General features: G+C 38.7%; 1 protein-coding gene across 2 annotated transcripts; it reads right to left on the reverse strand.

Moving 5' to 3' along the window:
• Window positions 1-3,278: 3,278 nt before the first annotated feature.
• On the reverse strand, window positions 3,279-118,552 carry cadm1b (cell adhesion molecule 1b). Of its 2 annotated transcripts, XM_063907874.1 has the most exons (11): window positions 118,405-118,552; window positions 40,574-40,594; window positions 34,599-34,745; window positions 30,428-30,580; window positions 28,782-28,919; window positions 24,365-24,523; window positions 23,309-23,405; window positions 22,864-23,036; window positions 16,149-16,199; window positions 7,419-7,547; window positions 3,279-7,277 (listed from the first exon to the last, which is right to left on the reverse strand). In XM_063907874.1, the coding sequence occupies exons 1-11, from the start codon at window positions 118,478-118,480 to the stop codon at window positions 7,159-7,161; spliced, it is 1,263 nt and encodes a 420-aa protein (XP_063763944.1). In that variant the 5' UTR covers window positions 118,481-118,552; the 3' UTR covers window positions 3,279-7,158. The 2 variants fall into 2 exon arrangements, with proteins under 2 accessions (XP_063763944.1, XP_063763945.1); XM_063907875.1 differs by lacking the exon at window positions 16,149-16,199.
• Window positions 118,553-126,803: the final 8,251 nt, after the last annotated feature.

Raw genomic sequence — 126,803 nt, forward strand, 5'->3', positions numbered from 1 at the left:
ATTGACTGAGACTACAGAAACTGATGGGCTGGCTACATCAGTGCTAAAGAAGCACATTTAAAAAAATGGTTTTATTCATAGGCAATCATGTAAAAATCATTCAGAGATTTATTAAAATGCTTTGTCTTTAATTTAGGTTTCAGGTTTCACATGCTGAATAAAGCAGATAATCAGCTCTAATTTTAAATTCAGAGAATTATTAATGGTAAATGGACTGTACTTACAGGATATAGGGCTTTATCCTGTCTTTTTAACCTTTTAGTCATTCACCCATTCATACAGAGCAGTACACCTTGCTCTAGGGGACTACCTTTCATACACATTCATACAACATTGGCCGTGCCATCGGGAGCAACTGGGGGTTAAGTATCTCCCCAAGGATACATCGACATGTTGACTGCATAAGCTAGGATCGAACCCACAACCTTCTGGATAAAAGATGACTGCAATTCATCGCAGCCACAGTCGCCCAATAATAATACTTAGTATAGGGTCAAACTTTGAACAACCTTGACACCTTTTAGTTTTCATCTTTAATTGTTTCTGTAGCTACTTCTCTTTCTTTGTAAGGCAGAGCAGTGTTACTATCTTCAACTCTTATTTCAGAAGAGAGTGACTGCAATGGTCACAGACCATGAAACAGATATTTCTTTTTAACTTATCCACATCTTCCCAAATGGAATAGAATTTTAAATTCAAGCTCATTCAGGCTGATGAACTTCATCCCATGATGCCTTTCATTCCAGGTGAAGGCCCTGTGTTTGAATTCAATGCAAATTTAATTAAAACATGTAACTTTTAATTAGCTAACTAATTAATTTAAAAGTGAAAAAAGACTCAGGGTGATAAATTATTGAGGTGGCAATGTTTCTGCAGCAACTCACCAACGCTCTCTGTTTCATGGTCTGTGAGCGACTTCAACACTGTGTAAAACTGTAACAGGCTGTCCCACAGAAATAGAACACGTTAATATTCTGAGAACAGAAACACACATAAAACATAAGTGGAAAAACATCCATTGAGGTGTTACAGTGCATCAGAGAGAAGCTGAGTTTCTAAACGAACTTGTAATGCAACAAAAGCGTTTTCACAACCATCTCGAGAAGATAATCGGGAACAGCTATCTCAGTGTTTCAAATTAAAAGTTGACTTTAAATTTAAATTAATTATGCATCAACAATGCTAAATATGGTAGAAAGATTACATACAGACGAGGCAGAATAAAAGATGAGAGAAGATTGGAAAGTGTTTGCCTATTGTATCTGGTTGGTGGCTATGAAGCGGAACATCAATGTAAATTTGGGAAAAGAAAACTTGTCTTTGCTTTTGCAGAAAAGAGGAGTCACCTTGAAATGAAGTTGATAGAACTTCAGAGGATGCTGCTTGAAGCTCAGGCTCAGCAGATAATTACCGATTTCCTGTCTGAAACACGCAACCTCCTTTTTTTGAGTGGATTTTTTTTGTATAGCTTTTTCAAATTAATCAAACCTAAAACTTCAACATCAACATCCTGCACATTTCCTCCCTCTGGTAGACATCAATCTCTGATTAACCATCAGAGTATTAAACATCAAGCAGCAACATCGCTGACATTAGAGCCTATAGTGCTGTTCACAGCATCTTTCAGGTTTAGAGTTAATCACCTGACAAACACACGTCTCTTCTCCCTGACTTTCCCAGACAGGATTAACAGGCTGGTTGTGTGTGCTTTAATTAATGCAGATTTCTCTCGGGTCATACAGTAGCAGTCTAAGATAATGGTGTTGTGGTTATCACAGGCTCCAGGTTCTTGTCCTTCATCTCATTGTTTGAGATGCCTACAACAGATCATCCGTTTCACAGAAAGATGACTAGGCATTAACCACCAAAACAATAATATGGTAACATATAGAACACTTGGATTGGCCTGAGTTTGTAACTAGCTGTGACTGCTATAGTGTGTCCACCTTGTGAGTCAGTTGGTCACTGTGTGTTTGTATGAAAGGTGCGTGACAACCAAGCAAGGACTCGCAAAAAACAATGCTGTAACTCTGAACTTTTATGTAGTCAATAGTGTTGTCTTTAAAATCAATTCAAAGTAACACATGACTCAATGGCCGATTATAAAGGGTCATTAAGTGTACCTGGGGATTTTTGACCCCTTCTTCACAACTGAATCCTCAAACAAAAAAGGAAAAAAGAAGTCTTATAGGTATGCTAGATAGGAGTGAACATAGAGGGAGATGAGTGTTCAGACAGAGCTCGTTGTGTTTGCCTTTGTTCACTCAATATTTATTCCCACATCATTTAATTATACCTCAGCCAAGCCAAGTGCTACATGCCATCAATCTCAATCAATCAGCTAACTAAACAAGCCATGCTCAGACATTTGTTCTCTCTAAATTTCCCCATTGTGCTAATTACACTTAAACATGTCAGTCCAAATTAAAACTGAACATTGAAATGGGATTAGTATTATTTAACTGAAACTTCAGCTTTTCATGTTCATGCATTCGCGATGCACCGACAGCTGGTTCAGCTGAGCAGCAAACGCCTTCCAACCGCTTTTAATCAACGTTTTCAAGAGTTTAACCTCGAAAAGATTACAAAATATAGAGAAAATCACATTATTTGTCATTTTGCAAAATGCAATAGGCAGGTATTTAAAGACCCTTGGGGAAGCATTATATTTCAATGATTGTATGAGTAGACAGACGAGCGGCTGGTTTCTAAGGTTAAACTATTCCCATTAAAGTTTGAATAATGTTATTGACCTTTCCCTGGGATGAATCACTTAAAGTAATGGAAAATGGTGGCACCGACAGAATTATGATGACAGAAATGCTTATGGTTATGAACTAAGCCTTGCTCCTCAAAATACCTATCAATTTGTCAAATCACTAACATCTACGTGTTCAGCTCAAATCTTAACAGGGGCCCCCGAGCCTGTCGGTGTCAGTCATTGTGTCATTTAAAATGTTTCTCCCCTCCATCCGTACCACAGTGCATGTGTCAGTCTCTGATGGGAGTTCAGATTGCTGCTGCTGCACATTAAATATGACTCGGCACAGAATTTTTGCCTCCGCTTGAGATCTTCCTCTTTGGGAGTTTGACAAGTATCAGCAGCTCAAGGTGAAATGAACAGGTTTAATCCAGCTAATGTTTTCAGGACGTTAAAACAGGGAGAGCGAATTTGACAACAATAATAAATTCTGATGCCTGCATCTCCGAACAGGACGGGACTACAAAGTGAAAATGCACATTTTTGATAAATTTACAAAAAAAACTGCAGATTTAAACATTGATATCTTTTATTAAGACAAGAACTCCTCCGATCTTTTTTTTTTCTTTTGTAAAAATGTTTGTGTGAACCAATACAAAATATGTATGGTCGTATGAGAAACATCCTCTTCACTACACAAAAGAAAAAAATGTCACCTGGGTAACGAGAGAAATTTAGGCTTTAACAAGAAAAACAACAATTTTTGGGTGTAATAAAACAACCAACAACCCCCCCTCCCCCCACACACCCATCCCCACTCAGGGATTTAAACATGAGTTTCATCCAAATATCCAAGACATGTTACAGATCATTCATAAAACTTCTTGTCACAGTAAATACACCATCTTTTCATCTATCAAAATGATGCCTGAACTGACTGAATACAAACAGATGCTTGATTGACTGTCTGTGGTCACACCCTATAATTACTAAATAACCAATACTGTATGAGCAAAGTGTGAAGGTGGAAGAAGAAGAAGTTTCATGAACATCGTTGTGATTTTGTTGACACTGACTGTACATCATTTTCGGCTGCTTAACAAATCTAGTTTTCTTTCTTTGTGAACTAGGTCTATGCAAAATAATATTTAACGTTTACTGTAACAGTGCATCATATTAAGAAGACATAAACATGTACAAATGGGAATAAACATGTACATCTTGTGATTTCGTCACTGTTTGACTAGCTGTGGTACTACAGTATATACTGGGAGGGCCTTTAATTTGCATTCTACCTGAGATGCAAAAAACAAAAACACAAATATTAACACTCATGAACCTGAGAGAGTGAAAACAAACATTGTAGATATCAAATATTAAAAACAAATAAAACATTGGATTAAAATGCTTTCGACAATCTTTTTTATATTCCTTGATTTAAAAGAAGTCACTTTATAACCATTTAAGATAAATATCAACCCTCAAAATAAAATGTCATGCACATAGCTGTTTCCATGACAACAAAACTCCGTTAAAACTGTACTTTTATTGAAGCTAATTATAGCTTTTTGTAACATATTCCTTTCTGACACTAATAGCAAGCCTTGTCCTTGAAGATATCCCATAAATAGCAAGTGAAATAATTATGACCAAATTGAATTTGTTTAGCGATCACTCATTAAGAAAATAAATACTACATCCTGGCTTACTGTTGTAGTCAGTGGAAGCTGCCACACCACCCTGATAAACAATGAAATATATATATATTTTTTAACTCATTGTAGCTTTTTATGCCCCAGGCGGTAATTGTGACGCAAGTCTGGTTGAATACATACAACCTGGATGAGGATTGGCCCTGTAAGTTAGAAAGGACAGCAATATACAATATATACTGTATGAGTGTACAAGAGGATACTGTAAGATACTAACCATATGCCTCAAAATAATAGAAGGCACTAAATAAAGTCCTTCAGTCGTTTCTTTTAATAAGTATCAAGAGATACCTTTAAGGCAGTGGTTATCCTTTTTCATAATACATTTACAGTTTCCTTTTTTTTTTTGTCTTATTCAGGTAACACAATGAAATCCCTTACTAATTACCAAACAGGCTTTTACACTCCTAGCTGTGACAGATTCGGAGGCATGAAGCTTGCACGGTGTGCACACTGCGTATCTGTGAGCAAGTGCACAATCTTCTGATTTGTGTTAGTGGGGGGAAAAAATACATTTGTAACAGTAGACGGCTCCTGTGTGAAGGTTTGAGGCTGCAGGATGACAGTAAGAAAAGGATCTTTCCACAAACCAGGTCTAAAGCTCAACGCAAATCTTTGATAAATTGTGAGGCCCGCAGCCCATACAAGTTATGAAAGCCCAAAGGTAAAATGTGTTTGCAGACATCAAGGAAATATAACTGATTCATGTTCAATGACTGAATGACATTTTATACTTGTTTATGGGGAAGGGCAAAACAGTTTAGTGTGTGGCAAGGATTTCTAAGGCAGGAATTGAGAAGATTTCAGTTTTTGTATTCTTGCTTCAGGTATTTACAGGGACATACGACGGTAAGTTATTCATAACTGGAAGGAAACGTTGCTATCGAAGTAACAATTATTCTCTGCTTGAGCAGTATTATCACATTTAAATATAAAACTTTGAAAAATAAAATAAACCATTGCCCTGGAAATGTATCTTATTAAATGGTTAATGTATCATGTCTTTTTTAAATCAATTATTTAGAGAGGGGCTCTCTGCACAGTGGACTTTCAGCCTTTGCCTCATATAAGTACGTAATATTCACTGTTCTTATGCACACTCACATTATTATTATATTTGGTCCAGGGTCGACTGTGTGGGTGGTATGAAAATATGAAGAATTTCATTTTCAAACCAGAAGCACACACAGCAGGCTAGGTACCAATATCCAACAACAATACAGTTTAATTCGATTTCATTATCTATGCAGGAGGAATCGTCACTCTTACTAAAAGTAAAGTCCGACCTTAAAATGCTTGTGATTTCAGCCAACTGATCTGTCATTAGGCTCTGTATTTTATCTGAACTTGAAAAGAAATGTCCAGATCACTCTGGGAACATGCAATGCTTTAAGGAGTAGTTTGACATTTTGGGAAATACATTTATTTTGTCTCTCAAATACTTAAATGTGAAGATCAAAACCGTTCAAACCCTGTCGGCAGAATAAACATGATCTACATCCAGCCGACAGTTCACTTAGCTAAGTACAAAGACTGGAAACAGAGAAACAGCTAGCCTCGTCAGTTTGCTTAACCTTTACAAAAAACTAAATGTAGGAATGACAGCTGGGTTGTTTGTTGTCATTATTTTACCTACTGACAGAACTGTTGCTTCCTGTTTTCACTCCTAATGCTAGGCAAAGCTAACTGGCTGCTTGCTGTTAGCTTGTATGTAGTGAATAGATGTGATAAATAAACACAATTATTAAAATTATAAAAAGTACGTCATTAATATTTTTTCCGATCCCATCATTAAGCTCTTGACTCTTGAATAAAAAAAAGAAAGCAGATGACAGTAAATGTTAAATGCTGTTTTTAAATATGTTGGTTCTGAATTTTCTCTACAGAAATTTGAACTCTAGTTCATGGCACATTACAGCGTTCATGATGTCTCACTGTACTCCACAATACCCTAAACAATACTAAACTGACCTCACATCTATGTCAGATGTTGACTCAAAACCAGCGAGGGGCCAGTTGTACATTGCGGTTTGGTGGGAAATGATACTAAACGGCACTGCTACTTCACTTTCAAGAACAAATACATTCTAAGATGAGCATGATTACTCACAACTGTTACATTAGTAATCAACACTGTGAACCTGACCTCAAAGGGAGGGGAGTCAATAAAATATGCACTAAAGTATGTCAAAACCAGTGTGATAGGAATTTGCAAGGACTGTTGGACTTTTACCCAGCAGGGAGGATTGTATTGACACTGTGTTCCAGTTACTGAAGTCTTGAGATTACTCAAACAAATAATAATAAAAGTGTGTGAACTGGCTCCTCTGATCTGGGTACATGAGCTAAAAGCAGAAGACAAACACCAGGACTATTTATTCTCAGAAAGCCAAATGTATCAAAGGATTGGGTTACGTATAATGAAAAAAATACAATCTGAAAAAAATGTGAAGGGGGTAAAACAATAAAAGAAAGAAAAGAAATAGAACAAGGCACAAAATTGTCTGTAAAATAATTGAACTGTACAGAATAGGCCCCAGCAGTCCAGGAAGGGTCGGATAGGAGATTCAGCAAAGCCTCTTCTTACCACTTGGCCATGCCAGTCCTACTTTCCACTTTTTCTTTTCTTCCTCTTTAAATCTCACACTCCCTGCCTCAAGCCTTCTTGTAACAAATCAGAGTGAGACTCCAAAAGCACCTCCACCGCCACCAGCATCCCCACCCGTCTCTCCTGGCCTGTTCGGTTTAGATATAGTACTCCTTCTTCTCGTCTGTGTTGTTGTGTCCACCCTCGGCGTTGATGATGGCCGTGTCTGCGTCGGCTGCGTCGTCCGCCCCTTTGGCCTCGTGTGTGAAGTAAGTTCCTGCAAAAGTATGGACAAATTAGCAACACACCACTTCCTCCACTTGTGCTCCTCAATCCTTTTGCATTCCACTTGCAACAAAAAACACTTAACTTTAAGATGTGTTCATGATCAAGTATGATTGCGCTGCCAATGCCTTACCTTTGTGTCTGGCAAAGTATCGACCAAGAACAATGAGTGCACAGAGGATGGCAAACATCACCACGGCAACCACTCCGCCGATGACAGCATGGTCAATTTTCTGCGGTGCCCCATCGCTGGCTCTGGAGTCTGAAAACAAGACAATAGCCGTAAATAATTTCACCAGCAGTAACCAATCTTTGACCAGTCAATCATATTTGTACGCAGATGTGAACCCCACTGGAAGCTGTGGCCATCGAATAATCACACTTTAAACATGCCTTCAGCCATGTTCCCACTCAAATGCAAAGGTCAATATGACTCTGACCAATACCAAAATCTTGCGCCGTTCAGAACAGATTCTGCTTTAATATGCAGACATGTGTTGAGAGATTAAGCATAACCTGATCATTGAGAAATCACTTGGAAAAACAGTTTAAGAAGTACTGCTGATGATGTGTCCAAACAAAATATGAAGGTAAATGGTTCCCAATGTGTAACTGATTGTCCCAAAGGCTATGACATCATATTTATTAACTCATAAATCTTGCAAATCGCTCTCAATAATTAAGCTTCAAAATACACAGAATGAGGATTTTTTTCTAACTAAAATCTTTAAATTCTAAACATTTTCCAAACTAATTATTAATTATTTTCTTTGTACAGTAACATCATCCAATTCTCCATGATACAATAAAGTTATATTCATATCTGCCAAATCTATTCAAGTTGCATTTAAGTTAATGATTTAACATTTTTGGGAAATTACATATATTCAATTTCTTGCCAACAGTTGAATGAGATGAACTATACCAGTCTCCGGTCTCTGCGGCAAATATGGAGCTGTGGCCAGTTAACTGAGACAAAAAAATGGGGAACCTGCTAGCCTGGGATATGTCCTTAAAGGTACTGTAACACAATGTCTGCTGGCACCACCTTAAGTTTGTGTTATCCATACCAAACCCAACAAAAGTGTACCTGTCTCCCTATGGTACAAAGGTTTTCTGTGCTTCATACAGCTGAAATCTCCGATCGAGCCCCTTTGAGTGAACGATGTTTAAAACCGTTTCAAGACAGTTATTTCTCCATGAAACAGTAGACGCTGCCTGCAATTTAATCGAGAGTTCACACACTGTAAAATACATTGTGATTTAAGAGGCTATTTCTGGAAGTTATAGAACTCAATCATAAGAAATAGACACAAGTCTGGAGATAAATTGGGCGCCTGGTGTCCCCATGCAGAGAAATACGTGGCTGCCTCAGGTGTCAGAGAGTATCACTGTCGAGCATTTAGCCAGATTTATCCGTGCACCACAGTAGAACAAGGCAAAATTTGAAGCCTCTAAATTTCCAGTCTCAGAATAGTTCAGACGCATTTATCAATAGTCTGTATCTGAGCTCATTTGGACTGATGGAGGAGTGGCAGGCGAGGGAATGGCTGCACTGTTCTTTACTGCATGAGAGAGCAGCTCAATTTTCCATCAATCTCACTAGTCATGCTCTGAACTTGAATGATTTTGATAAAAGACGAGCGGAGAGTGCAGCATTTCTCAACACTGTGAGGGCGTAATAAGTCAAGTTGAGGGGTCTAAGACAAGTGACACAATCACATCTCAACCTTAAAAAAACCCGATGTTATTCAAGTTGGATTCAGTGCAGAACGAGGACGTCTTGGAAGTGCATTAAAAAAAATTAATGGAAAAGTTTTGTTTCAGTTGAGCAACCACTTTAAATGGACTTGTCTTCACGGACTGAGCAGTTGATGTGTGTCTGCGTTCGTGTAGCAGGGATGTGCAAGGCGCTGTTTGTTTACTAGGTATAGCTAATGTTAGATAACACCCCTCATTCCCAGTGGAGAGGGAACGGCCTATGCTCCATGCTAATGAACATTCACCACTAAATGGCCTTTGAAGAGTCCTGTCTCCTCCCCCTACCTCCCACTCTTCCCCCACAAATTCCTGCCCTCACCTTGATCCCCGCTGTCTTCCATTTGACACATCTGTAAGAAAACATGCAAGGTCTCGGCCACCCCTGCAGACTGAGAAATAATTTTATTTAACTGGTAGAAAAATTCACCCAGGGTAAGCATCGTGACTCAATCACTAAAATGTCAAACTGAAAAATCCCCTAACACCTACAGTATCAACTGTTATGGTTGGTTGCATATCATGTTGCAGGCATTAAGTCGACTACAGAGCACCAGTTTTCTGTTTGCAAGTACCGTATTTATTACAAGGGAGAGCCACAAAAAAACAAGACCTGCTATTCGATATAAACATTAATGTTGTGCTCATTCTCATTCATTTTGCGGTGTTGCTGCAGCCTGCACTACATCGTAAGGAGATTATGAGACATGTTACATAATGCAATGCAATACAGAGGTCTAAAGTGTATTGTAAGCTGATTTAGAACATAAAGGTCACTGGTCATGAGGTGTACTACTCCGCCTGGGAAAACAGATGTGTAATATATTCAGAGGCTCGGAAGCAAGATCTTCTCAGAAAATGTCATTAGACACCAGATTTATACTTATTTAAAAATAAGTTGCCAGCTGGATGTATTGTTTGGGAAAATGGAGGTATTAACCAGAGAGTCAGTGTTGTGCAAACATAAATGGTTTTCTAATGGCCGTTGTAGAATTCTCTTTCTTCAATGCCTGTTTGGAGATTTTAGTACAAAAAGTCTGGCTACTTTATCCTCTGCTGCCTAAAAAGAAATGTTCTTTTTATTTATAAATCCATTATTTCTTGACTGTTTTCTGTGTAATGCCAAGCATCTATGCTGTCCCAAATGATACTATAAAACTTGTATTTGAAAACATACATCTTCCAGTAATATATTATCTTTAAGAAATAATATCTGACCAGACTTTAACAATTGAGATCAGGGTCATTTTTTATGTTTTTAAATGGGCTGAATTTGTTATGCTACTTGTATCCAAAGTGCTTCATAATTCAGATACATTGAGCATAGGGACCAATTGCAGTTCAGCAGTAGAATGAAAAAAAACCTCACAATTTTTGTAGCAGGTGTCGTTATCTGGCATTAGTCTTTCCACTTGCTGCATTTAGGTACTCCCAAAGCACTGCTATGTATCTGATGCTAATCCCTGACCTCAACAAGAAGAGATTTTCTCTAGAAAGTAATTTTTTTTCCATTCCTGCCTCTTCCTTTGTAGGTACGTTTGTCATTCATTCCTTTAACACACCAAAGATCAAAAGTATGGTTCCCTTAGGTACTCCATGTCTAAATATTCTTAATACAACACTGTGCTCAGAATAGAAAAATGGCAGACGATGTTATTACAGCAGCCTCTCTGGCCTCACATTTGGAATAAGTAGAATTTGATTATGTCTGTAATGTGACTGGTGTCCATACCACCAGTGCAGCTCTGCTTACGGCCTGATTGGGGGAGTGCTGACATACCCACCCCAACGTCCTGACATGATGTGCACAGCCTTGGGGATTTATGGGGGAATAAAGAGGATTTCCAACTGATGCCTGTGTATGTGCGAAGGTGAAATCGGCTCGGCTGAGCTCCCAGTAGCATATTCTTTACAGTCGCACCTTTCAGTCTCTGTAGTGGAATGACTAATTGCCGATCTGGTCAGCAACAGAGCATCCTATCAGACTATTTGTCAGCGTGGAAATCAGAGCTGCCAGCTTGTCACCGAATAAAATGGAACATAATTTCAGTTTTTCCTTTTTTTCATTTGAAAATAGTTTTCTGATCAGATAACGAGGCATGTCACACACACACACACACACACACACACACACACACACACACACACACACACACACACACACACACACACACACACACACACACACACACACACACACACACACACACACACACACGCTTACCCACTAACAAACACTTCACAATTTATAGATGTAATTACTTGGATGTAATTGAAACAATGACTCTTGCATTGAAAGAGCAAAGCCGTCACATGCACTGAATAGACTCCCACAGTAACCTTCATCCGGACAGGGGCAGGACAATCAGGCCTGCCTGCAGAATCAACTTAGGGACCGTCAATAGCCATTTTGCAACATTGAAAGACAGACCTCCGTGGCTTTTGTATTTGTTGCTGTGTGAAAAAGGAAATGAACGTAACAAGATGAACATACATGGGCAATCTCACCAAATCATTTTTGTGTTGCTGTAATAGCAAAACATCAACAGAGCGCATTGTCCTCAGTTAAATTCCAATGCCACTGCTTGCTCGTTAAATAGATTCCTGGAGTCCTTTTGTAATAACCGAAGAATGATTTGAAGATGAGCAAATACAGCTATGACTTTTAGAGGATGTGCTGAAATAGTATTGAAGGTCCAACACCGAATAAAATGGCAAATAAATGAATAAACTTTAATTCCTGAATGTCAGTCTATTGCATCTTTTGAAATTGGCAAAACTTCCTGTGGAAAAACCTTTAGCATTCATCTCCACTTCATACATGTTCTTCAACGTGTGGAGATCAAGGCTAGGGAAAGGTTGACAATATGATAGAAATCACTGCTCTCTCCCCAAAGTTTCTTGCAGTAACGTAACACAAAATGAGGATACAAGGCTAGTTCAATGGCACATTCAATCTCCAAACCCTACTGTGCTAAGTACAGCTCTAATAATTATGTACTCCTGCTCCATTAAAAACCATATTACTGCTGTGAAACACAATTATAACTGTAGGGTGGGCAGGCATTAATAACCTATACCCCGGAGACCAATTAAAATGGACCATTGGAATATTTTTTCTTTTTTAATAACTGTTTAAAGGAAAGAAAGGAAAAACTCGGGTCAGAAAAAACACAATTCCAACTGGGAATCAGAGTAAACAAATATGAAGGGAAAAACTGTAATTAGCATTTCTAAATGATTCTTTAATTTTCCCAATGAAACACTTGAAAAGAAAATGACACATGTGAGAGTTAAAACAATGCTGTTAAATGTTTAATGGCTAATTATGTTGAATAATTAATCCACTCATAACACATCTTTGTTGAAGTCAATAGTGTATGTGGAGTTGAGGCTTGAATCCCAAGACCAAACAGCAGTGGAAATCTGCCAACACCTCACATGTACCAGTGCTGAGGGAGGGAACAGCAAATCAAACATGTATGAAAACCTGCCAGAAATGGATTCCTAAAATACCATCTGGTGCAAAATAACATGATTTACTCAGTTGTAGAAAAAAAATTCCATGTGTTTGTCAGAACAATGAAAAGGGAATAAAGTCATATATGTATTCTGTGCACTGCATGTTGAAGTAATCCCTGTTGGCTTAACCAAACAAACCATAAAACACTATATTATGGTTAGCAATGTTATCCAGGGTGCAATATAGAGGCCAAACTCAGGTTCATGTGCAGTGTAATGTTTGCTTGCAAAGCTCCTATTAGCAGTCAATTTACAACTTGTATTATCCACAAAGCAGAGGGCTGTTACCCTCAGAAAGCCCCCTTTAAGTCATCACAACCCAAAGCCTCTCTGATGTTTAGTTTTTATATTCCTTATAGATTATTCATCAGAGGTCCTACTGCAGCATGCTACAACAGTTGACGCTGCACTGCAGATCGGCAGAAACATAGGGTCTTTTTAATCAAGTCTACAACATAATTCCCTGTTCCGTGTCTTTCCTCTGGCTCCTCTTGACAAGCAGGGGGAGAGGGGGGTTACTGAAGGCTTAGCCGGGATATCATGTCCCTGCCTTGGATCATCTCTGAGCATCTGACGAGCTGGAGCATTATCGCCACAGACTCTCTTTACTCCTTCAGAGCTGGGGATTTTGTGTAAATTCTACCCTCTTTCTCAAAAAGAAATACAGCCACCAACAAAGAACTTCTGGACCACCATTTTCTTCTTTCTCTCTGAGGCTAGAACCAACAATATTCTGCTCCATTCATTATACCACTGATGTTTTTTTTGTTCAGAAAGCTACTACTGGGTATTTTTATTGTGCAGTATGTCAGAATAAGAATGGTATGTCAAAAGTATTTAGATCAGTGAGATAGAAGGTCGCTCATATCTAAGACGTCAACTAAAAGCTTATTTTCTTCAAGTGTAAATATGCAATGAGAACACATGAAGATAAACAACATCTAGAAACTTTCAAACAAATGAAGAAGTGTTCCTCTAAACGGGTGACTTATCTGTCCCATGAGGTCTACACACACAAACAACAGCTCCCTACATCCTTTAAGATACTGAAAGACCTGACAATATGAACTCTTGTGAAACCTTAAGATCATGAAACAGCAAAGAACACAAACAACTGTGAGATTCACTGCTTTAACATCCCTGTCACTGAACAAAAACTATTCTAGGCCTTCAACTTAGGCTTCAATTTTGCAAGGCAACAAAAGGAATAATCAACTCGGCAAGCAGAAGAAAATCTAGTAAGTGAAATGAAAGAGTTTTGGAAATTAAACCTAGATTTTAAAAAATCTATAATGAACCACAAACCGGGGAAACAGTGGGCTAACAATGTTCAGAACAATACAGAGGAAAAATAGTGTGCCTACATTGGACCTGCTTCTTAGGTAGATAAGTGCATAGAAGCATCTTGAGCTTAGTCTGTTAGTTCAGTAAGTTTTTCCCTGTAATAAGTATAGGTTTTAAATCCAACAAAATACAGTACAAGTACAGCTTCAAAAAAAATCAACAACTTCTGATCCAGACATAAAAAATATAAAAGGTATCCCTACCACCAGAATTCAAACCCCTTTAACACTAAACAACTAAATCCACTGTCTGTTTGTTTATTAGATCCCCACTAGCTTCAGCCACAGCCGTTTCAAATTTTTAACAAACAACAATAGAAATAAGGTCAAGGGTAAAAAGAAATGGATACAATGCTCCATAGAAAAGATGCATGGCTAATGCTAAAATTAAAACATTACAACCAGGTTTAAGCACACAACCTTCAATTACAGTCAGAAAATAAACGGATGTATATCACCAGATCTTTCAAGGTTTTTATTTCTTAAACATGTAGTTTGAAAGGGATTTTTTTCGTCATGATCCGTTGACAACCACACCATTCGGAATTATATTCTAGAACTTCATACTCTAAAATCTTTATGTTTCAATCCTTGAGATGTATTCATCCAAAAATGTACTGATTTGACCTTTAAACAAGGACACAGAAGCAGTTCAGTGGCCCCTGATTACAACAGCATTTCGTAGCTGGTGGTAGAGGTGGCAGGGCCAATTCACACTCTGGGCTATGAATAAGAAATTGTACTGTATACTTTTCTATTGAAGAAAATGCTATACTGTGCTGTTATGCTGATTAAGGTAGTGCAAAGCAATCTACCACAAGCCAGCTTACCATTGCCGCTGTGACAGGGTATTTAGAAGAGTAGTAAACTGCAAGAAAGCTCAATTACATCCTCCTAGCATGTACTGCATAAATCACCGTAAATCCTCTTTCAAGCCTGTCTTTTGGAAATTACTGGAATGTTTCAGGAGAATACACGGAGACGGCATATCTCAGAGGAGAGTTTAGGCAAAACACTGCAGAGTAATGCACACTTTGGCAATAAAGGAACTTCCTGTTTGCCACACCTAGAGTCAGAGAGCTGAAATGAAGCTGTACCCATTCAGCATGATGACTGGCTCATTTCTGATAACTTCATTAGAGAAGGAGAGAGAACGAAGAAAAATCTGGTATAAAGAAAGGAGTTTCAAACATGTAAGCAATTTATTAAAAATGCAATGTAGAAGAAGGAATGTCCAGTAAAATAAAACCAAGCCAGGAGCAAAAGCAGTGTCATTTTTAGCTAAATTAATACATAATCCACATACAAATGATTACAAAGTGAAATACTTGATCAAATAAATGTAAAAATGAAGGGTACTGTATGTGAAAGCTTCCACATGCAAACCGCAGAGCTTTTGATGTAGTCTCACACTGAGCTTAAAACTTTTTATGTTGGTATTGGCTCTCCATATTTGTATGAAATGCAGAGTGGTTATGACAAAGGGGCCAAAATTGCTCTATTTCTAAAGCTATTGATAAACCAAACTATCCTTTAAGGATAGTTTTTTGTATTGAAATGTCACATTGTCGCATATCCAAATGTCAACTCCCAAGGTTGCCTGCCCAGTTGTCTCGCTTTAGCGGTGCTTTTGCAATAAGAGCATTTCTTTTGTCAAATGGTTAATAATAAAATACCTTTTTGGAAGACAGATTAATCAACGTTTAAAATACTGTTTACAGAAGATGCCAAAAGGTTGCTCTACTATAAATGCTCTTGAAATGAACAGCCACTCATTCACTTCATATGTCTATGAGAAAAAGGATATTGATGTTTTTCGGCCTCCCAAAGACAAGATGTGACTGGCATTTGTAGGGGGGATGTAAAGGGCATTATAATATGATGGATGGGCCGGTTGAGATATGGCTGCAGATGCTGATAAGATAGCAGAACAGCAAAGCAATGTCCCTACGTTTTCTCAGATCAAACATGTGACTGGAAAGGCCTACAGTATGACAGGTGTCTCTGACAGCCCCGCGCTGCCTGTCCTCAATGTCACCTATCAGCACTATCAGATTAAAACTGGCCATCCACAGTCTCTCTTAGACCTAGGTGTACCTCGTTCTTTCTCTCCACGGACACCTGATCACACATGCATGCAAGCTCTCTCAAACACACACGAATACACACACACCATACACAGACACACGAAAACACACACATGATTGCTGAGAGGGACAGTAGTGGGGGGCATACAGTACCTTGTGTGTTGACTGGATTGGTGGTGGGTGTGGGGATAGTAGTGGGAGCATCTAGATGAAAAGAGTAAAAAATAAAGAACATGTATAAGAAATAAAGGAAGACAATTGTAAATAAATAGACAAAAGTCATTGAAGATGATTTACCTAATGTCTCATGCAGACGTTTGAGCTTCTGGGGTGAGCTAATTTGAGACTGCTACACAGCAAAGCTTTGAGCTAACACTAATGTCAGCATGCTAGCATGCTAAAAATGTCATGCTAATATTTAGCAGTCGTAATGTTTATCTTTGCCACCATGTTAGTTAAAAAAAAAAGCATGGTAACATTTGCTAATCTGCACGAAATCCTAAGTACAGCTGAGGCTGATGGGAAGGTCGTTAGTTTTGTAGGTATTTGTAATAACCCATATATTTGAAAAATTAAAAAAATATGACCTGATGATGCCACTTAAGTAAAAGTCAGGGGATCACCAAGTTATTACAATTCATCCTGAGGGCAACCTTAATGTGTGAACCAAAATTCAATGCTATAAATTGATGGTTGACAAGGTTCTCTAACTCAATACCAGAAATGTCTACCTCATGGTGGTGCTGGAGGGAAAGCAAGGCAATCACCAAAAGTATTAGCCTTTATTCTCTGGAAACGTCTGTGTGTGTTAAATGTCATAGCAATCCGTCCAATAGTTACCGTTGTTGGCATCCACCATCCTGCACACTCTATAGCTTGACTAACAGCCAAATGCAACACTAGGACTTCATTGTGCTCGGGTTTATTATATGTTATTATGATGAGCTATTATAATTCTTTTTTTTGCTATGTTCTAGTCTCTTGCAATAACTAAGTCAAACTGCAAATTAAACCACTCTGGTGGTCTCCCGCTGCAGCACATCAGAGCCCCAAGCAGCATCCTCCACCCCACACTGTACTGATTAGACCTGTCACTAACCCCCAAACAAAATAATCGGAAAGACAAAATGGAGGGCAATTCAGGTATGCTACGGTACTAAGGAGGCCTGAAAGCTTTCTCATCAGGGGAATATATGCCTGGCTGTGGTGCAGGGGAAAGATAGCACGACCCCTTGCTGTGGGAGAGTCGCAGCAGGGGAAATTGGCTGGCTGTCTCCATGCCTTTACTGTCTGCACTCCATCAAAAGACAGCAGTGGGGGACCACACACTCCCAAACTAATGATAAAACATCAAGGACAGCATAATGTTGCCGCCGGGGATGGAGTGTGTGGCGGAGGTGGTGTTAATGATGGTAGGGGGGTATCGGGGTAGCAGGCAGAGATTCTCCTCTGACAGTATTTGAAGAGGGGGTGGGTTGGATTTCTTTCCCTGTGACCGAAAGCAGTCTGATAGCTGAAATGTCAGTGTCTGGAAAAAAGGAAAATTGGCCATTCAGGAAAGAGGGTCTTCACAAAGGCCGGGATAGGATGTGGCACATATAATATCCAGGCGAACAAGAATTCTCCATGGGCAATTTCCAGCCCGAATGACTCTGGGCTCAGCATTATGTGTGCTGAAATATGAGTGTATTTTGGAGAGGCCATATTTTCAGGGAGCATTTGTATCAGTGAGAAATTTTGATATGAGAAAATGTAACCATAAAGTGAAACAATGTAGGAGAAATTGTTTATCTATGCCTGCTTAAACATGCCAACACGACAGCAGGGAAGATATTTGTTTTTCTTTTGTCTATTGTCTCTTGCTTAAAAGTTTCACTTTAGATTGGGATTTTCAGAGGTTGTCTCCCAAAACAAGAAGAAAAATGTCTGTAAAAGAGGTTGTTTTAGATAGTGTATTTCATTTATAAAAGAGTAATCTACAAGCTGATGTGTTAAAATTGATGCTCACTATGATGCACATTAGATGCATCAGTGTGATTCACAAGGACAGTTTCACAACAGCTTTCATGAGAACATGGAGACCCATTCATTCTGCTCACGTTATGTCAAAACTAGGGGTGTAAGAGTATATCTGATATAGTGAAAATCAATACTATTTTTCATGATATTGTATCATTTCTCATAAACCATGATTTTAAATTAATCATTTACATGCAAAAATTGTAATACGGTGTGATAGATGTGAATGTAGATCCTACTGTTCTGATTGCACAAAAAAGTGATTTTCTTTTTGCTCTGTGCATGTGGTGGTGTTTCCTTTATTATACATAATAAATGATTTATTAAATACATTATAAATATATTAATATATTGATAAATATATAATCCAGTTTTTCTAAAATAAGATTTAAAAACAGCAATGTATCGCAATATATTAAATTGTAACCATTAAATATTGATAGCTGCGTTATCAATTAATTCAATAAACAGCCCTTATAAAAATCAATCTCTGATTTCAAGTGCCTTGTGAATCTCTGACTTTAAGTTCAAGGAAGATTTATGGGTGAAAAGTCAACTGTGGGCTAAACTGTGGCAGTAAAAGCACGATGCTCTCCCGCAAACACGCAGCATATGAGTTATAGCACCAAGTCACCTCTGAGAGAGACAGGTCTCTCTCCGGGTCAGCTCTCTCCCACACCACACACCAGCAGGGGGGGCACAATTCACAGCCTGATGCAGACACACCCACATGGAAAACAGCATGACAAGCCTCTTTCTTAGCCTTTCGACCAGCCACATACAATACAAATGCCACAAAAGGACCTGATTTGATGTGGATTTACATCGGCTGCACACCTGTCCGGGCTGTCAGACAGTGAAAGGTCATTAGTCTTTTTGAAACAGGAAGAGCCTGAAGGACTAGCAGCAGTAGAGGGTGGCAGAAAGCTGAAGGAGAATTGATGGACGATTCAGCTTGGCTCTATCAATAATGGTCACAGGCATATTTATCAAGAACAAAACAAACTGATTAAAATAAAGCTATTTGTGGCGTGCAGTTGCTTACACAAAAGGGTTTCTGCTGACAGGTGTGTGATGGTTTTAGGAGGAGCAAGAGCTCATACTCACTAAACAAGTTTGATAAGAGAAGAAATTGGTTATTTTGTGAGAAAAAAAAGTATGTTATCTGGTGGCATAGGAGTGTTGAACGGTTTGAAGTCATTAGAAAATAGTACAAATTTCTGACCAATTTATCCTGCACAAACACACACTAATTAAACCACTGTAGCAAGCATGATTAGTCTGGGGCTACAAACCCTCACATGGACCACAACATGATTTTGTCTGGCATTAAATCCTCCAGAAAAAGAGGAGTGGGAGTTGCAGACATAATTATACGCGGGTATGAGCACCTTTTTACCAATCTCCCGTGTCTCATTACAGCGAGCTGAAGTCATCGCACTTGTACACCAGAGAAACGGTGTTTAATGGAAATTGATTAAATATGTGAATAGGAAGTTACTAATTGAAGATGTCCTAGCCAAAGGCACAAACACTTAAAGCAAACACAATGTAGGTGGAATGAATAGATGTTGTTTTAATTCTGAACCAGATAACATACTGTAGGCCTCCCATTGTTTTTCATTCTTGTATCCAAGTGTTAGGGTCACACCATGAAGCAAATTATGCATTAATTTAACAGCAGTAGACACATCATCATGCTCTCAAATGCCCATAGGCACTTTTTCTATTGAATATTATATTATAATTTAAATGATCTGTGATAATAACACAAAATCCATTTATAAAAACGCCATCTTAGAGGAATACAGGTCAATCTCAATTTCAAAGGAATCTTCACAACCATTATGATTTAAGTTGTGATGGCTTATAAGTCTGCCTTGAGCGAGCAATTTTTCGGCATATGCCGTCCTTTTGTTTGGAAGTGATTATTATGGGTCCATTGGGAACAAGCAGATGCCATCATCTGCCTGGCAAAGCACAATGATGAATAACCATGGGGTGGCAGAGAGTCACAGGAACCTATGTCACAGTGACAAAGTCACATGTGTAATAAACACATAAACATCAGACATATGAAGGTGTGAAGATATATCAATGCCCGTCTGACTTTTTCCATTCAAAATTCTGGACTCCAAAGCTAAGTTTAGTTCCTATCCACTAAATGTTATGAGGCATGTTTTTTAAGTCTCGAAGTGTAGAAATTCCGTCCTAGATAACTCTTACAAAGTAAAATAAAAACTGCATTAGTCCTGCAACAACACTCTGTTTTCCTTCTTTATTTTTCCGACATGTTTTTAGACGCCTCTGCTTACAACTATGTCCCTCCAATTAAGTCTGATTTACTGCCTGCCAGACAATTTTTGAAACTGAATTAAGGTTTAGACCATTATGAATGCATTCAAGTAAAAATGTTTCAGTAAATGTTATACATTTGCCAACCAGACAAACAGTTCAGGTTTGTCAACACAACCTTAATAAACACATTAGGTATTGACAATACAATGTTACTGAAAAAAATTATAAAACCTGTCATTTGCTTTCACACAATATTAGAAATTTAGCTTTTAATATAAAACTTGTCGCACCTCAACTCGATCCCGCTGTTTTGGGCACGTAAGGCTGAAACATGAGTGTTGGTTTCAGTGACCAAATATAACGATCAGTATAATGTGATGCTTCGAACTAAATGACATGCTTTCCCACAATAGCATAACCCACAAGGAAGAGCAGTGTCTTTCCAATGTGACAGTATTGGATGCACAGATATATCTGACTAATTCTTTGATATAACATTAAGCTGCTATCGTTTCTCTAAAAAGCATGACATTAACTCCTGGTTGTAACATTCAACAGAAAATACTTTGCTGTAGATAATTATGCCTGGGACCACATAACAAAATGAGAACAATGAGCTGTTAGCCAGGTAAATCATTCCCTGCTGATTGGGGAACATACAAAATAGAAACAATTATTGTTGTATTTGTGATAATGATTAATTAAATATTGAATTAAGACATGTATAAATACTGAATAATACTGCTTTGAATAATTATGTATGGATGATGTGTTTTTGAAAAACACATTTTTGAGCACGTTGGATTTGCCATGATGGAAATACCCCAGTTCAACCCCATCATCATGAAAAAACTCCTTTCTTAGTGTGAAAGTGTTTTGTTGGGGCTCTTCAAACTACAGTCTAGACATGCTCCATATGTAACGTTTTTTAAGATAGCTTCTATTAGGAACTATAAAAATTGACTTTTCTTGACTTTGTTTAACATAAGGCTTGGCAAATAACAAATAATTTAAAGTAAAAACTATTTTAGCACAGAAATATTTGTTTTGTACATATTACTTGACAGTCTTCACAGCAGATTCACCGTTCCTGTTTTTGGGTATGGTCACTGGCAGACAATGTTCTTGGCACACAGGCAGAGACAAATTGAAACTTGGGAGCAAAATACAAAATGCTCTTCTAAACAGCAGGGAGCAAGCGCTCCAAGGAGAGAATGCAAAACTCCACAACAATGGCTGCACCTGCTGCAAATGTATTTTCCCCCCACTTTTCATCACCCCTGCCAGCCACCAATACAGGAAATTAAGGTCCCGGGAGTTGCACTTCACTGACGTCACTGATGATTTTAATACTTCAAACAGTCCGCCCCTGCTGTTCCCCCTTGGGGATTAAAGTGAAAAGATGCCTGTTGCACCTTTAAACAGTCAAGTTTTCTTTCTACAAGTTATAAATATTTCAGATTATGTGATTGCAGTTGAAGTGAATACATTCACTTTTCAGTTGTTTAGTGTTTTCAAGTAACACATCATAAAGCACTATGATGTGTTAAATACAAACAAGGAAATCACAACAAAGACATGCTAATAGTTTAAGTAAAAACAAGAATAAGGTCAGTAAGGAGAGACTCATGTTAGTTGCTGCATTTGAGATCCAAACTGAGGGGAATAAACTGCCTGCTGCATTTAAAGTCAAATCCTGGGGAGATGGGCCCTTTCTTGCCCTTTACTGGTTGGATGCAGAACATATTGAAATTCTACCCACCTCAATATAAGTCAACAGAACCAGATCACATCTTGATGGCAGACATATAGTGTTCAATTTTTGATATGAGACCAAATAGTCAATACACATTTGTGTTGCTAGGAATGGTTTGAGATTTTGAGCTTTCTTGCCAAGCGTTACATGAGAAGATTGACACTGCTCTCATGTCTATACTTGAAATACAGTATAAAGCTGCAGCCAGCAGGCAACATTGGCTAAGCTTAGCATAAAGTGTAAAAAAAACATTGGGAAACAGCTAGCTTGACACCTCTGAAAAACACATTTATAAATATTTTGCTTGGAAATTATGGTTTCTTGGGCACCAATGGGGTCTGCTGAATGACAACATGAGAATATCAGCATACATCCGATTCTTTTTTTTAATTCTAAATGAAATCTGCGGGACTTTAATATGCAGTCAAAAGTCAATTAATCCATTCATTTTTATTCTATACGGTTGAAACTCATCAAACATTAAAAGTAAAGCAGTAGCTCAAATCTTCAACATACTGTATATTTGGAGCTCTGGATTTGTCAACAGCAGCCCCCTACTGTGACGTTAAGCTTCCTGTTCCTCTCAATAATGGCTTGCATCTTATTTGGAATGTGATTGTGTTTGTGGTACAAACGTTGCAGTAAATCTTTATAGTGTAGTTCAATGCAATCCCTCGCCTGCCTAAGCTACTGTAGGCAGTTAGGTCTATAAACCTTTCTATATCAGCAATACAGACTGAATAAAAGAGTGATGATGGCATTTAGACATCAAGTCCGATAAAGCTTAATACATACCATATACGTAGAGGATGTAGTCATCGTAGGCCTCTCCCACAGTATTGGACGCCAGACAGCGATAGGTGCCGTTGTAAGATTTGTTGAGGTTTTCGATGTACAGATCAGAGCCGGTGACCACAGCATGAGGCGGCATATCCTCGTCTACTCTCAGCCAGTTGATCTGATGGGGACTGAGAACACAAATACCACAGACATCACTCAGGAGCTGTCAATCCATGCTAGAAATCCGCAATAAAGGTCAAATCTGAGATATGGTATGAAGAAGGCCATCGATGGGCCCAGTCAAATTATGTGTTTGATACAGCATGCATACAAGTGCTAATATTGAAATAGCTCAAGGAAATGTGAAGGTTAAGGTCAATGCTCAGACTTGCAGAAAGTACAAAACTTAAACATTTTAAGAGTTTTTCTTAAAGTGTTGAGGTGCTGGGTTAACACTCACTGTGGTTTTCCTTCAGCAATACATGTCAAATCTAGATTATCACCCTCTCTGGTTAAACCGTCAGGATATGTCACCACAATCTTCACTTCTGGTTTATCTGAAAATAAAAGATGAGCATTCACAATACTCAATTTGTGTCAAGTTATAACAAAACGTTCTTTTCCTTCAATACAGTCAAAGCAAAAGTTACCAGCCAAAGGTAAACACAAAAGGTGATGAAATGATTATCCTACATGCTCAGTAGACGTCCAATGAGTCTACAGTACATTTTTTCTCTCTTCTTATCAATGCTAGCCAAAGATTACCAAAATGTCAAGCCGTTTCAGTCAAGCTTTCTCTTTTTCCATGAAAGGTCAGGCGAAACAGTGGTCTACCTGAAAAGAAATTAATATTCTACACAGACTACAAAAGGGTACCATAACCTTTCTTTGATGTTTAACAATGTAAGGCTGCCTGTATAAACTATACAATCAATTCACCATTCAAAGAATACACTAACATCATCTGACACCTGAGCAAAAGTAATTATCCCTTGTGGTGACTGTATCGTGGGCTAAGGTGTTTGTGGCCATATTTGCGATTCATTTTTACTTTAAATCAAATTAAGATACAAGCTTGCTATTATTTATTTTAAAACAAATTTGTTTGTCTTCCAGAAAAAATGAAACCGTCTTAGCCCCCTGACTTAAACATGAACTTCGAAGGAGATATTCTTTGAATTTTCTGCTGGAAACAAGCTCATTGTAGCTCTTACGTTTTTTTCGTCTTTAAGGCTAAATATTTTGACTCTCTAAGCAGCATGAATTTGCTAATGACCATTGTGTTATGTTAACTGTTTCTCCCAAGTTTCCTTAATTAGAATGCAGAAAGTTGTTTCAACCTAACTGTTTATTATTGTTAGTGGTTGGCACCTATTGAATGTTTGAAACTGTTTGTAGTGGGCTTTTGAGCCCCGCCAATAAGTAAGTAAGCCCCCAAAGATAGAGAAAGTGTTTCGCATTGTCTATGGGGCCTTGTTGTTTCAGGCTTGAAAAAGTGAAGATTTAGGTCACTCACATAGCACTTCCAAATGTCGTTGAGCCAGGAGGTCCTTTACAGCTGGATGGTCAATGATGCAGTCCACTGGCACTCCATCATCCTCTTTGGTGACCGAAAATCTCACCTGGCTGGTGACAGTAAACATCCTGTCATACATCTCCTCAACTGTTGTCTCACCTAGAAAAACGAGCACAAGATGTGGAAAAAGGTTAACGGCTAACAGCTCAAAAACGAATCTGTGATGCTGCAGCTGCACAGACTCGCAGTGACCATAATGAGCAAATAGTCATAGCTATTAAGTGCACATTACCTGTCAAAGTGGAATGTTTTCAGATGGCATTTACATTTAATTTATGATTCAGTCATGCAGCGCCTGAACGAGACTTTAGAGGTTTCTGACTGGCCCAAGGCCTGCGATTCTGATGAGAGCAGTGAGGAGTGGCTAGGTCATATAAGCCTGATAATGAATGCCCTCTGCAGCTCGAGGGTTGAGCATTGTTGGGGCTAACCCTGCAGTAATCTGCTGCCCACTAGGCCTCAGGCTGTCAGAGGGGCATTCATTTAGAGAGCATTACAATGCCACAGGGGCATCGCATTAGCTGCAGTGCTGAGTGTGATGGTTTACTCGCACTTAATGAAGTGAGGAAATAATTACAGCCCCACTCTGACCTGCAGCACACTTCCATTTCAGCCTTGTCACAAGGGAGCCTGGCTGGACTCAGAAAGGGCAGAACACTGTTCCACAGTTGATGATCACCAATACACACATATGTGGCCTCTTGATGGATATTAACCCTTTGTAACATAAGCCCACCCACCCAAGACCAGCCTCTATAAAATGTAAAGTACTAGGTATAGTGGTCAATGTGCATGCGAGCATTACATGATGCCAACTGTGGTCAGAGAACAGGATGTTTGAAAAGCACGCTGACTGTTAGAGGAGAGCAAGCAACATAATCATAACTAGAGGAGTACTGGGGAGTGCAGACCTCCATCAAGGCCATTTCGAGTGGAAAAATAATTCTTCTTTCACCCATGCTACACTCATCCACTAACTTTCATGAAGAGTATTTTTTCCGTAATCAGGAAACAGCGGTAATGAGAATTCTGGCAGTGATTGTAATACATTAAAACTGGTGACTTTTGTTAAGAAACTGTGATTACGTTGCAACTTTGCTGCAGAATAAATCAGATGGTAAATGTACTGACTGGCAAACAGTACATTTATAAACACAGGCTATAGGACGTACTGTAGGTCTACAAATCTAGTGACATAGTATATGTCTTTGCCCCATGTGAGCTATTAACTAAAGCCTTTTAGGTGATTTCACTTCACTATAAAAAGCTGCAGAAGCTTTACCATGGCACACAGCGGGAGAGTTAATCCCTACCATCTTTATTTAAAGTGTAGAGCGGTGATCAGCTGTAGCGCTCACAGAACAATGACATATTGTTCCTCGCAAAAAACAACACACATTTAACAATAAGAGCTCTATTGTCATCATGCAATCACAAAGACTAAAACGCTGCACTAGGTCACATTAGTAAGGTCAATGAGGGGCGTTTCCAAGAGCACCTGCACCAATGAACTGTGTGAAGAGAAGAATGATTTAGAAGGGTGAGATAATGAGTCATTATCCTCTCACACACTCACAGTAATTGTCTCATACTAATCCCAGTGCTACATTACTAAAAATGGCTCGGGTAGGCTTGGATGAAATGTGGAAATCATTATCACTATACTAGCATGGACATTTTTCTTTATATCCAACAAAAACTAGATAAGTCAGCGTTATCTTTAAAGTGTATTATATGAGAGCTTTTTCAAGATTGTTTGTTTTTGATTTAAGTAGAATATCTTGCCACTGCTATCTGGTCATGTCTCGCTACACTCTGTGATTGTTGACAGTTATTTCCTCTATCATTTCGAATCTACCAACGTTGATTTTCTTCTTCCTAAAATAAACCACAGCTGCTCTATACTTCTGTCAATCCAGCTTCTTGCATTCATATTTCCAATACCTTTAATATGTCCTGTTAGTCAAATCTTCATTTGCAATAACTATTATGTTGTTTGTTGTCCAATACTGTTTTACTTTAAACTTTAAATTTAACCATAAATGGAAAGGAGTAAGGGCCGAAAAGTGTGACAAAAAATGTGTGACTTTGAAAGTTAAATGTATTCTGTGTTGTATACATGTCATGACTGCAGTCCCCTTGCAGGATAACACTACCATCATGCTGATTTTGTGGGGGGAAAATACAGCTGCTTCCATGCAATCTCAAACATGCATTCTTTTCTCAAAATTGCACCCTCCTGCGTTGGAGTACCTTGTCTGCATGATAAGGTAGTATGGTCCCATGATGTTGGGGCTCATATTTTTTCTCCTGCATGATGCAAAATACCAAAGGGACTGGCAAAACACATTTCAAGGTCAGGAAAATAGCTTCGCCTGTACTCGTCTCTGCGCTGTCATGAAAAAGGATTCTTCAATTTGATTTCTTCTAGTGTCAATTATTATGGGTCATGATTCTTCTAACAAACACAAATTGAATAAGAAAAAACTTTGGAAAACTTTTGAAAGTCCTGAGTCTCGTTTGGATGATCAGACTTATTCAGACAGAGCCATTTACAGTGTACAGGCTAACCAACGTTTGTCAATTATCAGTGTCATCCAAGCCAAACAACTGCGGATCAGGTCGTGCAAGGACTCAAATATGAATGCAGAGGAGATTTGAGTGGTGCAGCAGAGATGTCAAATCAAAAGCTCTTGTGAGCATCAACCAGTGATCAATCCCAGCGCAATCAAGCATAGCCTCTTCTCAGGGTGACATTTACTTTCAGTCAGTTTCATATTGAGTCTTCTGCCTGCCAACGCATTGAAAAGCAGCCACTGATCAAGCTACTTAAAACTAGCTTCAACATTAAGAAAGACCAGTGTAGATGCAGGCAACCAGTGCATTTTATTATAGGACATTTGTAAAAGTGACATTTTCACTTGGTAAAAACTAAAATCTGAGGCAATTGTGTACACATTTTAACCAACCTCCTCATGCTCTGGAACAGCAGTAGCCGCAGAGCACCGGACTCCACTATATTTAAATAATATTGCAGTTGTTCATATGCTAACAAGCATTTTGCCACCTTCTGTGTTGGGTATCTCTCAGACTGGAGCCCAAAAGTCCCCTACCTGCCAGCATGATAAATGGTTCCAAAACCAATTCACTCAATTTGAAAGTGTGCAGCATGCCCCTTTCTTTAATGCTATTATGGCTGCCTTGCCTGCACTCGGACGTAAGACAAACTTGATGTCAAAGATTCTATAAAACCAGTGTTATGTGTTCCTCTTAATCTCAATGCGTGCTGGAGCTAATGAATTGTTTAGCACGTCTATGATGAGTAGTGATTTGTGTTTTCCTGGGGTACAGGAGGATGTGACTCTCTGGCTCTCTTTATGTATCCACTGCCACTATGGATTAGCCCCGCTCAGCATGTCAGTGGCATTTTGCTGATCTAGCCATCCTGTTGTCTCTCCCTCCTCCCGCACAATACTCGACAACTCATAAACAGAAATTGACTTCGACTGCTGTAGGGAACACTGGAGGCACAGATGGCATTTAGCTTCAGATTCACTCTTGTCTAAATATTTCATCTCTCAACAAGCCAAATGAATCTACTCCATTCTAATACATATATAATTTGACAACAAGCCCAGATACATCCACTCTGTGTGAAAACGATATGACTAAAAATGAATATCCCCCATTGCTGAACAATAAGTATGTGATGAATTATTGATGACCCCCTAATCATAACTGAGAGATAATAAGGATTATTTTACCACCCCAGATTATATACCACTCTACAGTACAGCCAACTGAAGGCTCCGAAATGAAGATGAAATGTGACTTCATAACCATCTTTAATTGTAAATAGAAGGGACTTAGGGTTGTCTTAAAACAAAGAATTAAAATTAAAACAGCAATCAATTTGTAACCAAATGTTTACTAGAAATGTTCAAGCTGTTTTAAATCCAAACTAACAACTTTAAAATTAGTTCCTTTAGGGAATAATGTGAAATGTATGTGAAACATAAAATAGGCCTGGATTGCGGCTCCTGCAGTTGTGGATGCAGAGGTTGATCATTACTGTACATACCGAAGCTGAGCACGCAGCAAGCCATTGGGCAAGGAATTTTACACATGGGTAAAGCAAAATAAAGGGAGAGAGAAAGCACTACATGCCAGGCATGATTAGTGTCCGAGGTATTTCCTACACAAACAAGTAATACAATCAGTACAACATACATTAATATTTTAGAGGAAAACTACATTTTGTTCACAGAGGAAGCGTCTCAAGAAAACGGGACATGTAGGGAAGTGGACAGTTCTGGAGCTTGTGAAGCAAACTGGGGGTGGCTGTTATTCTACTGACCTGTCAGTTCTTCCTCCCCTTTCATCCATCTGATGGAGGCAGCTGGCTTGCTGCCCATGGCTGTGCAGGTGAGCTCCGTCTCGTTCCCCTCGCTGACCACATCCTCGCGGCTCTCGATGATTGGGTTTCCTGGAGGGACTGACCCACGGCAAAAGTACGAATTACAACAGCAGTACAGCATTTATAGACACGCACATTTGGTGGCATTTGATGAAAACGATGCAAATCACTTGTTTAAGGTATGGATTCCTGCTACTCCCCATCAACAAATTATAAACTCACATGGAATTGTTGTCAGTAGTTAAGAACACCTCCTTGAGTAGTACCTTTAATCATTTTTCAAATAATAATGGAAATATTCATTAATGATATGACTGAGGAAACACAAGTCCAGGTAATCTACATGAATTGGTGATTCATGTTTGTCTTACTTATGCGTAATAGTGAACGTATTGGGTGCTTAGTGTGAACTGGCACCTGCTGGATGTTGTTGAGACACAAACCTGGACCGCTGGGTAATGCAACATGTAGGTGCTTGCATCTGACTTCCAGTCTCATGACAAACACCTTCAAGTTTCTATGGGTATACTGTTCTGATTACAGAGAGACTGATCAGATGCATGGGTCGTCTGGAATAGTAATTTCATATCAGACAATGATCAATTCAAAGTATAATGAAGTGACTTAGTGTTTATTTTCCTGTCTCAATATGTAGTTGACTTTTGAGTTAAGTTAACAGGGGAGTGCTGGGTTCTGGTCCTGACTATGGCCTTGTTGCTGCATATCGTCCCTTCTCTTTTCACCTTTTTTCTGCCTATCTTCAGCTGTCCATCCAATAAAAGGCAAAAAAAGCTCTCTAACTCAGTTAAGTGGTGGATTGACAAACCTCATCTCAAAATGATGTCATACTGACTTCCTCATTTTAGAGGTATAATACATACATTCAATCAATATGAGAGGACACCTTTTTAGAAACTGTTACCCAACGATCTGTGCCAAAGTTATTTTCTGTAAGTACATGTGACTACATCCTGTGGTGGGTTCAATACTGTATGTACAGAGATTAGCATAAGGCACAATTGTCCCTTACATTAGTCATTGCAACAAACTTGCTGAACTCCAGTTACTTGAAAGCAAAAAGTCAGCGGGGTGTTCATTTCAAGGACTCTTTAATGCAACCCTTGGTTCAGAAAATACTGCAGCTAGGCTTCAATTGTACAACTAGAGTAATTACTTTAAAGTGCTTTTAATTCCTTTCAATCCCCCAGGATGTCTGCATGTATAATAAAGCTTAACTAGAGTAATTTCACTCCAAAGCATCAAAGTGTGGCACAGCTGACTCTCAATAGGGACTCGTTTGGAGCAGCCAAGTCAACATTCACCGGGATTCACAGAGTCAACACAGCTGCCAAAACCAACGTGGTCTGAGCCATCGGTTTCAGCATCTGCTCCTTTTCGTTATGCTGTTGAGCACCACAAGAGCCTAATTGGCTGACATTTTGTTTCAGTTGCTAAAGATAACAGGATCAAAGATTGCTATTATTTCATGTTCCCCCTCTATAGCATAGCGAAATACAATAAAAAATGTGTGTGATGAGCTGGGTGATGTGTGCTTGTGAGGTTCACACATGAACCCTCACACCTACCCAGGACAGTGATGTCTGCGTAGGCTTCCTGAGGAGGATCTGTGTAGAGCTGGCACACATAGCGTCCCTCATCGGAGAGTGACACATTGGACAGAGACACCCGCAGTTCGTTGTCAGAGAAATTCACCAGCTGGAACCGGCTGTCCTTCAGAGCTGTGGGGATACATGTGAGACAGAGACAGTGAGGATACAGAGTACAGGGACACAGACGTGAGACATGTGGTGAGAAAGGAATAGGGGGTGAGAATGAAAGATTGGATGGAGAGAGACAAAGGAGACGGATGAAGAGAATGAGATATGGAGAGGGGGGAGAAGGGGCAAGAGAGAGCCGCCCTTTTGTGGGCTTTCTCTTTAATTGAGTAAAAGAAAAGTGAGTTTCAAAATGATTCATACAAGCTGATTTATAAAGAAGCTTTACAGTCCACGGAGCACTCGCTTAGACAGGAAAGTGTGAAGAGTGCTCATGAGGACTCCTAACAAGCTAGGATCTCTTAAAGTGGGCTGCTGTTGGTCATGGATGAATGCTTCAAACTCACATATTCCAGAAAAAGGGGAGCCATTCAAACATACATAATGAATTAAATCACAGAGCCGAGGTAGAGAGGGTTGGAAGCTTGAAACTTGAAATCAGAAGTAGCTGGGAATCTGTATACTAATGCCAATATAGATTGGCTGGATTTTATTTTAATGTGGTCAAACTAGGTTAGCCATCTCTTTCAGAGATTTTACTCTGCCTTTCAATTGAGTCAGCCCTTATCTCCAAGCACTCTTTTACATAAACAGCTCTAGTTGATTTGATTGGGAGCCCTTTTGATGTTTGGACCTGCCTTCTTTATCAAGTCCTCTTCACATCTTTGAGCTAACAAACTATATTCAGGGCTTGTTTAAAGCTCTGGGAGTTTGTTATTCCCTTCAGGCTTTACACTTAGCATCATCATCATTACCCAAGGTCTCGGGCCAGTGTCAACATGAAACCTCATCCCCCGGTATAATTTGAGAGCTCTTTCGAAGTCTCTCCTCAAAGGGAAACAATGACACTGATGCACTTTGAGACCCGGAGCACCTGCTAAGGAGGGAAACCCTTCACTTCGGGGACGCTCAATGAAGTTTATACGAGGCAGTTTCATAACCTGCTGAATGCTTACATAAGCACAAAGAGGGGGCACGTCTGGTATTCATTAGTCAGACATTTCTACATATAAGGGTTGCAACTACATGTCGTGATTCATTTTAGGGATATCCTTGGTATTTTGATTAACTATCGATTTAATGAAAGTTTCAGAAATGAGTGAATTTGGTAGTTTTTGATTAAAGAACGAGATGAATATTTAACTCTTTAATAAAATTGCTATGACATTTCCAGTAAGTGATACCATTTTTTCAGCTGTTTTTGTGTTGTAACCCTTCTCCAAGTAACGAAACCCATGAAAAAAATATATCGAGCCACAATTATAAAAACAACATTATTTGACTGGATAGATAGATAGTCTTGTGACTTATATGTATGTGAAAGAACGACTGATGACTGAACAATGTTGTTGCTCTGTTTATGCTGGATGTGTAAATAAGCAATGACTGGCAAACATGTTAATCTAAAAGGAGATTTCATGTCACCTTTTTTCGGATTGGTTTAAAAACCAGCAACTTGTAGTTGTTGGCATAAAGTTGTACAGGGAAGTAATAACTGTTTAAACGTGTCACTCTGAGGGACCATTATAACCAACAAAATCAACATGAACTTAAGAAACACAGCTATTGTTCCTGAAGAGGCTTTTGACTTTATTCCTGAAATAATTTTTCAGACTACAACTAAAGACACTGAAAAGCTTTTTCCTCAATTAGCGTCTCTTAATTCAGGGTTTGTGTTTTTGCTTTTTGTATTTGTTTGTTTATATTGCAGGGCCACTGTCAATCATAACTGCTCAGATTTTATGGTCAAATTTTACAAAAATAACATTGAAGGGTTTGTGATTGTTTTACTTTGGTGTTGCTTAATTAATCATGATAATTAACATTTTTGAGAAATAATAAATATTCAAAACAAGTTTATAGGAATTTGTTGCCTATATTATCAGATGCTGAAAGAAACGTTTGCCTTTAAATGTTAAACATATGCAACCCAAGGCATCTTTTGTGAAAGGATGCCGTAATAAATAATGGTGTCATATTGCATCACAATCCATAGAGGTCCACCATTGCTGATAAAAGCTAATTTTTCCCATTTCAGATGACAACTCTGCAAAATTGAATGTCATTTTGAATAAATATCATGCAGAATATATTTCTCATACCAACAACACTCGCTCAGCCTATATACCTATGGCATAATTCATCTTTATTTGCTGCAATAGAAATGTTTATTTGGCCTTCACCAACATTGTAAAGCTGTTATTATTTTGTAAGCCACTTGTGCATCTGTTTCTGCCTCTTCGCTTGGAGCTGCTGTTCTTGGAGCTCCTGTTGTGTCTTTATGTTGCTGCCGTTTACTTTGCTGTATACAAAGATCTGCCACTGTGTCTAGCGGCCCTGTTGACAGGTAACAATGCCACAGGCTGAGGGGGGTCCGCACAGAACCGGCAGTCCTTTAGGAGCGGAGTCGAGTTTTGCTGCTATGGGGTTTACTAGACTCCTTTATGAGAAACACAAACACAGAGCAGCCACCCAGCAACACTTTAGCCATCTGTTATAAATCTTGAATATTTTCAGATCTAATTGCAAATTTACAAAACCTTTTATGCTATGAAATTGTGAATTGAACAACATTGACTAAGTCAGACAAAATTACATGTTTACAGGCCCATGTCAAGCAGTTTAAAAACGGAAAAGAAATTGTTGTCTTAACATTGGGAAATATTTCCGTAACTGTACAGAGCTAATATTGATTGTTACCTGGAGCTTATTATTCATTGTTGCTTTTGTAAACGGAGAGGTTACCAGTGCCTTTCTACTCAGTCGTCTCAGAATACAAATATGTCTTACATGTAGAGTGCAATATGACCAATGTTTTATATAAATCTATTCTTCATTGCCATATTCTCAGGTAGTTTGGGGTATTTTGTACAAATATGAAAAATGTGTACCCTGTCTCCCCTGACGCTCTTCACAAGAGAGAAAGCAACATGTCTTGCTACCTAGACTTGTGAAATAACAGCTGGGATGCAATATAGACTGAAATGAAGGGTGTTTCTCATTCACCTTGAATCTTGGCTCACATCCCAGATATAAACAAGTAAAAAAAACGAGACAAAAACTTGGTAGAAGTAGGAGTAGCCCATATGCTCATGCATAATCATAATGTTCAATATCCTAATCTAAGAGATTATCGTAAAATCGAACACTGACAAGGACACAAAAGTATTCCCATTATGGTAGAACAGTGTTTTATCTCATATTAATCTTGTCGCTTTCTGAGCTTAATGACTTGTGTAAAAGCCAAGAAGTCAAGGACAGATGGAATCACGTGTTACTTAAAGCAAAAGCTGATCTCCTAGTGATGTCAGATACCTTCACTCCAAATGTCAAAAGAGATTAGTACAGGATGCCCTGAAATGTGTAACTGACACAAAAACACGAATCTGAGCACAAAAACTGTCTTCTTGTGTAACAACATTTCATGAATGTAAAGACATTCGCACGGGACTTAAAGGAAAACTACTAATATAATCATAAGAGTATTTATGCAGTCAGCGGGCGGATACATTTTATTTCAAATTCAAACTAATGTTGTAAAATATTAAATATTGTAATGGAATTGTCAGTATACATTTGCTGTATAATTACAAGCAGTGCATGTAGCTTTAATGGTGAGTGATTATTTTATTAATTTGAACAAATAAATGTATTTACTGTATACCATTAATGATTCAAATATACTTTGGGCAATGACTTGATTTTCTCTCTTATTTAAAAATGTTGGTCATCACATTTCATATATTTGTTTCCTTATACCTTCAATGGCAGTGTGTATTGGGAAGTGAAAGGAACAATGTCTATGCATTAAAATGTGTGGTGGCAGAATTCTTGGTGTGAAGCAGAATAAAAAATTAAGTAGTACGAATTAGAGCCAAATGTTTTTCTTCTTAAGCAATCCCAGTGTGTTTGCATAATTCATGCTGACTTCACAGATTCCAGGAGACATGGTTAACATTGTGTCTGAGGCAGCAGCACTTACGTCGAACTTCTCTGAAGTAGATGGTTTGTCTATTGGGATTGAGCAGCTGGATAACTGAGTCGTCGTTGTTCTTCACTCTGCAGCTTATAGTGGCTGTTTCCCCCTCGATCACAGACACATTGTCGGTTGCCAGGTTCTGACCATCGACTTCACAACAAAGACAGAAAATGGAGCAAAAATGTTATTTCAGATGAGAGGCAAACATTCCTTTATGCATATTAAAAATCTATCAAATATTTACAATTCTTACAACAGGGAGTGCATGTACACACACACACACACACACACACACACACACACACACACACACACACACACACACACACACACACACACACACACACACTGTAACGATAAGTGAACAGGCCACGTAGACTGTTTGGTTGCGGCCATGTCTAATCCTTTTAATATAAGAGCCATGTGCAATGTTTGTCACTATTGATCTCCCCAAGCTCAGAGTGGGCCCTGTGAGTCAGTGCCAGATGGGCTGTAAGCTCTGCTGCCCACGAAGGTAGCGAGAGAGGAGAGGGTAGGAAGGAGAGAAACAAAGAAAGATTGTGGCAAGTAGTAGATATGGGCCGAGTGGAGGAGGGGAGGAAGAGAGGGGGAGTTAAAGAGAGAAAAGAGAGAGAGAGAGAGAGAGAGAGAGAGAGAGAGAGAGAGAGAGAGAGAGAGAGAGAGAGAGAGAGAGAGAGGGATGAGCCTGGCTGGATGCTGTTTATGGATGAGCTTTATCAGAGCCCTCCATCTGAGGATCCATGTGACCAATGTGCGCTCCGTGTGCTCAGCTGTTCTGTATCTCTAAGAATAAAAGTGCTGTAAGCATCTGAGTCACTCTCTGTACACTGCCACAGACAGTCCTTGGGCCTTGTTGTTGTAACTTATACCTCACAACAAACCCCAGCACAAAGAGCCTGGCTTTGATCCCCACTCATCTTTCAACAGGGACATAATCAAAAGTCACCTTGTTTTACATGTATCTCGCAGGAGCCAAAATAGCATAAGGATAACGGTGAATACGATTTGATGCCTCAGGTTCCCACCAGGGGAGGAACAGCACTACCAGCCACAGCCCCAGGAAAACATCAAAAGCACATTTGCATGCCCGAGTTGTCAGACACCTGTATTGCATTCTGACATTTACAAAGTGGAAGAGAAAAAAACCACAATTCCACACCTGCATTTTCAGATAGTGATAATGGGAAACGACAGGCAAACTAGCATGATTCAAAATGAACTCTGTGAATGCGGCAAGCAATAAGAAATTAACCTCCTGTGGAGAAAAGCTCCTAAGAGCTGTGTGATGCAACAAACTATCCATTTCATTCCACGATGCTGACAGGAATCAGGTTCAGGACAACACAAAGTTAATTTATAAAAAACACAGATTACTTTCAAAAAGTACCGACTTCAATCAATTAAATGATTTTAATGCATTTTTGTATTTACTGCCTGTTGATGGGCATTAACATAATGTCATTATTATTTTTTAAACAATAGTTCATAATTCAATTCAGAGTGTTGGATGACAAGAGCAATACCACTGTCATATCTCTTTGTTAAATATAAGTGTCGCCTACAGCCAGCAGTCTGTTGGTTTAGCTACTTTGTTAAGCTAACGGCTGCTGGCCCCCGATAAATAGGCAAAGCAGCCTTGTGTTCACACTATTTCTCAGTCGGCTGTTCCATTTTTTACACTTTGGTGTTTGTTCAAATAGAGCAAATAACATACAATGTGTTAAATGACCTTAAGTGGAGCTGGTGGGCAGCTTTTTTATACCTCTGGACAGAACTGTTTCCCCCTACGCTAAGCTAACCATCTGCTGTCTCCACTGTAGCTACATGTACACCAATATCAATTTTCTTATCCAACCCTTTGTAAGAGAGAGAATAAGCACACTTCCCAGAAGTTCCCTTTTTGAGATTAGGCAAATTTACTTGATACTTTCTCTGGTAATACACAAGATGTTTTCATCCATCCGCAAGTCATTGAATGAAATATTTCTGAGGGTGACCTTCATTCACTTTTCATGGACACTGTACTTGCATCTACATTAGGGTACTATGCCATTTGGTCAGAGCACTGTGGCAACCCAATAAACAGAAAAAGGTTTGCTCATAAAACATTCAAGGTTAAGGGTAAGATTGTGGCTACAGTTAATAAAACGGTGAGCATTAATTGGAAGTCTGTGACAGGACGTGAACTCAAGTTAAATTACCTTACTTTAAGATTTCCAAATGGGGCACAATATTTCCGGTTGTGGCTTTGACTGTAAATCTTAAAGGTCCCCTATTAGCAAAAATTGACTTTTTGCTGTCTTTTATACATAAATAAAATGTGTCAAGGAGACTCACAAAGAGTCCTTACAACCCTCTCTCTTTTCCTCCTTACCCACATCTCTAAAAACGGGGGTACAAACGAGCTGATCCAGATTTGCTGCTGATATGTCATCATATCGGACATGTGGGCTGGCTTTACATTGAACTCCTGGCAACGTCCCACCCATGTGACACGTCTCAACCTATCGTCCGCAATATACAGTCGCGAGCTGAATCCCCTCTGGAGCACCTCTGTGTGTCTGTGCAGGATGTCTGCATTAAGGACTTAGAGTTGTTGTATATATAATACATATAATGTCTCTGTTCTAGTGGTAAACACTGAGAAGTGTTTCAGAAATAATGCTTGATGTGGTTTGAAACATAATATGGTGTTTAATCACGGCAGCGTTTAGCTGAGTTTCTCCGTCAGAAACTTCTCTCTTCAGACAGAGAGAGATCATGCTCCAAAGGGGCGTGGCCAGCTTCAGGTCAGCTAAAATTTAAAGCGACAGTCACATAATCCGCACAGGGCTGTAACAGAGGGATAGGGGACATGCTCAAATCAATGATCTGCTTGGTATTTTGAGCAAAACACGTCAGAGACATGTTTTTTAAAAATATATATATTTGAGACCTATAATATATGCCATAAAAGAGCATAATAGGAGACCTTTAAGACGTATCGTCTGATATGGTAATTTACTTTACTTCAAAATCAGTTTTCAGTTCGAGGGAATAATGAGGAAAGCAAACATAGTTATTTACAAACTTTGCTATGTTATAAATGCATATAATATATAGGCTTTTAAATCATAAATTAATCGTTCAGCTTTTTCTCCGTATCACATCATTTCCTCATGGTCAGGTAGTAGCATGGCCTAGAACTTGTTTGTGAAACACCATATTAGTAAATGGAAGTAGGAATACGAAGAAGGAGCGATGACTAACTTCCTTGCTACATAAAAAGAATGAATAAATAGAGATAATCATGGGCATCAATTCAAATCAAAATAGTCCTAATGTGGAGAGCTGAAGTGTGTAAGTTTGTAATGATATCAAGTGTGCAGGAGCTCCTCTGTACATGTGCTAAGTGCTGCAGAGGATGAGGCGAAAGCAATGTGAAGTGTTTTGATGTCTATTTTATTTCATCGCTGTAAAAGTAATATACTTGGCAGTCAAAACAGCAACATTGAGCAGCCTCAAAGCAAGGTTATTCTGCTCCCAATCTGTTGGACTGAGAGAAAGGGAATGTAATAGATAAATTCTCCATAAGGTTTAGCCGCCCCAAGCAAGGTTGGTCCCCCTCCAATATCCTGGCCTAGGCTCATCTCCAATTCAAAACACACATAAATAACGTTGCTGTGATTAGCAATCCCATCAAAGAGAAAACAGGCCACTTTGTGGAACATGGAGGGTTTTTGCAATTGGAGTAAACATTTTCAATTGCCTCTGCATCCTGGTCATGATTGGGTGCAAATGAAGAGAGGCAGTCATTAATTCTGGGTGGTGGGTGGGGATGGAGGGGAGTGGGCAGAGGCATGGCACAGATGACTGGCTGATAAATTCACACTCATTCCAGCAGCTGTCTGGAAGAGTAAAGTGCCTGTATCTCTACACATGGCTGCCCTCCTGTTCCCGCATCACAACATACTGAATGAAACAGTCAGAGTGAAATACAGACCTTCAAAAGTCTGTGCACTCTCTGAGGGGCTGTACAATCTGGCATCAATAGTCTGGCATGGAGGCTCGCCTCATCAGCTGCACTCAAAATGCAAAACAGCAACTACCCCCAACCAAATTGACGAAGTACACGAAAATCAGGAAATATTAGCAGACCGGCAGAAGTTCAGAGACGGGTACCTTAGAATCAAGCTGGCTCCCTCTTTGAACTTTTCTCTCTTGTTTTCTAATCAAAAGACATGAAAGGGGTAGCAAAAAGCAGGACAGCCAGCACCCAATTCCTCTCTCTTGAGTCACCGCTGTCTGCAGCAGTCGTGTCCTTTCAAGGAACAACCAGGACTATAGCCAGTCATTAACAATAAAAAAGTTCTGCCTCTCCTTCTCTGATGCGGTGTGCCTATACCCAGCTCAGTCATTAAACCCTGATCCTCATGATGAAATGCTTTTTTAAGAATATTCACGAGTGAGAAGGATTCTGTCTCAGGGTATAATTAGTGCCTTGCTATTTCTCCTAGACCCTTTGCATGGGAAGATTTCAGAAATTTCAAACCCACTAATTTGACCATCTTTTTTTTTTCTCCCAAAGAAAAGAGTTCTTAGAAGCTCAGTGGAACTGATTGTATAATGATGCTACAACATGACTTCAAAATAAGGCTGTGGCTGGTGACTTATGAAGAGGTATATACAGTATGTCAATTTTCTAAGTAAATGAAAGTATTGATACACTTTAATTATTGAGTACCACTTTGTATTGTGGCATCCTTTATCAAGTGTTTGCAAATCCTAACTGAATCCATTTCTAAAGCTTAATAAAATAGTTAAAAGCCATGTTCACTTTGCTTTCAACTGTCTGGCGAGAATAACATTAAACATATTTGTAAAAGAGCAACAGGAAGGTAACTGACTTTAATTTATAAAGGATAAGTTTACATTTCGGCACTGTAGTTAGAAATTGGTATGAGGCTCACTACACTGTTAGTCTCTTTTCAATTTTTACTTAGTTGCATTAGGAAAGGTACTGTGTTTTTTAAGCTGGCATTTGTCTGATACAGAGGAATGAACCTTACAAACTCCTAATCAATAAAGTCAAAATATTTTAAGGCAGTACTTAAAAATGTCTTTTGGACTCACTGTAGCATCTGGAAAGGTAAGATAAAGTGATTTTAACATTGATCATTTGTTAGAAAGTAGTTGTAGCAATGTGTTTTTTGGGCTTCAGTGAAACCAGCTTAAACCAGGGAACTGCTGTCAATAACTCACTGATACCTTACATCATGTTGGAACGAAGATAACATGAAGAGCTGGAGGCTTAGCTCTCCTCTTCTACAAGGGAGTTAGTTTGTAGCTGGATATTCACAGAAAAGAAGAGGGAGCTGCATAACTCACAACTCATGTTGCTGAAGAGGAAAACATGTGTTGCACAAGTCAAATGTGGCTTTGATATAATGTATACATGTATATTAATGGACAAACATCTCTACATTTCCTTACATACATTTGTCAAAGCCTTTTGTTCATGAAATGTAGCTCAAAGCTCTGAGTATGAAAACCTTCACAGAGCTGCTAACATTGAAAGTCTTGTTTTCGTTAAGAGGGATCGCTTTAACCAGTTGTGTTTTATTTTCAGTGTTGATATAATTACTTTTGGTAAAGTGCACCTCCGAGCATTGTAAATCTCAGTAAAAAGCTAATTAAAAAACAGAACAACTTAAGTGGCAACCAAGTGGTCTGAAACAAATTGAAATCTGCCGTTACATGTGGCGAAATGTTGATTTGAGAATTAAAGTAAAAAGAGTGGATCTGCATTGTGAGTGCATGGCTCTCTCCTCCTCGCCTGAAAAGAAAACACAAACATAACCTACCATTCATGTAAATATGCACAGACAAACAGACTGCAATGGACAGCCAATCAACAGACACACACAGAAGAAAGCACTTCCAAATGACAGCAGGTAGCAGGAAAAAAAAAAGAGTACCTGTGACGGTTTCAGCAGCTCCTGGTGCAGCGCAGGACGGGGACGAGAGTGGGAGAAAGGTGGAGAAAACAGAAAACAGGTTGTGAGCAGAGAGCCATATTACACTGGTAAAATACTTTTTCATAAGTCATAAATACCGCTGTTAAATTGTATTAAAGCTTCATAATATTTTTTCAATTCACCACAAATAAAGAGAACTACAGAAGGGATCATGAGTTCCATTTTTCCACAGGTGTATACAATTCCGGACATAATGAGCCATTTTCCTCTCTTCATCCAGCGCTATATTAATATGGAGGAACAGAGGGAATATATGGACTTTGTTTCTCCCTCCCTTGTGTCCCTGATTGAGATTCCAGCCAGCGCCGCTCTGGAGCAGCCACTGCCTGGAGGCGCTCCCCCAGGACCCTGCCGTGTATCCTGGAGAAGAGAGCACCCATTCGGAACGGTGCCCACCCAAACTGGCATCTCACAGGGCATGGGAGACTGGCATGTTCCCAAGTCCCCGCAGCAGTGCTCAGAGCCTGCACCCTCGGGAAAGCTTCCATCATTCATTGTCTGCTATTCATAAGCAACACCCTTCCTCTCTCTCTTTCTTTCTTTCTTTTACACACAACCTCGCCCTCTGCTGTACAGCCATGTCTACATTTTTTATAGTTTGCACACTATATTTTATTTTATTGACATTTCACACTCACTATGGAGCTTCTTTACTCTGAGCAATAGGGGCTCTGGTGAAAAGCGTACAGTATGTTAAAGTGAATACTTGTCTCACTTGTCATTGCAGGCTTAATAAGGGTGTAAGGTATGACACATGTCCTTGTTATACTCCTTTGTGCATTCTCAAACTGTCAGCAAATTCCCACAGGACAAAAGTGGTTTGAGTGACAAATCTCACACGATGAGGATATTTTTCTAACATTGTCCAGGAGGCCAAGCTTCTATGAAAAACTTCAGGTGTCATTCAAAATGTTGTCTTTATTATGCTATACTTCAGCATAATGAGGCTTCTGGGGCAATTCTGCTTCAGCTGAGAGTGATCTGAACAAAAAGAGGCCGCAAGCGTGATAGCCAGACTCAAACTCGAGCTTGAATGAGCACACCGTATGCGTCCCAGTCTAACCAACCCTCAGGACAGCCCATAATGAGGCTTTTGAGCTGCTTTAATTGCCAGGTAATTATAATGTTGTAGCAACATTATGTAAATGACTCATTATCATCGTGTATGTGTAGTATATCTGCCCTCATTTTACGTTACAAGATTGTAACCCAGAAAAACGTATCACCCTGTCAACAGAGACCTATATCTTAACCGAGAGACTTGTGATGTAGTGCGATGACACCATCCTAACCCTTCAGGATGATCCACTTCCTGCTGGTGGCCTCTGAAGGGGCTATAAATAGCATTGTGGTGTGTCTGCCGTGATCGCCTTCGCTCCTCTGTACCTGCAGCACATTAGGTAGAAGTTATGAGGTGCCAGCTCGCTTGTGATTAGATGTCATGGCTGTCGCTCTGCTTAGACAGTGCTGATAGACAGATTTCTGGGGAAATGCGTGTGATGGCATTCGTGCGGGTGCTGCCGTTGCACCAATCTGTCAAACATGCTGGAGGAGAGCAGGCAGGCCAACCAGCCTCCAAATAATCTCTGTCCTTGTCTCCTCACCTCTTTTCCTTTTCATCCAGAGTATTCTGTTGGAAAACAGAAAAGTGAAACATTTCCCCGCTCTCCTCCTAGATTGATGTTACATTTCCTGCTGGAAACACTCTCATTGTGAACATTTGAAAGGGTGTATGTTTGCATTACATTATGTTATCTGTAAGATGCAGGCTCCAAGTGCTCTGTCATTCAGGCATCTGTGTTTAACCCATTGCCACCCCAACAAATCCGTAATAAACTGCACTTTTTTAGTCGCTGAGGCAAACTAAGATCTCAGGAGACAGGCCGTCTGTGTGGTAAGAGTGGCATATAGTCCCCCCCCATGTCTCTCTCTCTGTGGTTACTGCTCAGTAAAAGCAGTGGGGTAACACTAATGAGGCAACATATCTTCTCAGTACTAGTGTGATGCCTTTGAATTAATGTTCTTCCTTTCAGGTAAAACATTCCCTTGCTTATTTATGCTCATGATCTGCAGCGTGTTGCATGTCAAACTAGTGTGTGATCGCACTGCACAAGAGGACATAACAGAGCTCCATGCTAGAACTCTGTGTACTTCCCCATAGAGATCCACCTCGGTTACCTTTGTGAAGGTGTGTGTGTGTGTGTGTGTGTGTGTGTGTGTGTGTGTGTGTGTGTGTGTGTGTGTGTGTGTGTGTGTGTGTGTGTGTGTGTGTGTGTGTGTGTGTGTGTGTGTGTGTGTGTAATGATGCTGTCTCACTGTGTGGAGCCCACTGTGTTTTCATTTAATTAGAGGGATCAGAGGTGGGCTTCAAACTTTTTCTCTTCAAGGAAATCGTATGAAGCAGCGAGCTCCTGCAGAGTGGACCCAATAAACATGGACAACTTGTGAGGTCAGAAGAGTTTCAGCTGTCCTCGCAAAAAGAAAGGAAAATTGTGTCCAACACCTCCTACTAGTCGTTGCTTTCATATTCAGTTTTAAATGTACATTCATTAATTCAAACATTACCTATGCTGTAGATACATAAACGCTCTTGACATTGTATACGGGAACTGTTACTAGAGATTTGACAAAACTATCTCTCAACCCAAGGCTCATTTAATAGCATCATTTCACAGAGCTTTCAACCTCATTACTCAATCTTTATCTGTAGACGCAATAATTACATTTCTACATATCCAGTGACTGTGCAAACTCCACACAAGAGCTAGCATATATATAGAAAGAAAGAGGACTCTACTTTCAACATTTAACTATTTCCTAGTTTCTTACATAATACCTTCGGGTTTTGTTTGGCAAAACAAGCCATTTTTATGTGAACATTTGGGATTAAGCAATTTTCTCTATGCACCTTTCACTATTTAACCTTTAAATACGGGTTATTGAAAAGGATTATTCATTGATCATAAAAATGAATATGTGTTGCATACTCCATATGCTTATGAAGATATCATGCAATTGAAAATTAGAAAACTCTCATACAATTAAAAGCTCTGGCAAACACTAGGAAGGGGAACTTGGGTTCAGACCAAAAAAAACTAAAGCCCAATAATTTAGCGCTCATACAGTAACTGGACGCTTTAACTACAGCATACATTATTCTGTTAGAAACATTTTATTTTGTGCATCATTCAGTCATTTATTTTATTTAGAGACTTACATCTCTGATTTTCAGCACTCAGGTACAGCTTAATCAAGCCCAACCTGTCAGTATACTGAAAATCGCTCACCTGCAAACACTTTGGGGAATACTTAGATTAGTTCTCCCCAGAGTCAACAAAAAAATGAATCAGTTGGTTTACCGGAGATGCAAAGCATGTTCCTGCACGATAAACAGTAATAAGGAGATTTTGCCTGTATCCCCACAGAGGTTGTTAATTGCTTACCGTTAATGGGCTTTGTAAATGTCCAATCTATGACCTGAATGTTTGTGTTGTTCTCATGAAAAGCCAGGAGGACACATGCAGTTGAAGACAGTTTTTACACTGAGAGATTAAGGGATAATCCTTCAGAAATGCTGGCATCTAAAAAGCGGATATATTGAATTAAGTGCCCTGCCTCCTATTAGTAAAGTGCTAGGGGCATCTACAATAGCGCATAAACAACAAATAATAGATGCATGTTCTTATGAATACAAGCCTAATACCAGACATTTCAGCATCAGTAATGTCTTTGAAAACCAAAGAAAAGGTGTTACCTCAAAGGTGTGTGTCCTGTCACTCACATCACGCATGAAAGTGTCTCTGCAGCTGACACGCACATAAAAAGAAACCCCAAACAGCAACGAGCTGCTTTAATGACAACTCAGGTAGCGTTCTGCTCTCACAGTCGTGTCAAGAAAAAAAGAGAGTGCTGCTAACACATTTCTGACTACTGTAGATGCCAGGCTGCTGTTCCACACAGCCACACATGACAGACACCAAGCTCTCTCTGTAACTCAAGTAAACAGGCTTCAAAATGCAAAAAAAACAAAAGCAAAAATAAAATAAGACAGTGGTTGCTTAATATCACGGTGACACATCTATCGAAAGGTAATTTGGCTTAATAAAACAAGATTTCTATAAGGCCGGATATCTCAAATCAACATGAAATAAGGCAGGACAATATTATACTAACAAACTATTAAGTCACGGTGATTTTGACAAATGCTGCAACTTCAGAGGTCTATAAATCACAAAGCAACTGCATTTGCTGGGAGGTACAATGATTTCCCTTTTCCTCTGAGGCACAATCATTCACTCTGTTATGTTAACAAGACTGGTTGACTGAGCATGGACTTAAGAGCAGCAGCAGCAGTGTGCTCTGCACCCAAAAACCAATGCAGCAGAGACACTCACGCTTAAAGCCGAAGCAAAGCTTAACCTCCGGCAAAGTGACACATCACATCTCATTTGGATTGTCTATTTCGGGTGACACTGCATCTCCTCAGAGGGAGCAGGCACTGCTATGGAGCATCTTTCCAGCCCTGTTCTGAGTTTATGTTTTTCAAAGAAAAGTTGTGGCAGTGAGTGTTTCATTTGTTACCACAGGAGAGAAACCAGAGCTCTGATTCAAAGCACAGCCCTGCCCGGATCAAAACGCTTGCAGAACTTTCGAATCAAAGCCTCCTTAGAGTCTTGAGGGAGGGATTTTTGCTATTGTGTAATGTAATGCCTTACCTATAGTATGGTTTCTTGCCAGCAAAGCTCACATGAGCAATTTTCACAGAAGCAATGTGTGGGTGCTCTGTGTCTGCCAGAATATCTGCTTACTCACTGTGAATGCGCATACATCTGCACAAGACTTCTGTTTATAATAGTGTGTGTGTATATGTATGTATGTGTGTGTGTGTGTGTGTGTGTGTGTGTGTGTGTGTGTGTGTGTGTGTGTGTGTGTGTGTGTGTGTGTGTGTGTGTGTGTCTGTGTGTGTGTATGTGCGTGCGTGCGTGTGCGTGCGTGAGTGTGAGGGGTAATTAGGACATTAGGAGAAGCTTCTGACAGGCTTGTCATCTCCACAGCATGCCCAGTGGAAAGGAGGTGGTCAGAGGGGTAAGTGGGGGTCCGGCAGGGTCAGGAGACAGCTGCTGCACCACCACTCACTGTCTGGAAGCTCTCAGAGAATATTAAACCACCGGGGCTTCGGCCAAGAAGCTCCCTCATTTATGGAATACACAAAGCTGTTTAACAAGGAGGTAGAGACTAATTTATTCCCACTGTTATAAAAGTGCTATTGTTTATTAGCCTGAAACATGAGAGCATAAACATAAAAAGACCAAAATAGATGGCGATGGCATCGATGTAATTGAGGTTATTTTGTAAATCAGTGAATTTAGAACGGTATGATTGTTGCTCTCAGTTGTTTTATATTGTCATGATGATGAATCGGTGTGGTCTCAAGCCTGCCCCCAGCAGAGGGAGGCTCTATTATTACAATATGAGACATGTTAAATACATTCCAAAAGGCTGATGACCTTGGTGATGGCATACCATTAATTGTACGGATGGATTATTATTACCACAACAATAACATGCCTCTTTCCTTCCCCACTCTTCCCAACACCTGTGCTCATTCTCTGGCTGCCACTGCTCATATACTCATAATCACATCTATCAGCCCAAAACGTTAACTGCATCCGGGGAGGCTAAACACGTCCATTTGTTTGCAGATGTAATGTCTTTTGTGCGCCTCAATCAGGCACCTGTCAGAACCGCACCTGCTACCTCTGTACTAAGAAAAAGGGAGAGGGAAGGCCTTTTGTTTCCTCACGGAGTTTATAATCAGCGCGTTGTTTCCAATCTTCTTCCACCATTTTTCAATTTCCCATTTCCCTTTTCTCAGTCAAATCACTGCTATCAATCAGGTGCATGTTTGAGAGGGGAGAGAGCGAGAGTGTGTGTGTGTGTGTGTGTGTGTGTGTGTGTGTGTGTGTGTGTATACAAGTTAGAGAGCGAGAAAGAGGGGGAAGTTCCTTGATGGAACCGTCTCCAGCCCTAGGCCTCATTAGTCAGAGACTGCGGGAGGAAAAGTGTGTGTGAATGTGAGCGCATATGTGTGTGATACAAATGAATACTGGTAGAGTGTGTCTGTCAATATGAGGCCATTTAACAACCCCCATTCCATCCAAATGATGCACAGCGGACATTATGCTCTCTATTTGAGTTCTCCTCAAAATGGATACTCAACCCAGTACATTCCATTATATTCTGCCCTTTACCTCCACTGTGCTTACTGAAATCATAGCAGAAGATGACCTATAACGTCTCAAAAACAATTTATGTGCAAACATGACAACATCTTTTTCCGTATCAGCGTGCCCATGCTGTGAAAACGTCTCAGAAATGAATGCGGTTGACTGATGTGGCAGTCAATAGGAATCAAACCATAACAGCTGCATAGGCACAAGCCATATTGATCTCATGCGACAAGAAGCGGTCGCAGTGCATCGACATATTTGAAGAGAGTCAACTTTGTCTCTTTGATAGTGTGTTTCACTGAACAGGCCCACTCTTACTACAGTAATAGCACCTGTTAACATTCATGAGGCACAAATTAGGCAACACACAGTGAATAAAGGATGAGCAAACACAGATCCAGATTATTGCCAACGTTGCAATATGGTCGATATTTTACTGAGTGTATTGATTATGAAAAAAGGTCTATTTGAAGTGACCATACAAAATGGCAACTATAGTAAATTCACAACGGCAGGGTAATATACGGCTTCACTGCTTTCATTTATTCACAGCTTGACATTTCCTCCCTTCCGCAGAGTGTGCTCTAACTGTGTGCCAATGGCCACATCATTTAGACTGGACCCGCATGAATATTTAACATTAGTGCCTGGCTCGTAGCTCGCAGAAAATGAATTATTTTCAGCGGGCTCTGCAGAGGCACTGTTGAAAACCCTCACTCCGGTGATGAATCGCTGGAGAGTTTATGTTGTATTAAGCAAGCAAAACAAATGGCTATCAATCATTTGAAGCCTTCCTTTCTTGCCAGCTACACATATCCCATCCCCCTTTTACAGAGCTTCAGTTGGTTTCCAGAGGGATCAGTTGCCCACCTCGGGTAAAAAAAGGGTCAGCCTCGAGTTCACTGCTGTTTATTGACAAGCCCTCTGTGGAAGAGGAAGAGAAACCCTACGTAGCATTTTATTACTATTAGTATAGTGTATTCATATCCTGCTGAAATTGCTGCCTCTAGGCTGCTCTCGTATAGTAAATATGTTTGATTATCTTTATATTATTTTATTATTTAAGTATTACTTTTTGTACTTTTTCACTAATTATATCCAATTCAGGCTTAAATGATACTTTATAACCTATTTAAAAAACGTTTTGGAGGCAACAGAGTGTCTTTTTAAACCTTCATTCGTAATCTGATTAAATCTCTAATAAACTAGATTTAAAATCAATAGGATTGCAACTTATATTTATTTTATTATGAATTACTGTGGGGTTTCTTTTCACCTGATATGATAATGATGATATAAAATTCCTTGCAAATTAACTGATAGAGATTGCAATCTAGATTTCAAAAGACAAAGTGTAACATACAGTACAATTGTTAGCTTGTTATCAAAGAGTCCTTAGGTGCTACTGTATACGCTGTATACACTGGGATAATAACCCAGTATTTTCTTTAAGTATTTTAGCAAGCACAGACTCTAGAACATTGTTTGTGTTCAATTTCGTGTTGGAAATTATTGAAAACATCCACTGGAAATTGTAATAGCATAACCAGTTTCATGTCTAGCCAATGATCCAACCAAAGAAGGGTATACTTACAGACAGGACAGTCATGTCATACACACGACAAAGCCAAAATTGGCTAGATTAGGCAGCAAGAAATCTACACAACGTGAAGAATATTTTTAAGATATCAAATGTCACTTTTATCAGAGTTGTTAGAATGAATAGTTGGAACAAGCGGATGAAGTCATCTGAGAACATTTTTAAGAGATTTATTTAACAAGATTCTGCATCAGCATTATCTATTTTCAAATCAATCCATAAAAAAAAGCTTCTACAGGTTGTTTTTATGAAAGCTATATTTTTCAGCATAGCTCAATATGTGTTCAACAAATAGCAGCCTACGTACATTTGTACTATCAGGTGAAGGGGGTTGATATTTGAAGTATGTAGGAAGAAAAGACCGATTGAGTCTTGCCATGCCAAGGTCAGTGGTGCAAAGGTGTGAAAATTGAAAATAAAAAAGAGTGTTTTCTTTTTGAATAAAGATTCCTGCAAAATTCAAAAGGCTAAGAGTTCATAACTGCAAAAAGGAAAAGTTATTTTAGATGAAATAGGGAAAGCTTAGATTGCGACCAACATGGGCTTTTTATCAGTATGGAGCTCTGGGGATAAATAATAGACAATTAAATGAGCTTTTCATGCATCCCCTACCTGCTTTGAGTAGTTTTATTTGATTGGCTTCGTAATTACCTTAACATTGGTTAATTGCTGGTTAATTTACCCCTAATTGCAATCACATAACCCTCTAGTCTGCCAATCAGTAATTTAAAAATCATGTATAAATTCAGTAAGCTAAAACACACGTGCAAACAAGTAAGTGCATGAAAACCCTGACACACAGTTTACAGATTCTCGGATTGCTTGACAGTTTCATTAAGACAGATTACCGTGACCCTGAAGTTTTAATCTTTAAGATAAAGTGAAGCTGGTGTTACTCCCATCCTCAAGGATGCACTTCATTTCCAACAACATCCAACCTGAGATGAGATTTGGCCTTTCTCAAATACAATCTGAATTGCTCCAATTGATTAAACAGAAACTGGCAAGCTGAACATAGCAGAGCCGAGTATAAACCCATCCATACGGCCACTGGCAACTGTGGACACCAGATTGACGGTAAGATATCTGTGAGTGGCCTGGCACCTGAGTCAGAGAGATAGTCCTGCTTACTTGAGAAAGGGAGGGGTGGCTAGGTCAGACTGGGTGGCTTTGCCTGTGTTTTCCCTTCAGGTGAATATTTTATGATGTGCGATACAGTTCAGATCACAGTTTGAGATGACTGAGTCGGCGTGCAGGCAGGACGAGTTTGGCTATGTTTTAGAAGGGAAGGAGTTTGGCGCAGGAGAGAGTGAGGCTGAATCTGAGAAATGTGTTAATAGCTGTTAATGGGAGGATGCTCAAAATGTCTAAAGTTTTTGAATGCACATGTATGCGTGGACATGTAAGCGAGAAGAATGAGTGCTATCTGCATTTGGAGCCCATGAAAAACAACAGGCACCGGCAGTACAGATATGCCTCTCTCTGAGCCCGACATGAAACACAGGAAACGGCCTCTTTGATCATTACCTACCTGTCAATCTGCCCTCCACAGGGACTGCCTGTTACGACTGCTGATGCGCTGCACTGACAGGCCAGAAACACACACGCAAACTCAAACACATCGAGAAAAAAGGCAGCACAGCTATGAGCTTGACTGGTGCCAGCATTCAAACTCGTCCCAGAGGAGGTGTAACAATGACGACCAGTGGTATGGGCAAAGCACGGGTTTAATATTTTATATTGGGATTCCAATTAACCTCACTGACTGTGAGGCTTGCTGGGGGTCCACATCTGCGAATGTACCAACTGGCATTTTAGTCATTTACTTTATGTTATAGAAAACAAGCAGAAATTTGTATCAAGGGGAGGGTGTTTTTGAAGTAGTGAGCCAAAATCAAATGAGCTTTTCCAAGTTTATTTATTTGTACATAACCCACAACTAACTGAAACATCTAAAGACATGACAAATATGCTTGGACAGCCTCCTGAGCTCACCTGAGCTAGCTAACATTTGCTTAGCCGATGGAGACGGCATTCAGGTTACGTGTGCACTATAGCCTCTGAATAGATGTACGCTGCCTCTGCGCGTTGATGATGTCTCTACATGAAACTGTTCACAATGGGCTCTGCGGATTATCTTGTCTATTCAGTTCAGTTGTTCTGTTATGGAATTGTAAGTCAATAAATCTATTTAATATATCCATAAAACATGTCACTAAGTTACGCTCAGTTTAATCAATGATAGAAAAAGGGTCCCTGAAGGAGAACGGTTGTGAACAACTGATTCACTGCATACCTCCACACAAGGAGATCCCTACTTCCTGAACATGACCAATATGGATTAAATTTATACTGAATCATGTACATAATAAATGACTTATATGACATTATTTGCCAAACAATAGCTTAACATGTGAGGGATGTAAATATGATATTTCATTGCTGACCACCACAAACCAAATGTTATTGGCCTGAAAGCATAAATCTCACAAACTAAAACATCTCCAAACTTGATCAATAATACTGACTAAATGGCTAGAAACCACTACAGCTAGATAAGAAAATGCCTTTTTTTGTCATTTGGTTGACTTCACCTTTCTAAGCTACCTCTGCAAAGAACTGCAGGAAGGTTGACTTTAACCTCCAATCATGTGAACACCTGCTGGCTTTTTCTGACTGAAACTTTTTGAACCAACTCCTGATGCGAGACTTTCAACATGTTTCCTAATATAGTGTATCCTTACTGCCTGTTTTGCCTTTGTATCTGTGGGATAAGAACAGTTAGTGAACAGGTTCAAAAGGAAGCCTTCAGAGGCTCAGTTTGCTAAGCTTGTTAGGGGAATATCTGCACCTCTATGATTTATCAAAGCAGTTCTAACTTTTCCTCCCCTCTGCTGCGTTTGATGCTTCTTCACCACCGTCCCTGTTGCTCTTGTTCCCTTTATTTTTCTGTCACGGCTGTTTACCAATTTCCGAAGTTAAAGTTACATCTTTAATCTTTATGTGCCCCCAACTGGTACAAAGTGTAAACAATGAGCAATATAATGCAGCAAGATATATAAGCAAGTGTTTGGCTGTGTTTCTATTTCAGGCGTTTGTTGTTTGTGTACCAGCCAAATTACTTTGGGTAGTCACATTTGGTTGCAGCAATTTGCACAGTTAAAGTTGTAATGGCTTTTCCACATCTTTCTCAGAAACAGCTAAGACACCTCTGTAACTACTTTGGGGATACACCACGCAACCACAACCCTGACACCATTAGCATACATTGTACTGTCAATTTAACACTAATGTTTGCAGCTTATTCTAATGGGAAGGAGTCAACTTGTTTGGAGAGCAGGATGAGAATATGAGGAGAGAGGAAACATGCAGCTTTGATGTTGTGTGGAAAAACATTATATTGTATATGCAAAAACTCCCGCTGCAGTCGCACATAATGTCATGCGACAGATCAGAGCGCCAGATCTCGCAGCACATCATCAAAGACTCCTTACGCCAAGCAAACCAGAGTCCAACTGACTCACACATATTCACGGGAGCTTATTGCATCTGTACGGCTGTGCAGCACATTGCATCTGTACCTTCAAGTCAGCAAACATACTAATAAGATCACATCACACAGCGTTCGCTTATCTCTCTCTGCACTTCTCACCTCAGATAGAGAAGACGTATCCGTCACTGCTTCAGACGTCAGCGTACATTAGAACATCATTTAACACAAAGAATGTAAATTCACACACATTATTCTGAATAAATAATGCAGTGATTCATGTGGTGCACAGCGTAGGAGGATGTATCCAGACCCCTGTTAGTGCTACATTATTGGATTTTTATTGCTAATGGATGGATAGGCCGCATTTTAATGTCGTGTTTCACTGAGTTTGTAGATTCTCATTTCACATATTTGTATTTAATTCAATGTAAAACAATATATTACATTTAAATGCTGTTTTTGGACTCTAATATTAATTATAGTGAAGTACAATGTAAAAGAATTAGCTGCTCTATTAGAAGTGTTTTAATGTGTCCAATTAAAGGCTACGGCTGGGTATTGTTTTTAAAATACCTTGTATCTTAGTTCAAACAGCAGCAGTCGTCATACAGGAACTTAGCCTAAAACAAAGACATAATGTATAATTGGTAAGTTCTTCTTAATTGTGTTCAAAATCTCAGTCCAAAGAATGAGTTAGCAAGCTCATTAATCTGACCGGGCTTTCGATGCCAGCTTAGAGAACTTGTTTTTAAACCTCCGTAGCACAGACAGATTCCTTTGTTACCAAATTGATGTAGTGGCCTACCATAGACTTTAACAAGTTCTCTTTGTTTTACTGCGACTGTCCAGAGAAATAATACCAAGAAAATTCTTGTAATACATCAGCTGCGTAACACAACAACAACCTGCTATAACGACTACTAATAACAATAATAAAATTTGAATTTAGGGTGTTTCACAGCGGTCCTTGCTGGAGAACGTGATGAACACAGAGGAGATGATGATCGCAGAGGAAATAAAAGAGAAAGAGTCGGCTAATCTATTGCACTACACTGCTGACACCTCGTAAGATTAGAGACGCCTCTCAGTCTAAATCAGTCCTCTATCAGCATGCTTAGCGCCATTACTTGCTTTGTGGGGTACTACCCTCAGGGGTGCATTGCCCACACAATGGTAGAGTGCCATGCTGCTGTGCACACTCCAACACGCACACGCACACACACAAACACACACACACACACACACACACACACACACACAAATGGACTCCCACAGTCACACCGAGAGAGATAGAGATGAATCAAATGTGATGATTAACAAGGAAAATTCAGCGAAATCTTAACCAAAAGAGTCTGAACGTCCCCATCGTTGTGGAAGCTCCACAGCAGGAGTTCCTTTCTTTCAAACTTAAATGCAAACTATGATATCTTTACCATGGTGTGAACACAGCAGCTCTGACTGGCAGAGATTTGATGATCCAAAAAAATGGCATCTGATGGAATTTTCTTTTTTGCTCAAACTCTGTTTTCAAATAAGATCAAGGTCATGCATAGGCTATTGTTTGTATTGAGCAGAGAAGAGACTGCCATTGCAATGCCAGAGTAAATAGCTGGTTTCGTCAGTTCTCTGTGCTGCTGTTTGGGATCCAGAGCAACTGCAGGATCAGCATCAGAGAACATTTTCATCCCCTGGCTTACATACCTACTGAACTACAGCTCTGTATCCTCTTCCTGGCCTTACTGCTCTTAGCTGCCTTACGCCATGAAATAAAAAACGGCCCCACAACGGCTGCTCGTATTTGATATGTGTGCAGGGTAGAAAGAAGCATGGTTTACAGCTTGGGATTTCAGCTTTTTGTTGCAATATAAAGACATTAATAAAGCTGTTTTTGGAGCTTGTTGAGAGCAATAAAATAAAATGAAAAGAACATGTTTTTCTCTCACATGTCAAATCTAAAAAACACTCAAATAGAGTTCACCTTTCAAAACAGAGGAGTGTGAATGTTCCCACTCTGTTTTATATTTAAGAGGCGTCTGGTTCTACAGTTGATTTTTTAAATTAAATTACCAGAGTCAAATTCGACACTGCAAAATACCTCACATACAACCTGGCAAAAACACGGGCCTGTATAACGAGGTAAAATAAAGGCTAAATGAATCAAAATCAGAGGAGCCGTGGGACTGGGGAAACGTGCAGTGTGAACAATTAGCTAGCTCATCCAGCATACGAATTAGCTCCTGGCATATTACAGATACTGTAAAGCTCATTACTGCCGCAAAACACACAATCAGTTGATCAAATTCAGAGCGCTGTCAGGATCGGTCTGTCATTCAACTCTTTAACCCGCTGCTGTGCCCCGATCACCCGGCGCAGACACAACAACAGCCTCATGTTGTGTTTTACCAAGTCATGCTTTGTTATTTGTGGGACTTTTCCCAGACTCTTTGATGGAAGCTGTCTGTTGTGATACTTTCATCTCCTCCCTCAAAAAAGAAAGAAAGAAGAAGAATCCTTGAATGCAAACACCCATAGTTAAACATAAAAGGGCTGAGATATTTTAAAACTGACATCACTTCAAAGGCAGTGAACACATTCAAAGGGTATCACAGGAAAGAGATTCAAAAGGCTGCTAGTCACCTGTAATCCACTGCTAATACTCGGTCCTCCAACTGCATATTAACATTCAGGCCCTGGATGAATATACATACACACTGGCACATACACATTAATACTCAACCTAGTGCAAACAAAACGTACAGCTGCAAGAACGTCTCACGTGAATGTGTTTGTAGTTGTATCTACTTTTGTCTTCAATGATTCAGCATGCCAAGAAGAAGGATCTAAACGTATATGCGGATTATCTCATGAATATATCAGTGTCATCACAGATCAGCGGCTGTTTCAAAGTGACAACTACCCCGTACGTCTCTTTTCTTCCCTGTGTCATGTTCTTTCATCACTTTAGCTCTTTGTGTCTGCCTCCACATTCTTTGAATTTGTTGCCTCAGTCAGTTCTGTCGAATGGCGGGGTTTTAAAAAAGGAAAAATACCTCACTTCTAAATTAACCAAGAAAGAAACTGTACCTTCAACGGTTGTTTAAGATGTATAAGCTTACATTGCTTTATTGATGTTAAATTAATCAGTAAACTATTGATAAGAACAAACTATGGGTTGCCAGGTTGTCAAAAATCCCTTTTGCTTATGTTAAGCCTTTCTATTCACTAATTATGCAATTGTTAAACGTGTTAGTAATAAATTATATTCAAATGCTTTTTTTCAATTTCTTGTAAATCATCAAATATGCAGTCATAAATGTTGATAACTTTTTGATAAAGAGTGTTTAATCATGGAGTTATTTGTCATCACGTATGATGGGATAATTGCTGTTAGTTTAGATAATGGTGTGTTGGTTGTAACCATCTATACATCTTAAATAAGTGACTTATTTAATGTTAAGATATTATTTTAACTTCTAAACCTTTTGTAGCAGGATGACTTATTTGAAGGTGGTATTCAAATATATTTAGCTGTTTTGAATAAACACCAAAGAAACACCAGCACTATTGTTCTGTAAAGTAATCTCAGGCATCAGGCACAGTAAAGAGCCAATAATGTAAAACAGAAGGAGGCTGTGAACATCAGCCAGAATACTCTCAGTACAGTCACAGTTAAAAAGAGAATTACACATTTTGACAGAACACTCATAAGCTCTTAAAGAAAAAATGATCTGCATCTTTAAGCTGCTCAAATTTCCATTTCCATTTGATTGCTCTCTCAAACTGCTGCGTATGAGTTTGCCGTAGCGTGCGGATAGAGTCCACTCTGCAAAACAAATCTTTAAACCATTTAGTTTCTGGGCATCTTCACTTAAACCTAAAAATCAGCAGATTGTGTGAATAGACAAGTGTAGCAAGCAAAGGAAATAAAAAATAACGACAAGGTCAGTTTCCTAGTGGACCAGATACAGAGGAAGATTATTTTCATGCCTAAGAAGTAAAACATTTAGGTTTTTAATTAGTTGTATTTTGTCAAGAGCCTCTAAAACACCCTCAGGCTTCAAAATGATTAGTATTCTGCACTACAATGTAATACTTTTTTCAACATTACATTCAGGACGTAGAGGTGGCGGTAATATCGGGTACAAAATCTATCTGCATAATATTCCAGTGTTGTCTCCGTTTTAAGCAAATTGTTGACGGATTAAAAGTGACAAACTAGAATGGTGTCTGAAAAACCAAACGGGCTAAAAGCGACCTCAGTGCAGGTGAGGTTGATGATGATGTATGTCTTCGTAGGCTTAAAAAATAAAGCTGAAAACTGCTAATCTCTCCACTCTGATTATTGCTGTCACTTTAGATTCATCCATATGTGTGCAGATTTGGCAGTCAATTTCATAGCCTTAAACAAAGTCTCCCTGGGTGCTGCTAAGGTCAAGAGGGATCCATAAATAATCCCTAAGTCTGTGACTCTTCCACTAAGCGTTATTCAAAGAGGAATCGATAGGATGTTGTGAAACACAAAAACCTTTTCTTTTGCTTATCAGCAAAGCTCTCTCCCAGCACTTTCTGGTGATCAATTATTAAAATCAACTTCACATGGCCCGTGCGTGTCAACAAAATGGGGAAGTCAGATTTATTCTATAGGCTTAGACTTTTGAGAGGTAATTTTTCATCTGAGTGGCCTTTAGCATTTCTTATTAAAATACATTATTGTTCCTGTAGATTTATTTATTCAATGTGATAGCTCATTAGTCAGATTAATGTAATGTACTCTCTTCTCATGGTTCGCCTGCAAAACCGGTCTCTCTCACTGTATAAATAAACGACATCAAGAAAAGTTCAAGGCTTCTTCTTTTTGTCTAAAGATTTTCATTTTGTATCTAGTTTTTAAGTATGGGGTGGGGTGATGTTAAAGATTACTTTCAGTACTTGAGTTGTACAGAAGACACACTCTCAGCTTCAAAAATCCACATTTAATATGAAAAGTAAACATTTTACTGATAACGCTGGTTGAGTTGGAGCTATTTTAAGATAAATCTTCATATAATATTAACTGTTGGTGTTGAAGCTATATATTGATTTGTTATGTAATGGTTAATATATATATATATGTATTAACAAAAAGTATTTTTAACAACAAAGCAAGAATGTATATATGTATACATTCTTAGTGTTTTGTAATAGTAAATGTATTATTATTTAGTGTAATTATTTTAGTGAATTAAACAAATTCTTTATGCTTTTATTTTGAAGGCGGTTTTGGGAACTCTGTAATTTGGGCACCAGGTGATTATTTTATATTTGTGGTGGTGGGATTGGTGCACCAGACGAGCATATATGGGTTTGCAAAAGAAAGAATATACCCTTAATCGTCCCATAGAGGGGGAAATGTAGATTCTGCATTTGACTGATCCTAGTGTTAGGAGCAGTGGGCGGCCTTATGTACATGCCTGGACATTTAGCTGTGTTAGGAATCACTTTCTCGTGCCCCAGCAGCAGTTTTAATTTAAGTTTAATTTATTTCTTTGATTGGCCATTACAGTTGCAATATTGTGAAACATTTTCTAAATGTCTAGTGAGGAGGATTTAACGGTAAGGTTTCCAAATGTGGCAACAACAAAAACAACAGTGCTGTTTTGGTAAGATAAAACAGAATAAAATCTCTTAGATACAAATATTTATAGTTTCTGGCTCATTCTATGAAAACAAAAGACAATGAAACTTAGTTTCATGTGAATATACACTAATGAAAACATTGATTTGTACGATCGGTTACATAGTGGTTGTGTGTCTTCCATCTCTCTCTCTCTAGTGTTTATTGTTTTCGCTTTCTTTTGTAAGAAAGTTGTTTCATTTTGTCTTCAGTTTGTTTTGCAATTTGTCTAGTGACCCCTCTTCATTTTTGATTAATTAAGCAATGGGTACGGGCAAATTGTCCAAAAATCTGCTCCTATCGTCTTTTCCTATGCTCTTTTCCTTGACCCCTGTGAAAAAGGTCACACATTGGGAACGTAACATTCGTTAACGCATGATTGTGTTTTTGACGACATTTGGAGAAAACACATACAACACACTCACTGTGGTTGGCATAATTTCTCACAACATCTTCCAGTGATATTACTGGGCATAAAACAAATTGTGTTTTTTATATAATTTCCAATTCCTGGATTCAGTACTGGAGTCATCTAGCTCCAACTCTCAGAAGCAGAGACTGCATTGCACATCAGAGAATTCATATTGCCTTTCTTACTCTTTTGCAAAGTAGGACACACCTTCACTCTGGGGAAACACTGCCCATCTCTACAGCTATTTGAGGAACAACTTCCTCTCAGAGGTCTGATTTCTAAAGTCAACAATATTTGTATCAAGTGTAGCACTGACTCATCCCTGCTTTAAATGCTAACCTCCGCTCAAGAAAAAAAAAAGATATGATGCTGTCTTTTTTTTCAAGATGTCAGAAAAAAAAGACAGCGATTACAGATAAACACTGTTTACAAAATGCTCTAATACTGGCTGTTCGAGATGATGTGGATCCAGTGTTTGATCACAGTCCTAAGGCAATTTTTCAAATCTATCTGCACTACAAAACAGACTGATGGAAAACACATTTGCTGTGCTCTGATTACAGATTATTACAACCCGATGAACAAACATTTGTCTTGTCAACATCTCCAGTATGAACTACTTTCTGGTGATTGTGATGCCATTAGAATTTCACTGCATGCTATTTCTCATGTCAAACAGTTACTCTCACATGTATTACTCATCAAATATGAGAAAAGCTGCTCAGAGCATTATGCTGGCCCTGTCTGAGACAGACACCATTAACCATAACATCATGGGTTCATAAAATCCTTTCTGCATGTCATTCCCTGCTCTCTCTTTCCCTCTTTCTACATTTGTCCTGTCAACCGCCTCCTCCCATTGTTCAGAAAATGAAAAAATGGCACAACATGTATTTAACTTAAGTAGCATTCAATGACAACGATTGAGATCTAAAAGGATGTTGCCATACACATTCTGTCTTGACAAATTAAGTTATGTGTGAATTTATTCGATAATGAAATGAAAATCAACCGTATTTTATGGGTCTTTTTGCTTTTTTTGGTACAATTAACCATTAATAAGTCTTAAAAAGAGAGTATTTCGATCAGCTAAACTTGTTATATAGTGAAATTTGGGGCCTTATTACACACCCATTCTCTGACCATACCATGCAGAGATGCATTGTTTGTAAGTAAACAACATGTTTTGAACAAGAGGCAACTTCCATGTCTGTAAAGTTGAGTCAATGTGGAAGTTCCATATTGTAAAAAAGAAATTGCCACTCTTTCACTTCATTTATTACCTCAGTACACATTTTTTTAATGGATGTATATTTTCAATCACTAATTTCAAGTCTACTTTAATACAGCATGTTGTTTATTTTGTAAATGAGGTTCCCATAGAGTCAAATAGAGGATGAAACAAGGTATGCATTAGGGCATAGCAATTACTTCACGTCATTGCTAAGGCAAGGGCGTTGTTCAGCATTTGGTTGTACTAAAAGACACTCTTGAGTGTTGGCTGTTTTTCCAGTGAGTATATAACAAACATGCCTGTTTTGGCCAGAATTCCTAGTAATTCCATAGTCTACCATTAATGATCTGACTTATAGAAAAAACAAGATGAATGCATCACTTCAGCAGCAGATATTGTTCAAATATCCGCTGCAGATACTGTTTAAATATCTGCTGGAACAATTCTTTCTTATATTAAATGTGGATCCGTGGCTTTTTAAACTGTCTATCATAAATTGTTCAATTCTATAGGGGGTGTTAAATCACTTAAATACAAATTTTCCAGCATATGTTATTCCATACCATAATAGCATGCCTACTTTATAGTACAATTTTTTTTACTTGTCCTCCCTTCACATAGGATGAGTTGTCTCTTATGTTGGTTGGGTAGAGCACTGATCTCTGCAGCCTTCACATGAGATCTCCATATCAACATCAGCTTGATAAGTCCCTTTCATCTGAAGTGAACTGAATCCTAATGCCTGTGCAGATTGTACAGTGTGAATTCTGGTACAGCATGAAACAACTGGCTCTCGGTGTCGGCTCCTGGATAGGACGTTTGCCACTAAGAGCCTCACTGGACTAAAACCAGGAAAGATCTTTCTTTTTTTTCTAACATCCTTTCATTTATTTTTTACGAGATCAAAAATCATTTTTGTGAGCCAGATGTGGGCAAGACGCATCACATATGAGGCTTCAGAAAAAACAATGCATTATCATATAACATAAACAATCTCACAGCTCTAAAAACACAGACAGAAACAGAGAGAGAGAGAGAGTGCAGCGCAGTGCCACAACCTGGAAGATAACAACTTATGCGAAACAATACGTCCCACGGGATTCATCTCATACAGAGGCTTTGAACTCAGTGAGAGAAATTCATTTCCAAAGTTTGTCTGCAGGCGATTCAAAACAGAGGCTGAACTTCAGATTTAGTCAACAGAACTGAAGCTTTGAACCATGTACTCTACTGACCCCCACATCGTTGTCATAATATTAAGTGGAGATCTAATTTAATTATTGATGAACTTACAGTAGTTTCATTTATTTATTATCAGCCTTTATTTAATGATTTATTCAAGCATAATTTCAATTCAGTGATAAAGAGGAATCATTAAAGAGGACTTTTCCTCTGCTGCACAAGTGTAACTGCACTTTTTGTCTTTTGTTTTATTTATAGTTGTATTCTTGTAGATTTCGTGTACTGAGCATGTACAGAACATGTACTGAACATGTTAATTCTTTATCACTCACAAAAATTGTTACAATCTCTTGTGTATTTATAATCACACAGAGGAAGTGCATGCAACCTCTGCAGAAAAGCTTTTGTCCCACAACTCCACTGATGTGCTGGGCCTATGCAAATCTATTTACTGTCAATGTGCAAAATTAAGTCACAAACCCTCCAGGATCCCGACCCAAGCTCTCCATCCCTGAGGTTGCTGGTGTGGTTTTCCCAGCTGAGGCCACCTCATAAAGCTGAATGACAAACACTTCAGCTCTTGAAGTGGAGCAATGCTGCTGGGGAAGAGCTGTGTGTGCTTTCCCACATTTCAGTTGCTGGTTAGTTTATTTATTATTCTGTTGCTGCCTTGCGAACATCATGAACTTAACAGACTCTTTTTTTGTTTTGCAGTTAATGAAATGCAACAACTATTAGCACATACACTTATTTAAGCACGGATAAGTATTCACTTCAGATACTGGTATACATGAGATAGGTAAATACTGAACCTTTTAATTCAATACATTTATTTTACTTACTAGTTAAGAATTGGGATTTTCTGAATAAAACATATGAAGGGCAGACTAAAATATGATGCATTGTTAAATGACTAAATAGTATATAAGATGTTATAAACATTCAAATGCTCCTTGCACTTGCATAAGCCACAATATGGTGTTTTATTTTTTTATACACAGCAATGAGACAGTAAATGCTGGGAGGAAGAAGAATCTCAGTATGAAAGTACACAATGCTGGATAAAAAAAAAAGTTTGCAAGCACTTTCATATATATATAATTATATATATATATATATAGAATTAATGAGAATAGTTGGAGGGAGTACAAAATCAATACCAAATTTGGGAGGTCAACTGCTGTGAACTCAGCCCTGATATTTAAATGTGTTTTCCCTGAAAATAAACAGCAGCTTCACATGACAGGCCGGCTCAGACTGACAGAGCGAGCAACGCTTAAGGCACTGCTGCCACAAAAAAAAGGGCAGTTTAATACTTGCTTTTGCTCCAGCACCACAATATTTCCCCCCACTGATTTTCTAATTCAATGTATGACCTCTCGCCAGAGAGTTTTAAAAGTCTTCAGGCAAAGATCCAGCAGCTTGAGGTCTGGCCAATGACAGATGAGCCGCAGAGGCAGGAGCAAGACAGCTTGCCCTGGGAAAACCACAGAGCTTTGGTCAGCCTGCAGGGCTGAACTTCTGCTGCAGTGAGGGGAAGAAACAAGCTCCTGTAACATTATTTTCTTTCTATAATATGGCACTGGACTTTCAGACCCACCACCAGCCACAGCGTACATTATGTGCAACCCAACAGCAGGAGATCATTATGATACAGGCAGCTCATCTTGTCTGATTCTCTGCCCGAAACATAGACCTTAACCAGCAACTGTTTATCATAGGAAGCATTGGACACATTTCCCTTTGCAAGAAGTTGTCACCTGTATAGTAAATTGTACGCGAATGTTCCTTGTTCTGCTCGTTGGTGGAGACATGTTTACATTTCATCGGATGATCAATACACATCACAGTCCACAGATTCACTGACTAATGACACCAAAGAAAGACACTGAGAGCAACCAAAATACAAGCCATGTTACCCTCTGGTGTTACTAATTACTACCAAAAAAAATTTTCTCCTTTTTAGAGTTATTGGAATGAGGCGAAGCTCATTTAGTCATTGGATATGCAAGCAACAAAATGAATAATAGATCTTGAGAAGTAAAAGGGCTGTTTTGCATATGAGGGGAAGCTGCTATTTTGCATATTGTAAGTAGTACACTTGAGGATGCTGGTCATTTTCTTTCACTGATTAATGTGCTTTTATGTTTGTATGATATTCGACGTGCATGAGGACACCTGTTTCATTATTAAAAGACACAAACATTTTGCTTTGATCCGTGTTAAAACAATTTTCTTATGTTTCTTATTAACATTTCATGCCCCATCTGTAATTGTGTCATGTTGTATCAATTAGTATTAGACAAAAAAGACACCAAAGGGAATATATGTACTTGTGCTGACATACTGTTATCTGACTTAATGTAACAAATGTCCTATTAGTGCTTATTTATTAATGCACTGATCACCAGTAGAATTAGCATTTTCTTGTCTCCTAAATGTTTCACTTTAACTCATACATACAGTAGATCTTTGTCATGCATCCTCCGTGTCATTGTAGTCCAGTGCTGGAGGGAGTCTGCCCTCCAGTTACGCCGTCATCAGAGGGCTGATAAAATGTTAACAGAGAAGACATTAGAAAGCAAACGGGAGACAGCTGGTGTAATCTTAGCAGAGCAGAGCAGAGCAGCAGTGGAGATGTCAGACAGTCATTCTGAGTCGCTGCCAAAAGCCACAATATGGTCACTAAAATTGCACTGCATGGACAATTTGCTTCTCTGTACAAGAAAAAACAAATCTTGAAAACTTAGTAGAATGTAGGATGAGTCATTTTCACAGCCTTGCATTTGAAAAATATATTTTCCAAGTGGATAACACTTGTGTTTTTATTTTTATTTTAGATTTTAACAGCAGCAAGAGCTCTTGTGGTAAACTCGCAATCACCTTGAACTTCACCTGTGATACAAGTTTTTGACCACCCGGAGGTCCCACTCAAGCATTCAGCTAAAAAGTATATGGTTAAGAGGCACTAAAGCATGACTGGATACTATCTTGAATATGGAGTATGATCACCACCTCTGTGTTATTCTTGGCATGAGGAGGGTGTATATGAATAACAGCCATTAGCAAATGTTTAAAGTGGCACTTTGTGGTATGTGTGTGAAAACACACAAAGAAAATGTCTGCCGGCTTTGGTTTAAATGCATCATCTGGCAGGAAGCAGTGATGCAAAAATACAGCCTCAGGTTTTCACAAGGTCCACCTCTGGGGGTGAGATGATACAACACAGGATGCAAAAAAAATGTGATATCTCTCGGCCATCTTGTCTGGTCACTAATGGCCGGAGATATCAGAGCTCAAAGTCTGTTGTGGGCAGTAATGGTTCATGTGATCAAACATGATGTTTAATGATATAATGTTACGGTTGGAATCAGGTATTAAAGTCAAGTAAATAACTGATTTGTATGGGTATGCCAAAGGGCTAGCCTACAGAAAAGCTAAATCAGTTGTTGTTGGTGGATATTCCCTTGAGGTTATCTTTGAGCCAGCAGAAGCGATGTCTGGCCTGCAGCCGTCAGAAGCGAGTGCCCGCAGTGCAGACTCCACATTTGTCATAATTGTCTGAGAGCAAGCACACAAAAATAGTACTTACAGTTGTTGTGCAGGTTTCCGCTTTGACAAGTAAACATGTTGGGGCTGAACACAACCAGCATTACTATTGGCTAGAAGCATTAAGTTAGGCGGAGTCAGTAATGCACAGATGAACCATGCATACAAGGAGCTAGAAAAATATGGTGTGCAGTATTTGACCTAAAAAGAGATGGTCGAATGAGATTCATGGTTTGTCTGCACAAATAATTTAACAACATATTTGTCAAAGGGCCGCAAAAAGCATGTGTGTTTTCTTGTTTGTAAAACTTTAGTAATGGTGAGTGCAGGGACAGATTTCTAATATCTTTTGTTGCATCATACGTGACTGCCATTCATCAAATTGGGTGACCTCTGGCCAGTGCCCTTAACCACATCCACAGAGTCTAGCTATGATGGATGCCTTATTAGAGACCTTTATTAGTGTACTTTAGCCGGGAGATAAACTTTGTAATTAATGTCTCAGTTTGAGTATATCTCATTTATTTCAATCGGATAAAGGTGACTCTTCCAGCCGACCGGAGAACAATGGCCATCGGAGGAGACAGCAGCTTGGCAGCCGAGTGGAGCCTAGGAATGCTGAATAACAATCCCATCATCCATCATGGTATGTAGGAGTCGGCAGGCTGTGTTCATCCCAAGGAGCAGCTCCAAGGAGCACTTCCCAACCATGAGGGATAGCAAGACTGAAGATGGCCACTTTCCCCTCACTCTGCTGCACAGAGAGTGTATTCTTCAAAAGAGAAAAAAATAGTAGGGCGGACTTCTGTACCTTTCTCGACAATGTCTTCAATTACATTTGAAAGCATTTGAGCTGCTAGGGGTGCCAATATGTAGTACTGGCATGCTGCTGTAATCTACAATTCAATATTACCCACGCATCATTAAAATCAGAGCTGATAAATGACATAATGATGAGAGCAGCCCGAACTCGGCTCAGCTTCGGTCTGTGATGATGGCAGTAGTAATTTTCCTGTTAGTCTGGCCCCTCCTGTTTACTTAACCTTTCCACAGTCCTCATTAACTCACCAACACCAGCAACTATGTTGGGTTGCCAAGGGCAAACACAATGGGCAGATGGAGCCGAGCTGAAACCATCACTTAGCCGGGCAGAGGTCAATCTGCTACCCTGCTGGTCCGAACTCTTCACTCTGAATCTTAACATGTTGTTACATTATTCCTGCTGCCACCTAAACAATGCACAATAACCAGAATTTGACAAGTTTTCATTTTAGTTCAACAATAAGGAGAGGCCTAAAACAGCAGGGTGTTAAGGGAAAGAAATGTCACAGTAATTCCTTCCTTCCATGCTCTAAAGATACTCCAGGCTTTTTTCCCCCTAAATACCCTTCACTTTAGCTCCAAGAGAGAGGACAAAATGCAAACCCAGCACTGGGGGTAATGGGATATGCAGTCATTCATTTTGCCGCTGGTTCATGCTCTCTGGCCAAAGGACATCTTGGAACAGCGCCACAAGGATACAGTAGCACCTCGTGAAATCACAGCTATTATTTATCCAGAGAAGGACAGCAGTCTGATTACACACAGCCATAAAAGACACAGTCACAACACACCAAATACTAAGAGTTTGACATGCCCGACTATAAAGAAAAGCATAACACAGCATTGAGAGGGTGTGCAATTAAACTCTGGGAAATCCAATGCAATCATAAAAACACATCTTGAAGCTGCAATCTGTTACTTTCCTCACATTCAAACAGCAGCAAAGGTTACACAACATCTGATTATCTGACTGTTACAAAACAGGTTTTTTGTTGTTGTTAGAGTAGTTAGAGATGGTGAGTTTTATGAATTGAAACATGACAAACATGAACAAAATGAATCAGCACAGGATGGAGCATTTCCATAAACACTGCATACTGTTTTTGATATTAACCTCTCTCCAGCAAACAGATTATAATATTCTATTAGAAAAGCTTGATTTTGACTTTAAAAATTAAATCTATATCTGCCAGAATAACAGATACCAGACCAGTGTTAGAAAATCTACAAATCAATGGTAAGTTAGTAGAAAATATGCTGAGCATTTCCTAGTTCAAGGTCCTACATGTGAGTAATCCCTGCTTTGAATTGTTTTATGTCAAACTAAGCTAAATATTTTTGGTGTTTAAAATTTTTCTTCAGACCAAAACATTTCTTCAAAAACATCACTTTTTGTTTTCATGGGCATTTTTCACTATTCTCTGACATTAAGCAAACAATGTTAAGAAAATATTTAGCAGAGTAATCAATCAGGAAAATAATTATGAGCTGCATGCAGCCTTGGAAAAAAAACATGGCAACTGAGCAGGGGTCACCAAATCTTCAATGATTCGATGAGTGCTAATTTAAGAAGAAATTACTTAGCGTCGCATTGAGCATCATACTGGGAAAATATAGTCGTAGAAAATGCTAACGAACAGCGGTAGCATAATTCTGCAACACTCGCAATGTGCGCATCATGAGGCAGTAGTGAATTAAATGTCTGCTATTAATTGTAAAAGTACTGAAATGGACGAACGTTGAGAAGTGTAAGATATACGACATGAATTTAATTTCACGTTGAGGGCCGCACAACACGTTACCGAGGGCCGCTTTTGGTGCCATTTGAGCAACTGTGCCAATAAGTGTCTTTTGCAGTCTTGGTGAACAGAACCAGTGGTATAATTCAATTTTGGACCAGTTCAAAATCAATGAAATTTAAAAAACAATAATATTAAGTGATTATTAATATATTTTCAGTGAAGCCCATATGACTAAAAATGAATCGTAAAGCTGCTTGCACAGTTTTAAGGACCTGCCTCTGAGCTGCTCTCCCAGTCGACCTGTAAAAGCAGATGGCCGGTAATGTCAGCGCTAGCAGATACTTCCTCTCCTAAGCCAAACTTTGTCTCTGTCAGGTCCCACTGGTTTTTAGAAATGCTCAGGAAAGGTCATGTCTGCCATGTAAGAGTAAACAAGAGGTCGGTTATACCAACGTGTTTTGTCTCTGTAACACTCTCAGCGGGACGGACGCGCTCTGTTTTGTTTGAGTGGGCCTGTCTCCAATCAGTTAAATCAACAGCAGCCATTTGGAACGGGAGCCCGAGTGACAGGTGAACTGTGGTCTGTCCGCTCTCCTTCGCCATGTTATCAGCTTCAAGGTTTGTGAATGGCAGGACTTGAGCCACTCTCCAGTTGATAGTGAAACATCCCACAGGGACACACAGGAAATCCATTAGCCCAATGCTGCTGTTTGACATGCTCCAAGTGAACTGCACTTATCTTGTCATGCTTCCATCTGAGATAGTGTACTGTATTGTCAGCCTGAGGTGATGAACAATTTGGGAAACAAGTCAAAACCATATAACGAAAATGTTTAAACTCAAATAAAAATAAAACACTGTATTGCCTCTGGTGATATCTTGCCATACAGTTGGCTTGTTATTTGCACTTACTTATACAAATACTTTCACACTAGAAAGAAAACAGTCTCCACTAAATAGGCTTCAGTTTGTCAGGGCTAAAGGCCGGTGACTTTCATGCCATCTGGTGACCTCCTCAAAGCAGCTACAGTATGAGACAGTTCTCTAGTGGCAGCCGAGCGAAATAGCGCCTCGGACTGTATTATTGGTTATATCTCTACGGGTGTCCTTCAGCCACATTTTGTGTCACTCCCTCAACTGTGATATACAAATACAATTACGCTCGGATTGCAATTCAACTGTTATTTCTCAGCTTGGCAAATTGCTAGGAGGCCAGGAAAAATTGAAAAAGCTGGCAAGGTCTCTGGTACCTGACAGTGACTGTGACTATGATGAAGTATCCTCCTGTTACTACTGTCGCTTTGCCAAATATCAGAGATCTCCAGTCCCCACCCCATGCTAGCCAGCTTTTTAAATAGAGACGAACCAATGCCAATATTTCTATAAGTAGCACCAACAGACCAGCCTGTAGGATCATGCCTCAACAAATATCTTGAGAGAGGTTACTTCATCTTTATGTTCTGTTTTGCTCCTCACTTGATTTTGAGAGCTTGTGAGCAAATCTCTTCTAAGCCTTGGTGGCTTGGAGCACGTAGAGATTGGAAAGCTAACCTGTTAGCAACAAAGTTGTGAATCCAAACAATTGGTGGCAACAGCTGTTGTGAATAAAAAAACACAGGAGGGGTTCGAAAAAACACCGTAACACAAAACAAATCATCCACACTTAATTTCCATTTTAACAGTTTTTTTTTTTTCAACCCTGTTGAAGAGACATTTACGTTTTGTTTCATCTTTATGTATTTTTAAATTCCCAGTCACAAGACAAAAGACTATGTTTAAACATTTATTAATATTTTCTTAATGAAAAGGTAAAGAGAATTCAACTCATTCAATTCAAAAATGCAAGCATATAAAAATGGACACACACACACACACACACACACACACACACACACACACACACACACACACACACACACACACACACACACACACACACACACACACACACACACACACACACACACACACACACACACACACACACACACACACACACACACACACACATGTTTTAAACAGCTGAACTCAGGGGCAGAGACAGGTTATGACAGAAGTAAAGTGGTTATCTAAGATAAGACATGTCTATCCTTCAGCCGAAAACCATATTTCTCACTCCACATTTTATCTGTGGGTAACACCTGTTGCAATAACAACAAGTCAAATAGATACAGACACATGATGGGTATTCACTTGCCAATATCCTTTTAGATCAGGGGCAGGAAAAATAAACCACCATAGGACTATCCAATTTAAATCACTCACTGATGTGCAAATGTGTGCAACTTGGTAACTGTCTTTCACCCTGTTAACACCTGTGTGTAACTACTGCATCCTTCAAAACCAGAACTACTGCTTATTGCATTTTTATCTAATCCTACTTTCTCCAATTCTTTACCCTCAACATAATCGTGTTTTATTTATCCAACAGATCAAAAGGGGAGAAAAACTGCAGGTCACTCGAGTGAATCCACAGTAATGTCCCCTTCAGTGTCTATCGATCATGTCAAACCACTCCTTCAGCCCGGGGACCTTTTGTGTTTTGACAAGCCTCACTAGACCGAGCACCCTGTGTTTAAGGCCGAAAGCCTATGTTTATGTGGCTGCTGGCAGACTGGGGCCTGAACTGCATGTGGCGTGGAAACCTGATCCATTTATCTTGTGGATTGTGAAGATTCATCTGACCTTGCTGCCCTGAGGAAATGTTGATAAAGTTTTTTTCCGCAGAATCATGCTTCATAGCATTACCTTTTGCTCTGGAGCTTCTGTGTTACAGATCAGCCAACATGTGCAGAGGGCTGTGTTTGGGATGTTCTTGTACAATATGTGATGGCTAGAAATTATATATTTCTCCGTTGTGTAGCCTGGCGATATAATGTTGTGTTTTGCGAGCACCCTTAAATTAAATTTTAAATGATTTAGATACATGATAACGTGTGGTGCTGTTGAAATGTTCAACGGCTGTTCTTCGTATCATGACAATACAGTAGTTGGCTACATTTCTGGTCACACTATCATGCACACCTCAGCTGCTTTGATCCAAGAATGGGCCTGTTGTCACACATGCCATGCCTGACAAAAGAACAGCAACACGGTAAATTATTTCTGGAATAGCAAGTGTGAAGACAGTCTCTCTCTGCATCATCTCTCCTATAGTTCCCTCTTTTCTCCCTTTGTTAACCCAGTTAGGAACTAAGTAAAATGCACCTGTTCATCCGGCTCTCACCTGCCCATTAGCTCATACCATATGTCTCTCCTTTTCTGTTGGTCCCATTCCTGGCACATATACAGTATAGTATACTCATCTTGATTTAATTTTTTCCAACAGCTGTGTTTAAGGGAATGCTAGAAAAAAACAAAACTCTACCAAGTGGCAAACCTGAGACCTCACTTTAGATCGATCATCAGAAGTAGTGGCATCATTGCTTCAAGTTTTTTTCATTTTATTGCAGTTTCTCTCAACAAATTCTCAACCTTCCTGCTCCCCATCATTCACCTGGACTTCCATGGCAGAGTGTTACTTGAGCTCAAGCATTGATCTTCCCCAGTGCCCATACAAATTCACTTCACGTCACTTTCTATTACTGTTAAGGCCAAGCGCAAACCTATATGTGAAAAAGCTACAAACTAGTCCCAAATTCATCCACCAGATGTCCATCAGCGTACAGGAGCTATGCATATGGCAAACTAGAGCTGCTTGGAGGGGAGACACTGAATGGAAGAAGATAAAAAAGCATTTTATAAATGTGGATGGATAATTAAAGGATGCCACATCCAGCATGTTTAATTGAATTTTTGTCAAGCCAGATGAATATTATTCTTCATGCCGTTATCAAACAAAGCCTCTGCAGCGTCAGTTCTGTTTCATGGCCAGCAGTCTGGTGACACCCTCCCTGCTTCCTGCCTGTGATAGCTGTCAGAAGGTAGGTGATCGTGCCCTTTGTTGAAAACAACAAATGTGGAATCCTGACCCCAGCAACAATCCTCCAAACGTGTTTATTCTCTGTTCCTCCAGTGAGGACACTCTTTAAATCTAATCTTTTGTCCTTTTGTTAACTCTGACTCCTTGTGACGATGCTGATGGTCGCCTCTCTTCATGAAAGAAATGATGCCGCTTGTTACACCATGACCTACAAAGTTCCATCTGCTGACCTCTGTCTGTGTCTGACTGCCAATGATCACCAATCTCTGAAGGGTCTGCTACCTATTTGTCCCCTGCTGAAGGGAAATAATTATCCTGGAGGTGAGTGATTGGGTTTCCAAGTTTCATCGTCAACCAAAGGCAAACATTGGTGTAGCATTGACAATAAGTCAAACTGTCCGCTACAGTCTGTCTTATCGATGGTTTCGTTGCTTACACTGTTCAACAGAGACTTGTCCCTCAGGAGCACAAGAAGCTACAAAGGCTGCACACCCAGTGGGTCAGAGAGGTTGAACAGGGAAACTACAAGTCACATATAGAAACCAGAGACAGCCGACTGCTAACCGCATGCAGCATACAGGCAGTTGTTGCCCAACCGAGGAATCTTTGTTTACCATGATGGTTGAGGTCCATTAACCAGAATCACATGGGTTTTTTTTTTAACCCTGACCAAGTCTTTGTCTTTAAACCCAATACCTAAGTGGGCATACGTGATTATGTAATAGTTTTGAAAGACAAAGATGTCATTATGCCAATGGAGGCATCTTTTCAGGAAATGCTCATGCTGTTACAAACAACATATTTCACGTTTATTTTATTGGACACTATTGCATCTGCATCAAGTGTCCTATATATTAACGCCATACTCATACGTAAGGCCAAGCATTTTTTGGTGCTCTTGAGTCTTAGTAACATCCACTACATGATCTTTGCTTGGAGTTCAACCTTTCCTTTGACAAAAATTCGAACGACAAGCATAATGAAAGATTCTTTATATGGATTACAGAGCCTATCTTTAAATAAAGGATGGCCTCCGCATCGCTTTTAAATGGCGTTCGTTGAGCTGGCTGTTAGCTGCAGTCGGTGCTAACAGCGAAAACAGAGCAAAATTTGATAACAGTGATGTCAGCGTGAACAGTTTTAACATGACGGGAATGGAAGGATAGACATAAGGAAGGGGTTACAAACACTAACAGCTTTGTGTGCGCAGTTCAGAGCATCTGCTATAGCAAGCCACATACATGCACTGACATGCACTAACATGCACTTAACCCGGCTCCAGAAGATCAGAAGTTCAGATTACAATGCGGACAGAGGAAATGTGACTTCATTATCTGTTCAGAACAAAATAACTGCTGCTATATTAATGCTCGATAGATAGATCACACATAGGAGGTTCTTTAGTGATGGTGTCTGTTTTATGCAGGTTTTAACAGTTCTTGAATGTTAATGCCTATAATATGATCTTGATAAGTGAGATCATTATAGTGATTAAAATCTCCAGCAATCATCCTGGTGTTCTCTTGCTGTTTGGACTTTAGATGAGCTCAGTGGTTGAGCAGGGAGCAGGGATGCTACATTAGCACCATGCAGAGCAGCAGCACTCTGATTTACTGTTCCCAGGGCTGGTGATTGAGTAGAGCATTACGTCACAGCTGATAGATCAGAGAGTCTTACAGCGGAATGGAGCTCCATCAAATGATGCTGACAGTAGCGTTAGTGCTGACAACCAACGAAAATGGATTTATGGACAAAAACACAGATGCTCGATGCACTGACACAAAATAGTGAGAAAGCTGACACGCACACAAGCACACATACATACACTGCAGGCACATAATTCTTGAGTGCAAACACCCACATTCAATAAAACACATGGAGACATTATTGCAGTAAAACTAGATCTGCACAGCACACTTGTTCCAATAAAGTGCTAACTGGCAAAGTATGAAACATGGAGCAGCAAGAAGGATGTGCAGTGGGCCACTTTAGGCAGTCAATCTAAAAATCAGCTTTTGTGTTGTGTTGTGTTAATGTATTGGTTAAAATGTATTTGTGGGTGGCACTTATTGTTGTCTCAAACAAAAGTGTTCCTCTGACAATACAAGGCTATGCAAACTGGATCCTTTAAACTCCCCACAGGTTTCTGTGTTTGTAATTAGTCTTATGTAATTAACACACATTTCTAGCTTAAGCTGTGTGTGTGAATAACTGCTCTGGCATTGTACAGTTTACACTTGGATCAGACTAGGTCATTTCTTATGTGTATGTGTTCATTGCTTTTTCTTAACAACTGTTTTCATTTTATCAGTACTATAACCGACATTTTTTCCTCAACACTTATCTCCAATATATAATTTATCTTCCAGCCAGTTACATACAGTTACACATTCAGCATTCCTACAGAATGACTGCCCAACAATAAACTCCTACATCCTACATGAGCCTCATGTCGCTCATGCATCTTACTAAAAAGTGATGAATGATTTATCTATTCATATATTTTACCTCCGTGTTGGACTACTGACAGGTATGAGGTGTCCTCCCTTTACACCTCATGTATGCTGGGAAAAGCTGGGGCACCGGATTGGACAGATCTTTCATCCCCATGCATGAACCGTTAAGTTGATTTACTTGAAATGAACTTGTGCATCTGAAAAACTTAGATTTTCCAACAGCCAGAGGCTAAAGGATTTAGGTACAGTAATACTAAAAAAAAAATCGTTATTTATTTTAGGATCACCAACATGTAATATATGTGTTGCATGTTATTGATTGGAATAGTAAATTAATCACACAGGCCTCTTTGCATAGTTTAAACTAGTCTACATTACATACAGCATATTATGGTAGTAAACAATTGAACAACCCAAGCACATTTTACTATAATTTACAACGTAATTCCTCTCCTCAGCAACCAACCACACTTTGATCTACCCGGCAACAGCAGAAACACGGGTGCTCCAGGCCCCACATACCAACTGCTTATCAACGCAAAAATGCTAATGTGACCTTTAACATTAGAAACAAAATTATAAATGAGATTTGAATTCAATACCTGGCAGACACGTATTATATTCTTTCCCTCGACAACAACCTACAGCTCTCACTCTGAAAGTACAGTAGGTTAATGGATAGTATTTTCTGTTTAAGAAGAGGTGTAGCTGACTTAACAAAGGAAGACAAATGTAGAGACGAGTGATGATGAAAAGTTCATGCTCACATGTCACCTCAGAAGACACAATGTTAAAGATATACAGTTCACAGGCTGATTCATTGATATTTCAAGGGAAAAGAAACAGTGTGAAAGCTTCAGCTTTTACTATAAGCACTAACAATACAGGAAGGTATGTGTACATAACATTTTAAATTATGATACACTGTAGGGTTCTTCAGGGGTGGAAACTGAGTGTTTTTATCAATGTTATTTAGTCGGGTTAATATAAAAAATAAAATAACCTTAAAAAACAACATTTAGGGTTGACAGCTCATTTGATTTTAAAGCAGATTTAATCAGATTTCTTACCCTAGTGAACATGCTTTGAAAGTAAAAAGATAATTTGGCATTATATGAACTTTAACATTGTTCGACGCTGATCAAATCCATGTTGTTAGGGAATATTTTGCTTGGGTGTTTAACCTTTGACCTAGTTCATAATTGTATCCTTCCTCTGTCTCTATTCTCATGGCATAGTTTTTCGGCCTTCAGTTTGCTGTAATCTCCCTTAAGGAGGGGCAGCTTGGGCGAATTGTTGATGCCAGTTTCTGACCGAGTACAAGCTGACCTGAGATAGTTTATTGTTTAGGGACATCTAGAAGCCCTTCTTATCTGGAACGTAGGTTTCCTGACGTAAATTATTTTGCCATGTGCGACCACTTAGTTAGTTAGATTCAGGGTCCATATTTGTTTAGTCTGGCGACTGAAGAATGTTGATTGTCCATTCGGAATTGGTTAGAACCTCGTGTCTTCAGAATTGGTCGGGCAAACGCTCTGTCAACTCGTTGATGCAGCAAATGTCTTGTCAATTCTCCGGCCCTTAACTTCATAATAAACCTTCAGTGTTTGCCATCAAAGTTCCAGTTCTCCCCGAGTCTCTCTGAGTTTTGTCTCCATTGCTCAGAAGTTTTCATCACACATGTGACCAAGAGGCTCAAATATATAATATGTGTATTGATTTGCTTTCCTTAAACATAACTTTGAGACTTGTCGCCCTATTGTATAGTGTACTAAATATGCTGACATATTGTATCTGCTTTGAGCTGAACACTTTGCATTAACCTTTTGCATTACAGGCTGCCTATGTACTCCTCGCTGGCTTAAAAGTTAACAATGCATTACATTTTATGAGCTCGTCAAATGCTCTGCATGTCAAATCCTATTCTGCAAAGCTACTTGTTGCTGGCAGGACAACACAGCATTCATTAAAATATCAAAAGGGACCCATATTCTGGAATGTTGTAAAGTGAAATAAATACTACCTAAATAGTTTACTTACTAATCAGCAAACCTCCCCAACAATAGAGTTTTATGGTGCTAAATGTTCAAAATGTAATTGAGATACTTTTGTGATACATTTTGGTCACATTTCTAATTAGCTGCACAGCTGCAGTAGAGCAGAGATAAAAGAGTCCCTTCAATTATCCTTAATCAGATGTTAGAATACAAAGGCAGTCTGATAAGGATTATTCCTAAGACATTTCAATGATGACAGGCTGTGTGTAATGTGTATTTGCAGTATGGTATGTGCTTATTAACACTAATCTATGGACTTCCTGAGGACATTAGATTGGTGTCTCATTTGGCATATGGCACCCTGAAAAAAGATCCAGGGGGGAAGCACTTTACTTCCTCTCAAATAACGGCCACCCACAGATGACAGTTATGTAAAGTGTACTTTTTTCCAGTTTAACATAGCCACAAAGGAAGCATGGTTTCACAAAATCCTGCCGTTCTCACAAGGTTGTTGCCTCTTGTTTTGCCTTGAGCAAACTCTTTCGACTCTCATCCAGGCTGGGAGAGATGATCCCTGTTATTCAGATTGAGGTGAGAGAAGGGTTGATCCCCTGCCTCCAGCACCATCTGCTCCAAAGGGCCAGTTTTAGACATGCTGAACCAACAATACTCTTCTCGCAAACACAGACGTGATCACCAGAGCCATGACATCATCAGTACAGAGAGACTATTAACAGTTTAAGAGATAACTGACCCTGAGCCTGTCTTATACAGTACATGATAATCTTTCTTTCACAGCTACCATTTTACAACTACCGTCCAAATAATCCGGAGCAGTTTAGCATACATGACAAATGTCAATCTGGATAGTTGTAGTACAGCAAATTTCCTAAAAGACACAGACACAATGTTACTGTTGGCCTTCATATCCTCCGTCTCCAGTAGGCATCACGTGTATTATGCTATCAAACAGGACAACATTTTATTTAAGTTTTGATTAACATTCTTTAAATTATCATTATTGTTACGATCTTGAACAATTTTTCCCTTTTTTATTTTGTCATGTCAAGAGCTGTTTTTGTTTTCCTGTTTTATTTTTGAAAAGTGTTCACCCCCTGTGTTCTGTCTGCTGTCACTTCCTGTCTCTGTTCCCTCCTGTTTGATTATGTGTCCCTTCCCTCCCCACCTATGTCTTGCTCTTAGTCCTGTTTTGAGTTCTGTTTTTTTCTTTCAGTTGTTGACAGAGTCTTGATGTTGGAAGTTTATTTTAAGAGACAGTTTCTGTTTTTTTCCTTTTTTTTTGCCTTGTTTGGCCTGGCCCAGCTCTGTGAATTCTGGGCCAATCACCAATAAAGGGCTTTTATTTAAAAAAAAAAAAACGTCTTCTGCTTTTGGGTCCTATCTATGCTCTCCAGCCTGGACAATTGTATTCCATATGGTTTTGAAGAAGGTTCAATACTTGGTTCAATCTTTTTCAAGCCAAAACTATTTGACAACAAAGTGTCGATATAAAGTAAGTTAGACTTAAAAACATGTGTGAGCAAGTAAGGGAAAAACTGTGAATGTATTTAGCCTCAAATATATTGCAATAGTCAGACGGATTGCGCCTGAACAAAAGATTATTGAAAAGAGTTTCGCTTTTACAAAATATTACTGCCAGTGAGAGCACATCATCCTAACCATGTTGGCATCAACTCCCCCGTCTCAGTCAATTTTTGATTACGTTTTTTTTGCAAGATGCAAAGTTTATTATTATTGTTGTTATTATTATTATGATTAATACAGTAAAAGGTCAAAGTTCAAACCATTGTTTCCATACAATAATATACTGAATACCCATGATGTATTTAAAGCCACAGCCTCATATTAACTCAAGCTAGAAACAACCGGTGCCTGGAGGGAGAAAAATGGCTTTGGAGCTGTTAGATCAGAGCAGCAGTCCAACCTTTGAACCTCGGAGCGAGAGAAACCGAGCCTCAGAGAGACGGGGGGGTTGTATTGACCGAGGGGAGAGGCAGGGCTGCAGTAAGTGGGATCCGGATGGGAGTTTCCGTGTCAGTGGGCTCATCTTACAGCCGCCCTGATGGACCACGGTGACGTCCCCCAGGGTCCAGATGGGATTCAGTGGTCAGCTCGGTGACAGCTGGTGAAGGGTGGTCAGGCCTCATGCATAATGGAGGCTCGACAGACCACACCACAACCTGACTGCCGCACTGATGTGGAAGTAGTTCCATCACAGTGTCAATACTGCAGAGTTACTGGAATATTAACAGCTGCTCGGGGACTATATCGTGCTATGAGCAGCATTTTATATGACTGTGATTAAACAGAGCCTTTCATTTAAAGTGTTGTTTGACCATGTATTGTTATTGGACTCTAACAAAATCTGTTCTGGTTTTAAAAAATGTTTATCTTGTTTCCATAGTTTTTATTCTCATTCCTATTAGCATTATAACATTATAATCTAGGGAACTATGATCATATGGCAATAAAACCAAAAGAAAGGCCAACAAGAAAGGAAACATAAGCACTCACATTGTGAGACAGGCTGTCTCAAGCCGACAGGTTGTCCAGCTTATATAAACCTTAAAGGCTGCACACTCAAAATGATGATTTTCCACTGCACATAAAATGTACAGAAGGGCAAAGTTGAGAAAGGAAGACAATCTGTAAACTTTGAAACTGAATAATATATATCATATGGTATTTTCTATTTATCCAGGTGCCATGGAAACTCTCAGCATAACACTGACATATCACCTTTTAAGTTAACATGGCGTTGGCAAACATCGCATACTGTGTATGTACACATCCAGTGTTACAGAGCAACATCAAGATTCATTGGGAGTTGTGTTTGTGTCCACCTGATTGATCTAAGTTAATATTCACTTTCTCTCTCAGGTCTGGTTTTGGTCTCCACAAACTCTTTATGGAAATATTTAGTTCTTTGCTAAGCTTTGTTCATCAGGTAGTCTCTCTCTTGGTATGTCTGTTGTTTGGTGGTGAACAGGCAAAGTACAGTGGGTTAATCAGAGCTTTTCATTGAAAAAAGCTGACCTCTGCTGCTGAAAATGCATCTAATGAAAGTGGTGAGAATGATAGAGCTGAAAAAGGATAAGGTGCTCTGTAAGGACCCACTGTTATTGTGATAATAATATTAAAGAAACTTTAAGGTCAGCCAACTTTACGTTAAGGTATCTGTTTATAAATGTATTTTGTAGCTGTTTTGTTATTAACTTTATTTTCCAGCCTGTGTCATTTATACATCTTTGACCTTACTGCAACAATTTGGGCAATAGTTTCAACACCTCTTTTATTTTTATGTTGTGCGGTTTTGTTTCAAACTTGTCCCGACAATGGCTCATATCCCTGTTGGACTTTTTTCTCATTACAGTTATGAATTATTGTCAAAAACAACTCATCTTAGATGTAATGTCCCTTTAAGAACCCTTACTGGATAGATTATTTTGCTGGGTGTGAGCAGTGTAGAGTTTCCCCGAGCTTTACATTTCCAGGGCCCGGGTCTTCGCTTGTCAGTATGTTGAGGAATCAACGCTACCAGCTATTCTGTTGTGAGCGGACACACTGCAGTACATCACCTCAATCAGTCATCCCAGCCCTTGTAGGCAGCCGCCACGACTACCGACCCGACCCCCATCCCCGACACAGCAGCGAGAAAGTGCTTACCTAGGAGAAAAAGACAGAGAGGACATTAAATCACTGAGCATAATATTCTAGTGAGCTGCGGACTCGCTTTCGCAGATTAGCCAATCTCTCCTCTGCACTGTGCACTGCCACAGCGTTTTAACCCTCTCTTGCTTCACTTGAAATGAGAGGGGAGATTATTCTATGAATTCTGGTGGAATTTTCCAATGTGTGCTAGATATAGGCATATAGGTTTATACACATGTGTGTTTCTTATGGAACAGCTCAAACACAATGACAGTTTAAAAACATAAATGTTGGTCTGTTCCTTTACATGTTGCTGTTCACAGGACAGAAAATACAAAGGAGGGGGATTCAAATGAAAAAAAAGCAGATTGTGGGGAATGAGACCTGCATTCAGTCCACATCCCTGTGTGAAGTGTTTTTCACTCGGCTTGATCAAAAGACAAGGATGTCTTCCAATGCCGGATGTTACATCACACAGCTTGATTCTTTACACTCTCTCATGCATTTCTCGGCTTATTTGTACCCATTTAAGTCCAAGGACCTCACAACCTCTCCATCAAGCCAAGCAGCTTCACAAACAAGGCTTAATGAACAATAGGAGGAAAGATGCTGCACGACTACTGAGAGAAAAGAAATGAAGATGCATCTGGTGTGTGTGTGTGTGTGTGTGTGTGTGTGTGTGTGTGTGTGTGTGTGTGTGTGTGTGTGTGTGTGTGTGTGTGTGTGTGTGTGTGTGTGTGTGTGTGTGTGTATGTGTGTGTGTGTGGAGGACTTAAGTAAATGGGATCTTGATCAATCAAGTACCTGCTGTTGACATACTGAAGTAGAGAAAAAATAAACTAGGAAAGCACAAGTGGTTATTATGCTTAAAAGACATGACTGTGAAACAGGATTTAACCATTTGGGGCCATGAATTATGCAATCCTTTGAAACAAGGGGAACATTTCCCTTTAACTTTTAGCATTTTCTGCTGTTTGGAGATGCTTGATAAATTATGTTTTTTACACTTTAATGTAGTTTTAAGTGTTGATTACCTTTATTTTGTATTTTATTGTCAACCAGCATTTGCAAAATGTCCAATTTTGTCTCTTATATCCCAAGGTATATTAACAGCGGTGCAATAACTATTCAAATCTGATTTAATAGCCATAAGACTTATGAGCAAAAGTCCTAAGTTAACATTTTTAATTCAGCATTCAAATCAAAATAAACATAACCTAAAATAAATATTGAGTACTGCCCATTTCACAGTCAAGCATATTGTATGATAATAGAGAGGAATGCCTTCATCCTGTTAATGTTGAGCAGTTAAACGTTCTTTTTGGTATTAACTTTCTACTGCTGGGTGGCTTTATCTCATGATCAATACATTTTCAAACCTTTATAATAATTATTTATTTGTTGAACTACAATATTCATTTTATAAGCATGACAATTATTTAGAAATATCTGTACAGTACTTAAGAAAATGTACTTGGTTACTTTCCGTCACAAACCAACAGAAAGACACACAGTTAAACACTGCCAAGGAAACAAGTGTAAAACATTGATGTTAGCTTTGCTCTATGAGTCAGAGCAGAGTCACGTTAACCTGGTATCCAGTTTGCCGAGATAATCATTTAAAAAAAAAAGCTTCCACCCTTATTGCTATTTGACTGTGGACGGCAGGTGCTTTGATGATGTTTTTTTAACTTATTTGAAATTGGCTAAGCAGGACAAAGATCGACTCACGCAGACAGACGGGCCTGCACAAAGCCTGGGAGACACTCGGCCAAAGCGCACTGTCTAGACTGGTCCTGATAATCAGTCAAAATGCAGCGGTGGGTCAATGGTTAGGGAGAGTTCAAGGTTGTGCACCTGAGTGTATCTCCCTCATTGGGAGCTGGCCACTGCCCATTCAATAGAATTAGCATCGGCTTTCTGTGAGCCCTGAAAAGACACAGCCTATATCTCCAGAGAAAGCCAGCTATCCACATTGAATTTACCCAGAAATAATGGGATATCCATCCAGCGACTTCGGCTCGAAAACCCTACTCTATTTAGCAGTTAGTTATCTCCGCTCCTCACCGTTCATGCAGTGCTTCCAACTTTATTTTTCTGATGTCAACAACTGCCGCTGTTGTTCTGTGGCCTTGGTGAAACAACCGAAAGGAAGGACGGACTCAAATATTACAGCCTTGAGCAGCTTTAAGTGCAAAGATTGCTTCCGTCACGAAGAGCTCTGGGCCATGAATTTGCAATTGCACGGCTGAATTGACAGCCAAGGGTACAACTTCTAAAAAAGTTACACAAGTGCAGATAAAGAGGTTGTTATCTGCAGACGCTGTTACAAATACAGGATACTGAGGAAAGGTTATATACTAATGATGTGTAATAGGGTTCAGTGATATTATCTTTTATAATGTTAGATAGTATTGTCGAACCCTATTGCCAATTGTCTAGTATCATCTAACGTCAGGTATTCAAACTGTGGTAGCCTTCAATCTAATAGCTCTGGGCCATTGTGGGAAATGTTTCAAATCAATGATCAAAACTGCTTTATGGATTTTTATTTGATTGATTGATCAACGTGACGAAATACACTTTTGTATAACTTGTGTATTTTCCTGGTTAAACAAGAATATTTAATAGAAATATAAATTTACAAGTTTCACATGATAAAATGATGTCCTCAGAAGAGATTGTGAGTCATAAAGATGATTAATTATTGGAAGGTTTTAAGTACAATTTAAAATCTAATCAGAACCAATTATGAGATAAAAGGTCAACATAATGTGATGAAAAGTCAGTTTTATCCATATATATATAAGATCTTTACAATATAAAATTAAGTTTAGGGTTAGTAAAAGAAAGGCTGGTATTCCGTTTTACTTTTTGTTAGTATTTTCAATAATTTGTCTATAAATAACAGAAGAATAAATAAACATCAGTTATGTTGCTCAGCAGTTGTATATATTCACAAATCAATGTGACCAATTCTGTGGTGTCAGATACTTGTAAATAGTTTCATCTCCAGATAATTAATGCAAAATGCTGAATGACAATTGGATTAAAAAGCCAGGTTTGTCAGCTTACACCATTGATTAACAATAAAGCAGCTAATTAAATGAAATTAACCTTTAGCCTAAAGCAATTACTTCAGGAGAAACATCTAGCTCTGTTTATGCTCTATTTAACGGTACACATGTGCTCTTCCATTTATACAGTAGGTTTGTGTGTGTGTGAAACCACACGAGCAGACCTGGATGTACTGACACTGATGCAAAAACAAAAAAAAGTGCTTTTTTGGATTTTTCCTCAGGCAGCTTATGCAAAACCCGCCTCTGAACCCAATCGATACTGCCCTCAGTTTTGAACTCAAGACTTTGAGCTCGCCCAGGGTTGTCAATCCACAGCACACACTTACAATTTGCTCCTGTGTCAAAAACAAAGACATGAAGAGAAAATAACAATCCAAAGCTGCATAATTCAGAGACGAGGGCACGCAGCAAATACCGAATGGCCCCGGCAAGACTGTGTTTGAGTCATTGCGCAGCATTTAAAACCTCTAGAAGCAGCTTCATTATTTCAGAAGGCTTCTTTCCCAGAGCTGCAGCTCCCTGTGGATCGCATCAGTGTCAAGTCATCATCTGTAACAGAAAAGTGTCGCTCCGAAAGACAGCAAAACGCTCCTCCAGTAAATGTTTAGCAATGAGGTACCATCCTCTGCTTTTAATAAAACCCTGCAAGATCTTCTGACAATGAGACCACATCAATTATCAATTACACTTAATGCTGGAGGAGAAATTGAATTAAAAGAGTCATGGCTGACCACCGGATATGAAGAGATATTGTTCTTGGCAGGCACATTCCATTCATTCATCATCGACGTAAAGGTAATAGGACTTCAGAGCTGTACTAATGACCGACGACAGCCCTTCTGTTAAATAGATGAAAGGTGTGCCATTATGGTGTGGACTCATGAGAGGAGAGGCCATGCGGCTAATGACTCATTAGAGACATCTATAGCCAGACAGGCTGGGAGCCAAAAGGCCAGGAGTCCTTTTTTAAAGACTCAATACCCCAACTGACACTAATTGTAGCCGTCAGGATAGCATGGATTTTCATCGCAGATAATAACAGTCTTTTCCCCTGACACACCTTGGCCTGTTACCCACAACTGGCACTGCCCAGGTCTGCTGGGCCTTCTCAACAGTGTATGATATCCCAAAGAGTTGATGCATTACAGCCCCGTAGTCCAAGCATTAAAAACAGCAAGCCCTCGGTTGCATAATGATGGTTTGAAATCTGATAAAGCTGGTAAATGTGAGTAAGACGCAGCGGTAAGGGAGGTCTAAAAAAAAAAAATGCCACAGTGAGTAATTTTCAATATTCTCTTTGCATCATTCAGCTCCTGCGAGCACCTGCAGTGTTGAGCAGACACATCTCTCATTTGGACAGAGGCAAAGCGGGATGTTTTATGGTCTAGGCATACTCCCTGTCACTGTGCTAATGTGATTCAGTTCCAAAACAGTCAGAGGAAATGAGAAAAGCTACTCTTTCCCACCCTTGCAGCACTTAGACATGATACACATGGGGCTCCACACTGCTAGCAGGAGGGGGGAAAATTACCAAAACCATTCATGATACATTGACTTAAGGGGAAGACAGACACTGACGGCGACTGCAGCGGCATCAGCGTGAGACTCTTGATTCTACATTTTAATGTTGAAGTAGAATCTGTGAAGGGAAGATTGGTGGCAGTTCATTACACTTCAAACTGGAAATGACTGGCAGCGACTCCCCCCTGGGCCAAGTAGAGCTGGAGTAAATGTATTTTATAAAGAGAGACTATTGAACATGCTGGTGGTCAAAATAATAAACAGACAAACAGTAAGAAGCCATGTGTTTTTTTTTCTTTTTTACACGTCCACTTAAAAGGTTATTTCAGAAAGCATATGAATTGACAAGCAACAATGCCTCCAGTGTTCACTATTGCCCTTTTAAGAAATAAATATAGGACTATCAAAATGCATGAAAAACACTGTGACTGGGTTAAAGAGAATACAAATTCACTTTAATGGGAAGCTTTATTCAGCAGTTCAGCACAGTGGCTCTGCAGAAGTCAGGTGGTAAAACTAAACGCAGTGTCATTTTCTCCATGGCTTTAACACACCTCAGCTTTAGGCCTGTAGGCTTCTATAAAAGATAGCATAATATCTAAATAAAAGATACTTCTATTACTTTGACATTTGATTAAGGACTCAATGAACAAGGAAGAGCATATGAATATACTTTTGTAAGAGTATTTAATGCTCACTGGTATCGGTGTCTATGCATGAGCTTATGATTTCGATAAATGATTGATAACCCCATATTTCAGAATCTACAAAGAAATAAAATAAATATACACAGAACATGTTATGTCATTCAAAAATGAGCATGGATCAAAAAACAAATTTGTTCACTTGTTCATTCAAATATGTATTGATTCACAGTGTATGCCCTATGGTGAAAAGGCATCAATGTCAACAGACCAACACATGACACAACACCTACCTGCCTCCTCTCTGAAATACTGCCACAGACCACAGCAAGCTGTTGTGTCTAATAAACCAGGTATGGCCCTTGTTTGTTTTTTTTCAAAGGGCCTCCAACGTTGAATTAAAACTGCGCCACCTCAGTCAACCATCTCAATGAGAGGAAACAAATCCATAACCATTGGCTTTAAAAGGCCACAGGACCAACACACCTTTTAAAAAGACCAAAAGAAGTGTAAGCTGAGAAACAAAGGTCAATCTAATATGGACTCCTTTAACGATTGTTTTGCTCTTTGACTAATTCCCAGAGGCTAAAAAAGAAAGGGGAGGGAATGAGGAAAGAGCTATTTAGGTGCTTACCCTGCCTATTGAGAATACGTCTTACACCACAACGATCCCACTGAGAATTTAACCAGGGTAAGATTTTCACTCACCTCTTTAACTAACCTTTAAACGGCTCTTTAAGGTAATTTTCATCAATATTTCAAGGTTCGCCATTGTAATGATAGCCTGGGCGAGGCTAGCCCTGCCTTGTGTCTGATATTACTGGGCTAATCTAAACTCCCCATGAGAATTTTCTAGATTTAATTTAGGCATTTGGGGATGAAGCTTGGCGGAGACAAGGGCCATCCATCTTCTCTTAACAATCCTAATCTTTATAGAGGCTCCAGACTTCAGGTAGTGCATGTGATGGATAGCACCCCTGGCTGAGGACAGTCCATTAGTAGGAAGAGAAAACCACAGAGCCAAAGCCCAGTTACAGTGTCTTAAGTGCAGTGTGGAGGTTGTGGCAGCTCTGTATACTACATTACTAAAGAAAAAAACAATGTTTTGGAACAAATGTCCACCCCGGTTAACCATCCCAGTATTTCTTATAGGTTCAGATTATTGAACTCCATGTCTGCAGTGAATTTCCCCTCTCCTGCCGCAGAGCTCAGCAGCCATTAAAGAAAAGTAACTCTTGACTCAACAGTGGGAGTATTATTCTGACATTGGGGCAACAATCAGAGAATACAAATCGACTAAAGTGCATCTACTCTACTCCTTATTTTGAAGCTTCAATCACGGAAAACCCAAGACATGTTCAATAGTTTAGCCCCGAAATAGCAAATAAAAACTTCTCAACTGTGATTGACGGAGCTCTTGATACAGTAGCTTGGCTGACAGTGCGTGACAGCTCAGTCAGTATTTGATATCAGTCAAGTTAAAGTTTTTTTTTTTTTCATGAAAGCTGACTAAAACTAGGTCTGTATTTTGGATTTCAGAAAGATGTGTAGGTGGTTAAAAAGAAAATCATACTTTCTGCCTGGAGGACCTAACCTTGAAGGGTTTAAGATGTATACAGTTTCTTTATCCGTATTATGCTATCATGCCAAACTTTGTATGTATCACTGATGCTAATTTGTGTATCCAGAAATCCCTGTGACCTTGTAACACGTTGCATCATTGGCAGGAACATTATATAAACAGAAAATAAACAGAAAAACAAACTTTGCTAGTTAATCAGTTCGAGTAAAGATGGTGTGCTTTTACTCTCTCCAGGATGTCCAATTAAGAGTTGTGTTTATCACTGGAGCTCTGAAGCAGAGGCTGTTACAGGTACCAACTGCTGCTGCCACAACTTGTATCTGCGACAGCAGGACACCAGTTTAAAAGAAAAACAGAGACTATGTTTAAAGTAAAAGGGAGAAAAAAGTCTGATCTATATTTGCTAAGACGTGTTTGTTAAATCATTCTGAGAAACACAAAAACACTGTTTATCACACATTCATTTGGAATTATAGCAAGCTTCAGTGCGTTTCTACCAAGTAAATAAAGGGAAGATAAAATGCAGTAATCCATCACAAATCATCTCAGACCTCCTGTCATCTCGCACAGCATGCTAGCCTGCCTTGGCTTTAATTAAGTTATTCTGGAACTGCTGACAACAAAATAAATAAAGAAATGGAGGGAAAATAGTGAAGAGTGTGAAGTGTGGGGAGTTTCTATGGAGACCCGAAGCATCTGGCTTGATCCCAATAATTTGTTCTCTGCAGTCTTCATCTCTTTTTCTACCTCCTTCTCTCTCTTAGTTTTCCTTAAGCACAAATTCCCCCGACGGTGTTGAACTTACAAGTTTGATTATAATCGCTGTCACACTTTAAACATTACACATCAATTCAACACATCTCATCCATGTTAAATTCTTTCAAGTTTTCTTATCACCCTGATGCTCTGTTTGGGGTCCTGGATACCTTCTTTAACATCTGAAATAACACAGTTTACATTGTGATATTTCCTCGGTTTGTCATGGTTTTGACAACCTAACCCTGAGCTGTAAGAGATGGGTATATTAATGGATGTGCTGCTTTTTATCGGTATTGACAGTTTTACGCAGTATTTTACTCTCAAAACCATTTATAAGTCTTCTTTCTGTTAACATTGTTGTATATCAGTAATGTCTGTAAAAGTGATCTACATCGGTTCATTCATACAATAAAATATTCCCCTATTTCTTTAATAACAATGCTTTATGATCATTTCCAAATTGTTAAATGTAAGAGTTTTCACCCACACTGAAAAAACGGAAACAACAAATGTCACTTAACTGTAATTACTGGTTAGTTGAAAGCAATAATATTAAGTTGAACCTCATACTTGTTTATTTAAACTTGATATTATTGCTTTCAACTAACCTAATACAGTTATGTGAAATATGTTCACAAAATACATTTAATTCAAGTTTACGTTTCAGTTTTTTCAGTGTAACCTTTTATCGGGGTCAGAAAAAGATATAGTTTGAAAAACTTGTTTGCAGTAGTAGTAGTACACAGACAGCAGTGAGACTGTGTGCCCATGAAACAAAATATAGAGGTTCAAACTCACAAAAATGGTTCAATAATTTTGCTTGTGCATAATAAAACAACAAAATACATATTTGATCAATGAACACTTTGTCTGATGAACTATTTTTTGCTGTTTTCTTTCAAGGGGAACAAACAGAGAGCATCTTCAAGGTATAAAAAAGTACCTGTTTTTGAAACTAGAAACTGTTCAGCGGGATAAATAATGGTACGAGGTGTTAAACTGTGTCACTCACCAGCATTCAGTCTCAATTTGGACAGTGAGAGAGCGACACCTTTGAAAGCCAGGGGCTTGTTTCAGAGCAGTGAAGGAAGAGGTCGTAAGAGCCTCTCTACAGCTGATTTTTGGGAGGAAGAAGAATGTGATGACTGATGGGTGAACTTTATATTTGACCCAAAGGAAAACAGAACACAGTGTTAACTGTGCGAAGGCAGACTGTCCTGACATTCATGTGAAGGCGAGATTAAAGTTCACTCATCAACTTAAAGGTTCAGAAGTGCTTTTGGAGTATTTTTATATGATACCCTGTTCAATTTGAGATATGGCTTGGAATTGGCGTGGGGTGAAGTTTAATATATTATGACATTTTAAACTTGATTAGTGTTTAGTGATGGATGGCTTCTCCTGCACCACACATTTATATCAGTGATTAAACTCTATATTCACAACATTCTTCCACATTAAATAGGCCTGTAATTCAACAAGTGTATAATCTAAAAAGGTGAATTATTCTTTGCATAACACATGCTGACATGCTGAAGTATAATGCAATGTACCCACATGTCTAAGGGCACTTAAACACGTTTAGTTTGGAGGATTTGAAAACACTTCTATTTTTGCCGTTTAGCTTGGTCCAGATCTTTGTTTAAATAGACCTGGCACAAATGTAATATAGATCTGTAGGGAAGATGTCACATGGCCCGCTGATTGATTGGACAGTTTCTCTATCATCATCCCGCATCATCAGCACTTCATGGACCTACATGAGGAAGTCAAATTAAGTTACTGAAAGCAGGTCATGCAAAACTTTAAACCTGAACCGTGTGTGTTAATTAATCTTTTCTGAGATCAAAAAGAGCTCACCAAGAAACAAATAATAATTATTACTGTTAGTGAAGATAGTAAGAGGTTTTGAATAGACAAACAGGTAGAAAAAGGGCATAAACGAAGCATTTGATAAAATAATATTTACGTGTTTGAACTTAATTTCTGATTGATAAGGGAAAATCCTTCCGATGGTGACATGCATACAGCATTAGTCAAGTCAAGTCAATTCTATCTATACAGCCTAATAACACAAATCACAAATTTGCCTCAAGGGGCTTTATAATCCGTACACCCACCATCCTTAAACCCTCTATTATGGAGGAAAGTCTCCCCCTCAAAAGAGTGCACTCATTGGCACACAGACACAGAGTGTAGGCAGCACTTTTTTCATTACTCATCGCAGTTCAATCACAAAACATCAATAAGAGAAAAGAGTGTCATTATGTGAACAGTGCCTAATTCCACATTTTTATATTTTGTTAAAAAATGAGAAGGTCATTTTAGTTTTTAGAGCTTTCTTATAACTTAAACATACTTTAGTAAAGTGATACAGAGAGACAAAAGGCATTCCTGGCTAAATCTGTGAGGACATTTTATCATATAATATGAATAATTCAACTTGGTAATATCACTTTTCAAGTTGTGTATATTGTTTGAATTAGGTCAAATCTAACACAAACTGTAAGTCGAGTCATGTTGTGTTGCAGAGTTATCACTTCAGACAGCTGCCGATTTAATTTACATTTTGTTGAGTATGATTTTTTGTTTAGTCTTCAGTTACAGTAAGTCATTATCTTCCCTGCATTACTGCGTCCCCTGTCAACAGCTAAGCAACAAAATGTAGGACAGTAGTATCAGCAGGCACAGGGATAACATTAACTGGATATTAAAGCCATTTAACACGCATTACGCTTGAGGACAAATGCGAGTGCCTTAAAATCTCCTGTGCCCCTAGAAAACTTTAAATGTGGCTTTTATACAAGGAGAATAAGTGTGAAATGTTTTCACACATGACAATGAGTGGGCACTTTGAGAGATTAGATATTTGAAATGAGACAAAGCACCATGGAGGATTTCCTCATGGGAGGAGAAACGTTGGCTCCTAACTCTGTCCATTGTCCCCTAGTCTTTTATTTCCCCCCTACTTCAACAGAGGGATAATCTGCTTCAAATGACACCATATTGTTGATAGCAGAGAGGCTTATTGTCCTCCTTTCATGTCTATGATAAAAGACACAGAGAGCTACTGTTCCAGCCGCCGGGATTGAGAAGAGAGTACCATTACACTTCCTCATCTCCATAAAGCCTCCATTCATCCATTTACCTCTCAGGACTCTGGGCTCCACCAGCCTGAAGGAAGAAGCAGTCGAGTGCAGAAAGCTGCTTCGCTATGCTTCGCTCAGTATGGCACCCAAGCAGGCTGATGTGCTGAGCAGTGACAGTCAGCAGATCTGCTTTGTTGTGCACTTTCATTTAGGCAACAAGGGACTGCTTTCGTTAAGTGCAACTCACTGGGATGAAAGAATTAGAGTTGGCGAAGGCAGGCAACGTTAGTTTTACTCCATCACTTTGAAATCCAAGCTATAACCATCTGTCTAACTCACTCCAGAAATTCAAGCCAGCAGGAGCAGGGATAGATTATTCATTTCCACTCCAACAGTAGATGCCACTGTAGTTATGAGGCATATCTTTTCAGCAGGAACTAAATAGACATAAAGTTATCACAATTGAATATTAATATTACTTAATTATCCTTTAGGGGGGAATATCAGCCCAAACCGTGCTGATAGAAATGCTTGCCGGAGCATTTTGCAGTGCTCATCGTTAATGGGCGGGGAAGAAGAGAAGGAAAAAGGGGGGCACTTGTATCTCTCTCTCACATGTCTGCAAAACTCTAGAAAAACATTTCAAAATAATTCAATACCCCACTCCTGCATCATGGCCAGATGGCAGAGCATTACCAGGAGAGGCTGAAGTTTGAAACCTGACAGTCATTCAATTCACACATCCATTGACCCGGCTGCACCTAAACCGAAGCCCTCCTCACACACACATTTTGCCACACACACGCACAGTAATATGTGTTTACAAAATAGAGCCCTTGAGGAGCATAATGGTTGGCAAAAAGCTTTTGTGAGCTCTGAGGAGAGGGGGTGGCTGACCCTCACTTCTTTGCCATCTTCATTAAAGCCTCTGGGAGAGCAAAGAGAGCTGTAGGCCATTGTTCAAGTAGAGCAAGGCTAACCAGCAATCTCCCACACATGTGAGGCACACATACAACACTTATTCACAAACTCACACCTTTTTTTTGTTATCAAGAAACAATGATAGGACATGCACACACTGTCAAATTCCATTCTCACACTACAAAGGTCATATTCAATGGTGCAAGGATTGTCTAATTGCACATTTCATACAATCTGGAGCCTCTGAATGGAAACTGCAAAGGCTTTTCTAAAGATAAAAAAGCAATAAGAGCTCACAATATTATGTTTCTGCCCAAAACATATTTGCTGGAATCATTGGCATTCAAATTACAGTATATTTTCCAGCTGATATAGGCTATTTTAAACAAGATAATCATCAGCAGAGGGAATTGGGGTAGAAATTTCACAGAGCAAACAATGATTATTTTATTCATAATCCAGGAGGGAAGGAATAGGGAGAATATCAGATGAGAGGATTCAGAAAGAGAGCGATTTTAAAGGCACAGAGAGTCCGCTCTCATCAACATCAACTACCGGTAATGTCCTGTACTGCAAGATATTGTGTGTTCTACAATAAATAAGATGAAATGAAAGCGTTAAGATAGAAAATGGGCAATATTTGAATATTACTCTTTATCACTTCACTGTACGAAGAAATGCTCATACGGAGATATTGTGGCTCACAGTTTTCATGTGTAAATGAATGATAACACATGCTGCTAGAAATATGTCCCAGTGTGAGGTCCTCAAAACCTGATAACATTTTTTATTATGATAATATATCTGAAAATAATATCTTGGAATACAACGCCCATATTATCTATGGTTTCATTTGGAAGCATCCCCCAATAAGGGTCCCTTAACTCCAGCTCTCTTATAGCCATCCTTGTTTTCACTACAACCTCTTAATCAGGTCGTATGTAGCTCAAAGTTCTGAACAGTCATATGCTTTGCTCAACATCACTTACTTGTTTTGGTCCTTTGTAGAATATTTTGATATCATATATAAACGTATAGTAAATATGACACAGGTTAGTAAATAAATTAGGGACCGATTATAAACATTACCATGGTCAGATTGTGTTATGACATCATACCGTTAATGATCGACAGATTGTGTCAAATGTACAATTCTCAAAAAAGGGCAACAATATTAAAACAACCATTGAAAATGTCTGAGCCACCCCTACTGAAAAAGACTAACCAATAACTAAAATGTCAACTGACAAAACAATTAACTGGCAACAATTGAGATAATTAATAAAGCAGCCACTCTATTTGCCTGTCTTCCTGCTCTTTTATAACTGCAAACTGAATAGACTTGGGATGTGAAGTGCATCTTAGAAAAAAATACATCACCTTTGGCTCTGTGAAACTGTGATTACTAAAGTATATGACTATAACTGTGATGAAGTAGCAGGCGTGACACTTACAGTCTAAAAAAAGAAACATGCTGTGTGAAAGGGTGCATATTTGATAACTGCAAAGAATTCATCATAATTACTGTGCTGCCTAGATTATTGAATGGAGCTGCTGTATGCTTATTTCTTCAATGCATCCTAATGTTACATTAGAGCAGCACCTATATATTTAAAAAGCAGCATGTGCAGTCAGAAGCACTAAAATGGAACATCCATCGTCCATGTTGTTGTGCTTGCGTGAGCTGAGCTGTACAAGCACACACAGACACACACACACACACACACACAGACACAGACACAGACACAGACACAGACACAGACACAGACACACACACACACACACACACACACACACACACACACACACACACACACACACACACACACACACACACACACACACACACACACACACACACACAAACATTGGCATTATTGTGACAGAACATGATTATAATGTCCAGGCAGGCACAAATCAGATCTACTCTCTTGTAAATTACATTGTGGACACACACCACTCAGAATATCACTTGCGGAAGAAAAAAAAAGCTTATAAAAAACAACCCCAAACACTTTCCTTGTAGAGACTTTATATAAAACCTGTGAATACGGTAGAGGGAATCTTTTCAACTTCCAAGATGGTTGCCCCTCAGTGGGTTAGCCAAGGTGCGAATTGAGTGTGAGTTGATTTTTAGCTTTTGTAAGTATTCTTTAAGGGTGAACATGTCCAAAACTATGGCTCTTTGAACTATGTCTTTATTTCTGACAGCTGTGAACTGCAGCTTCAAGTGAGAGGAAAATGTGTAAAAACTAATGTTACTATTTCTCATCACAATTGTCAAGCTGCTGAATGTTAGCCTTTAAAAGTGTCGGTGGAAATCAATAAAACATTTAATAAGTGCAATGAAAGGGCCCTTGCCTACAAAAATAAAGAGGAAGAAAAATGGAGTCCAGCTTCTAGGTACTTTTTGCAGCACTTGTAAAACTGGTTTTATATTCTATATTCTCATCCAGCATTGAGATTGTCCAATTTGCCTTCACCTAGTCCTAAATCCTTGTCACTGCTACTACTCGTACAGACTTTGAGTTGGACTTGGACCAAATTACACTCAATCCAAACCAGTCTGATGTCGAGGTGGATGGAAGGAGACATGATCACAAAAAGCATCATATTCGCTCACTAGAGGAAAGGCAACATTTCTGAGGCTGTACTAAGAAGCCAAATAAATGATGAAATAACATTGCTAACGTGCTCACAGTGACAATGCTTCCGTACCTGCCAATGTTTATCGGGTTAAATGTTATGTTTACTCTGTTGGGCTAAATTTACCAATAAGAACACATCCAGAATCCTCTTCATGCCTTTCATTTTGATTAGTTTTTATTGGTGTCTATCAATTTGAAGACTTTTCAACCACAAACAAGTGTGTCTCGGATGACAAAACTTAAACCAGGCTAGCACTGGAGACGTTTCACATCCTCACAGATTTTCAAACGGTTGCATCACGCTCATGGTGTTGCATTTTACACAAACATACTTCAAGTTCTGAAAATAATAGCGAGTTTTTAAGTGTCAGTTTAATTTCTCTCCAAAGCAGTATGCTAGCTATCGTTAGCTCCAAAAGGTTAGAATGTTAACAGTTGCTTGGCAACACTGTCAGATACTCCAGCTAGTCTCACTGAAGGTTTATTGTTTGCTCTGAAAGTACTATGTAATCATCAGATTGTACCTCCTTAATAACTAAATGTATTGAAGTGCCCCGATAGGTCTGCAAACATGCAGGCATGTTCAGGAGGGTTATTACTGGATATGTTAACCCCTCATATTACCAATCTGGGATTTCTAGCAGACGATACCGCTGACATAAATTGAACCAGGATCTGGACATTGAGTGTGCAATTGCTAAGCCTTATCATCACACATTGAGCCCTTGATTATTTTCTTTTCAAATTAAGATTATTACCACAAAATTACACTTCCATTTACAATAGAAAAAAATTGTGTTATCGGAGTGAACATTTCTTTGGAGCTGTTTAATGCGTAGGCTGGTGTTAGTTATTATAAATACTGTAGAGCTGCAATGTAGAGATGAAATGCACATTGTGAATATGCTAAACGAATGGATCAATATCAGTAAAACTGTGGTGCACCACAACCTCACAGATTTAAGGAATGAGTCAACAAAAGTAATTAAACCTGCTCCAACCTGCTATGGAAAATCAAAAGTGTAAAGAGAAAATCACTAGCCCTGGCAGGGAAACAAGGAAAAATCGCTGTCTGCATCCCATCACCTCTGTCCACCAGAAACAGCCTCATCGATACATAAATCTATACTTTATCACATCCAAAGTCTGGTAAGATAAAACTCTCTGCCCACACAGGAAAAACCCAGCTTCCATTTTGTGAGAGGCACACACCTCAGAGACTGCTATGAGTCTCACTCACGCTTCATCAAAATGAAACTACAAAATAAAACAGACTTATAAATCATGTGTACGTCCCTCACAAACATCAAGACATCCTTAGAGGGTGGCTTCATTTATTTTTAAGCCATGCATATTTAACAGAGGCTCTCACTTGGGGGAAAACGGGCCACTTCATGGAACTCATTCCAGGAAATCATCAGCACTCTGTCAGGGAATATGGCAGCCAAATCTTTTTACGTCAGAAATACACTAGCCAGAAAAAAAATGCTGTCAGGAAATATAGGACACACTGAGGATGCTAGATGAATCAAAATAATACAGTTTGGGGGAAAAAAGTCGTATCACACAATCATTTAGAAGTTGTTTTGCTGCTCATCCAAAAGTTATATTCAAAGAAGCAACAAACGACCCGTAATTCCCAGACCATCATACTATTCATTTTTTTTGAAGATGACTTCCTCTCTTTGCACTGTCAACATGTATCATTGTTGTCTGTCCTTGCCTAGATCTTAAGATTAAATAACTGAGAGCAAGATAACAAAAGAATAAACTGTGTGGTCTCTGACTGCATTACAATTATTAACGTTTGTTTAAGATATAATCTTATCTTAATATCAGAAAAACACAAGAATCCTAATTAGAAAAGCAATGAGGTGGATATTACGTTCCCCAATGCTTATCTATAGACCGTTTATTTGTTGCAATAGATTCATTTGAGTACAAAAGCAAGGCAACAAAACAATAACAAAAATAAATAAATATTTGGCAGACTACCATGAAAGCAATGACAGTTCAAAGAAATATGAACTTGCGGTGCATTGCATCATGTGGGGGCACACCAGAGATCCTCTTCCACAGAGCTCGCAGACAAACCTGCAGCCGAGCATGTGCAGAAAAACAGAAAGATGTATTGATTTTTTTTTTTTAACACCCCCGTCACCTCATTTAAAACCAAAAAAGAAGAAGAAAAAAATAAATAAATACACAGCATGATATTTATGGGACACAAATAAGTAGTAGGTAAATCTAATTTATTTCAGGGTCAATTCCATCAGCCTCCAGTGTCAGTGCAATCAATGGCAGCGAAAACACTGTTCTCTTAAAGTAAAACGAAGTAAAAAACTGAAATCTCCATAACTGTCATTGTGAGTCTCTGAGGGTCGACGTGGCTGCATCATAAAGGTCTAATTTAGCTTGTTTTTCTAAGCGAGAGCTGCATGAACACACCCACCAATTGCCACATGACCTCTGCAAAGAACTAAAACACAGGGTGTTTTCCTTCAGCACAGCCATAATGATACATTACTATTTATGTTCCGGCAGCTGGTGGGTGGCTCTGCTGAAAAGTCGCTCAGTTTGCCTCCTTTATTTGCACCCTGAAACTTGTAAGGCCCTGTGACTTTCAGTTTTATATGTATAGCTCTGTTCGTTAAGATGTAAATTCCTTTTACAAGTTGAGTGATGGCTCCAAGTTGTTTGCAGCTGTGAAAGAAAACATCATGTAAATGGTATTTCCATGGACTTTATTGTTTGGTGCAGTCGTAGCTATGTGTTCTAGTGTTTAATGCAGCAATAACACGTTTGGCTACTGACTCTAACATGAATGAAAGGATGTTTTTGAATAGGAGCTTAATGATTAGGCCATGATTTCATTAGTATCCTTGATTTTTGATGATTGATTATCTTCTTTTTTTTCTGAAAGTTATATTTCCCTAAAATTTCTGATATCTTTATCAAATAGTACATTTAATTTATTTGGTTATTGAACTGACCAAACACTCAATTTGTAAGACCAATTAGGAAAACTGTGATTAAGAAGAGAATAAATTGTATCAATTTTTGGATCCATAGTTTAAAGCTATACAGTTTTCCTCTGATAAATAACAGGAGAAATAAGCACACACTCTTACTCTATGCAAGACACACTTTTGATGCTACAGCCTCACTTGCTCCAGTGTGGCCAGTAGGTCATGGTTGTTAGCGAATTTAAAAGAGTAAGCAGTTTTAGCGGACATTAATGAGACACTTTAAACTCACAGAGTGTTGCTTTAAATCTGTTGGAATTAAACACCTGAGTCAAACACTCAGATTTAACAGACAGAAGAAATGTGTGTCGCTGCTTCAATCACAGACATTTCCCTTTTTCATGTCGCAAACAAGCTCAGTGCCATGCTCATGCTCTATTTTAAACTGTGAGCCTTCCTGAGAAGCTCAGCTAACTAAAGGGAGGTGCATTGTAACATTTATATCAACTGTAAAGGTTTATTTAAAGTATTTTATTGAGCAACACCCACATTATAAGCTACTTCAGGCTCTAAAGGTATAAATTGTGATAAGAATATCAACTAGTAAACCTTTTACAGCTGTGGTCTTTAGTATCTTGTACAACAGAAATATTAAGCGGAGATTTCAATACTTTGTGTTAAGATCAATGTCTTACCATTGTTTGTCACATGTTCTCCTCCTCGGCTGCTGCCAAGGGCACTGCGCAGTATAATGCATGCAGCACAAAACAGTAGGCACGCTGGGCGCATGATGAGAAGTTAGATATGCTTTTTTTAAGCATTAAATACCGCACGCAATCAAAGGTGAAATTAGCACTTTCTGGTTTATTAAATCCCAGGGAAGGAGTCATTTGATTATTCTGCTCCTCCACTTGTGCTTCTTTCTGCTGTCACACCTCAAACTACAAATTAATTGTGTTAAAAATGCTACTCGAGATTTTGCCCATGCTTTAAACTCAGTCCTGGTAAGTCGAAAATCATCATTTAAGTTTCTCTTGCCTTGTTTAGTTCTCACAGTTGTGATACCCAGGCCTGTTGAAAAGTGTAAATTCTCCAGGCAGCATAAATGTGGCCGTTCTCCGTGGATTATTAATTGTGAATAGTCTGTATGTTCGAGGGCATCTTCGGAAGAGTCTCCAGGGGTAAGGGAATATTTAACTGGATTATTGCAATAAATATCACAGAGGCTTGGGTGAGAATATAAATTATTCTATGGGTTCACAGAGCCTTTACAGACAGGTCCAGATTTAATAATGTGATTATATTATATTCTGTAGTTCATAACTATGGAGAGAATATCTTTATTTTAATTATTATTCCCTAGCAAGAAAACAGATTGATGGAGCAACTATGAAAATAAACATAAAGATTAGAACAATTTTAATTAAATGTAATTATTCTGATCAGTGTAGTCTCTAGTGGTGTAAATAACATACATTTTCAACATCCTTTATTATGTCAAAAATGTTTTAATTAACACATGAATCATCTTGTGTAGAAAATTCTTTTTAAAAAACTACATAAATACCTGTTTTAATTTCCCACAAGTCGAGAGAATGTTTTCAAATTGTTCCTATCAACAGTTCAACACACAAATATATTATGTTAAAGAAAAGAAATTGCACGCTCACATAGGAGAAACTGGAACCAGAGAAGGTTTAGCTCTTTAGCTTTAAATAAGAAGATAATTTAACAATAATTTATCATCTGAAGTGTTGCCAAGTTGCATACTTATGGCAGTGATTTCTTCATGCTCAAACCACACACATGAAGCAGGGTCAGCCTCTGTCAAACATCATCATAGAACTGTAAATAGCTTGTCTTAGGATAATATTGGTTTTGGGCTACAGCAGTTCTGTATACTTTACCCATTTATGAATTTGAAGATTGCACTGCATGCACTGTTCAGTCCTGTTCCACTTGACAGGACTGAGCCATTAGGCTAGACAAGAAAAAACGTTTAGGCTGCTGCAGTCAGAAAACAGGTTTATAAATGTTTTTCATCTGCAAATTAGCCATTGACAAGATCTGAAAGGGTAACCTTAATTAACCAAAGCAGCTGCACTGCAAAGTCTATACCACCTGGCTGTCAACCGGAGAACACAGCTGGACATCAGTGTGTGTGTGTGTGTGTGTGTGTGTGTGTGTGTGTGTGTGTGTGTGTGTGTGTGTGTGTGTGTGTGTGTGTGTGTGTGTGTGTGTGTGTGTGTGTGTGTGTGTGTGTGATAGGTTTGACTGAATTTAAATTACTTTTTGTTACAATATTCACATTATTAGAAATAAAGGCCTTCAGTTCAAACATATGGCCTGGTGTTTTTATATCTTGTCCCTTTGATTCTCAGCATGTACATTTTTTATGCAACTACAGTATGACTGAACAGGAAATGAAGAATGTGTGCATAACAAAAGTTAAGTAAAAGTAATAAAATATTGTCACTGAATGACTCTTTAAGTGTCCGAAGTAATACCAGAATACGCAGTTGGTTGAGAGGAAAGATGACACAATGAAGAGTAAATAAAATATCTATCCGCAAAGTTACTAGTAACTGCAGCTCAAATGATGAAGTTGAAAGTACAATATGACTGCTATTCCCCCAATCAGTAGTCGGACCCTGATGGAGATAAATATTAGACAGTAAATTATTCTCAAGAACTGGAAGATGCAGGAGAGCCTCCGGCAAATTAAGGAAAGTAAACAGGATGTAAAACAAAGTATTGTCTTGAATGGAAGATATATCTTTCTTTAATACTTTACTGAAAGCAAAGGGTTGGAGAACATGGATATTGATTTCCATGTGGGAGTTGTGCTTTTGTATCTTCCCTCAGAATTGTCTTGTCTGTATTTTCTTTTTTCTAAACAAAACCACTCTTTATTTTAGTTGACCCTCATGAAGCTGGGTTTTGCTGGGAATAGAAAGTAAGGTTTTAAATATAAATATATATATATATATATATATATATATTATATATATATATATATATATATATTATATATATATATATATATATATATAATATATATATATATATATATATATATAAAATTCAGTACGGATGAAGTATTTCAAAATAAAGCTGTAGAAATGTAAAATAGTTTCCCCTGAAATAGTAGTTGACTGACGCATACGTAGAATAGAATTGCTCAAGTTAAATGACCATACAATTAACTCAAGAATTGCACTCATATGCAGAACTTGACTGCTGTTAAAAATAAAATTGATCTTATAATGATTGTTTTTCTTGAAATGTACGTAGTAATGATATTCACTTTGTAGTTTTAGTTCAGTTCTTCAAAACCCTTTCCGATCTTTGTAGTAGCCCAGTAAAGTGTTCTATTTATTAGCATATGGAGTCAGTGAAAACAAAGGACAGTCACTGTAATTTAAAAAAACCTCTTTTCCCAAATGGTTTCGCTACATACAGCATAGGCAGCTTAAAGAAGTGCTAAGATATCATTTAAGTTTTGTAAGGTCTCACAGTGTGATCATTCACGCAGCACAAACTGAGGACGGATGTAATCAGGTCGTGTACTTTGGTCCAGCTTACTTCCGACCCAGAAAATTGGACTTAGAATATTCATGTCTGCTTCCTCCAGAGACTCCGTCTTTCATGACCGTCACACGACCCTTCCGTTAGCACACATGGGCAAACTGCCACACCATACTTTAAAAATGCTACCAGATGGCCTCCGTATCCTCTTACTGGCTGAGTCTGTGGTTATGGGTTAACTGGGAAACACCCACTCAAGTATTTTCACTGTGATTGTAGCTGATGCTGTGTGGGCACACAATAGACAGTGCAACCAGCCACAAATTCAAAGACACAAGGAGAAAAGGCTGAAAAAGCTCAAAGAAAAGGATCATTTTGCATTTGTTGCCCTTTATGTTCTTCACAAAACATATGGAGTAAGCACTGGATTGTAATTAGACTTCATTTCATTTATGTGATCTTTGTTCTGAAGAGAAAAACTAGTGGCCCTAAATCTGCTCTATAAATGTATCATCTGCGTGTTTAAGATCTAAACAACTTGGTTTTAAATTCCTGTGACAACAAACATCCATCTATTTTAGTTAAGCCCTGCCCATGACACACAATGTCTCATGTGAGATAAAAATAATCATCCTTCTTTAAGAGAAAAACTGTACGTTCATGTAGAACAATAACAAAGAAGGAACAAAAGGTGTTAGAGATTTATGTAATGCTAACAATAATAACAACAAACAGCCTGCCTGCCAATGTATTGTATTTTACTGATCACGCCCTACAAACTTCATTTTAATCGTGATAAAGCCATTATTGAGATGCACAACTGTTTACTTCTGCGTTTCACAGAACGGGAGGTGATTTGCCACATTTCCAATAACTCACTTAGTGCTGGATTGTCAGAGATGTCAGAATAAACAAAACAAATCAGGCCTAATTGTATCTAAAATTAGATAACAGCAAGACAGGAGGGTTTGTAACAGCGAGGGAGGCAGGATGAAAGAGCAAATCAAGTCAAGATCATTGAGAGGTGAGAAACAAAGCTGTGCCAAGCTTTACTGTTGTGGGAAGAGAAAAAAGCACCTCACCCCAAGGTTACTATCAGCCAGGCTATGTGCAGCAAATGAAATACTCAAGGAAGACATAAGTCTCATTAAGGCCCATAAAGGACATCCCTAATAAAATCCTCAGTCTGACATGCAAGAGCTCTCCAGTGATGGCTGATTAATTGCTGGTGCAAATGAAAGCATGAGAGATAGCCATGGCTCTGAGGCTGTAATTTATCCTCTCCTGTCCTGTCTTGTCCTGGCAGCCTGGGGAGATCGCCCAAGAAGACAGGAGACGGAGAGTGGGTGGTTGGATCAGAGGTGGGAGAGGGGTATCATCTTCATATCATGTGGGGGGAAAACATGTTTAGGTGGCCGGTGCGATCATTTGTTTAGATTGTTGCTGTTATAACAAGCTGTATGTGCTGACATCGGTGTCTCGATGGGGGGAAAGAAATTGCAGGTCAGACTGATAATGATGACATGGTCCGTGTGAAGAAATATGGTGGCGGCTGAAGATGACCCAAAATATATTCTAGGCAGTCATACATCAATGCTGCCCAGAACAAAATATGCTTTTTTATGACAGCGCACTCTGTAATCCATCAACAATATAATCTTACTGATTCTGAGTCAGGGTATATATATTTCATCATTTCATCAGTGGCTTTTGTCAGATCTGTGTTTATGATTAAAAGAGTCGCTTCTAATGACAGGAGAGCATACTTGTCAAACATAGGGCTAATGAGTGAGAAATTACATCTATAAAATGCTTTGATGCTTTGCCTTTAATCATATCTGATTCAGACTAAAGTGGATTAATCAACGGTTAAGGGAAGCTTTAAGAATCGCCGATGACGTAACGGGGCGCCTGCAGTCGAGGTTATAAGACAGACATCCTGTAGGGGTCCAAGGACAATCTGGGCCAGGATAATGCCCAGCTGAGGCCGGACTCACACCTGCCCTCTAACTGTAATAAGTGGCTGTGGTGCATCAAGAAGAATGAGAAAGGAAACAAAGGAATGGGGGACAGGAAAAAAAACAAGGACATCCCTGCATGGGCACAGCAGCTACTTTTATAGGAATTGGAGATCCCGCTGTCCTGGTAGTACTTTATCATGTAGCTGCCGTAATTTGCTTAGAATAACCTGCTTAAACTCACACTCTAAGAATGAGAAACAAGCTGTTGTTTTTAGTTAAAAAAAAAAGAAGAAATATTTGGCAGTTCTTAGCTGTTACTATTTATTTTTTGTTTCATGTGCTAATAGCTGGCAACGATGCCTTACATAGCTTTTTGTTTGTGTTTGTATTTAATTGGCAGGATGGGATTCCTGCTAATTGGTTTATCCTTACTGTTATACTCATTGTCGGGATGACAAATGTAAAAAGCTTAATCTGATTTCCACCTCAAAGTATGGGGCTTGAGGCTTGGTTATATAGTCAAAATCTTTTATCCCAATTCATGTCATTATAACACCATTCCCTTCAGTCGGTCAATACTGCCCAACTTAACGCTTTATCCAAACCTGTCTATGGCTCTCAGCCAGAAGCCCATCTGTTCCTACTTAAAACCTAAATCTTAAATAAAACGGATAAGAAATATGTTCATTTGTAAATTGTTAACTTTTTGGGGACTATTTTCAACTCAGGAATCATACACATTTAGTCTCCAAGCAAATATTAATAACAGATTAATTAGCTTTCATTTGCATTTGTGCTTTGGCAGTAAAAGAACTGTACTGTATGGCAAAGAGGAATGTTTGGAACTTCCAGTTTGATCACATCATCTGAACCGGTATGTTTCAAGGTGAAAACCACTGTGAACACACATTAATCTGCAATAGAGTGCCGCAGGACCGAGTCCTAAAACCCAGAAGTGAGTTAGCATTTTACAACTTTCGGTTCCCTCGCCTCAAAGTCAATGCAATTTCTCCATAGGATTTTGGAAAATAGCTCGAAATAAGGTCTGAGGTTGACACAAATTTAAGAGAAGGATCACGTTTTGTTCTACGACATTAAATACATCCCCAGTGCATAAAAGTGCATTTATCAAACAGGTTCGTTTTCCACAGATCTTATTTTTTAAAATATTCCAAAAGCCTATGGAGAAATTGCATTGCTTTTTTGTCGAATGCACAGCCTAATTCCGGGTCGGCTTACAAAAATACGTCATCCCTGTGGCGCTCTATAAGGCCTCTAAATATGTTATCCCAATAGAAATAATAGAAGTGGTAGCTAGCCACAACACCAAAAGTAAGGCCTGGATTTTTGCTTCACTTAAGTATGAAGAATAGCCAGTGGTCTTGGCTCAAATGTAGACAGCTACGCTTTAGCCCAAGACATTTGGACAGACAGCAGTAGAATGACGGCGCTGTCAGGATGTGCAGTCTAACAAGCTGCTTGGAGCTGAACGAATGACTGAAAAATGTAACTGAAACCACCAGTACGACAAAAAAAAAGCCCTAAAGAAACATCCCCTAAACACAATTGGCAGTTTAAGTGATGCTTAACACAACAACATGGAAGCGATAGCTTAATAACGGGAAACAGAAGCATCAGACGACTGCGGCTGTTGGAACGAGTGACGGCCCACTGCCAGACTCATTGTCACTGTCTGCTGGTGGTGCGTATGCTGCAGCTCTAACAGATGATATATCATGTGAACCATCATACAGCTGGCTAGAGTGATGATGATTTAAAAGGCTTGGTGAGAGGAGACAGCACGTCTGAAAGCCTTGTTTCACTGTGTCCGCAGTCTGATGTGACGCATCCAGAGTCACCTTCAAATGCAGCTCCTCTTGAAGGCTTGATGGGTCTCATAAATACCAGTTGTAATTATGATCCACCAGCAAACAAAAATCTCCATTTTGCTGGCCATTCTGACAAGAGTTAGGGCAAACCAACTATGCTTTTTGCATATCTTGTCTGACTGATATGTCATTGTGACGGTTTAATACTCCATAATTATGCCATTGTGGATGCCTGATGGCGTGTCTGGCCCATGTTGGCAATACACGGCCGCGGTGTGAAGAGTGAGATGTTCTGCCGCAAATTGCGTCAGCGTTGATGACATAAGAGGTGATGAATATTCGGAGGTGACCTACTCAACACAAAGAGCGATGGCCGCAGACAAAAACAAACATGCAGTTGGTTTGTCTGCTCGAGTGTCTAGGGAAGCATTAAACATCATTATGCATGTCACCCATCACACTAACAGTTTGTTTTCTATGAATATATCATTTCAAACTTTAGGTGGTGGATAAGCACGAGGTGACAGCATTTTCCTAATAATGTCGCTTACATTTACAATATTTTCTGACTGACGGGTGCTTCCCTGAAGGCCCAGGCAACTGTCATTCAACACTTCGTCAGCCATGGGCTCAATGTGTCATCCATGAAAGTTACCTCTGCTCTCTTTCTATCTACCTGTGCTGCTAATCAATAAGTTATCAAGTTAAATAGACAACCAGTAACTCTTCATTTTGCGGAATGGATGTGTACAGAATATATAAAGGACTTTCCCTGCTTCTTCTGACATAAATGTGCAACAGTCCCTTTCCAGATAATGAACCAAAGGCTGAATATACCTTCATGACATATTTTACGTATAAGTTTGCCTTCTCTTTGCTAAATTGTGATACAACTTATTGTAATTGCATTCAAATTTCTGTCTACCGTGTAGCTATAAAAAAAACTGCATTTATATCCATCAGTCCTTGAATAGGGTTCCATTCTCCCAAAATGACGTTTTCTTTTATCAAAGCATTAGTTTGACACTGCAGGAAATGTTGGCTGTGAGGCAGAGGAAAAGATTAACACCATCATCTGTTCTTTAAATAAACGAAACGATTACCTTAGCTTAGCACAAAGAAAGGAAACAAGAGGGAAACAGCTAGCTTAGGTCTGACCAAAGGTAAACAAAATAAATAAACAACTACCAGCGCCTCTGAAGCTTAGTTATTAACACAATAAATATATGCTGTTTACTCCTCGAGACGAGCAAGGAAACTATTAGGTAAGCAAAAACACGAGAAGCAAAAGAAAGGTGCTCCGTAAAATCTGATACTTTGATACTTTGAAACTCTGTTTTTTTCCCTGAAAAGAATATGATACATAATTAATAAATTGGCTATGACAGAAATTCTCATCATTGACCATAACAATGATTGAGTCCTACTTACAGTCTTTATGCTAAAGTCAGCTGATGCTCTTCTGACTGAAGCTTCATATAAATTACAGAAATTAGAATGCAATCTTCTTATCAAACTTTGAGCAGCAAGAAAGCAAATATCATTGTTTTCTTATCCAGACTAAAAAGATTAAACTAAATAAAATGTGTGTTCTGCTTGATTGAGAGTAGTTGGATTCCTTTGATAGACAAAACACCACAATATGTGTCTGATATTAAGCGTACCGTTATAAGCGTAATTGAAGCACAGCAAGATGCTACTAAATTCAATTTCTACAAATGGGTCCCTTAACACACATTCCAACCTTGAGATTGGACAAAGGGGACAAAAAGCTGCAGCTCAGCCATACACATCTGTAGCGGGGAGGCGAGATCTGTATAAATGAAAGCCTAACCTAATACCTTGGACTGATCTGCAACCTTGACTGAAGTCACTGAAAAGAGACCAATTGAAACACATATTTGTCCTGTTCTATACTATACTTGCACAAAGGGACAAATAAAGATTGGATATTTACAACTTTACTACAAATAAGGCATGACATCAGATATTTACAGTAGATGAAGCAAGATAAGATTTGAGTTGTTCAATTTCTTCTCAAATTAATGACTCAAACAACAAGAGTCAAAGACGTAGGTAAAGGCAGAGAGGATCAGGAAATAATTAGAAAAATATTCCTAAATTTTGAACATTGTACATCAAGAGAGAGAACGTATAACAGTAAGCACAAAATCATTAAGTTGGAAACAACTTCGACCTGAATATAAATGAGGTACTAGAGGTGATATTCAGGTGTTTATGAATCTTAAAGTTGAGAAAATTAGATAACTGTCAAAGGTATCACTTTCACACATGTGAAAGCATGATCAGTGTGGAGCTAGCTCTTAGCAGCGTCAACCTTAAAAAGAATACCATAAAATAATGTGTTATGACGTGTTATAATAAATCACAAGGACTATTCTGTCCTCAAATCCAAACCATCACAATGTTCATTCCTTCATGGTCTTTATAAACTCTTTATTGCTATGACCTAAACCCTTTTTTAAATCGCACTACAATTCACATAATGCACATTATTTATTGTGTTTTCTAGATTAACAAAGCAGTACAAAAGATAAAGACAAGGTTAGACTGACAGAAAAGAATCCAATGCCATGATGTGTGTATATTTTTACCTGGGTTAAAACTTTCTAGAGGTTCTATTGCTTCAACACAAGCAAGGCTGCTTTCTGATGATTCAAATAATTCCAGCCGCTCTTCAAATGAAACATTTTGATGGATTATGCAGTGTCAACCTTCACCACACTGAACACATTTGAATAAATGTAGATTTGAGATTTACTGAAAGATGAGGCCAACGTGTCAAAATGATACACAACTGCATGCAAATGCTCCGTGCTTTGAAGCTGTGGCATTTCAAAAATGTGCGGTGGATTTTTTACAAACTTCCATGTAGCAAATATAAATTGTTTTTCCATGTTAATTTCTTTTATTCCGGTGGCTGTCACACTGCATATTGCATATTGTCATATTGCACCGACAGGAAGTAATAATGGTGATTTGTCTGAGATCTATTATTTTACCACAGACAAAGTTTCCATTTGCCATCATATTATTAGAAATTCAATGAGAAAAGCTTTAAATGTGAAGAGGTTCAGTTAAATTGGCCGGAACGTACAATGTAAAAATACAGAGGGAATAAAACAGCAATTTGTGCACACAGAGAGAAACAATCAGCACAGACCTCCGAAGATGTGACATTTGGATACAAGTGACAAAAATGAAATCATGTACAACAACCCTATTATAAATGTATGCCATTTGACAACCCTTAAGTCCACTGATATTTGAAGCAGAATAATCCACATTGTGCAGGTCCAGCCTATTTATTCATGCACAGATCTTGGTTCTTTCAGGCTTGGGAAATCAGCTTTTGCTTCAATATCGCTTTTGTCACACACATACTTCCCTGCCCTCACTAACTACACTATCTCCCTGCCTGTTCAAGCACAACTTTATGCTAAGTAAATCATTTACATATCCCGAGCAGCCTATCTACATTTTCCAATAAAACCCTAAATTGATGGATGTCATCTTAGTGCTCACAGGCAATAACTCCTGCTGCTTCCAAATAACAATATGTTTTGGTTTTATGAGGTCTAGACATGCTATTCTTTTTAATGACATCCCTAGGCCAGCGCTGTTTACATTTATTGATATCTGTTTTTAGAACGAAACCACTTTTTCTTCCTCAAAGGTTTCCTATACAGAGCTAAGTTTGACTTATGGTGGTAAAACAATACTTTTCCTTTGAGAGTTTGACCACCGAGTTTTGCTCACATATTTCTCAGAGATCCGTTTTTCTGAGACTACATTTATTTTATATTTGAAAACCAATAAAAGACAACTGTGAACGACTTCATAGTTTGGTTTTAGGAGTTTTATTGAAAGTGCCAGATAACATCTGTTTCTGTTTGTCCATTCAGAGTACAAATCAATTTCAAAACATGAGATTTATATATCCTTTAAATTTAAATGTAATTTGAAAGCCCATATTTTCTCTAGGCATGATGCAAACATTAACCAGATGTTCAGTTGTATTTAAAGTTGAACATGATAAATAATTGTTATATAATCAAATAAAAATGAGCACAAATGAAATGTCAATTGTTTTGCAATTTGTATTTCCTTTCATTTTCAAACTAAATTCTTATTATGCACTACTGGGTAAGATTCGGTTGAAAGTATCTACCTCCAAACTGGGAATGAAACTGAGTCTATGGCTGCATAAACTGACAATTCAAGTAATTATCCTGTTTACAACTCAGAAATAATTATACTGTTTATGAGCTGCTGTGCCTGAAGAAAATAAGAGTGCAAAATTGTGTTTTGTGTCGTTTGCTCGCAGGAAAATATAGCCCTTGCACTCTGAGAAGTAAATGGTGCTTACATACAGTACATGCAACTTATACTTAATGGACTGACAGAAGGAGCTTTTTATGTGAACAAAATTAATGCTTACAAAAAAATAACATCCATATGTTCTTAGCCAACATGACGGGTTTGTCATATTTCAGTCCAAGTGCAGAAAGGTTCAGTGCTGATATGTTGTGTCACTACATTTCACCATTTATTGTTAAACCCTTTCTTCTAAAACCATATCATTAATATGCAGCAACATAAAAGCACATTTAAAGAAGTGAAAGAAAATAGGTGAAACTGTGCTGATGAGTGCCTGCATGTGTTCTGCCTCGGAGGATCACAGAAAACCATTTGTAACAGTTTTAGAGAAGGCACAGATTTTGCAATGACCAATTACACTTATGAGAGCATCAGGGACTGTCAAAACTGATTGCAGGAATGAGCGGGGAGAACAATAAGGAAATTCTGTGTGAGTGATGAACATTGGTTGTCCCTCAACAATTCTGTGCACACTGAAGTATGGATTTCTGCTTGTGAGCTACAACAGCGTCCACAAAGACAAAGGTCCCTCTTGTCACACACCTGCTCCGAGTACCAGAGTGTGCAGAGTTGCCACTTTGTCAATCTGTCGGAGAAGTGCACACATCTTATCTACTCTATCCGTACTAGTTTGTCATGAAAATGCTGCTCTGAAGCTTCCTTTCAACATTTAAATATTTTAAGTTCCCTACATACTGCATATACTGTTTGTTTTTAGGAAAACAATGTGGCACAAAACTGTGACTTTTTTTAGAATACATGCTTGGCCTTTAACTGCTTAAGTTAATAATTAAATGTTGAAACTGAATGTGAGGTTGGAATGAATTTATGTTTTAACCTGACTGTGTCTGTAAACCTCTCAACAGTTTTATGTAAATAAAAAGGAAGATAATTTGTTAGAGTTGTAAAGTTATTGAGTGTCAATGGGTGCGTCCTCCCAAAAGAAGCCACAAAACTTCAGAGCAGTTTCCGGAGGCAGCATCAAAAATAGTACACTTTTGAGTATATTTATATATGCAAGTACAACTGCTCTTCTATTTTTTTCTTTCCAGACGCTGGTGGAACAAAGAACAAAGGACAGATGAAAGAATTAACTTGTGAAGTGGAAATCTGACAAGTGGAATCGGCTTATCTTGACAAATGAATAGTATTAATGAAGGTCTGACACATCCATGGTGAGTGCTTTTAGCACTAAAACTACTTTGTACTATGTAAGTTTTACAAGACTTTTAATAAGAAAGTTATATAAGGTGCTGGAAAGAAAAAGAAGCAAAAGAAAATAAACATCCACACATAATGATAAAGAAAAAGTGTGCTCTGTTGACTCCATTAAAGGACCAAAGCTCATTAAAGGAGACCCCAACAAAACACCTTTAACACCCCTATTAGAGCCAGATGGGAAGAAAGGAAGTGAAACATAAAAAAAATACATCCAAACATATGTTACATATGAAAAGCAAAAAAGTAAATACAAAAGAATTGGTTTAATGAATAAAACGTGTTAGGAGAAAATACACAGTTTGTCTGATCTGATCTTTAAAAGACAAAAGGTGAACTACTGTAATATAAACAAAAACGTGTTTGTGATTTGCTAAATGTCTTAAGGATTTACACATATTTTTAAAACCAGCACAAAAAAAGTGTTTTAAATATATCTTATTTATTTGCTTTTTTCTTTTTATATGAAATGACATGTTGTTTAAAGTGTTTGGAGTGTGTTCAAAACACAGCATTTACAGTTTATTTTTGGTCAAAGGCACTCTTTAATTACAATACAAACAAATAACAGTATGAAACAACTAAAAAACAGACCTATTAATTATTAATTTTTCATTTGTTTGATTTAACTTGCACATTTTGCAGTTGATGTCTAACAACAAAAATATGAATTGTTAAAATATTTCAGTATTTAGATTTTCATATAAACTAAACAGAATACAATACATTTTAGTTTATAGCACGGTTTACGAGAATAAGAAAAGAGCAATAATCGTATAAAATGCAAGTCATCACCCATATAAGCCCCAACAGGCATTTGCTTTGATAGAAACATAGTGACATATAGTATTGATAGAACGTTTATGTGTGAGTGATGTGGAGTCGCCTATTTTGTAAATAAATATAAAGACTCACAAATAAACATTTTCAGTTTTGCAAAGCACAAACCAGGATTTGATTTTGAAAGAAATAATATGCAGTGCAGTGTGTGTGAGCTGCTGGCCGCTTGAATGTTTGGCAGCTTTACTTTGCTTGTTAGCTACAGGCCGACTGCTATTTGAGAGCACTGGATCGAGCCCATATTTCCTTCCAAATACATTTACCTGTCATCTCAGATGTAAACAATGTGACTTTGAGTTTCCCTCTTCCATTAGCTCTATTGCCTCCCATGTCTCTGTGCAGTGCAATGACTCAAGTATGAGAAGTAATCAATAGGCTTCTGGTTTGGCTGAATGAGTCTCAGTGCTTGGTTTGCACAGTCTTGATCAGCCTGACAATGACAGATTATGGTGCTGTATCTGAGAGTAATTAAGATGGGTCTATCGTCACGCTGATAACTCAAGAGCATGATGCCCCCGAGGCATGCAGCACCAACCTGTCAGACAACAGCTCTCCTCTGTGTAAACAGCATCAACATTTTCTTATGCATCACCTTGAGAGGAGGCGAGAAGTCGTGCTGCCCCCACTGTTAATTCTCTAAAGAGGATCAGTTTTTTACATCATCGTAGATGCTAGAGTGAAGGAAGATGTAAAAAACCCAATTATTTAAAATCTTATCCCATCAAAATGGTCTCGATATTAATACCATCAACCAAACCCTTTAATGATAATCACTGTTTAAAAAGAGTCAAATGAAGAGTTCAACATGTTGGGGAAATTCAATATGCCTCTTACTTAAAGAGAAGAAGATTGATACCACTCTGAAGTTTGCAAACTAGCACATGTAAAGCATAAAAGAAAATGAAAGAAATCAATAAAGTTTGTTTTTTTAATGTAACAAAAATGGAGTTAAACAACGATCATTTGCAATTTTACATGGAGTTATGTACCAAATTATTTCTTGGTCTCTAATGGTTGCTTAGCAACTGGTCCAAGCAACCTTGATTTTATTTTAGATTAAAGAAACAAGGCTTGACAGGTTAGGGATTAGAAGATTAAGAGTTAAGAGAAGCAGGATTTTGTTTATCTTTGGGAAGACCCAAGCTAGTAGTTGCCTACTGTTTCCTGTCATTATGCTAACTTAAGCTAACCAGCTCTTGGTAATTATTTAAAATAAATGTAAGAGGGGTTTGATTTGTATCATCTCGCTCTCATTATGCATATAAACTTACTTCAAATCCGCACATCTACCTGTACAGTAGCAGCAGTGCTGAAATGATCTGTAGATTAACCAATTAGTCAAACATTACCAATTGTGTGGTACAGGTTCTTTAATGTGAGGATTTGCCTTTTTTCTCTCTTTTACAATGTATAAATTGAAATTGGGCTGTAGGACTTTCTCGTAACATTTTGCGTCCTGAATAATGAGACAGTTAAAGAAATTACAGTTTCTCTTTCTTCTTAAGCATATTTAATGTTGTTTGTTTGAATATGTATTTGTTCTTTCCAGCTGGCAACCCTGGGTGTGTTGTTCAAATAAAATTAGAGGAACATTAGGGTGCAACCGAGGCACTGCTGAAAAGAAATCCAGGAAGTTGGAAGGACCTGGCTTTTCTAATGTTGTCCCCAAGTCTAGCTACATCCTGCTGTGTCAGGGAATAATATTTCATTCAGTCTGCATAAATGCATTTGCAAACCGCACTCCAACAAGAAAGGGAGGGACTGATTCCAGGGGATGCTGTTAGGAGAGTATGGTGCCTGTAGCAATATCTCTGTATATAAGCAATAATTAGATTTGTTTCTACTCTTATCTCAGAACAAAGCATGGCATCAGCAGCACATTGTTTTTCTATTAGCAATGCAAGTTTTATCGATTAGTTTCCTTTTGGCACTCACGCATAGTACCTTTAGGTTTACTGGTGATTATTTTCCAGAGGAGTTGCATTACTTGCTTGCTTACAGAGTTTAGCTACACAGTGGTTATTTTATCAGTCTCAGATCTGCCCAAACAAGCACAGGGAGGAGACGGAGAGGTGCTGCTCCGCTCCTGTTGTCTGAGATGCAAGGTGCAGCAACTCAGCTCTGCCAGATAGACAAAAGCTGTTGCCTTCAGATTATAGTAGAAGTAAATGGCCTGGTGTGAAACCACAGTGCACTCTGTGAACTTATTAATGTCTGAATGTTGCTTAAATAGTAAACTATGTAATGATAAGGCTAGTCATTGGTTATTTCTCTTGGTTAAACAGACAAAAACATTGCAAGCCCACAGAAGTCCAACCATCTGCAGCTGGTGATTAAAGCACCCAAACCTTTTTCATTCCAATTGAAGCAGTGGATTAGCGGGAGCTCGATAACTAAATGTATTGATCAGAGTCTCTCTCTCAGAAAGTCCTTTTTCCTCCACATTGATCAGCAGTTATTTAGTCCTAATGTTGTGACTTCTAGTCTAAGACTCATTCACTCTTAAACTCTTTTTTTGAATTCCCTGAAGCTGGTACTGTTCCAAACACAGCATAGTTTATAAAAAAAAGAATTTATAGATTTTGGATGGTCCACAATATGTTGAAGAAACAAGGTAACAGTGAGTATAAAGGATAAATTCCCTGCTTGTCATCATCATCAACCAGAAATAAGCTTTCTCTATTTTTAAGCTGTAATTGTGGTTCCCTTATATCCCAGTCAGGGCAATCTGATAAATCCCATAACAGAGCAATGTTGCACCTGAAATTTTCAATAGCATCATTCGTGCCGCCAGAGCGAATTTGCGTCTATCTACGACTTTACAAGTAATCGCGACGCACCCAAAAATCGCATCATGTCCGGTGTGAACGCACCATAAACATGACTACAGATAGAATACCTACCTGAGCTGAATCAGAGTCATTGTAAAAAAAACTGGATCACCATCACACATGGTTTAGCAGTATTTGAGAATGAGGCTGACCAAGCTAACTGAAAATAGAGGTGTTGTCATTCATGTGAAATGACAGAAAGACACTTAACACAATTAATTGTTGAGCTTTTAAGATTAGACAAGTAACTGGCAGAAAATGTGGATTTTCATAAAAACAGGGCATACCTCAAATGGTTGTTATTTACATGAATGTACAAAAACTCATGGTTTTAGGTACACAAAAGTAAGAGACTAGAGCCAGGCTAGCAGCTGACTACATCTGTCATTTTATAATTAGCTGTTTATCATGTTGGCATCCTAACATCGGCTACGTAGCAGTCAATATGAAGTACTGAGGTTTTTACTTTGGATTTTTCTTTTTTGTCATTTCTATATATATTTCCTTTTTAATGATAATTGTGGCTCTATATTAAAGGGTGAGGAATCCTCCAAAACACTTTCAATTCATCCTTAGGGGGAACATATCGTGTATACCAAATTGGTTGCAATCATCAATCCAGTCGTTGTTGAGTTTAAACATTGTCTACCTCATTTTGGCGCAAGAGGAAAAGTCTGAGAATCTACAAAGCCATGAGGGATTATCCTGATTGCACATACTGCATATGAAGAGTCTCTATTGAAATCATTACTTGACAATAGACAGTCCAGCGAATACCGCATATAGTGAATTCAGTATTTAACAGCAGATGGTTTCTTCCTGCAGTCCCTGAACAACTTTATTTGACTGTAATAAAATGTAGGGAACGTTCAAATGTATCAAAGTTTGAATCCCATCCAGCCTTTGTGAAAACACAATTACTGGCATCTGTGGTATGAATGGTCAGATTAATATCCTTTTTATAAATATCATTCTTCTGAATTCTTATCTCTTAATATTTGTGTGTGAATTACGGTACAGTAACGGTGCAGGTTAACGGAGGATATTTGCCCAAAGAAAGTAGCCCACTGTGCTTTGACTGCTTCACGGCCTTAATGGTGGCTTGTAATTGCTCCATCACCCATACTAATGTGCACTCTATGCCCCTTTCAAAACAAAAACATTGCATTTCCTTTTTTTCTCATTGTGGGCCTGATTTTCACTGTCTGAGCATCGCAGCCAATAGAGTGAGGTCTCTCAGATCCAGGGAAAAGCGAGAACAATGTCATATTCATAAGCAGAGACATCAGCTCTCCTCCTCATTACCACAGCACAGTCATGAATGGAAGCTTCTGTCCCCACAATCATGAAAGGACCTGTCATCTGTCTGTTTCTCCTAATTGACTGTTTACTACATTTCAACACAGACAGACAGACAGATTTTCCATCGTCCTCAGTTTGTCATTCAGTTTGACACCACAGTACAAATCCCTTACATAGAAATGTCCCGAGTTTCTAGTTACTGCATGAGTCATAGTGATAGCATGTCTTTAGAACCACTTCTGTGACCTTGAGAACCTCATACAGAATTTACTTGAAGTTCCCACTGTTACATATGTGTTCAAAAGCTCTTATCCCCAGCACCCAAGGTTATGTTTTTAAGTAAGACATTGTGTTCTTTCAGAAACTAAAAAAAAAAACCAAGGATAGAAAAAGATTACTTCTTTATCTTCCAACATGTACTTCCATAACCAACTTCATTCTGTAGCTGACTTGCTGCAAACTCTGACTTGGAAGGACCAATACTAAAGTGAATTTTAAAGATCCTATTTGAAAAAAGCAATCTCAAAAGGGAGCATGAAGATTGATCGCGCACACACACTTGCCATGCTTGGACAAGGTAGTTATGGTTAAAAACATTCCATTTACAGAGGGGAACTTCAATACACACACACACACACACACACACACACACACACACACACACACACACACACACACACACACACACACACACACACACACACACACACACACACACACACACACACACACACACACACACACACACACACACACACACACACACACACACACACACACACACACACACACACACACACACACACACACACACACACACACACACACACACACACACACACACACACACACACACACAGCAACATTCAAAGCAGATACAGCAGAAGAACACAGCCTGGAGGTGGGATGTCCTTTCTGAATGATAACAGCTGAGCCCACAAGACATACTTTGTTACCAGTGGCTAAATTCCTTACATGCATTTGCTGCCAATTCTCTGCCAGCCCCTCCCTTTCTAACAGGAAGATTAGCTGCCACCGCACAAAGTAGTGCCATGCATTATCTAGCAATTAGAGTGAGGCTTATTAAGAAGAGTTTAATGTAAATTTAATGAGCAATAAATTCATTTTCTTTAAATAGAAGAGTTTATTATTGTTACAAATGATGTACTGTGGTGATCTCGAACGTACCGGCGATGAAATACTTCACAAGAGGGCACATATCAATGGGCCATTAAGTACGGTGTTAAATTCATCCTGAAACATGGTAGCCTACTATACTGTAAGTGCTACTTTATACCGATTATGGGGAGAATGCCACTTCAGTTTTCTACAGAGATAGCAATGATGTATGGCGTATATTATATTCATAACAGGTAGTAGGCATTACCTGATTAGATGAGTGAAAAAAGCAAACATTCTCAGGATTCAGCTTCACAATAATGAAGTGCGGCTGCTTTTCTTTATCTCATGCAATGATACACTTTTTGAGGTTTAATGAAACAAAAAACTGGAAGGCATAAACGGCTATGAAAGCTTTTTATATTAAGTAGTATAGATAGAAGGATTAATGAAATAATTGATAAATTAATTGACAAATAACTTTATAACATTGATAATTATTAGTTATGGTCTTGGTGAGAGGAGTCTATTACTGTAACTAAAGTAATTACTCCAGCATTATACGTAAGCGCAATTTGTTTATTTTTCTTTTGTGTTACTTCTTACTCCCTTTTCCACAATTTGTAATTGATGGCTTCAGTTCTTTGCAGAACGACATTTTAGTACCAATCCCAATCTAAGACTATTAAGAAAAATGTGCGTTTTTAACCCTATGTGAAAAAAGCAGAATTTAGCCAACACTCACAGGGTGATTGTTTCTGCGTCATGAGTATATACCCTACGTTTTTCCTGTTTTATAGGTACATATTATTATAAAGTGAATCTGAATGCACGGCTGAAGTGTACTAATGGTTGGGTTGGACAAATTCTGGGTGGAGGTGTTTTCTGGATACTTATACATTTAGATGCTACACTTTACAAATACTCCTCTTTAACAACAGAATTATTTAAACATAAATATTCCATCGAAAAGGCATTAACTAGTTGTTTAAAAAGAGACAGCCTTGGAGTTCTTCTTATTAGTTTTGCAGGACCGAAGTATTTTTACACTGTTGTTATTCTACTATGACTTAAATCCACAGGATTTGAATACTTCTACTGGCTCTATAACCGTTTGTTAAAAATGCATATACAGGTATGGTTGTGCTTCCTGTAAGCCGCAATACGTAACACTGAAAGAGAAGAAGAAAAACACACAAGGAGATCAGCACTTGTTTGTCAACTGAAAAACCAAAAAAAACTAGCAAAACACCAGAATGCACACATTGTAAACAAACACAGATTGAGGGCAGAGCAGCATACTGCTAGCAGATTCTCATCAGTATCTGTTTCAAAGCCAAACCCCACCATAAGCAGCAAGAGACGGACATCTTCAATTATTCACCCTGTCACATGCAAACTGGCAACCAAGAGCACTGTAACAACTGTATGTTTCCTTTTGTTTCTGTGATCCCGTCTCTCAGCGGCGCCTTGAGGCTTCATGACAGCTTGTATTGATCCACTTCACCATCACTCAGCCATGACGAATGACTTTAAGCTGGCAATAAATGGGATTATGTAACCTTCTGAAATTCGACCATCTGATATGTTATAACAGGTCGGGCCCCAGGAGCCGCATACGTAGAAATACTGGTAAACAGATTTTCTGTTAAAAATAAACATTTCATCACGAGATGCTCACCAGTGGCATGTTTTTACATTTACCAGTCTCACTGTTACTGCAAGAACCACTTCCTGTTATGGTGCCCATGCTTAGCAGCCTCTCTTTAAATCAGCCCTCTTTCCATGGTTTCTTTCTAACAAACTGAACACCTATTGTGACAAGCAGCATCCAGTTAGGGGGGCTGTTCTCCTCTCACCACATATCAGGACAAAGTTCAAATCCACTCATTCTGGATTATTAACAAAGGAAAATTGGAAACTGTCAAAAAAACAGACTGTCAGCACTTCACAAAGCAAAAGCTTGGGTGGTATTTTTGCTCCCAGCAGCTGGCACAAAGACAATCAAACAAATGAAAAACCTGAGGTCAGATCAGACTTTCTCTGGCTCTGGGATTTTACCTGAACCATGAAACCGTGCTATCATTTTCCTGCTGCTGCAACCTTCAGAGTATTGAGCTCGAGGTTATTGCTCATTCATGATGCATTATTGTATTTGACTGAGAGGTTAATTAACTTAATGTGACAAGGAGGAGCTACACAGTGCTGTAAATGACATTCAACTGCTATTCAACACTGGCCGTAATAAATTCAACTACTGTGAAATGTAAGCCTTGTAAGCAGTGAGGGGTGGGGGGAAAATCCCACTGTTAAAGACATTTCCTTTAGTAACCTCAATTTAGGAGAAGGTTGCCAATTTCTCTATCTCTCTCACACACACACACACACACACACACACACACACACACACACACACACACACACACACACGCTGTTATGAGTTTCTGCATACCTGTTGATGGGTGATGCAGATACCAATATATGTAGCCACTAATGGCAATTTCAGACAGAGAAAAGGAAGCAATAAGAAGTCAATCAAGTGGACTTCAAGTATAAATATCGCAACTGTTGCTTGCCATTTTAACAACCCGAGGATTGACAACACAACATGTCCATCCTACCTCTGGGAAGGATCTAAAGCCACTGCAGGCTGAAATTTTAACCGCTTAGTTAGTATTGTCAGCAGATAGGTTTTCCAGGGGAAAAAAACTCTGACGCATGCATCTCTGATGCAACCGCGGTGGAAAAACGGGGGGAAAGATCGGACTGTGAGACTACAGTGATTGCGCTCATTTAGGCGTCACTGTTCATGCAGTTGCAGCACGCTGGAAAAAATAAAAATGTAAATAAAAACCCTTAGAGCGACATGGCAGATTTACGTTTCCAGCCTCCCTGACAGCAGGAGAAGTAAGGACTGCGGGCTGGAACACACGCTGGCATCAGGGGCTGCAGTTGTGCGGCCAGAGGAAACGGTACGAGACTAGAGCTGCAATGCGTGTTTTCCTTCCAAAGAGCACCTGAAGCTCACGCTTGAGAGATTTGTATAGGTTGAGTTGGGACTATGGAGCTTGATGCGGTATGACTTAAAATATACAAGTGCGTTTGAGTCATGTTCTGCCGGAGAATCGCTCTCATTTCAAAATAAAAGAGCCACGATTCACTGTGCGTTGCCTCCAACTTGCCCTGTAGGACTTATTACTGTACAAGCATCTCACCCGATTATCACAGCTGATACTTTCTCTCCGTCTATGTTATTGTGCAGCACTAACATTACTTTTTACAGCACTCTCTGTAGTAACCTATTGCAGTACAACTCAGGACAACACCCTTTCAATTAGCGTTCAAATTACGAGATAAGAAGCCCAACACAGCGTGGATATTTTGGAGTCAACGGCGGAATCAAAATGATAGAAAGTGATGCTGAAATTTCAGTGGAAGCTTGTGCGCATCTTGCGCGCAAACGCACCACAACTTCTCCCCGGTACTCCTCTGGCTTTAGCTGTGTTAAGCGGGCGATTCTGCATCACAGACACACCGACACACGTACATAAGACACCTCAAAACTTACCTTTCGAAAGAAACGCCACTGAAATCACGAAAACAGAGAGAGGAATAGCGAAAGATCCGCTTCCCGTGATCGCCATGTTGGACACCTGCTTGAGACTGGCGGCGCTAAATCACCTAGAGACGGCCATGGGATGAAAATGTAGACACACGAGAGGCGGAGGGAGGGCTCAAGTAGGGAGCCTGCTCTCATATTGGGCTGCATTATGTTGCAATGACATCTAGGCCTATAAAACAATATAGGAATATTACAGTTTTATCTTAAATAAAATATGAAAACCCAGCGGATAGATTACGGCTGTGATAGTAATACCATGGGAAGTGTGAAATACAATGGAGTGCGGTGAAGTAACTATAAACTCACCACCGAGAACCACAGACACTTTATTGGGATATTATAGTAATTTTCTTTTACGGTTATAGTCTGTTATTTCACGTGGGTGAGTAAGACCAAACTATACTCATCTTGCTGCGCCTTGGTTTTAAAGCTGAAGCACAAATGAGAAAAAAAAGAGAACAGCATTTGTTAATGTTTTTTATACAGTAGAGTAGTCAGCTCAATAGCAGTGTAAGCTGTTGTTTGTTTAACAGAGTGTCTTCTACTCTGCTTGAGGACACTTTGGAGGCTGAATATGTGCTTAACAACCACCTTTTAAAACTGAAACCCATAGTTGTGCTTCTTTTTTAATAACATAATTTAAAACACGCTTTAAAATGTTGAGTTCAAAATGTATTCATTACTATATCCTACTTTTCTTTAAGGCATTTGCTTTTCCCACTTAGTAAGAATTCAGCAACAATAATGAATTAAAGCACTTCTAAGGCAAAACATGCTTATTACAATCTCCATTGCCACAACTTTGAAGTTATCCTGTTTTCTGTGTTCTTTTACTACAGTATCCCACCTCAGTCTGTGTTCAAAGAAAAAACTTATTTTCTTTTCTTTATAAACAAATCTACAGCATGGACAGGGTTTCTTCCCAGTTAATTTTTTTAGGAAGGGAAGATGTGTTTGTATGTTTGTATTTGAAAATGTTTTATGTTTTCGTGAAGTATAAATAAAGAAATGTATGTGTGCTTAATGGACAGGTGTTGTTTGAACAGAAATGTGCAAAATATTGAGAGGGACAGGATTTACTAATGTAAGGTACTTTATGGTGAAACTCTTTCCAGTCCTAACTCAAAGAGTGCCCGGCTTCTTTTAAGCTGCCTATTACATTTATACTTGAAACTGATACTTAATGCTGAAGAGGTGGCACACTTCTCAAAATTGGATAACAAAATCACATTAGAATTTCACATTTTAGTGGTACTGCTTGAATGGGAATTAAACTCTGTAGTAGATTATTAATAAGTGTGACCAATTCAACTCATCTTGTTTGTGTGCTTTAATGTTTCAACCCTCCCCAACACATTCTCACCTGAAACAGCACATTTGGAATATCTTGTGGGAATCACGGTGCTACAAAGAACCATGCATGACAACGTTGAATTTCATTTCCCTTTTTCATTGTGTCAAGACAGCACAAAGGCTGCTAATTGCACAATCTATTCTCTGAGACTGTGTGTCAGTCCTCATTCCATGGATGAGTAGATAACATTTAGAGCTTCACTCTAATGCTGCAGCCGTCCCTATCACTACAGATTGAATTCCACACATCAAATTTATTTCAGATGTTATTATCTGTGGCAGCTTGCCAGTTCTGCCTGCCACTCACACTACATCTCCACAAGGTGTTTTCTGCTCACAGCTTAGGCCGGTCTGCTTTATTTTTCGACAACATATCATTGGTGCATCAGTCTGCACCTGGTGGAGATGTGCTCACTAAGTTATATTTTCACATTTTGTATTTTTGTTGGATTGGTAATAATGTGATTTACAGTACGTCTGATATTTCATATCAGTTCTTTTGCAGCCACAACATCCCACACTACTCCTAACTTTAGTTTTCACTCTTCGGTGATGCCCTACATTTCTGCATGGCATTCCTTTGCTCATGAGAATAGATTGGGTTCCTGGGTCTCTCTAAGAAGAGAAGCCCAGCATCTCTGTCTCCACGAGCAGGATGAATAATGGATGGGAATGGATCCGATGACTGAACTGCTTTATTTGGATACTCTGTAGTAATGGCCATACATTGCCCCCATGTTATGTGTTCGGTAGTGTATGCTCACTCTGCGTATCATGCAAGGAATGGTCAGGAAGAGGTTAAGTAGTTTATTTTGAAAATGTTGCCGAAGAGCAGACTACTGGTTATTTCATTTAAGAGGGCAGTCGGCTGTATTTTTTATTTAAATTAGTAGGGAAAGTGGTGAAAGATTTTCACCAAGGCCTCTTTCTCAGTTAATGTTTAATTAGAAATGCAATGGTTTTAAATTAAGATTTCTTTCCCCCTTGGTATGAAATCAATCAAATTAACAGAAATTGAATTATTTGAGATGGTAATCTACTTAGGCAAACCATTCACCATGAAAATGTTTTCCTCCTGTTGTAACTGAAAGAATAATTGAATCAGACCCTTGTAAGTGACCCTGAATAGCTGAGCAAGAACAACGCTTATTGAAATGAAATGTAGATTCTGTTATCCTTAGACCACATAAGTGAACAGGCAGAGGTATGTAAAATTCAATTTACCACACATAATATGTACACAGACTCCACATGTATCAAATGTTATAGAGCAGGAGAGAACAGAGAGCAATATAATGAACTGCAATGTATGTGGAAATGTGTGTTAGCAAGTCTGTGCCCTGTCCAGATCCACAAGAAGTCGCATTTTGGTTTAAGACTTGTTTTAACACAACAGCATTTATAAAGAAGAATAGCGCTACTGCAGATTTCTGTTTCTTTCCTCTCCCATAGCAAATTATTACAGGAAATTATATTCCAAAAATATATCACCACAGGTCATCAATTCTTTATACCTGCAAGGGATGAATCATGTGCACTCAATTGGTTTCCTGCCTTTTTTTGTTAGATGTAGGACCCACTTGTAAATCACATTAATGTATGTTTTGAGAAAGGAAATCTCATATTTGAAAAATTTACAGGAGAATTTTGTCAAGCTATTTATTGTTAATTTCAAAAGCAGCTAGAGTACGTTGAGTGTATGATATGTCATTAAAACCATGATATTATTGTGAATTCATAGCTTGTTTGGTTGAACTGCAAACAGGCCTGCATGCACATCCTTACATTTTGTGCCTCAGTTTATTTGAAGCAACAAGATTCTTTTCAATCCTCAATAAATGTGTTTAAATGGCATATAGTAATGACATTCATCACTCTCCGTCTTTTCCCCAGCAAACAACACGCATTTACTTAATTGTTAGACACATGCTTCACATTTTATCAGCCAATGCATGCACAGGCAATTTTGCATCCCAGCAAATACAAAGGCATACAGCAGGTGATTGTAATAAATCATGATTCACATGGTACCTTACAGAGGCTTAAAGGTAATACATTTGTCAGGGTATAATGTATGTCAAGTTTGCTCGATGGGCCTGAGTGTGCCTTTCTTGTCTCTATATGTGTGGAAGAGAAATATTGTTTCAGTCCTCCCATTTATATTAGTCTGTACACTGAAAAGCCATCTCACTCTACATTTTTTTGGCCACTTCAACCCTCCCAAGAGCTTGAAAGGATGTTATTGACCTACTTACAGCTTTTATCTGTTTCAAGAAGTCTCTACTTATCTCTACATATTTTAACTGTTTTCCTCACTTAAAGATTATAGAAAACAGGTATCCATTATCCGCTATTCACATTTTGAACAATAATTAAACATAATATTTCAACCTTTAAGTTGAGTATTTCTACCATTTTCCATTCCTTTTAACTATTTAGCTAATATTTCAAACATTCATCCTTTTAGCTAACGATTGCGACCGTGTATTCATTACTTTTAGACCACAATTCAATGCAATCCCAATTGCAAATGGGTGTTCTCAACTTTACTCATTAGAAATTTATTTTTAAATTAAACATTTTTTTTGGTTCAATTGTGCTAGGCCTACTCCCCTGACAACTGCAGATGCCATTTGTGGAACAGGTGAATTTAAAATGTAGCCACTGAGCAGTTTAAAGGTTTCCCACTCCAGGATGTATTAGAGACCTTTAAATGGATCATTTCCCACTGGGATGATACACCATTAACATAAAATACTCCTATCATCATCGTGAGAAGCAGATACACACTCAAAATCACAATGAATAATTTGCTCAACAGGAATTGAGAATACAAAAAGGACAGAGTTTTATGATTTCATATTGAAAAAGAAAACCAGTGCATGTATTGCAATTTTCACGCTTTACTGGAATTATGAGCACAGCTGGAACACCGGGCTGAAAATATCTACATGCAGTTGACAGAACAGCATCATGCAGGGTCAGGGTCATTAGCATCAAACTGTCCATGACTATTGCTGCTGGGAGCAAAACGGCTGGTGGCTACCTAATGAACAACACCATGCCCACAATGTTCCACATTAGGTTAAGAGTGTAATCAATATAAATAAATATAACAAGTACATTTAAGCATGAACCTACATCTTTGTGTATGAGTGTGTACATGTGTTAGTGTGACAGAAAAACTAACAATATTAAACCAAACCTTTTCTTTTCTTTTCACCTTCTCTTTGTCTTCTTCTTTGGCTATTTTCTTAATCAAGTTTTTACTCTTTTTATAAAACTATTTTTATTTTCCCATGCTGTCCCCTGATATTTTTCGTTGTCCTTTTATGTTTCCTAAATCAATAAGAATTGTTGTTGCTTTTAGTGGCAAATCTGCACATGGTACAAGTTAGTTAACAAAAAAAAAAGGTTAAGAGTGAAATGACAGATCAGAATTAGCTCGATACACGTATATCAATTTTCAAGCCAACATAAAACCAAGCAAAACCAAGGAACTTCAAACTGGTGTCTAATTTTTGGACAAGACTGTATGGTGCTCCAAAGCATTAAAGCAGAAATGGACACTGTTCCAGATGTCAGTTTAAAGTCATTACTGCCCTTCCTTTGAATAGTATTAACTTAAAATAAGGACTAAGACCCATTTTCATTCTAATTAGGCAGAAAGATCTCATAAATTCAGCATGTATCTCCCAAACTCCTAAGGAATGATTTGACACCAGTGCCAAATTGGCTTGTCACTTATAGAGGCCACTTTATTCTGAAGATCTGCAGTATGTCATTTCAAGCCAATGTCAGCGTCCGGATTACAACTCTTGATCTGCTTGTGTAGGCATTAATTCATCTCTTACATTTCACAGATAAACGTTACTATTAATTAATTAATGTTATGCTGTTTTTCACTTTGTACAGAACAATTTAAGCCCATATTTCCTCCCAGATCTATCCTGTTTAATTGGAATGAATACACTGCAGAATACACACCAAAGACCAACTGAGCAGGAATCAAACCTCAGAAAATCCAATAAAAATTGTTTAACCTTGAAAGTGCATGCCGCAATCATCTGTAATCCAATTGGATACACAAATTAGTCTCAAAGACTATGGTTTCACACATCAAAATTATTTCATTTTTCAATTACTAAAATCAAAGACACAATAATATGGCTCAGGAACATCCAATCACCTCTTAATATTTTTTTTAACCCTGACTGAAAATGTTTTGAAAAACAGGGAAAGGTTAATATCTTTCAACCCTTTTTAGAGAGGCGGTTTACCAGACAGATGCTCTAAGCAGAGTCAAACCTCCTGGAGAGTCATTTCTGTCGAATCATTCCTAAGAAACTATTGTTTTTCAACGGAGCACATTTTTTGTCTATCGTACACTTAAAGAAAAACATAGGCCTTCGATTGTAATTAACAAGAGGGATCTCATGATTTTATCTCCTCGGCTGTTGTTGATTTAAATAGATTTCATTGACTGCTACTGAAGCACTGACTGTTTGACCCCAGATTACATTACGGCTTTAATTGAACTCTCAGATCCAGAAAGCCCTCTGGAAATCTCCCCGCTCAGATTACAGACAAAGGTGATGAGAGCATCTGCCCACCAGAAGCGTAAAGTGAAGATAACATCTGACAAGATAACAATATTCTTATATCTAATTGTAATACAACTCTTTATGAAATTAGCTTCAATCCTGTTGCTTTCTTTCTTTTTTTGTATATATCTTGCTAAGTAGGCATTATAGAAGCAGTATAGTTTTTATATGAGTTTTTATTTCAGCTATAATTTGATGGTTTAATTAGATGCTGGCCTGGTTGCTGGCCTGTAAACGGCTTTATAGTGTCCTAATTTCCATGTAGGTATTCATTGTTATTTTAATATTACACCACACTGTCCTAAGCTTCCTCTGTTATGCCCAGCAGGCTAAGAGAACCACAATTGTTGGATTAGTCTCTATTGTTCTTGTTTTGTGATTGAAATTAGTGGACATTGTTTTATTTCAGAGAATACAAATTTTAAAAAAGTACTTTATTGAACTTGCCGTCTTGAATGTGACTATTAGTTGGCATGTGTGACTATTTACTTTATGCTCTTCTAAACAGATGGCACAGATATTTATTGTGAATTATCTGTAAATGTTCCTGCATTTTTTCACATAGTCATTTACAACACATGAGCAAACATGCCCCTCATTCACAGCATGTGGAATAACCGTCAACATCGAACCTTAACCAGGGCGTCAAATTCACTTCAGCTAGATGCCTTATATAAATTACAACGGTTGCATTTATTTTCCTGTTTTTCCAACCTTGTCTATATGATTCTTGTTAAATGTGCTAAAAAGAAACAAATAACAATACGATCCAGTTTCAGTAATTCACCCAGTCCTATAAAGCTACTGTTATTAACTTTTTGAATCAGCTGCTGTGCGGAGGACACAGCTCATCGAGCAACAGTTTTAGCATTACAGATTGCTTTTCCTCCCCTGTGTTTAAAAAAGTTCCCTTGTTTAATAAATGAAAGGGGCTCTTGATACAAACAGACAGGAATTCATCAGGTGTGAAAAGCAGTGTTTTAGTCAGGTTTAATTGGGTCTCTTTTCATATTTCTTTTTGCTCTTTTATTCTGTTAGGATAAAGGGTACATTAAGCAGGTTTCACTGAGTTTAGTGAAAATGTGTAAGTATCTATGTTCATTTCTAAAGATGCTCAATACACTGCCTGTGTACTAATCAATCCTTTTCACAGCTTTAATAGTTGTTTTCTAATTACATGGCCTCCACCAACGACAGACCTTTGTTGGATTTGTATTCTTTGACATAATTTAATACGTAACCAATTTGAGGTTGATGGTCTTCAATTAAAATCCCCTCTAGTTCATTGTGAAAACACTTTTATAGCATTAGCAAATGCAATGGACAGTAACAGACATGGTTCATAATAATGAGTTCATTCAAATCCTTGTGTACACTCTAAAGGTTTAAACATGTGGCCAAACAATACAAGGGTGGAGAGGTGTGGAGAAAAACACTTCTCTATAGGAGGATCCCAGCAGTGCACCATGTCATTAGGCCTGTAGTGCTCTGCAAAAAGGCAGCTGACACATACTGTAAGCAAAGAGAAAATCTAAGTAACCAGCATAATGTTCGAACAGCCCGATGTTGAGACAGTCCACCTGAATCTATATTGTTGTAGTGTATGACAACAGGGTATTAGAGCAATGTTTGATCATTTCAGACTGCATACTGTAATGGGCAGTGTGCATTGTGTTATTTACCAGTGGCTCTATATTGATTAGCATTATAATATTGTTACATGTGTTCCTTACTGATAAAGAACATACATGTACCATAATCTGACAACATAACAATGTTTAAGGAGGCATTCTGCATAAGGATTACTTTTACGTGTGATACTTTCATTACATCTTGCAAAAAATATTTTGTACCTTCACTTATGAATGATTTATTGTATTTACTCATTGTACTGTAAATTAAAAGAGGCCACATATGAGATACAGTATGATGAGACAATGCATTTGTTTTAATTAACTCATTTGCACACTGAATTATTCAAATCACAAGCCGGGGAGAATGATGGCTTGTGTTTATACAGTGACCCTAATTATCAAAAACTTCATTAGCAACATGCCCTGTCCTCGTATGTTGGCCTCATCATGTCTGTCATGTCGGCAAAATTAACACTTGTGAGGCCTATCAGAATAACATCATGTATAATGCTCCAGTGTTTGACTGAGCACACACTAATTAAGGATTTTTAAAATTGCGTTCACATATTTGGGAATATCCTAAAGCTCAGCAGTTTGAGCATAATCCCTCTAGTATGCAGACACCATGTTGCTATAATGAAAAGATGACTAACAACATATTTTAAACCTCCAAAGAATATTCTTCTCTCCAGTCATGTACGTGTGTGATTACATTTATCTAAAAGTAACATGTCATTGGTAAGTAATTAGCTAA

This window comes from Eleginops maclovinus, chromosome 18, assembly GCF_036324505.1.
Source record: "Eleginops maclovinus isolate JMC-PN-2008 ecotype Puerto Natales chromosome 18, JC_Emac_rtc_rv5, whole genome shotgun sequence".
NCBI classification, from domain to species: domain Eukaryota; kingdom Metazoa; phylum Chordata; class Actinopteri; order Perciformes; family Eleginopidae; genus Eleginops; species Eleginops maclovinus.

What these genes read in the sequence shown, in the direction of transcription:
- cadm1b (XM_063907874.1), bottom strand. Translation starts at nt 118,480, where the DNA reads ATGGCGATCACGGGAAGCGGATCTTTCGCTATTCCTCTCTCTGTTTTC. An exon ending in AGCTGCTGAAACCGTCACAG is followed by an intron (nt 34,746 to 40,573) that starts GTACTCTTTTTT and finishes TTTGTTGTGAAG; the next exon opens with TCGATGGTCAGAACCTGGCA. An exon ending in CAATCCAGTCAACACACAAG is followed by an intron (nt 7,548 to 16,148) that starts GTACTGTATGCC and finishes TCTTGTTTTCAG; the next exon opens with ACTCCAGAGCCAGCGATGGG.